The following is a 143,692-nucleotide window of genomic DNA, read 5'->3' as shown; positions in this document are numbered from 1 at the left end:
GGACATTTCTGAATGAAGATGGTTTGTAAAACTTTATGTTGTTCACTGACTATTTCGTTTCACTTACCTTTGTGTCCTGTAGCTCAAAGTTGCTGGGAGATACATAACTTCATTTTAACTTAATATATATATTTTTTTGTTTCAGGGTTTTTTTTTGGGGGGGGGGGGGTGTATTAGGATATCTGCTGTAAAACTGTCTCATGATAAGAAAAGTACAGTTGACTTCTGAAGGTTTTGTCAAAGTATCAAAAAATGCATTAAGAGAACAACCACATGTTGACAGAAAAATGGGGGGCCTGGGGCTACTCCAGAATACTTTGGTAAAGATCCTAGCTAGAAAACCCCCAGAAATCATAGTTTCAACTTTGTGTCAGCCTTCCTCTTTTATCCCCTGTTTTTCATAGGAATCTGCACAAACTGTGGGGCAGATCAGTGGTCTCCAGAGAGAAGCATCACCTGTTTCAACAAAACAAGGATAATTCTGGACTGGAATGGCAACGCAGCCATTGTACTGATAACGGTAACTCTGGTGGGCATGCTGTTGACTCTAGTCATCGTTGTAGCCTTTGCCCATCAGATACAGAGCCCCGTAGTCAAAGCTGCGGGTGGCAAAATGTGCTTTTTTATGTTAGCGGCACTGGGCTTGGCCTTCCTCTGCACTTTTTCCTTTATTGGAGAGCCCAGCAGTATAAAATGCATTTTGAGACATCCTACAATTAACACGGCCTTGACCGTTTGCTTCTCCTACATAGCAGTCAAATCATTTCAGATTGTATGTATCTTCAAGATGGCTGCCAAGCTACCAAAAACCTACGACTACTGGGTAAAAAAGAATGGGCAGTATGTCTGTGTTGTCCTTCTCACCAGCATCCAGCTATTCATTTCCTGCTTATGGGTCTTCTGGAAGCCCCCTGGTGTTTCCACAACAAACTTGGATCAAGACAAGTTGCTGCTGGAGTGCAATGAGGCTAGCTCAGTCATGAACATTTTGGAGTTTGCTTACAACAGCCTGCTCAGCCTGCTCTGCTTCACGTTTTCCTATGTGGGAAAGGGGATTCCCAAGAATTACAGTGAGGCCAAGTGCATCACCTTTGCCATGCTAATCTACTTCATGGTTTGCATTTCCTTCTTCACAGCCAATCTGATAGATGTTGGTCATTATATAACAACAATCAATGCTATGTTAGCTCTTGTCAGTCTTTTTGGCATCATGGGGGGTTACTTTTTTCCAAAGTGCTATGTAATACTGTGGAGACCTGAGTTCAATACTACACAGTACTTTCAAACTGCCATTCAGGCCTACACAAGGAGGAAGAGCACAATGAGTAGTAGATAACAGCACCATAGTCATTTGCCAATGAAAGTAGCGTATCTTTAAACAACTCCCCAAACACTGACTTGCTCACATATTCCTAGAAAACTAGGACTGAAAGGGATCTCAAGGGATCATCTAGAATCACAGAAAGATAAGGTTAAAGGGGTCCTCAAGGGATTAAAAAAAAAAAAGAGGAAGATAAGGTTGAGAAGGACCTCATAGGATCCAAAACAATGATGGTCAAATTATGGCCTGTAGGTCATATCCATCTTGTTATGGATCTTGCTGAGAAAGGTCTTGGCCTATGGATGCAACAGCATATGACCTTCATCTGGAAGTGTCATCTGTGGGCTGGAGTGACGTCGCTGCTGTGGACCAGACAGAAGCCTCTACTCTATTGGAACTTGGGGGGGGGGGAAGGGAGGGGAGCACTTTCCTTCCCATTTTTTGGATGAAACTCCCTACTTCTAGCTACTGAACTCCTGAAGGGGAGAATTCCCCCATCCCCTTTTCAGCAGGGTCATTACTGTGGCTCATGGGCAAGAAGTCCCCCCCCCCCTCCTCCTATTATGTTCTTATGCCCCCTGATCTATAATCACAGAAAGACAGGGGGAGGGGGGATAGATACTCAGCTGGTGGCAGTGAGCGTTTGCTTTACTAAAATGCGGCAAAAAGTGGCCTACGGCAACGCAAACACATCTTTTTACCTCGTCCTGGAAAAAGGGTCCTTTTTTTAAGGGGTTGGAAATGGACGTGCGGCAAAATAAAAACCAGCACGCGTCCATTTTAGACCTGAGACCTTACCGCCACCCATTGACTTAGCAGAAAACTCTCATGTGCTAACCGGGCGGTAGGCATGCAGCATGTGCCCACTGCCGTTTACCGCTGGTTAAGCGCTATATGGTAGAAAATAGGAAATATTTTCTACTGCGCGCTTTCGCCATATGCCAAATTCAGAATTACCACCCAGGGCACGTGGTAGCCGGGTGGTAATGCTGATTTGGCACACGCTGAATGCACTTAGGCCCTTACACACCTTTATAAAAGGGCCCCTTAATGCACAGTAATTTGTTAACCCATCTTAGTAAAAGGACCCCTAAATTATTTATGGAACTTTATTATTTATTGGAACAATCTGAAGCGTTAGAATAGAAGAGTTTATGGTTTATTCACGTCCTTTGAACGCTATAGTGGCCTTTATAAAATAGACTTAAATAGGCAACTTTTTGGCAGTAAGGTAGGGAGGAATTTCAAGTAATTTTTGCATTACCCAACAGAGTTTTCCATGGAGCAGGCAGTAATCAGTGGCTAAGAAGTCCAGGGAAGGACAAATGCCCCCTCTTTCCTCCCCTCCCCTACACCCATGCTTTTTGGACTTCTCACACGGGCACCCTTTTATAAACTCAGGCCTGTGAAAAGCAATTGTATAATCCAGGTGCCTGCATTTATGCACCCCCCTTGTGCACATATACACTTATCCATAAAAGTGCCAGCAGGGCAGGGCTGCCGAGTGACTGAGTCAGGCCTGGGGTAGGGCTGCTGCTGCTGCTTGGCCCCCTCCCCTGAGACCGCCATGTAGCCAGACCACAAAAATCGGGGATGTTCGGAGGCCAAACTGGGGAGGGGCATATTTTGTTCCACCTCCCTCCCCCTGCCAACAGAAGCCTTTCTTCAGTGCTGTTCTCCACTGTATTGCATGCCCTGTGGCTGCTTTTCCCCTCACATCCCACATGCTCAATTTCGAGCATGCGTGACGTGAGGGGAAAAGCAGCAGCAGGGCAGGAAATGCGGTGGAGAACAGCGCTGGAGGAAGGCTTCTGCTGGTGGGGCATGGGGACCCCCACCAGCCAAACCAGAGGCCCTGAAGCCCTGTGTCTGCTCCTCCCCAGCCTCCTGGGGGGGGGGGGGCCTGGTGCCAGTGGCATTCCTAGGCTGGCTGACACCTGGGGCGGATCGCCGATGCGCCCCCCCTGGGTGCAACGCGCCCCCCCCCCGGTGAAATTACACCTCCCCCCCCAGGTGCAGCGTGACCCCCCCTGGTGAAATTACCCCCCCCCCCCCCGAGTGCAGTGCGACCCCCCCGGGTGCATTTTTACCTGCTGGGGGGGGGGGATGCCGTGCACTCTGTCGGCTCCGAGTCCGCTCATTCCCTGCTGCTCCCTCTGCCCCGGAACAGGAAGTAACCTGTTCCGCGCAGAGGGAGCAGCAGGGAGGGAACAAGCACACTCGGCCAACAGGCGCGCGCCACCCCCCCAGCAGCGTGCACCCGGGGCGGATTGCCCCCACCGCCCCCCTTGGTACGCCACTGCCTGGTGCTGGAGTTTTTTCTCTCCTGCTCCTGTCGGGACGCGATCACCTGGGTCCCATCAGGAACAGGAGAGAGACAGACCCCGGTGCTGGGCCCTCCTTGGAGGCCGGGCTCAGGAGAATCTTGCCCCCCTGCCTCTGCTCTCAGCAGCCCTGCAGCAGGGTGCCCCATGGCCCATAGGTATCAAATAGGATGCGCACTGCGCAGCATTTAGCACACGCTAATGTCCATTAGCGCGTGCTAAGCTTTAGTAAAAGGCTCCATAGGGCTAGATTCTATATATGGCAGTGAAACCCCCCCTTCCCCCCACATCCTGGGACAGAGAAATATCCAGTGTACCTGAATGTAACTCACCTTGAGCTACTACTGAAAAAGGTGTGAGCAAAATCTAAATAAATAAATTAATAAATAAGTGGTATTCTATTAGCCACGCCTAAAATTCAGTGTGGTTTATACAATAAACGCTTATGTGGACAGGTTGTACGTAAATCTAGGCACTGCCATTTGCACCAATGAAAATGTAGTGCCTAACTTTACACATTAAATTTACAAGTGAAGCACATGTAACTCAAAACCATGCCTCAATCCGCCCCGAAACACCCACGACCCTCCCATTTCCACATCCCCTTTTTAGGGCTTTGTGTAAATTTTAGGCCCTGATCCTGTGCCTAACTCTACGTAGGTAAGTCCCAATTAAAACTAATTAATGCAAATAACTGCTTGTTAAGAAGCCAATTATTGGCACTAATTGGCTTGTTATTCTATTAAATTGCGTGTGCAAATCGGGAATGCACCTAAATTTGCATGCACAATTTTTGGTGACTTCTATAGAATCAGGGGGATAGTGTGTATTTTCAAAAGAAGTCTACACATGGGTGGAGCATGGGCAGGACTTGGGTGGGGCTCCTAGTTATGCCAATGGCGTAGCCACAGGTGGGCCTAGGTGGGCCAGGGCCCACCCACTTAGGGCTCAGGCCCACCCAACAGTAGCACACATTTAGTGGTAGCTGGTGGGGATCCCAAGTTCCACCAGCTGAAGACTTCCCCCTGATGGTAATGAAAATGCTATTCTCCACGATACTGGCACCTGTGCATGCTCCGTTTTCAGCACATCCCTACTGCAGACTGCCAAGACGGAAAGAAACATTTTCCCGCCATCTGAGATATTTTTTTGGTGGTGGTGGTGGGAGAACACTTGGTGCCCACCCACTTCTTGCTTAGGCCCACCCAAAATCTGTTGTCTGGCTATGCCTCTAGGTGCATCTAGGTGCTTCCATTTATGCCAGCTCTATGGCCTGGTGAACTTGCAGCTGCATAAATGTTAGGCAAAACAATGCAGGGTTATGCTGGTATTCTGGAAAGGAATCTGGGCATGCAGGTTCTGTTATACAATAGCAGGGCTTTTTTTGAGGGTGTACTTGGGGGTACCGAGTACCGGCACCTTTTCCATTGTCTGCTAAAATTGACCCATGGACCCCAATTTTTAATGAAAGAGCTCAGGCTCTACACAACAATTCAATCTTGTCATAGATTCTGTGACTGGTTGCAGGGTCCTGGCTATTGTTGGGTGGGTCCCTCAGTGATCACCCCACCCCTGGCCTGGCATTAGAGTACCAGCACCTTTTTTGCTAGCAAAAACGCACTGTACAATAGATTCCTACTGTGTGTCCTTGGGGTGCCTAAATGAAGGCGCCCAGTTGTGGATGTGCTCTGAAATAGCCCATCCTTTTGCATTCTGGTATTGTTGATGCTAAAATGTTTGAAATGAAAAACTTAGCTCAAAATACCCCTGCTGGAGTAGAGTGCTAAAAGAGATGCTTCCCAAGGATATACCAAAAATAGAGATAGAAATACAGTGCTAATTTCCATTTTGCTAAATTTGTGGTTTGTGTTGCACTCTGTGTTATTAAAATAAAATGTTTAAGACTGAATATGTGAAAAATGCATCGTGGATATTCCAAAAACCTGACTGACTGGGGTGCCTCCAGGGTCAGGTTTGGGAACCACCTCCTTAGGATTTATAAAATGGACTATTACATCACACCAAAGCCTTGAACTGTCACTTAAAACTTCATTTCAGCAAATTAATTGTTTGGATATAATTTGAACTGTTTATTAATGAAAGAATCACTGTTACCAGAGGTCTGAAGTTTGGATAGATTGCTTGTTGTAGAGTTCAAGTAAAGTTTGAATTTTGGTTTATAAAACCTGGACTGGAGTATTTCTTTGCGTGAAAGTGAAGTTGATTTGCTCCCGGACTAACAAAGGAAAGGTAAAGAATAAAAGCCTGGCTTAACAATTTACGGCCTACCGGAGTTAGTCCAGCCCCGGCCTGCGCCCAGCTCAGTAATAAACTATCTCCACTTAGGACCAGACCTCCCTGTCTGTCCTCTCTCTCTCAAAGATACACCTCTGGGTTGCTGCCTTTGGTACTGAACAGACTCTTTCCTGTTTCTGCTCCTGGGCAGGGTTAACTCATCTGCTCACCTCGAACACTCCTCACACGCCACGGTTAATGCTTTTACTGGCAGAAACCATCGCTTAGTTCAGCCTCAGATTATTGGGCCTATCCAGGACACCCCCTCTCCTCACGGGTTCAAGTGAGAGTAGAGGCAACCAAAGACCACGTACTCTGCACAATAACAGTTTTTATTAACCTTACACACCACCCCCTGTCACTCAATAACCAGACATCAACAAGACAAAAATAGGAATCTAAACAATACTATTAAAACTTTCTCATAAAATCATAAAAATAAAATATAAAGTCTAAATAAGATATTAATTTCAATAGTGAAATAATAAACAAAGTACAAATTTATTTCAAACTCAGAAAAAATAACACTACAAAAATTTAAAATGTGCACTATAAAGTATTACCTCCTTCAAAAGTTGACAAAACTTTGATAGTCCATCATGAAGTATTCTTAAGAAGTCCTCTTACTAATGAATTCTGAATTTCTCCAATAGTTATTCCCAGATTCAGATGTACAGACAACACTGTGTTCTATTCAATTCTTCAAGAATGATGAACATTGTTAATCCTCTCACAGTAATATCCAGTTAATTTTCTCCACTCTTAAAGACTGTTTTTTCAGAAACATTTCCCTCAGCACTTTCCCATAAACACTCCCCTTTGGGGCTGGGCTTATCACTCTCTCGTTCCAACTATTTTCCCCCAATACCTTTGAAGGAGGTCTCTCATCAGTTTAGTAATCCCCAATATAATGGGGGATTACACTTATAAAAGACCTAAAGTGTATGCCTTCTTCACTGTGAAGCTGGCAGGGAGTTCAGCTCTGCCAGTCATGTCCAGAGGGGCAGACACTGTCTTCTACTCTTCATGGCCACAGTGGCATAGCTAGGTGGGGCCACGGGGGCCTGGGCCCCCTGAATTTGCTCTGGGCCCCTGGTTGGCTGGGGCCCCCACCAGCTGAAGACTTCATCCAGCACTGGTCGTCTGTCCTGCTCTCTCTTCCCCTCACGTTGGGCACGTTCTTTTTAGTGAAATTGCATTTTCACTAAAAGGAGCATGCTGGACGTGAGGGGAAGAGAGACCAGCGCTGGATGAAGTCTTCAGCTGCGGGGGTTGGGGACCCCCACGAGCCAAGGTATTTGCGGCGGTGGTGGGCGGCAAGGTGGCGGGTGGGGCGGTGGCAGGGCGGTGACCAAAATGTGTCTCCCCACCTTGGGCTCTGGCCCCCTCCTACCTCGAGGTCTGGCTACGCCCCTGCATGGCCACAAAAGCATTTTCTCCATAAGAAATACTGGTTTTCATATCCAGAGTGAAGCAGTGTGCACCACAACTTGTTTCGGGGTACTTGGTTTAGGGCTTCAGAACCATAAACAGTGGGGAAAGATGCTCAGTAAAATGCCACCAAATACCCAGACACCAGGCTGACATTCCACTTACAATGGACTCTTTGCAACTTCTTATGCGATATTTGCTACATGCAATTAATTTGCAATCTTCCACACTTGAATACGTCTCCCTGGACTGAACAAAACTGTATAAATCTATGAATTAAGGTAAAGATGGGCTTCTAAGGTTGATTTAGAGTGACAGGGCTGGAAAGAGACCTTCGTTTCATTTCAGAGTCCTCTCTTATCTCTGATGCAAAGTTCATTATACTGGAAAACATATCTATTAAGCAATAATCCTTAGACATCCCCACACCTCTCCCAATGTAATTTACTAAGATAATCAAAATTTGGACTTCCTGGTTGCCAACAGGACTCGCATATCCACTCCTGCTCTAGCTGAAATCTTGTTCCTGCACCTTTTCTGACTTCATGTGTAATTTTTCCTGATGTTATTTCTTTCTAACTCTATCTTATCTGTCTCTATGTTCCACCTCCACTGACTCTCCCTATGCTGACTATTAAAGATGTTTAAATGTGAATTGTGTTGACGTGCTGTGTACTGTTATTTGAATATTTTTACTGCTGTAATTGTCTGCTGCCGATGTTCTGCTTATTCTTGCTGTACACCGCCTTGGGTGAATTTCTTCAAAAAGGTGGCAAACAAATAAATTCATACTTTTTTTTTTACAATTCTCTTTTGAATAGGATCCCAATATATTTTGCAGTTTAATGCTTCAGAAAAAAATGTGCAATTAGTTCAGGGAAAGATGATTAACTGAACATTTCTGGGTTCATTCTTGAAATCTTCTAAAGGGGAGAAAGAAGAATCCTACCATTACTCAATTATATGCCAATCTACCAAGGCTCAGGGAGTGAACTGATTTGACCAGGGTGGCACAGTCAGTGGGACAGGACATTGGAGGAGTGGAGGAGTAACACTGGGCCTTCAAGACTAGGACAACAGGAGTACTCCTGTTGTCCTAGTCTTGAAGGCCCAGTGTTGTTTTTTTTGTTTGTATACTTTGGTTGTATGCTGTATTACCCTCTCTGTTTGTTCTGTTTAGGAGTGGAGGAGTAGCCTAATGGTTAGTGCCATGGGCTGAGACGTTGGGGAACTGGGTTCAAGTCCCCCCTCTGCCTCATTATGATCCTGGATAAGTCACTTAGGGGCCCTGCCACTCACCAGACTGGAAGTACCCCAGGAGCCTGGCAGTAGTTCCCACTCCCAGCATGCACCATTTCTGGAACTACAAAAATATTTTCTATTTTTCTAGTGCTGGTGCTTACTTCAATGGGTGGCGGTAAGTGCTCACCCCGAAATGTCTGCTCGGTAAGTGGTTCACTTACCGCACGGCCATTTCTTTTCAGGAAACAAAGACAGCCTTTTGCCCGCTGTGGTAAAAAGGGGTCTCAGCCCGCAGCAAAAACACATGCTGATGCTAGAGCAGGCCCCCTTTTAGGGGCAGAGAAATTTTCTGCACGTGATAAATGCAAACAAGGCAATATCCTTGACCCTTTAAAATATTCTAAATTTTGGCTTGGTGCTCTGGCTACTAAACTATTCCTGCTCCTAGTTTCTTTTTCTGCATGCATATGTTCTATAATAAAATCAATATTATCCATATAAAATAGCTGGTTTGAAAATTGCTATATTTGGATTCTGGATGTTTTGAGCAAAATGCCCCTCCATATGTTCCACCTTCGCTTACACCCTACACTGTTAATTAAGATGCTTTGTTATGTAAGTGGAGAAGTGGCCTGGTGGAACACCAGTCTTGCAATTCATAGGTGGCCATTTCTAATCCTGCTGCTGCTCCTTGTGATCTTGGGCAAAGTCATTTAACCCTCCATTGCCTCAGGTACAAACTTAGATTGTGAGCCCTCCTGGGACAGAGAAATATCCAGAGTACCTGAATGGAACTCACCTTGAGCTACTACTGAAAAAGGAGTGAGCAAAATCTAAATAAATATTTCAGATTCTACATGGAATGTTGGTACTATTTGAGATTCTGTTGCTACTATTTCAGATTCTACATGGAATGTTGCTGTTGCTACTACTGGAGATTCTGGAATGTTGCTTCTAGTTGAGATTCTACATGGAATGAATGTTGCTATTCCACTAGCAAATTACAAAACCAAAGACCTTAACTTGATGCCTGCAAATAGCAATACCTTTGCTTTCTTTCTTTATTTATTCATTCTTTATATATATACAGATTTCTTATTGTTATTATATAATAACAATAAGAAATCTGTATATATATAAAGAATGAATAAATAAAGAAAGAAAGCAAAGGTATTGCTATTTGCAGGCATCAAGTTAAGGTCTTTGGTTTTGTAATTTACTAGTGTATTTTTACCAAAGAGTGTTTTTGGGGAGATTTTGTGTTGTTTCACTATTCCACTAGCAACATTCCATGTAGAAGCCTGCCCTTGCAGATAGCAATGAGGCCGCACAGGCTTCTGTTTCTGTGAGTCTGACGTCCTGCACGTGATCTGCAAGGGCAGGCTTCTACATGGAATGTTGCCAGTGAAGGAGTAGCCTAGTGGTTAGCGCACTGGTCTTGCAATCTAGAGGTGGCTGGTTCAAATCCCACTGCTGCTCCTTGTGATCTCGGGCAAGTCACTTAACCCTCCATTGCCTCAGGTACAAGCTTAGATTGTGAGCCCTCCTGGGACAGAGAAATATCCTGAATGTAACTCACCTTGAGCTACTACTGAAAAAGGTGTGAGCAAAATCTATATAAACATTTTAGATTCTACATGGAATGTTGGTACTATTTGAGATTCTGTTGCTACTATTTGAGATTCTACATGGAATGTTGCTGTTGCTACTATTGGAGATTCTGGAATGTTGCTACTAGTTGAGATTCTACATGGAATGAATGTTGCTATTCCACTAGCAACATTCCATGTAGAAGCCTGCCCTTGCAGATCAGCAATGCGGCCGCGCAGGCTTCTGTTTCTGTGAGTCTGACGTCCTGCACGTAATGCCTCAGGTCCAAACTTAGATTGTGAGCCCTCCTGGGACAGAGAAATATCCAGAGTACCTGAATGTAACTCACCTTGAGCTACTACTGAAAAAGGTGTGAGCAAAATCTAAATAAATAAAAACATAGTATACCATACTATGTGCTGTTTAGATATTTCTACTGCTGTAATTGTCTATTGCCTTTGTTTTTCTTATACTTGCAGTACACTGTCTTGAGTGAATTTCTTCAAAAAGGCGGTCAATAAATCCAAATAAATAAAAATATCTTTTTGCTTGACTAGGCCTGGCATCTCTTCTCTGTCTTCCAATATCTCTTCTACTGCAGCCACACACTATGACGTCTCCTGTTAGGGAGCACAAAAAATAAAAAAAAAAGAAGCAGCCTACAACCAAATGAGAATATGGCCTTCACCACAGCAGGAAAATCTTGCAAGAGATAATATTTATTTTTCCCTGTTCTTCCTTTAGGTTGTGATTCTACAAACCTCATACTTTGACTGCACACATCCTGCCTGAATGCGCTCTCTCTCTCTCTCTCTCTGCACCTTTTTAAATCTAGTTGCCTTGTTACAGCGGTGAAACCACTGTGTGTATGTCAGAGAATATCCAAATGGGGTCTTACTTGTTTTGAATATGCTAAAGATCTCCCATTTATCAGTTTAATTGACATTTCCCCTAATCCATTTGTCAGTGGACAGCGCGTGAGTATTGGAATATGGCCTGTAGAGAGAGGAAACCAATTTCTCTTGCTTTTTCTGTACCTTTATCTGTTTTAAAATTGTTTGTTCTCTGACTGGGATTCAGATATGCTTTAAGTTTACAAATCCACAAGCTCCGTGTATCTAAACTCACTTATATTCTGAGAGTTTTTGGAATTCCAAGAATGGTGCTGTGCTGGTTGGAAAATTTTACATTACTTTAGTTTGACAAGGCAGCCAACAATTCTCCCAACTCACTAACCTTTCCATTCCCTTCAGATCTTTTTCTCAGAATACTACTGAAGCCTCAACAGTCCTGAGAGGAAGAAAGCATGGGTTTCTGCCTCATGATTCAGGCTGTAGCTGTCTTGCTGGGGTGTGGATTTGTCACAGAAGACACAGGAGCTAAGGAGCATGTCGCCTATCAGATCTTTCAGCAGGCTGGTGACTGTACACTGGGGGGGTTGTTTCCCATCCATTTCTCAACAGACAGCATGGAAAACCATTGGAAGCCTGAGCCCCTGAAGTGCGAAAGGTAGGACTGCCTCTCTGCTGAGACCCCTGCCACGGCACCTCGGCCACTGTATGCGATCCGTGATTCAAACTGAAGCACCCAAAGGACAGCAAGCTGAACCCCAAGGGTAGAGCAGAAATCTATTTCATGGATCCTTCTCACTAAGCACAGAACTGTATAATTTACAGAGCTGACCAGCGAACGCCTCTTAGGAAGGTTTTCAAATTTATATCCAGGGATGGTCAGTAGTGTTGGCTTAAGGGGTTGTGGTGCCCTGAGTCAACTGTTGCTCTGGTGCACCCCCTGCCTGCCCACCTGCCCACACTGAATGTAGCGCCTCTTTTTAAGCAGTGAGAGCAGTGCTCTCTCCCATGCTTGACCGCCGGCACTGTCCTCAGGTTTAAATATGAGAACAGGAAGTGCCTGTTCTCATGTTTAAACCTGCAGTGGAGCCGATGGCTGTGCAGAAAAGAGTGCACAGCGGTAAGAGCAAAACATGCTCCCTCCACTATGAAAGCTTAGCCACTGAGGCAGGCCTTTGGCACCCTTGATATTTGGTATCTTGAGCCTAGCTCATGCCTTGAGCCAGGCCTGGATGTTGGAGGGGGGGGGGGAGGTGCAATCAGGGCTACTGGCCCCAAGCCTACCTAAAACTTAAGGAGGCCCATCCTGCACACAGGCTTAGGGCTCACTCCCCAAATATCTGCCCAGTTTATATCCCAAAACATTAGGAAACTCTTAACCCAGTCCTTCAGTCACACCCAGCTTATCAGATTTTTAGGATACCCACAATGAATATGCATGAGATGAATTTCCATTATATGCAAATCTATCTCATGCATATTCATTGTTTGTAATCTGAAAATCCGGAGCTTCCAAGTTACCTAGTTCCAGGAGGGAGATCTTAGGCCAGTCCTGAATTAGGGACTACAAATACCACACTGCTTTGTGTTGTAAGTTTAAAACCAGGACTGGCCAAACAATCTCCCTTCTGGATCTGGGTAATTTGAAAGCTATCAAAAAAGATACTGAACATATGCTTAACAGAAATCATTTTCTTCTCTATATCCTCCGTTAACTAGAACATTCAACCCAACTAGTACATTCATATCATATTGGGTTTTTTGATAATTGTTTGGATGTAAGGAGTTATGGTATCGCTTTTGTATTATGCTGGTGGATCTCAATATAGTTATGTTATTAGAAAGAAAGATAAACGAGTCCAAAGAACATATTTCCTGTAAAGGTTATATTAGAAACAATTTCCTTACCAGCTGCTTCCTCTAGTACAACTTCAATTCTTACCAGACTCTCTTCTTTATTCTTAGAAGATCTTTCTCCTCAATAGGAGACTGGTCCCCCATTCTCAATAAAGCTTGTCAACAGGATTGATTCACTCGAAGGGTTGATCCAGTGCTGGATTTACCCATTGCATGCAGGGACTTGTAGTCTTGCTTTACTTTTAGGACGTGCAAGGGGGAAATCAGAACTACAGATCCCTGCATGCAATGGGGTAAACCCAGGTGAAAATCTGGATCCAAATTTCAACCCTATTGTCAACCCAACTCATAGAAATCTGTAGTCTTGGGTTTCCAGACTTTGGATGCTGGATATGGGTGACCTGCTCTGTTTAGAAAGATTTGTGTGTGGTAAGGAGGGCATATGGGGTCATTTCTGATGGCTCTTTCCCTGTTACATATGCCTTTCTTAGGCTAGGAGATTTATTTTTCTGGGAATTTCCCAGAATATGTTATTTTACAGTTGCTCTTTTGGATTTTTAGATGTTAGCCCTCCAAAGGCCCAAATGGTATGGGGTGAATCCCAATTATTTTAAACCACATGAATCTTAGCCTGAGGTAATCATTACTGAAATCATGATCACCCCCCTCCCCCCACTTATTCTTGACTCAGCTTGAACTCTGCAGGTTTTGTGCAAGCCCTGGCAATGAAGTTCACGGTGGAGGAAATCAACAACTCCAGCACCTTACTGCCCGAAATAGGGCTTGGCTACGAGATCTATGACACCTGCCTGCAGTCTGTGGCTACAATACATTCATCCATGTTCTTCATCACCAGTCATGGCACCCAGAATATCGACGTGCTTTGCAATTTCACCCAATACCGGACCCGAGTCATGGCAGTGATTGGCCCCTCAATGTCTGAGATGGCTTTGGCCAGTGTGAAACTGCTAAGTTTTTTCAGGATTCCACAGGTATCGTAATTCTGGTAGATGGATAGAAGTTTGTAGGTTCATTCCACCTGATGTAAAAGGGAGCCCGACGCCACCATGTTTCAGTTGATGCTTGCATCAGGAGCAAACATGAATATCCAAATTCCCACTGGTCACAGAAAAAAGAAGAAATGCCCTTTCCATGTCACACTCTCTCCAGAACTGACTTACAGATGAGCCGCCTTAAGCCAGTGCTGGAAAGAATGTAACATAAGTATTAGAGAATGATATGGGGACGGGGATCTGCAGTAACCGTGGGGATGGGGACAGGGACAGAGCCCACGGGGACGGGAATTGTCCCCGTGTCATTTTCTATTTTGAAGCCTGTTAATGAACTGGACTGTTATTTGTGCTTGAGTGATGCAGACAACGATATTTTGATTTTTTTGGAAAAACAAGCAAACATGCTGGCCACAACTAGCAAATGTTGCATGGGGGATCCTGTACATCCTGATACCAGCACATCTTCTAAGAAGACATCTTCTATTGCAGGAAGGACTGTGGAAGACAGGAGATCTAGACTGAATCCTGAGATTGTTGATGACTTATACATCCACAGATTAAAAAATCATAACAGTGCTACATAGGGCAGATTTCTCCTCTCTAGGGCATACAGAATGGGTTGTATTTTGTAGCCCTGGACATTTTAACAGGGTGGATTAGGATTCCTTGAGGTAGTAGAAATCAGCTATTGTTGGGATCGAAAGGATAGAGGGTGGTGGTGAGGAGGGTTATTATAGCTGTTTGCTGTTATTATTGTTTACTATTTGTAATTTATACACAATAGTTGCACAGCATATTGTTCCTTTTTATACTTTAATAAAAAGATTTAAATGTAAAATCATAATTGTTTGAGGCTTCTGAAGATGAGGACAGAGCCCATGGGGACGGGGCGGAGATGGAGAGACAGGGCCTGCGGAGACGGGGACGGAGACAGAACCTGCGGGGACGGGGTGGGGACGGAGATAGAACCCAGGGGACGGGACGGAGACAGGAACAAATTTTGTCCCTGTGTCATTCTCTAATAAGTATACAAGTTGCTTTCTCTGTCTTTGAAGATGAGGTGCTGTAAGTCATTGCTGAAGACAGTATGACATAACTGCATGGGTTGTCCTCTCTGTCTTTGAAGGGATGATACACATTCCATAATTGACCGTGGAAAGTGCATTTCTTCTTCTTTTTTCTGTGACCATTAAGAATTTGGATCTTAATGTTTGCCCGTGATGCAAGCATCAGCCAAAACGTGGTCACATCAGACTCTTTTACATCAAGTGAATAAGCTCCAGTAAACAGATCGTTTCTATACTGTAACTGATATCCAACTCTATGCTCTTTCTGCCGTTTGTGTGTTAGATTTTTGCCTCTGCTTTTGACGGTTTAGGTCCATCTGACAATTTTTGGCCTTGGATGGGAAAGGAGGGAGATGGGCACAATAGGTGAATTATCATTCCCCTACACAGCATATGCAAAGCACAATTTATAGATCTCTACTTATCATCTCTTTATGTTTCAGATTAGCTATGCAGTCACATCAGAAACATTCAGTAATAAGAAAGCCTTTCCATCCTTTCTGCGGACAGTACCAAATGATAAAAGGCAGATGGAAGGGATGGTTGAACTCATAAACCATTTCCAGTGGAACTGGATAGCAGTGATAGCAAGTGATGATGACTATGGAAGGGGCGTCAGACAATTTTCGGCACTGGCTGCCCTTAAAGGAATCTGCATTGCATATGAAGGCTTCATACCCCTTTATCTGACCAGTGCTAAAACGAATCAGGTGATCCGTGACATATTATACCGTGTCCAACAGACTAGAGCTAATGTCACCGTCGTCTTTGCCTCTGTCTACCAGGCTAAAGCTCTTTTTCAAGCAGTCATCAAACAAGGATTAACCAAGGTGTGGCTTGCCAGTGCATCCTGGGTAATATCGGAACTGATTCTATACCTACCTGGCATTGATACAATTGGAACAGTGATTGGATTCTCACCCAGAACTGAAGTAGTCCCCGGCTTTGAGAAGTACATAAGCCATGCACTTGCTAACATGAGGAAGGAAGCCCCTTCAGACCCCTCCACAACTGCAGCAGAGAGCTCTGATTACTATGAAACACCTGATCCCTTTCTAGACTTGCCAAAGATGCTGTACCCTTTGCTAGGTCACTATGCACAGAGTGTGTACACTGCAGTATACAGTGTGGCTCATACTCTGCACCGAATGCTCAAATGTCAGTCAGGAAGATGCCAGGAAACATGTTCCCATCTGTACCCTTGGCAGGTAATAAGATCTTACTTTTTAAAATGTTAAAGCAGAAGCATAGGTAAATCACTTATTTAATGATAAGGCAGAAGCCAACCCTTGGAGTCTATAAAGGGCACTCAAATTTGGGTACGATACCAGGATGTGTGTGCAACCCAATTGATTAATGAGCCAATTAACATCAATAGTTGGATGCTAACAATCAATTATTAACGATAATTGGCATCAATTCGGGTTATATGTGCATCTGGCTGGTGTCCAGCTCCCAAAGTGCACAATCCAAAAGGGGTCAGGGCCATGGGAAGGGGGTGGCTGGGTCGGTGCATTGTCAACAAATGCACGCAGTGTGCCAGAATTCTGGGGATCTGCGCCCAACGTGCATGCTAAGATTTACACCAGGTTTCTGCTGGCATAAGCCTCGTGCTCAAAGTTGAGTGCGGGGATGCCTGCTAGGCGCTGTTCTATAAAGGATGCTCATCCAGTAGCGCCCTTTATAGAATGCTGCTGAGCGCTGATTTTTTTCCAGCGCCATTTACTGAATCCGGCCCCACATGTGCTTTAAGAGGGGGTTCTTCAGAAAAAAGGTGCCCTTTTTGGACCAGCTTTGTGACTCAGTGTTCTGCACTGCTGTGAAGTAGATCAGAGCTTGAGTCATAGACTGAGTATCTGCTCCATAGGCTGGCAAGGGTTGGGGATATAGGCCTTTGGGAGAAGGAGCATCAGCCTTTACTCAGCAGTGACACATGATAGGGTATAATTTTATGAAGTCATTGTCATGTGTATAATGGCTGTTAAAAAATTAATCCATGTGTACACAGAATAGCAAGTATGCACACGTGGAGGAATTCTACATAGATCGCCCACAGTTATATGCTAGGACAGTGTGTGTTAAGTTGCAATTCCAGAATGACAGTGCTGCACAGATTTGCCTTTACAGAATACTGCCTTATGCAGTGCAACCAACCTTAGATGAGAGCACTTACGCCAGCCAAAAACTGGTGTAAAGTCTTGTGCCTACATTCCAATACCAAAACCAGAGATACAATGAGAGTCACAAAACTTAAATATACAAAATTATGCGTGAAAAAGTAGAAGCCCTCAGAAAATTAACTCACCCATGAAGCGGCCTACTTTCATAGCTCCGTTTATTCACAAGTGAGCAGTGGCGTAGCCACAGGTGGGCCTAGGTGGGGCAGGGCCCACCCACTTAGGGCTCCGGCCCACCCAACAGTAGCACACGTTTAGCGGAAGCTGGTGGGGATCCCAAGCTCTGCCAGCTGAAAACTTTCCCCTGATGGTAATGAAAACGCTACTCTCCATGATACTGGCACCTCCTTTTTGTTTTGCCAGTTTTCAGCGCATGCCTGCTGCAGACTGCCAAGATGGAAAGAAGCGTTTTCTCACCAGCTGAAATTTTTTTGGGTGGGGGGAGAACACTTAGTGCCCACCCACTTCTTGCCTAGGCCCACCCAAAATCTGTTTCTGGTTACGCCCCTGCAAGTGAGTGGAACTTGACTTGGACAGGATCCATTTGGCCGCCTGAGTTCCTGAAGAAATCGCTAGATGAAACCCATGGCATTGGGCGCTGGAAGGGGGGCCCGTTTGCTTTCAACAGATTGGTATACAGCACAATAGAAGCAGTCATTGACCACCATTTTGATGCAACATACGATTAGCAGATAAGCACTTTTGTATTGATTACAAGTATTCTCTTTTAAAAAACTTTTTGGAGCACCTTATTAGTTATTATCGTGAGAATAACTGATGAATCAGACAATTTATCCACCCAAATAAGTGGGGCTATGAAGGTATACCGCTTCATGAGTGAGTTAATTGTCTGAGGGCTTCTCCTTTTTTACACATAATTTTTGCATTTAGGGCCTCTTATCAAGCCGCACTAGTGGTCCCCAGTGCGGTAAAGCAGACAAAGCCCATTATTGATTTACAAGTGCATTTACTCTGCAGCTCCTCAGTACCTCTCCACTCTTATCTCTCCCTACACCTCTCCCTGGGAACTCCATTCACTGGGTAAAATCTCTCTTATCTATACCCTTCTCTTCCACTGCCAACTCCAGACTCCATTCCTTTTATCTTGCTGCACCATATGCCTGGAATAGACTTCCTGAGCCAGTACGTCAAGCTCTCTCTCTGGCCATTTTCAAATCTAGGCTAAAAGCCCACCTTTTTGATGCTGCTTTTAACGCCTAACCCCTATTCAATTGTACAGTATCCTTGTATGTTTTATCTTTCCTACCTTATTAATTCCTTTATCCCTTATTTGTCCTGTTAGTCTGTCCTGATTAGATTGTAAGCTCTTTCGAGCAGGGACTGTTTCTTCATGTTCAAGTGTACAGCACTGCATACGTCTAATAGTGCTATAGAAATGATAAGTGGTAGTCTTTGGGATTCCAGAATCTTGCTACTCTTTGGGATTCTACACGGAATCTTGCTACTCTTTGTCCTTATTCCTTATTTGTCCTGTTTGTTCTGATTAGATTGTAAACTCTTTTGAGCAGGGACTGTCTCTTCATGTTCAAGTGTACAGCACTGCGTACATCTAGTAGCTCTGTAGAAATGATAAGAACTAGTAGTAGTAGTCTTTGGGATTCCGGAATCTTGCTACTCTTTGGGATTCTACACGGAATCTTGCTACTCTTTGTCCTTATCCCTTATTTGTCCTGTTTGTCTGTCCTGATTAGATTGAAAGCTTTGTCGAGCAGGGACTGTCTCTTCATGTTCAGTGTACAGTGCTGTGTACGTCTAGTAGCGCTTTAGAAATGATAAGTAGTAGTAGTAGTAGTAAAGTTAGACACTGGGATGATGTGCACTAAGCACAAATTTTATAATGGCAGTTCTTCATGGAACTTCCATTATAAAATACTAGCCTAAGCCCACATTTTCATGCCTAACTGTAGGCACGAGGATTCACGCCAACCAAAGGCTGGTAGAAATGCTTGTGCCTAACTACTGTAAGTTAGGCATGGAAATGGAAGTATTCTACATCACTGCGCCTAATGCTGGGCATGTCCATGCCCTGCCCATGCCCCTCCCTTGACCATGCCCACTTTGGAGTTGGGCGCTATATAAGTTGGGCATGATTATAGAATAGGAGCGTGGATCAGATTCACATGTAACTACTAATGACTGGCAATTATTGCTTGTTAAGGCCAATTATTGGTAGTGCTAATTCAACCAATTAGTATATGCATGTATCTAATAACTACGTGCAAACTTGAGTGCCTAACATTGTTCATGTTTATTAAAATTTGTTATACCACCCTTTCTGAACAAGCAGATCAGGGCTGTTTACATAATAGGTTAAAATACGAAGAAAAACAAAGAAAAGAATTTCATTAGTAGTAGGAAAGAAGCAAACAAAGAACACTCATGTCAAATTAAATAATAACAGTCGAAACCGGGCAAACAAGAAAATTCACTTAAGTACATAAGTACATAAGTATTGCCATACTGGGACAGACCAAAGGTCCATCAAGCCCAGCATCCTGTTTCCAACAGTGGCCAAACCAGGTCACAAATACCTGACAAGATCCCCAAAAAAGTACAAAACATTTTATGCTGCTTATCTCAGAAATAAGCAGTGGATTTTTCCCTAGTCCATTTTAATAATGGTCTATGGACTTTTCCTTTAGGAAGCTGTCCAAACCTTTTTTATAGCCCGCTAAGCTAACCGCCTTTACCACATTCTCTAGCAACGAATTCCAGAATTTAATTACACATTGAGTGAAGAAAAACTTTCTCCGATTCGTTTTCGTTTTACTAGTTTGTAGCTTCATTGAATGCCCCCTAGTCCTAATATTTTTGGAAAGAGTAAACAGACACTTCATGTCTACATTTTCCACTCCACTCATTATTTTATAGACCTCTATCATATCTCCAAAAAAGTTGTAGTGGGAATTGAACCCATTTCCCCAGGATCAAAGTCAACCACTAGGCTACTTGGGAGAAAGCTTGGGAGAAATAGAAAGCCTTAAGGAGGGACTTAAAGGTCTTAAACGAAGGCTCGGATCGTGTAGATGGTGGAAGATCATTTCAAAGTTTTGGGCCCAAAAAATAGAAAGCAGTGTGATGAGTAGATTCGAGGTGAGCCTTTTTGGGGGCTAGGAGAACGAATCGGTTGGAGTGTAAGGAACGTAATTGCCGGGTGACCTTCAGAGGATTCTGGGGCTAATGCCTATGTGTCTTTATAACATAGGCTGCAAACAGGGGTCATCTCAACCTCCAAACCTAGACACCTTTTTGTAAACGTATTCTCGGAGTGGCCAGATTTAGGATTCCTGCTAAGCAGAAATGTGTGGCTCATAGCCAGTGACTGCTTCTGTAACATCTGGGATGTGTTAGAAGAATGCAGAAACAGGAGAAAACCCTGGAGGGTTGCAAAAGAAGGCTTCTGGTACCCCAGAGCTACAAGCGTAAACAAGCCGAAGGAAACCACCATGGGGGGGGGGGGGGGGGGGGGGGGGGGGGGAAGGGGGGAAGAGTTGCTGTTTGTTATACAGAAGGTGCCAGCTTGTTCTCTAACTTTGCCATATTTGCTTTTTTAGCTGTTGGAGGGGATTAAAAAAGTTAATTTCACCATATTAAACACCACCTTCTACTTTGATGAAAATGGCAGCCCCAATATTGGGTACGACATTGTGACTTGGACACGTAAGGGGAAGGAGCTGAGGATTGACAAGATTGGACAGTACAGTGAAGAGCTGGATAGCATCAACAGCACCTTGATTAAATGGCAGACAGCAGGGAATAAGGTAAATGTCTCAACTGGTGCTGTGTAGCTCATTTACCCCTTCATATTTTGAAGTAATTATGGGTCTGTGGGCCAGGGGCGTATCTGAACTTCAACGGTAGGGGGGGCCAGAGCCGAGGAGAGGGGGCACATTTTAGCCCCCCCCCCCCCCGGCGGCACTGACCCCCCCCCCCCCCCGCTGAAGAAGACGACGACGACGACGCCACCACTCCCCCCCGCCCAACTACTTTAAACCCCCCCCCTCCTCCCGCCGTCGCGCCTCACCTCCCTTTGCTGGCGGGGGCTGGCCCGCCAGCCGAAGTCTCCGTCCTTCCTTCCGTCACTCTGCCGTCATGCCTCACTTCCCTTTGCTGGCGGGGGACCCCAACCCCCGCCAGCTGAAGTCTCCGTCCTTCCTTCGTTTGGGTTTGGTGGTTTCTGACGTCCTGCACGTTGTACGTGCGTGCGTGCAGGACGTCAGAAACCACCAATCTCAAACAAAGGAAGGAAGGAAGGATGGAGACTTCGGCTGGTGGGGATTGGGGTCCCCCGCCAGCAAAGGGAGGTGAGGTGCAACAGCGGAGTGACGGCAGGAGGAGGGGGGTTGAGAGTCTCATTGGTAAGGGGGTCCAGGGGCAAATCTGCGGGGGCCAGGCCCCTGTGGCCCCATAGCAGATACGCCCCTGCTGTGGGCACTTTATTAACTGTCCAGACTGAGTTAGGCATTGCATCAAGTTGTGCTTGGGTGGGATGCTGTACTCCTAGAGATTTCTATTTTAGAAAATGTTTGAACTTCTAACAGGGCCGCCGAGAGACTGGGCCGGGCCCAGGGCAAGGCCACCCCCCCGAGGTCGTCGTCATCGGCGCCCCCCTCCACCTGCCCCACTCCGTCCACCACCGGGCCAGGTCCCCCTGAATTGAAATCATAGCGCCTCACCTTGACCTCGATCCATGTGAAAGAAGCGCAGCAGTGACAGTCTGCAGATCGCCTCACTTCGGGCCTTCCCTCCCTGTGTCCCGCCCTCGCGCAAGTTATGTCAGATGAGGGCGGGACACAGGGAGGGAAGGCCCGAAGGGAGGCGATCTGCAGACTGCCACTGCTGCACTTCTTTCACATGGAGGGAGGTCGAGGTGAGAGGCTATGATTTCAATTCAGGGGGGCCCGGCCCAGTGGTGGACGGAGGGGGGCGGGTGGAGGGGACTGCGGTGCCGGGGAATTTTATCCCCCCTGCACCCCCCTCTTGGCGGCCCTAACAGTTCCAATCATAGTCTTTATAAATCAGGACATCATAGGTACAAAATATCGCATATCAAAATTCAGACTCCCATCCTTCTATGGAGCAGTTGCCAACACACAATTACATAATTCCTTCTTATTTCTATGTTTATTTTATAATAGAAAGATGGATGCCAGTGAGACATGGGCCAATGTACAACTGGGCACCTCTATGTAGGTGCCCCGAGGATACACAATAGGGTGCCTGTTCTGTAATACAGCTTGGGCACCCAGAATCTTTTATAGAATACTGGCATGACCTGGCATTGGTGCATCTCACATTAACATGCCCACAGTTACACTAGCCATAGGCCTGCCATAACTGCGGGCTTGTAAATGCGGTATGTTTATGTTTAATTATAACTTGATGGATCGCTAAATCCTGGGAATTCCCATATTTCAGCAATTTACAAAATCCTACTATATAAATGAAGAGTGACCGACGTGCCGTGCATGCGCAGAACAGCGCAGCTGTTTTGCGCGTGCGCGGTACGACACAGATCTCTTCCGAGCTGACGTTGTTAGAGGAGGCAGGAACAGAGCTGCGAGTGACCGGCGAGCACCGGGCGGGGATCGTCCGACAGCAGCTCCGAGGCGCACTCCGACACATCCGATGAGCTGCTGCCGCTGCTGCTGTGACCCGGGCGCTTTCCTCTGCCACCATCCCCTGGGGCGGCTTTCCTGGGCGGTGCCTCGGCGGGGCTCCGACCGCTTTCTTGCCCGTTTTAATGGGCTCAACGGCTTGTTAAAACATAAGAGAAACAAAATACCATCAAATGATAGGACAGAACTCAAACACACAAGAAAGCAGGCACTCAACAATCATTAAAAACCACATAGATTTAAAACAAATACTTATTTTGCAATTGATAGTAACTACTGTTGCGGAAAGGTCCGAAAGCCCTCACTCATATTGAAAATCTTGGCAAAAAGGCGAGTCTTTAGTCTTTTCTTAAAGGTTTGAAAAGACTGCTCTCGGCATGAAGGTCCAATGGTAGGTTATTCCAGATATATGGTGAGAGAAAGTAAAAGGCTGAGGATCTTATGGATTCCCAGTAAGTCTGATGCGAAGAAGGAAGAACTAGCCTAGGATCACTGAGAGATCAAAATAATCATGGGGGAGAATAAGGAATAGTCAGACAAGATATATAATCGGGAATACCATCACGTAGGACCTTAAAAGTTAAAGACAAGATCTTGAACCGGATGCGAGCTCGGATAGGAAGCCAGTGCACTTTCAGAAAGAGGGGAGTAATAGAGTCCCGACGTCTGGCTCTATATAAAAAGCAAGCAGCTGTATTTTGTAATGATTGTAAACATTTTAGGCTGGATTGTGATAGATCAGTATATACAATGTTACAATATTGATGCACATATCCTACAGTATTCTGTCAGATAATGTATGTAAAAGGTAGTCCTGCCCATGCTCCTCCCTGTTGCCTAAGCACTAATGCCTTCTTACCGCTGCTTAAAATGGCATACCATAGAGCATGCTGAGGTAAGGTGCTGGTGGCGTAGCCACAGGTGGGCCTGGGTGGGCCAGGGCCCACCCACTTAGGGCTCCGGCCCACCCAACTCTAGCACATGCTTAGCAGTAGCTGGAGGGGATCCCAAGCTCTGCCAGCTGAAGACTTCCTCCTGATGGTAACAAAAATGCTACTCTCCACGATACTGGCACCTGCGCATGCTCAGTTTTCAGATCATGCCTGCTGCAGACTGCCAAAGTAGAAAGAAGCATTTTCCAGCCAGCTGAGGTATTTTTTGGGTGGTGGTGGTGGGGGAGAACACTTGGTGCCCACCCACTTCTTGCCTAGGCTCACCCAAAATCTGTTGTCTGGCTATGCCCCTGTAAGGTGCACATGGACGCATGCTAGCCACATGATAAAAAAGAAATGTTATTTTTTTGGCTGAGGGGGCATGTCTGGGAGTGGAGAGTGGGCGTGTCTATGCTAATCAGCGCAGCCATATTGTCACACATGCTGATTAGCATGCGATTAGCACGTGAGCCCCTTACTGCCTGCAAAATAGGTGGCGGTAAGGGTTCACATGCTAATTTTTGTTAATGGCCACGGGCTAAGGGTAACATTAGCGCATAGCCATTAATTCAGAAAATGTAAAATGGACCACTTTCCAGCAGTGTTAGGGACGGCCTTAGCATGTGGGAAAGACACACGTAAGGGTGCCTGTAAGGCCACTTTTTGATGCTGCTCTGTAAAAGGACCCCAGTACAAGTTCTGCGGATATTTGCAGAATAATGCTTAGATGCCCTGCTGGCACTTTTGCCGGCAAATTTATTTATTATTTATTTATAGCATTTATATCCCACATTTCCCCACCCACGGGCAGGCCCAATGTGGCTTGCATCAGTCTGAAAAAAAAAGGCATACATTAATCCGGCAAAAGCAATCAAGTACATGGAAGAAGGAGAGATCAGTGAGTAATTACAGAAAAGGGAAAGGGGCAATAAAGTTAAGGATGTCGTTAAGATAGTTCAGCAGTTATGGATGCAATGGCGGGACATTTACAATTCCAAATAAGGTGGTTTTGAGGGTTTTCCTGAAGGTCAGATGATCGGGATGTGCACAAATGCTAGTGTTCTAAACATTTACACATGCAAAGGAGTGCATAAATGTGAGCATCTAGTTTATAGAATTCACCTTAGAGTATATTCATGCTGGACTCTTTTAGCATATTACAATGGGAAAGACAATTAAAATGGGGAATTTTTTTTGCGTTCATTGAACTTGATTATACTGGGAACAGATTAGTCTATTATTATGTTACTAGGATTGCCAATTGACTCAAAGTTCTCCTGACAGGGCTGATCCCGTCCTGGGTTTTCTCCATTGTATGCAGGCACTTGTACTTATAATTTCCCAATTGCATTCCCTATGAAAAGCAAGACTATAAGACCCTGCAAGAAACAGAGGTAAACACAAGGCTGGTCAATTCTGCTCGGTGAATCTGGAGCTAACTGGCAAGCCTAGGTCCTACAAGGGATATTCGTATGTCTTTATGTTACAGTCTTGAGTTGGGAGCTTGGACATAGTATATTATTAGTCTTTTGTATTTCTATATTACTTGCCTGCTACAGTGAGAATCTGCTATGGAAAGAAATGATCTCTCTTCTAGGTCCCTCCATCCCAGTGCTCCAAATTCTGCAAACAAGGCCAGGTTAAAATTGTCAAGGGTTTCCATTCCTGCTGCTTTGACTGTATTGACTGCCTGGAAGGAACCTTCCAAACTGCTGAAGGTGAGCAGCTAAAGTGATCATCATTTTACGAGCTATAGAGAAAACTACATTAGCAGTTTGGTTACACGTAAGATGGAGAAAATGTCATTTAAAAACTTCCAAATGATGTAGATACCTCAACATATTTTTAGATTTTGTCTTTGTCAGATCAAGAGGAATTATAGGCCTTAAGTTGTCGATATTGAATGTTATTGACTGCTGTTGATGTGATCAATCGTATGTAATAAATCTTAGACTGGTCCACAAACATTTGCATGAGTTCAACACAAATGTATCAACCACTGATAACATCTTTACTGACTTGTCTTGATCAACACAACTGATAAAGAATAAATGTATGATCATGTTGGAGATGCATGTTGGACACAGAATCACATGTTTTACCAATCTCTTACAGATGCTGTGCAATGCAAGCCATGTCCTGAGGGTGAGTGGTCCACTAACAGGAGCACCAGCTGTAGCAAGCCGACTTTTATCTACATGGAATGGGGCAGTGCCCTAGCCATAGTTTTCCTGCTTTTCACGGTTGGGCTCATGCTCTTACTCATGGCCATCATCATACTCTTCTGGAAACATCTGCACCTGCCAGTTGTGCAGGCTGCAGGGGGTAAGATGACCTTCCTGACCCTCCTGTCCCTGATGACACTGTGCAGTAGCGTGGGTCTTTTCATTGGAAAACCCACCGATCTGCTCTGTCAGATCCAGCTGCCGTTCTTGGCTCTTAGCATCACGACCTGTCTCACGACCTTCCTGGTGAAGTCCCTCCAGGTCATCATCATCACAGATTTTAAAACCTTGCCTCTCTTCTATCTTGACTGGTTGAAAACCAGAGGCACATGGATAATTATTGCCTTGAGTATCATAGGTCAGTGTTTGTTTTGTATCTGGCACACGCACATCTTAGTTCCTTTGTCTGTAGCATACTCCCCAGTCACTTTTCTGGAACGGTATCTGATGTGTGACAGAACCCCCTTGCTAACCTTTGTCTGCATGTTTGGTTATAATGGATTGCTAGGTCTTTCTTCCTTTGTGTGTAATTGTCTGGCACAAAAGCCTCTTAAAAAATACAACCTGGCCCGAGATATTACCTTTTCAATGTTGGGATATCTCGTCATCTGGGTTATTTTTATCCCTGTTTATGCTAATATAAAAGATGAGGCTCATTCTATTCTCTACATTGTGACCATCCTCACCAGCACATTTGTAATCATTGCAGGCTACTTTTTGCCAAAATGTTACATTATTGTTTTTAAACTTGAATCCGTCATGGCAGATTATTTCCAGATCTACATCAGCTAGGCAAACTCCAGTGATCGACACAGGCAGAGGCAGCAAGCATGTTTTGTGACTCCTTCCAGGAGTGGAGGAGTAGCCTAGTGGTCAGTGCAGCAGACTTTGATCCTGGTGAACTGGGTTTGATTCCCACTGCAGCTCCTTGTGAATCTGGACAAATCACTTAACCCTCCATTGCCATAAGTACCTGTATATACTATGTAAACTGCTTTGTAAAAAGACCACAGAAAGGCAGTATATCAAGTCCCATTCTCATTTAGGGACCCTTTACAAACATGCATTAAGAAGTGGGTTTAGGACATTCTCCACATGTTAATGCCAGGAATTTCCCACACGTTAATGTGGCCCTAAAATTAGTCTCTTTTATTTGTTCTTTCGGTAAGTCTTGCACTAATTGTATTAGCAAGGTTTTCGTCGCCAACACCCCCCCCCCCTCCCTGGCCAACCCCTTCGTTGTTCTGCCATTGCTCCGCCCCCGTCATGACGTTTGACGCGAGGGCGGGGCCCAGAGCGATTTCCCACCCCACCCCGCCTCCCTCCCTGCCAACCCCTTCGTTGTTCTGCTATTGCTCCGCCCTCGAGGGCGGGGCCCGGAGCGATTTTGGTGGCTTCACCACCACGAACCTTCAAACCTTTTTGAAGGAAGTCAGGGCTTGGCTTCACTGACGTCAGTGTCCTCAGAACGTTGAGGGTGAGTTTTATTATAGTAGATGGGACCTGCAAAAATATTAGGGGTCCTTTTATCAAGCTGCGATAAAAAGTGGCCTTAGCACCCCATATGAGTTTTTTTATTCTGTGCACTAAGGCCATTTTCACTGCAGCAGTAAAATGGTTGATCTTCCATTTTTAAACTTAATGGCCATACACTAATGCTGCCATTAGTGATCGGCCATTACAAAAACCTAGTGTGTGAGCATTTACTGTCAACTATTTTGTAGGCAATAAGGTCTCACACTCTAATCCTGTGCTAATCAGTTAGTGCGAGTTAATGTAGCTGTGCTAGCTGATCAGCACAGAATTGCCCACTCTCTGCCCCGACACCTCCCCCCCCCCCCTCACAATATATAAAAATATCTTTTAGCGTGCGATTTGTATATGCAGATCTCAAACTTATCACAGCTTAGTAAAAGGATCCTTAATGCGGGAGCATTTACTGCCCCCTATTTAGGAAGGGCTATGTGCTCCTGAATTAAATCTGTATTATCCGGTTAGGGGGGAATTCTATATATGTCACAGAACAAAACTGTGCTTAACGCTAGTCAAGAAACCTCAGCTAAACTTGGGCGCAATTTATAGAATACATGCAGTGCGTCCCCAGGACTAAAATTTAGGCATGGCCATTTACACCAACTAATGCCTATGTCTAGCTTAAGTGTGGATTGGGCATATCTATAACAGTGTGTGTAATTTTTAGGAATGCTCATGATCCGCCCATGCCCCTTCCATGGCCACACCCCCTTTCGAGATCCGCACATTAGAGTTTATGTGCACCACTTTACAGAATACACTTAGAAAGTTGTGTGTATAAATTCTAAGTGCAGGAGTGCCCTAGTGGTTACAGCACTGGTCTTGCAATCCAGAGGTGGCCAGTTCAAATCCCACTGCTGCTCCTTGTGATCTTGGGCAAGTCACTTAACCCTCCATTGCCTCAGGTACAAACTTAGATTGTGAGCCCTCCTGGGACAGAGAAATATCCAGAGTACCTGAATGTAACTCATCTTGAGCCAGTGGCATAGGAAGGGTGGGGGCGGTCCGCCCCGGGTGCACACTGCTGGAGGGAGCAGAAAGCAGCCGTGTGCCTGTCGGCTCTGCTGGTTCCCTGATCCCTCTGCTCCGAAACAGGTTACTTCCTGTTCCGGGGCAGAGGAAGCAGGGAGCCAGTGGAACTGACAGGCATGCGGCTGCTCTCTGCACCCTCCAGCAGCCAAAAATGCACCTGGGGGGGGGGCTTGATGTGCTGGGGAAGGGGGTGTCATTGTGCTGGGGGGGGGGGTGCACAGTGGCGATCAGCCCCGGGTGGCAGCCGACCTAGGATCGCCACTGCCTTGAGCTACTACTGAAAAAGGTGTGAGCAAAATCTAAATTAAATAAATAATTAGTGCTGATAATTGTTTGTTATTGGCCATTTATCAGCACCGATTGGTTTATTAATTTCTGTGCGCAATTTGGCCACACTGCCAAATTTGCATGCACAACTTTAGTCACCATATATAGACTCCCCCCCCCCCCTTTAGTGTACACTAATGCTAGCTGGATAACACTTCCACACCCATTCTCCCATGACACCCCTCTCTTGAAAAAAAATAGCATGAAATTAGTGCATACTGACAGGTTAATTACCACAGAATACTTTAATGCACTTTGCACAGGGTTGGCCTGATCATTAGGCCACCTGAGGCGGGGGCCTCAGTTGGAGTGGCATCTCCCCACTCTTCGTGTAGCAGCATCTCTTCCCCTTTGCGGCGTTTACCTCATCACATTCCAAACCCGACAGTGGCAGTGATTCCCATACGCTGCCCTGACGCTGGCACCTGCCTCTTCCCTTTACTGCAGCCTCTCTGGTGTAACTTCCTGTTTTGTCAGTAAAGGGAAGAGGCGGGTGCCAGTGGCAGGACAACGTACGGGAATCACTGCTGCTGCCAGGTTTGGAACGGGATGAGGCAGGGCCGCCAAGAGACTGGGCTAGGCCCGGGACAAGGCCGCCCCCGGGCCCCCACCCCACCCAAGGTCGCCAGAACCCCCCTCCACCCCCAGGCCCTCTGCACTGACCTTAAGCGCCTCACCTTCGTAAGCGCAGCAACAAGCAGCAGCAGACCACTCCTTCCTTCCGTGTCCCGCCCTCGCAGAAGTTACGTCAGGCGAGGGCGGGACACGGAAGGAAGGAGTGGTCTGCCGCTGCTTGCTGTGCTTTCGAAGGTAAGGCACTTAAGTTCAATGCCAGGGAGTGACGGAGGGCAGGCAGGCCGGACTGCGGCGGCGCCGGGCCTCCCCCCGGAGGCCCTGGGATGAGGTAAGTGCTGTGAACAGGCTGGAGGTAGGAAGGGGGCAGCATCTTGGCCCGGGAGAGGAAGGCATCTTGGCATGGGGTGGGGAGCAGCATCTCGGCTGGGGGGGGGGGTAGCATCTCGGCCTGGGGGGGGCGGCATCTTAGCTCCGCCTCAGGCAGCAGCATCTTGCCTTGGGCCGGCCCTGACTTTGCAGTAAGCCTTTTATTGCCTGCTAAGCCTGCATTAGAGCTTAGTGCACTTTAGTAAAAGAGCTCCTGACTTTGACAATAATCATGAAAAATAAAACCTAATATTTATGTGTGAATTAAAGATCCAATTAGAAGCTAAGACAAATTTTTCTTTCGGTTTGAACCTAGCAGGAATTGAAACTGAACCCTGTTCTACCCCTCATCAGCTTAACACAAAATTAGCCAATCCCTGGATTAAAGGACTGGGAACAGGGCTTTTTTTTTACTGATAGACAAAAGGAGCCGCTGCCCTGGGCCCTGATGGATTTCCAGACCATCATCAGTTGGGGGGAAGAGGGGGTGGTGGTTGGGAGGCGAGGATAGGGGAGGGCAGACTTATACGGTCTGTACCAGAGCCGGTGATGAGAGGCGGGACTGGTGGTTGGGAGGCGGGAAATACTGCTGGGCAGACTTATATGGTCTGTGCCCTGAAAAGGACAGGTACAAATTCAAGGTAAGGTATACACATATGAGTTTGTCTTGGGCAGACTGGATGGACCAGGCAGGTCTTTATCTGCCGTCATCTACATCCAACAGAAAACACCACAACATTATTTATTTTCATCATCAGCAAAGAGTAAAACTGTATTAACGGTTGCAAGTTTGGGTGCAGATCCCAGATCCGCACATAAACAAATTAGCTAATTAGGTGCAAAGAATCAATAATTGGTGTTAACAAGCACTTAATTGGCAGTAATTAGGAATTAAATGCAGATCTGCCCTATGCCTTATTCTACAACTGGTGCACCTAAATCTCATAGCATGCAACTCTAAAGGGTATTCCCAGAATTTAGGTGTGATTTTATAAAATACTGTCATTTGTGTGCCTAACTGCCATTAGTTGAGTGTCAGCACCGAAACCAGCCTTTGGCAGGCGTAAATGCTCATACTCAAAGGTAGGCGTGAAATGCGTGCTACGCTAGTATTCTGTAAAGGTCGTTCCACTCAGAGTGCCCTTTACAGAATACTAGCTTAGCATGGATCATCCTGGTGTCTAATTTTGAGTGATGTTTAATTGACTTCCCCACTTTGTGTGTAACCATTCAGGCGTGTACAGCATTACTTTAAAATAATTTTTCGGCTAGTATATCATTTCTTTCTGCCTTATATGGGGAGGGTTAATCTGGGAAACATAAAGGGGGTCCATCCTCAAAAGTTTGTTCAGGGCCCAGTATCTAGTTAAAGTGGCCCTGACTGTCTATATTCAAACATGTGCTTCAGAAATCTACAAAGTGGTACTTAAGCACCTCACAGGTCTGCAAAAGTATAATAGAGCACTGCCACCTACTGGACAACAGTGCAACTTGCCACGCATATTTACCTCAATCCTTGGAGCATGAGTTTAGAGATTACACAGTCTAGAGAGCTATAATATACGTTGTACCAGAGGTTTTTGTTATTATTTTAAGATACTTTTGATCTCCTTACCAATCCTCTTACCTTCTGTTCCTCCATTTTCCACTGACTGTTTTTTTTTGAACTTTATATCCCCTTCTCCTCAATAATAAAGACGTTTAAGATGAGACAGTGTGTGATTTACTGAATCTTATCAGTGGATTTTTTTTTTTAGCTATGGTGAAAATGATAGTTCCTTGATGAGGGTGATCTAAGAGTTCATATATCTCTGGGTTGCTCTCCTCTGGGAGGAGGCACTGGGCACTGAAGTTCTCCAAGATCCTGGGGACTCCGAGATCCAAGGAGGTTCTCATTTGCTTTGCTCCAAGCTGAGGACTGGAGAAAGAGTATATGAGTAGTCCCTGGTTTTTAAGGGGTGAGTTATGAATAGGAATTAGTAGCAAGGGAAAACCCACAATAACTAAAGTTCTTCATATCAAGCAAAGATAGATAACTGCTTGCCATAAACATTTCATGTCACTTCACATATGCTGAAGCCTAATGACATAGGGAGAACAGTATTCAAAGGAAGCTAGGCCAATGTTTCCTCTAAGGTGGCCAGCTGTCCGCTGCCTGCATTCAAAATGTGGGGCATGCTGTAGTCTTCTGCAGTGGCGTAGCCAAGGGTGGGCCTGATTGGGCCCAGGCCCACCCATTTTGGGCTCAAGCCACCCAGTAGCACCACACCTATGATGTGGCTCTCAGGGATCCTCAAGCCCCACCAGCCAAAAACTCCCAACAACTGTTCCTCCTGCATACTTTGTAAATAACAGATCTTTGCCTGCAGTGAGCAACAACTGATACATACTGTTCGCACCGGCCCCACAGCCTTCCCTTTGATATATTCCCGCCTATGCGGAAACAGGAAGTTGCATCGAAGGGAAGGATGTGGGGCCAACATGAGCAGTGTGTATTAGTTGCTGCTTGCTGCCAGTGAAAACCTGCAATTTAAAAGGCATGCAGGGGAGGAGGGATGTTTGAGAGACCATATGGCATGCAGGCGAGAGAGGGAGAGACCAAATCACTTGTGGGGCAGGGCAGAGGAGTTCTACCCTCCCATCTTGGGCCCAGGCCCACCCAAAATCGGGTGTCTGGCTACGCCTCTGCAGTTTGTGCATAATGGGTAGATCCTATGGATCTGCCCATCCGCTGTTGTTCTAAACATGGAAGACTGCAGAACACTCTGCAGTTAGTATGTGGATGCAGGACTCCTGCGCAGCTAAGAGGGGATGTTGGGTTGGCCAATCGCTAAAGAATTACCTGTCTAGCTTCCCTTGTGTAAGTCTCTCCATTGACAATTCAGCTACTTCGGTTGCCCATTCAGGTGTGTATTCTTTTAAAAGTGCATGTATGTATATTTTTAAAGATTTTAAATGGCCAGTAATCTAAATACCTTCTTCGATTTATTTTATATCCTGTTGTAAGGAGTGATACCCTAGTTTTGACATCTCGAATGTTGAGTTTTCCTTCAGTTGAATGTGTTCATTTCAGACCAATATTTGTTAGCTCTTTTATTTTCCAAGCCAGTAAAATTTAGAGACTTCACACTACAGTTTAAAATACAGTCTTTTCTGTAAATATTTGAAAACTGTTCTGTTTCACTAATATTTAGGAAGTCAGTAATATAAATACATAAGTATATAAGTATTGCCATACTGGGACAGACCGAAGGTCCATCAGGCCCAGTATCCTGTTTCTAACAGTGGCCAATTCAGGCCACAAGTACCTGGCAAAATCCAAAAAACAGTACAATACATTTTATGCTGCTTATCCTAGAAATAAGCAGTGGATTTTCCCCGTTCATTTTAATAATGGTCTATGGATTTTTCCTTTAGGAAGCCATCCAAACTTTTTAAAAACCCTGCTACGCTAACTGCTTTTACTACTTTCTCTGGTAACGAATTCCAGAGTTTAATTACACCTTGAGTAAAGAAATATTTTCTCCAATTCATTTTAAATTTACTACTTTGTAGCTTCACTGCATGACCCCTAGTCCTAGTCTTTTTGGAAAGAGTAAACTAGCGATTCACATCTACCCATTCCACTCCACTCATTATTTTATAGACCTCTATCATATCTCTCCTCAGCTGTCTTTTCTCCAAGCTGAAGAGCCCTAGCTGCTTTAGCCTTTCCTCGTAGGGAATTTGTCCCATCCCGTTTATCATTTTCATCGCCCTTCTCTGTACCTTTTCTAATTTCACTATATCTTTTTTTTTTGTCTTTATGAAATTATAATGCACTGTTTTAAGTTTGTAATTCTCAACATTATTACTTGGCTTCTTTATTGACAATCCACTCTGAATCTTTTGGGAGTGGGTGGACTATATATGAACTGAATATAATAGAATGGAATTGTCTTCCTTACTACTGAGAAGTATACCTGCTTGTTTTCATTAGCAAATACCCAGATACAATGGACTGGTTGAAAATCATCCTTCTCTAACCAGCTACAAGTAAACATATATTTTCATAGGAGGTGTACATTTAGGAAGCTTAAAAGAGGCACTTCTGGGAGGTATGTTTAAGTAGGGTAGGAAAACAACATGTATGCATTTGATTTTCAAATGTATAATTGCTATTCGGTACTGACACAAATATCGGATGCAACATGCACAGACCCTATGAGTGGTACCTCTTTACACCAATGAAAAGTGAGGAGTTTCTCTTGGAACATCTAATATAATAATTGGCACCTCCAATGTTCTGAAGCTGACTCCGTGGCAGTGTGGCAGTGAAGACGTGTAGTATTCATAGGGTTCGTAATCGCACTCCCGATCACTGCCCCGCCCTCGAGGGAACTCTGTATAGTTGCCAGGGAAAGAAACGCGACATCAGAAGGAGAAGGGACCAACCACAGGCAATCGCAATCGCTCTCAGTTTCCACAAACAGGAAATGAGGGCGGGACCAGAGGAACAGCTGAAACCACAGCCTGTCTGAAGCGGCGTCTGTACTTGTTGCACTTCAGTGTTGGCGGCCGAGCAGGAGGTAAAACCTTTTAAATAGCACACGTCCTCCTTGCACTCGCAGGCCACAGACACAAAGGGAGGGAGGCGCTGGGCGGCGGAAATCGGAGTAGGGGGGCGCGGATAGAGGGGGGGTCCTGAGACGAGAGGGGAAGGGGGGTCCTGAGATGAGCGGAAGGGGGTGGGGGGGTCCTGAGGAGAGAGAGGGGAGAGGGGGAGGAGGGGGGTCAGGAGGGAGGGGGTGATGGGGAGGGAGTGAGGGGAGGAGGAGGGGGTGAGGGGCAGGAGGAGGGGGGTGAGGGGGAGGAGGTGGGGTGAGGCGGGGAACAGGAGGGGGGAGGGGGCCCTGGAACCTTGCTAGCGCCCATTTCTTTACTGTTCGAAACGGACCTCTTTTACTAGTTTAGCTATAAAATATATGCAATGAAGTAGGTATCTAGGTGGACTTTTGAAAATTGTATCTCTTTATTTTAAATGAAAGAAATTGTATCTTCGAAACATTAAAGGAAACAGAGAGATGCTGGATTTGCTTATTAAAAATGGAACCAGAACATTTTAGAACAGAACAAAGGTGTCAAGGTTTGTGCTGGAATATTTCATGTCTACAGTAAACAATTATGAATGGAACTTTTTCTATAATGTATAAAATTTATATATGTTAATAAACATAACTCTGCCCAGCTGTTGGTGTCCCTTTTTCCTCTCCATGGTCAGGGTGCAGCACTGGCCAGGGGCTCCTTCCCTTACGCATGAACGCCTGCTACTCTGACTTGACTTAACCCAATGCAGAATATTAGAGACAGCTGGCTATTTGCTTCTAGCCATTTAGATGGAAAACACTATAAGCAAATTCATCGAAGCAAACAGCCACTGATTTCCATGTACTGATTTAATCAAACACATTTCCGAGGTGTGCTTCCGACTCATACCTGGCGAAACAGGTGCAAGAGAGACTCCCATTAAAAATGTCTCCCTTCACCATATTGAGCATTGTCATGGTTGCCATTCTCCAAATGTCTGCAGCTGGCTTGGAGAATGCTAACATCAATGATGAAGTGTTTATTCTACCTGGTGAATACATGTTAGGGGGATTATTTGCCATTCATAACCAAGCAAATATTCTGAGTACCCGCAGCCGACCTGATCTGATAACCTGCAAAAGGTAAGGAAAGACGCGTTCTGATATCAAACTTACCTTACCAAACACTCCTGGCCGTTAATTACTTAACCCTGTTCTCCAGCACAAGAAAATCATGTTGCCTAGCTTATGCAATATCTAGCATAGAGGAAGGAATGCTTTTTCATTTCAATGTACCCTGAAGAACCATGGAAAAATCATCTTTAGAGATGAACCAGGATACTTTCCGAGTGCTGCAGGCTGATCGGTCATTTTGCAAGCAGTGGTGGCTTCCTGAATCCCTAAATGATGATAATTGGAAAGCAAGACCAGGGACAATTCTGAACTTCATCAGAACCCAGGAACTGTCATCGTTATTTTCTTTCTTGTCGCTGCAATTCTATCCCTTTCTTTTGGGTCAGTGTATGCATTTCTTTGGCACATGCACAGATAGATTTTTGAATACCGATATGAATCTGGTACTGTCCTGTAGGCAGAGAGAGAGGAATTTCCAGGCATAGCACAGTGGATGACAGTGTACTGTAGAGTAGATGGATAGATGCAGGTGCTAGAGAGTGATACATAATGCAGATGCCACTGATGAACAGACAGATAATAGAGAAGTAGAATAATGGATTCTTAGTTTACTGTGCTAGAGATATATGACAGTATTCTGTCCATAGATCTGTCCATCTCTGTCTATCCATCCAACTCTTTAGCTTTGTATCTATGTGTGTATGGGTGAGTGTGTGTGTGTATATTCAGTTTTTTCCCCATATATCTGTCTGTCTCTCCATCTCTATCCATCATATGTGTGTGTGTATGTATGTATATATATATATATATATATATATACACACACACACACACACACACATATATACGGTTAGATGGATAGAGATGGAGAGACAGACAAACAGTGGTTAGGGTGGTGGACTTTGGTCCTGGGGAACTGGGGAACTGAGTTCGATTCCCACTTCAGGCACAGGCAGCTCCTTGTGACTCTGGGCAAGTCACTTAACCCTCCATTGCCCCATGTAAGCCGCATTGAGCCTGCCATGAGTGGGAAAGCGCGGGGTACAAATGTAACAAAAATAAAATAGATACTATTGGAGATTCTACATGGAATGTTGCTACTATTGGAGATTCTACATGGGATGTTGCTATTCCACTAGCAACATTCCATGTAGAAGGCTGCGCAGGCTTCTGTTTCTGCAGAAGCCTGCGCGGCCACATTGGTGATCTGCAAGGGCTGACTTCTACATGGAATGTTGCTAGTGGAATAGCAACATTCCATGTAGAATCTCAAATAGTAGCAACAGTGGAGGAGTGGCCTAGTGGTTAGGGTGGTGGACTTTGGTCCTGAGGAACTGAGTTCAATTCCCACTTCAGGCACATGCAGCTCCTTGGACAAGTCACTTAACCCTCCATTGCCCCAGGTACAAATAAGTACCTGTATATGTAAGCCGCATTGAGCCTGCCATGAGTGGGAAAGCACAGGGTACAAAAATGTATGGGAAAAAAACTGAAGACCTTTTTAGTTCCACAGCCTGCTGAGATATAGGTGGTAACTGGTCTTGGGTGGGAAGCTAGACTGATGTATCTGTGATTTTATTTTCTTTGTTATCTTACTTATTATTAAGGTTGCACGTTAATCACAATTAACATCACGATTAACGTATTAATTATTAATCGCAATTAATAATTAACCCACTTCCTCCCTCCCCTGCCCACCCGCACTCATGGTCGGTCTGGTAGCTCTCCCTCCTCTCCTGGACCATCGGTGGCTCTCTCTCCCCTCTCCTTCCCTTCTCTTCCCCATCCAGTTTACCTTTTAGTTGTCTATAAGTCTTTGGCCCTGCAGCCGCAGCAGCCGTACTGAAAATCTGCCTGTGGCCTACACCAGGCCTTCTCTCTGACACATTTCGCCCGCTTTTGACACAGTTTCCTGTTTGGGACAGGTCAGAGAGAAGGCCACAGGCAGATTTTCAGTACGGCTGCTATGGCTGCAGGGACAAAGACTTATAGAGAACTAAAAGGTAAACTGGGTGGGAAGGAGAGGAGAGAGAGAGAGCTGCCAGCAGTCCAGAAGGGGGAGGGAGAACCTCAGGCTGGCAGGGTGGAAGCGGTGGTGGTGGAATTAAGAGAGAACCACAGGATGGGGGGAATTGTGACAGAGCCTTGGGTGGCCAGGGGAGGGAGAGGGAACCTCAGTTGGTGTGTGTGTGGGGGGGGGGGAAGAAGATAGGGAGAGGGAACCTCGGGTGGTTGGGGGCGGGCGGGAGGGAGAGAGAGGAAAAGAGAACCTTGGGTGGCCGAGGAGGGGGATGGAGGAAGAGAAAACCTCGGGAGGCTGAGGGGGGGGGGGAGGGAGAGGGAACCTCAGTTGGTGTGTGTGGGGGGGAGGAAGAAGATAGGGAGAGGGAACCTCGGGTGGTTGGGGGCGGGCGGGAGGGAGAGAGAGAGGAAAAGAGAACCTTGGGTGGCCGAGGAGGGGGATGGAGGAAGAGAAAACCTCGGGAGGCTGAGGGGGGGGGAGGGAGAGGGAACCTCAGTTGGTGTGTGTGGGGGGGGAGGAAGAAGATAGGGAGAGGGAACCTCGGGTGGTTGGGGGCGGGCGGGAGGGAGAGAGAGAGGAAAAGAGAACCTTGGGTGGCCGAGGAGGGGGATGGAGGAAGAGAAAACCTCGGGAGGCTGAGGGGGGGGGGGGAGGGAGAGAGAACCGCAGGCAAGGCTAAAAGAGGAGGGAGAGATTCTGGACTGTGCACAGGGAGGGGGAGAGGAAATAGGGAGAGAAGCAAAACTGAGGGAGAGAAGGGTGGAGGAAGGGGGGTGGAGGGAAAAAGAGGGAGAGATGGCCTCAGAGAGAGAGAGAGATGCCGGCACGCCCCAAACATGTTCAGTTCATGCACAACCTGAGCATGCTTGGGGAGTGCAAGCGTTAGTGGCTGGAGGCACCCTGCTTACTTCATGGATCCTGAGGCACTACCAGGAGTGATGTCATTCACACTACAGTATCACCTATAGTCCTAAAAATCCATGACCCTTAATTAAAAAGAACAGTTTCTCTGTTCATTCCCTCTTCTTTCTCACAGGTTTAACCCTTACGGTTTGTCATGTGCACTTGCCATGAAATTTGCAGTGAACGAGATAAATAGTGCCAGCTCCCTGCTGCCTGGAGTTCAGCTGGGCTATGAGATCTACGACACCTGCATGGATCCGGTGGTGATTCTGAACTCTGTCATGCGGTTTCTGCGTCAGGGGAATGACTCTGACATACACGTCTTGTGCAACTACACGGAATATCAGACCCACGTCATGGCCGTCATTGGGCCCTCCACGATAGAGATGATCAGTACAATTGGGAAGTTACTCAGTTTTTTTCACATTCCCCAGGTAAAAACTACAGCGTCTGTGCACAGATTAGCCTACGTAGCAATTCTACTAGTACGTCTACCTATCTGTCCAGCTGTGCATCTGTCTTTACTGTGCAGGACTTTGCAAAATAGCCTGTGATTTTCCTGAGTCAAATGTCTCTCATCCTCAATCACTATGATTAAAATCCCACCTGATCAGTAGGATTTAGATCACAGGCAGAGATTTTGATTGTGAATCATTATTTTTTTAGTGGTTCATCTTTTCGGGGCCCTTTTACTAAGCTGTTAGGCGCTAACAAATGCCTAACGCAGCAAAAATGATCTAATGCAGGATAAGCTAAAGCATTCCACGTTAGGGCCCTGTTTACTAAGCCGCGCTGTAACCGCTTATTCCTGTGCGTGTCTCTAGCGTTAGTGCACGCTAATTTTTATCACATGCTAAAAATGCTAGCACACCTTGGTAAACAGGGCCCTTAGTTTTGCCGTCTGCACATGCTAACCATGCTGCAATTATTTTTGAAAAACATTTTTGGAGGTACCTTTTAGCATGTGGGAAGCGTGCGCAGATGTCAACACTACCAAGGGACATCCGAGTGTGCCTCGCACTAGTGCATTTTCCCTCATGGTAAGCACACGTTAGTAAAAGGACTCTTCAGAATTTTATCATGATTTCTTTTTGTTTCTTATGCACGGATTGGGCAGATTCTATAACAGTGTATATTATTTTTAGAAACGCTCATGCCCCTCCCATGACCACGCCCCCTTTTCAGATCTGTGCATTAGAATTTAGGTGCACCACTTTACAGAATACACTTAGAAAGTTGCATGCGTAAATTCTAATTAGTGCCAATAATTGCTTGCTATTAGCCAATTATCAGTGCTGATTGGCTTATAAATCAATTAAGTTGTGCGCGCAGTTTGGCTCCACTGCCAAATTTGTGCACGCAACTTTAGTCACCATAAATAGAATCTGGGCCTAAGTGCAGAAGTTTCTAGAATTAGGGGGCAAGTGGCAGGGCCACCAAGAGACTAGGCCGGGCCTGGGACGTCGCCCCACCTCCGCCCCCCCCCACCGCTGCCGCCACCCGTCGCTCCCCCCGCCGCTGCAGTCCGTGGTCTCACCTGCCTGCCTCCAAGGCTCCAGGCCCCCTTCATTCAAAGCGGCAGTCGCAGATCGCGTCTCTTCTGGCCTTCCCTCTCTGTGTCCCGCCCTCGTCTGATGTAACTTCCGGTTTCCACGAGGGCGGGACACAGGGAGGGAAGGCCAGAAGAGAGGCGATCTGCGACTGCCGCTTTGAATGAAGGGGGCCCGGAGCCTTGGAGGCAGGCAGGTGAGACCGGGGACTGCAGAGCCGGCGGCCTGACCCCGGCGCCGGGCCCCTCTTGGAGGCCCAGGCCCGGGGAATTTTGCCCCCCTGCCCCCCCCCCCTCGGCAGCCCTGGCAAGTGGGCAGGGACATACAAGGTGAAAGACCAGAAGTACATAAGTATTGCCATACTGGGACAGACTGAAGGTCCATCAAGCCCAGCATCCTGTTTCTAACAGTGGCCAATCCAAGTCACAAGTACCTGGCAAGATCCCAAAAAAGTACAGTACATTTTATGCTCCTTATCCTAGAAATAAGTGTTTGAGAAGATATCTGACACCCAGTTGCATTCTTTGGTGTGTTCTAATGCTGACCATACCTATTGATTTGATTTGATATTTAAGTTTTCAGATACCACTTCAGTCCAGGCTTGGCATCATAGAGTAGCTTCATTGGTCAATTATTTAACCATCAAAATCTAAGGTTCTGCTGATGCTACCTTATAAGGGGCTCCTAACATTTGTAGCATGTGCTACAACGAGAGATGAGGCCTGGGATACTCATTAGAGCACTGACTCTGATTCAGGAGAAGTCCTGGGACTTGTATCCACTCTGTCTTGGATTTAGGAATTCCTGGCTCTGACCTTGGTTTGCCCTTTATGTGTAATCTGCCTTGTGATTTGTTTGTGTTTCCTATCTTATTTCTATCCATTTTGGGTGTTGAATTATGGCTCTCTATCACTGCCCATAATCTTTCTTGGCAGAACACTGCAAAGGTTCTTCATCGTCTTATTTCTTTAAGGTCACAAATTATAAAATCAAAAAACAGAGCCTAACAGCATCCCATTCATGTACGACCTGGGACTTACCCTACTTAGCATCCAAGGTCTAACAAGTTCCAGCCTTTCCAGGTCAGTGTTGCTGGGTATGTTGTGGCTATTGTTGGAAATTGTGGCTATTGATGAACACGAACATGCACTGATGGTGTATTTAAGGTATTTTTCTCCTCTATTTTCATGTTGGTCTTTTTTATTTATTTATTTATTTATTTATTTTCATTTTGCTGTGTTATTTATTGTGTTTTTGTGCAAGTTTTGTATATATTTATCTTTGAATTTTTTGAGATATAATAACATAGAGGCAGTATTACTAAAGCTTAGAGTGTGCTAATAGACATTAGCAAGTACTAAGTGCCAAATGCTCCATAGCTATAAAAGTGCAGCATTTAGCACCTGCTACTATTCGTCAGTGGCATAGCTACGTGGGGCCACGGGGGCCTTGGCCCCATAGATTTGGCCCTGGACCCCCCTGCTGACGACCCTCTTGACTCCCCTCCAGCTGCCAACCCTCCGCCGCCATCGCCGTCGCCTACCTTTGCTGGTGGGGGACCCCAACCCCTGCCAGCCGAGGTCCTCTTCTTCTGGCGCAAGGCTTCGTTCTGTTTCTGTGAGTCTGACGTCCTGCACATACGTGCAGGATGTCAGACTCACAGAAACAGAACGAAGCCTTGCGCTGGAAGAAAGGGACCTTGGCTGGCGGGGGTTGGGGTCCCCCACCAGCAAAGGTAGGTGACGGCGGCGGCGGGGGAGGGTTGGCGGCAGGAGGGAGGTCGAGAGGGTCGTTGGGGAGGTCAAAGTTGTTGTTGGTGGTGGCGAAGGCAATGGTGGGGGGAGGGATCGGCAATGGCAGTGGGGGTCAGCGGCGCCGGGGGGGGCTAAAATGTGCCCCCTCACCTCAGGCTCTTTACCCCCCTCCCGCTGAAGTCTGGCTACGCCCCTGCTTTAGCATCTGCTAAGCTTTAATAAAAGAGTCCCATAATAAAGTGTTCCTAGATTGCTGTATTTTTTTTTTAGCTCATTTATTTTTTTTTGTTTTAGTTTTTGCAGGGTTCTAGGGACTGGATTTTGTGAGGTATTTGGGCTGCCAGCTCACTGCATTTCTGCAGTCAGGCAGATTCAGTCCTGAATTTACCCCATTACATTTGTAAATGTGTAATTCTGAGCTCCCTATAAAACACATAAGCCTTTGTATGCATAGAGTTAAAACCAAGACTGAACTAATCTGACAAACATACATAGAGCCAATTGGAAACCCTACGATTATTACACAAGTACCTTTGTTTATTTTCTCTTACTACTATTAGAAGTCTGCTTGCAAAAAGCCCAGTCCTGGAAATAACTAACATTTCTCTTGGTTTCAGATCAGCCATAGTGCTTCCAGTGAAAAGTTAAGCGATAGAACCATCTTTCCATCACTCCTCAGAATGATGCCCAGTGACCGTGGGCAAGTGCAGGGGATGATACAGCTCATGAAGGAGTTTCAGTGGAACTGGATTGCAGCTGTAGGTGGCAGCGATGAGTACGGAAAGCAGGGCCTGCAGCAGTTATCCAGGCAGGCTGCCCAGAATGGAATCTGCATAGCCCACATGTCTCATATCCCTGAGGACTCCAGCAGCAGAGCCATCCAGCAAATTATTGACAGAATCCGGAACGCAAAAGTCAATATCACCGTTCTCTTTGCTTCCCATTACCAAGCGTCTACTTTCCTGACTTATGTTCTGAGTGCAGAGTTGGAAATGGTGTGGATTGCTAGTGCGGGGTGGTCACTCGCTGGTGGCATTCAACAGATCCCTGGCATTGAGAACATCGGGACGGTGATTGGCTTCTCAGTGAAGATTAATACTATCCCTGGCTTTGAGACCTATGTGAAAAAAATGTTAAGCCTCTTAAAAGAAGTAAGGCAATACTCCTTAGAAAGCAATGCAAACAAAGCACGCAAAGAAGACTGGATCCTCTCTGAGATGCAGGAGTTCCATACCAGCTGTGCCTCATGCAGAGACAACATATCTATGATGTGGGACCCATTGATGAATCAGTTGGCCTTCAATGTGTATATAGCTGTGTACTGCGTGGCTCACGCTCTCCATCATGTTCTCCACTGCAGTAATACCAAGTGTGAAAAAGGCTTCAATCTGTATCCCTGGCAGGTATGCTTTCCTCTGAGCTCTCGCCCACCTTAAAGCAGTACATAAGGGTGTACGGTACTGAACCAGAGCACAAGTCAGGGGCGTAGCCAGACACCCAATTTGGGGTGGTCCTGGGCCCGAGATGGGTGGGCAGAAGAACCCCACCCCAACCCACAGGTGATTTGGTCTCTTCTTCTCTCACCTGCATGTCATATGGTCTCTCAGCCATTCCCCCTCTCCCGCATACCTTTTAAAGAGCAGATTTTCACCGGCAGCGAGCAACAACTAATACACACTGCTCATGTTGGCCTTCCCACTGATGCAACTTCCTGTTTCCGCACAGGTGGGAATACGTCAGAGGGAAGGCTGTGGGGTCAGTGTGAGCAGTATGTATCAGTCGCTGCTTGCTGCAGGCGAAGATCTGCTATTTACAAGGTATGCAGGAGGGACAGATGTTGGGAGTTTTCAGCTGGTGGGGCTTGGGAATCCCTGCCAGCCACATCATAGGTGTGCTGCTACTGGGTGGACCTGAGTTCAAAGTGCTTGGGCCTCCACTGGCACAAGTTATTTTATCTTTGATTCAGCTTGTGTGAACCTTTTTCCGTGACGGTGTTCTAATCAAGCTCCTTCGACGTCTTTCAAGGAGCTCCATGATCCTAAAGTGGGAATCAGAAGGATACAATATAGCATAGAAAAAAAGCCCAATTTTAATTTAGGAGTTATTTCGAAAGTGTGCAGCTTTGTGCTGAATAAATGTCTCAGCCTCTATGATTTAGCCTGCTTGACTGTAATGCTTAGTTTTATCATTTGTGACCTTAAAGAAACAAGTAAGGAAAGCAGGCAGATGACTGGCTTTGGGAAAGTTTTCCAACACAGAACTGTAGAAGGTGTGGCAGTGTGTTTGGAGGAGGGGAATGGATGCACTAGGTGTGTTTTTTCTAGCAAAAACAAAAAGTGCTAGTACCAGGGCTTTTTTTGAGGGGGTACTTGGGGGTACTGAGTACCAGCACCTTTTCCATTGTGTGCTGAAATTGACCCATGGTCCCCAAGTTTTAATGAAAGAGCTCAGGCTCTACTCAGCAATTCTGCCTTGTCATAGATTCTGTGACTGGTTGCAGGGGTCCTGGCTATTGTGGGGTGAGTCCAGTGGTGTGCTGGAGCCAGCTCGCACCGGCTCGCAAGAGCCGGTTGTTAACTTTGCTCGGCTCTTGCGAGCCGGTTGTTGAATGGATCGGGTGGATGTGAAGCGACTGTTCACGCTATCCAAAAATACTAGGACTAGAGGGCATGAGTTGAAGCTACAGTGTGGTAAATTTAAAACGAATCGGAGAAAATTTTTCTTCACCCAACGTGTAATTAGACTCTGGAATTCGTTGCCAGAGAACGTGGTACGGGCGGTTAGCTTGACGGAGTTTAAAAAGGGGTTAGATAGATTCCTAAAGGACAAGTCCATAGACCGCTATTAAATGGACTTGGAAAAATTCCGCATTTTTAGGTATAACTTGTCTGGAATGTTTTTACGTTTAGGGAGCGTGCCAGGTGCCCTTGACCTGGATTGGCCACTGTCGGTGACAGGATGCTGGGCTAGATGGACCTTTGGTCTTTCCCAGTATGGCACTACTTATGTACTTATGTACTTATGAATTGCGTGAGCCGGCTCTCTTCCTCCCTCCCAATCTGGTCCCTTACGTCAGCGACTTCACAAATTCTTCGGGGTTGCTGCAAGCGCTGACTCTCCCACGCTGGCGCTACAGGTTCGCATTTTAAAAATGGCCGCCAAGACTTCCAGAGGCGGCCTCGCGAGACTTCTGCCGAAGTCTTGGAGGCTGCCCTTGTTAGTCTCGGTGGCCATTTTGAATCACGAACCTGCAGCGCCAGCGGGGGAGAGTCAGCGCTTGCAGCGACCCCGAAGAATTCGTGAAGTCGCTGACGTAAGGGACCGGATCCGGAGGGAGGGAGTTAAATTCGCCGAACTTGGGAGGACATCAGACTCACAGAAACAGAAGCCTGCGCGGCTGCAAGGGCAGGCTTCTACATGAAATGTTGCTAGTGGAATAGCAACATTAACATTCCATGTAGAATCTCAAATAGTAGCAACATTCCATCTAGAATCTCCAATAGTATCTATTTTATTTTTGATACATTAGTACCCTGCGCTTTCCCACTCATGGCAGGCTCAATGCGGCTTACATGGGGCAATGGAGGGTTAAGTGACTTGCCCAGAGTCACAAGGAGCTGCCTGTGCCTGAAGTGGGAATGGAACTCAGTTCCTCAGTTCCCCAGGACCAAAGTCCACCACCCTAACCACTAGGCCACTCCTCCACTCAGATTGCTCCAGTACATTAGAACAAATATTTGGAGCTGATAACCTGCAGGTTCCAGAGGATTAAGGAGACAGTTTGGGGTTCTTTTATTGAAAGGAGCACACCAATGACCCAGGAATGTTTTGTTCTGCAGCTGCTGAAGGAAGTGAAGAAAGTTAACTTCACACATAACAACGCTTCTTTCTTCTTTGACGAAAACGGGAATCCGAATGCTGGATATGAGATCCTGACTTGGACAACGGGGAAGAAAGGGGCCCCAGTGACCGTCATTGGAGAGTATAAGGACAAGTTGGTCATTACAAAGTCACTAATCAAGTGGCATGGGAAAGGCAAGGTAAGTACATAAGTATTGCCATACTGGGAAAGACCAAAGGTCCATCGAGCCCAGCATCCTGTTTCCAACAGTGGCCAATCCAGGTCACAAATACCCAGCAAGATCCCAAAAATGTACAAAACATTTTATACTGCTTATCCCAGAAATAGTGGATTTTCCCCAAGTCCATTTAATAACGGTCTATGGACTTTTCCTTTAGGAAGCCGTCCAAACCTTTTTAAAACTCCGTTAAGCTACCCGTCTTTACCACATTCTCTGGCAACGAATTCCAGAGTTTAATTACACATTGAGTGAAGAAACATTTTCTCCAATTAATTTTAAATTTACTATATTGTAGCTTCATCGCATGCCGCCTAGTCCTAGTATTTTTGGAAAGCGTGAACAGACGCTTCCCATCTACCTGTTCAACTCCACTCATTATTTTATAGACCTCTATCATATCTCCCCTCAGCTGCCTTTTCTCCAAGCTGAAGAGCCCTAGCCGCTTTAGCCTTTCCTCATAGGGAAGTCGTCCCATCCCCTTTATCATTTTCATTGCCCTTCTCTGCACCTTTTCTACTAATTCCACTTTATCTTTTTTTAGATGCGGCGACCAGAATTGAACACAATATTTGAGGTGCGGTCGCACCATGGAGCGATACAAAGGCATTATAACATCCTCATTTTTGTTTTCCATTCCTTTCCTAATAATACCTAACATTCTATTTGCTTTCTTAGCCACAGCAGCACACTGAGCAGAAGGTAAAGGAATACTTCCTGAAATCTAACCCCTTGTTTTAAGAAAGTCATCTCTAGTGACAAATAAGGGCCTTTCCATGGGATTGTTACTTAATTAGCCTCACCACCATACATAGAAAACTTCAGTTTCGCCATAAGGTGTCTTCAGTAGCCAGAACTACAAGCAAATACCATAAACAAACACTATCTACTATAATAAAACGCACCCTCAACGTTCTGAGGACACTGACGTCACTGCAGGCACTCACACACCGATTTGTAAGTTCATGGTGGTGAAGCCACAACACTCACCATGTCTCCGTGCCCCGCCCTCACGTCACACGTGATGATGTAGGGGGTGGAACATGAAAACAAGGCAAATGAATGCACGGGGAGCAGTAGGGAAACACGCGGCAGCTTCAACTCTCGGCGGCCATTTTGAATCGCCGAGAGCCGGACTCAGACACGATGCAGCCGGGCAGCTAGCAGCAGCGCTCCGGGCAGGAAAGCGGGGGTTCCTTCATTCCTGCCCGAGCGAACAAGTACCGCTAGACCACCAGGGTTAGTGGCGTAAGGGGAGGGGAGGTGACAGGGGGGAGGGAAGGTGATGAGGGGAAGAGTGTGCTACCGGGGGCGGGGCGGTACCTTGAAGGGGGCGGGGCGATGGGGCAAAAGGGGCCGGGGTGATGGGCACGGCGGCGGCGGCTGGGATTTCTTGGAAGGGGAGGAGTAGGGAAACACGCTCCGCGTTTCCCTACTGTTCCCTGTGCATTCATTTGCCTTGTTTTCTTGTTCCACCCTCTACGTCATCACGTGTGACGCGAGGGCGGGGCACGGAGACATGGTGAGTGTTGTGGCTTCACCACCATGAACTTACGAACCGGTGTGTGAGTGCCTGCAGTGACGTCAGTGTCCTCAGAATGTTGAGGGGGCATTTTATTATAGTAGATGTGATTATACATACCAAATACCATATACATCAGCATTGAAATATCTTACCTCAAACCAAATTCAAACATACTCAGACCACACCGCAGTAGAGTAAACCAAGTGAGCGGCACAAGGTACCCACCGCTAAGCCCAGGAACACCCCCCAGAAATGATCTGATTGCCATTAGTGAGTGGTTATTAAAAAAAGATTAGCACATGAGCCCTTACCGCCACCTATTTTGCAGACAATAAGGGCTCATGAGCTAATTGCATGCTAATTAGTTAGAGCAGCTTTATTGGAGCACGCTAACTGATTACCACAGACATGACCACTCTCCAAGCCCCCGACATCCCCCCCGCCCCATGGTAAAAATACAAAATATTTTTTACCACGCGATGTGAGTGCACTAACCCAGACCTTATTGCAGGATTTATTTATTTATTGCATTTGTATCCCACATTTTCCCACCTCTTTGCAGGCTCAATGTGGCTTTCAATATATCGTGAATAGTGGAAACATATAAGAAAGTATACATTTAGTATAATAGAGGGTCTTGGGTAACATGATAATGATAAAACATAATAGCAGGATGCCTGAGCTCACCCCGTGGTAAGCCCTTTAAAGCTGCGGAAAGCATGCGCTAGTGCTTACTGCAGCTTGGTAAAAGGATTCCTAAGTTTGCACCTAGGAAACTATAACACAGGGGGCAGCAGTGGGATCTGAATGCTGGTTTCCCTGATTCTCAGGCTACTGCTATAACCACAGTCAGGGCCACGTTGTGTCTGTGGCATTTGGAGTTTCAGCTGAGACTCTAGTATAGTCAACTGGGGAGGGGGAGGGGGAACACCCCCCCCCCCCCATCCTGATCTATTGCAAACCATAAAACACAACCAGTTCCCAGAAGAGACATAATACTAGGGTTAACTGCATTAATCAGGAAGCACACTGTCAGAACTGCTGCTATTCATGCTGAAATATTTGAAAACTTCAAACAGCTTTCTCCTTTGTTTACATGTAAACATTAACTTCTAAATATCTTGGTAAGAACTGTGGGTGTTTCACCTGCATGCCACAGGATCATGGTTTCTCTTAATAGCCGTATTAATGATATTATGATGATGATTATTCTCTGGTTGAGACACTGGTCTGGCACAGAACACATCAGAAGTACAAAGTATATTCCAGATATGCTAAGCTTTTTTCCTAAAAACACTTTCTGGGGAAATCTCTTTAGCACATCTGGCCCTAATGTCTTGCCAGGAAAATTCAGTGTACTTTCATTTATTTGTAACCTCTTTACTCTATTTCTGAAATTCAGAATTCAGAAACTTTTAGCAAACTATTATTTTCTCTACTCTTAGATAAAGCATAGCTCAGATAAACACATTAAGCATAACAGGGCAATGTATCTCTCCAGTAATGCCATGTGCAACCCCATGGTTGCCTCTCTAAGCACAGTCCGGTGTGGGTAAATTCAGTGTACTTTATAAGGATGCTGTAATTAATAAGCACACACTTAGCACCAGGCTTGTCCCTCCCCAGGAACCTCAGTCTACCTGTTCCAAGGAGTGTCTAACTGGCCAGGTAAAGATTATTAAAGGTTTCCATTTCTGCTGCTTTGACTGCGACACCTGTCCAGAGGGAACCATGGCAAACATCACAGGTGAGACTTTCTTGGGAATTTCTTCCTATGAGGTGGTGGCTTATGTTCAAACTCACAACTGAGTGCGGGCTGTGCCAGTCTGTGTTCAGAAAGGGTGAGGGGAGGTAAGGGACTGGCTGGGGCCTCACAGAGTCTGTAATGGGGCCAGGATTAGAATCCAGTGTTTTAATCAGTAACCCATTGCTTTTTGCTTGTTAAAAGTTAAAAACATTGGAATATGCTGTGTCAGAGCAAGTCATAATACATTGCCAATTGATTGACAAAAGAAATGTTGCTGTACATGAGCTTTGATGACTATACAAGTGGGTCAGATGGTATATGAAGAAGAGATCTGCATGAATTTCAAGGCTTCTGCTCGCACCTTACTGAGGGGCTGACGCACAGCAGCACCCGGTATATACAGGTGCCACTGGAAAAATTACTGGGTCGCAAACAGCAACCAATGCACAAAGGGGATCACATGCAAAATAAGATGCATGGATCTCCTTTCGTGCATCGATTGCTGTTTGCAACTGGAAGCTGTCAAATGCATTTGACAGCTTGCACAAAATCCCTAGTGGTCCAGTAGATCGCCTCCGGACTCCCCTCCAAAGATTTCTTTAAAATTCCCTGGTGGTCCAATGGACCCAGACACCCTCCCCAAGCAAAAGAACCCTGGTGGTCCAGTGGACCCCTCCTACCTATAACCATCCCTCCTACCTGTAACCATCCCTCCTTGGTGGTCTACTGACCCCCCACACCACCATGTACCATAGATCCACAGAAGCAACGCCTCCTCCCTCCTGCCTCTGGGCCTGGCCCTCTCAAAATGGCGGCACCCAGCTCTTGTCCAAAGCATCCTAGGATGCACTGGGAGGAGCTAAACACCAATTCCTTATATGGTATTTAGTCCCTCCCAGTGCATCCCAGGATGCATCGGGCAGGGGTTGGGCACCACCATGTAAAAGAGCAGAGCCTCCTGCCTCCTGCAGATCTAAGGTACATGGAGGAGTTGGGGTTCACTAGACCACCAGGGAGTGATAGTTACAGTGTGTGTGTGTGTGGGGGGGGGGGGGGGGGAGGGTTGTCAGGAAGTGGTTCTCTGGACCATCAGGATTCTTTTGCTCTGGGGTGTCCAGGAGGGGAAGGGGTGGGGTGGAGGTGTGTCAGGGTCCACTGGACCACCAGGGAATTTTTAAGAGATCTTTGGGAGGGGGATTGGGAGGTAGTCTGGGTTATCATGTTGGGGGGGGGGGGGTTAGGAGGCGGTCCAGGGATTTTTGGTTCAGGGTTTGGGGAGTGGGGGGGAGCCAGAGGGGTTAGGAGGTAGGGAGCACAAACAGGCAGCCTTTGCAACTGCCTGTTTCTCTCCTCTCAGACAGCTCCAGAGCACCTGTAAAACAAGCTCATTAGCTAGGTGATCTAAAGCTGTGCATCACATTGAATGCTCATTAGAATACTAATGAGCTCAATGTAATACATTTGCATAAGGTTCTCAGTGGCTGCTAACGGCACATATTACAGCAGTAACGTACCGAGGGTGGGGCGGTTCGCCCCGGGTGCACTCTGCAGGGGGGTGCATGGAGCAGCCACATGCCTGTCGGCTCCACCGGTTCCCTGCTCCCTCTGATGTTACTTCCTTTTCCAGGGCAGAGGGAGCAAGGAACTGGTTTACAAATCAAGGTAAGATATACACAAAAAGTAGCACATATGAGTTTGTCTTGTTGGGCAGACTGGATGGACCGTGCAGGTCTTTTTCTGCCGTCATCTACTATGTTACTGTGTGCCGGAGGGGGGGGGGGGGGGTACAATGCTGCACTTGGGGGGAGGATGCTGCATCCGGAGGGGGGGGGGGTGCGCAGCGGTGATCTGCCTCGGGTGGCAGCCAACCAAGGAACACCACTGCATTAGAGCCACAGAAAAACCCTTTATGCATTACTCAGTAGATAACATTTGCTTTATTGGCTACAAACAGTCTAAAACAAACGTTGACTGCATGGTAACCTTTGTGCATTGGGCTGTGAGAATCTAGTTTTCTCCAGGCCCAATATAGCAACCAGAATTTCACACTTGATAATGCCTGGAGGCAGTCCATAGTTGCCTTTGTGTAACTTTCTTCTGTTACTCCTTTGTTCCAGACTGCATCCAATGCCCTTCAGGTCAGTGGTCTGAGCCTGGGAGTATGACCTGTCGCCCTCCTATCTTCTCCTTTCTTTATTGGGATCAAAACACTGTCAGAATTCTCCTGGCCATCATGGCAGTACTTGTGCTTCTGATCTGCTTGATCTGCTGGCTCTTCATCAGCCATTGGCACACACCAGTAGTCCAAGCCTCAGGAGGCCACCTAAACTTCCTGATGTTGGTGTCATTGGCAGCCCTGTCTTGCAGCATCTGCTTTTTTATCGGCGAGCCTACTGACCTTTTGTGCCAATTACAGCAACCATCTGTGGCCATTACTGTGGCTACCTGCCTTGCAACCTTTCTGGTGAAGTCCCTCCGGATCTTAATGGCTATAGACTTGAAGAGTCTCTCTCAGACTAGGCTTCACTGGTTACTAAACAAGGGTGTGGGACTATCCATCATATGCTTGGTGCTGCTTCAGGTGCTGCTGAGTGTTCTTTACGTTAAGACCATCAAGATGTTCTCAGAACAGGCTAATATGCCCATCAAGTCCCTGAACATTTTCCTGAGATGCACTATCGATCCTCTTCTAGCGTTAGGCTTCATGTTTGGTTACAATGGGTTCCTTGTCCTCTGCTCTTTCATATGTACCTTGCTTTCAGAGAAGCCCTCTCGTCAGTACAACATGGCCAGGGACATCACATTTGCCATGCTCACCTTCATTTTTTCCTGGATCATCTGCATACCAACCCATGCAGGGGCTGCACAGGAGCACAAGTCACTAGTTCAGATGTCTGTCATCCTCTTCAGTTGCTTTGGCATTCTGGTTGCAACTTACTTTCCTAAATGTTATATCCTTATGTTTAAACAGGAGCTGAACACATCTGAATATTTTAAAGCCTACATTACAAAAAACCCTAGCAAGAATGAATTACAATAATGGATTAGCCTATCTAGTCACTTTGGGGGTAATTCACTACAGGATGCTTAAAGTTAGCACCCAGCATTATAGTGCCTAAGTGTGAATTCTATTTAATCAATCACGTGTAATTGCTGTTATAGACTAATGTAAATCCACATTTTAGGGTCTAACTTTAATCACGAGCGCTTACGTCATGTCAAACGCTGGTATAAATTCTTGTGTCTAACAGCTGTCAGTTGTGCGTGTAACTGACAGTATCCTATAACCCCTGATCCACGCATGTCTCTCCCACATCCACACTCCTCTAGCAGCTATGTCCTAGAAGAAGTACACGCCAAGATTATAGAATACTAAGGGCAGTTAATGCACAGAACTGCAAATTAGTGCCAATTAACTTCAATTATTGTTTTTAATGACAATTAGCACCTAATTTATCGATTACGTTACATATTAACACCCATTATTCTATAAACTGTACACACAATTTTGCATGCTAAGTGTGAAAACGTGTGCACCTGATTACAGAATTAGGGGGTTTATGGTCCTCCACTCTCTCTCTCTCTCTTTTTTTACAGTGGCAGCTGTCTTAGTATAGGAACCAATGGCTGCAAGAACAGGTCCTTGCTTCAATCCTTCCCATTTAGTGGCGTAGCCATGGATAGACCTACCCACTTTAAACTCGGACCCACCCAGCAGCAGCATAGCTGTGATGTGGCTGGCGGGGGGGGGGGGGGGGGGGTCCCCAAGGCCTGCTAGCTGAAGAATCTCAGAATCTCTCCCTCCCCTCCCCCACCCAGGCAACTTATACCAGTTGCTTGCACCAGCCCTGAGCCTTCCCTCTGATGCAACTTTCTGTTCATGGGACCAGAAACTGCATCAGAGGGAAGGTTCAGGACTGGTGTGAGCAGCAGGTATATATTGCTACTCACTGCTGGTGAAGAACTAAAGGACTTAAAAGATAGGGGTGGGGGTGGGGAAATGAAGTTAAGACACCCCTGATCGCTTAGGGAGGGAGGGGAGGGAGAGGGTGGGGGACAGGTTTTTGTGCCCACTCACTTTGGGCTCAGGCCCATCAAAAATTGGGTGTCTGGCTATGCCCCTGTTCCTATTAAATCAATTCTCATCAGTCATGTGTATTTTACAGCATCAGTCTAGTCTTTGTCACCAGGTGAATAAGCAGACTGATGGCGCTCAAAAATTATCATCATGACACAGTTTTCAACCCAGTGTTCTGGACACACCCAGAGGGGCATTTTCGAAAGAAACATCCAAGTTGGGATTTGAACATCTTTGTAAAATGTCCAAATCCGGCGGCAGGGAAAACTGTATTTTCGAAAAAAGATGGACGTCCATCTTTCATTTCAAAAATACCAAGGACGTCCTTGGATTTGGATGTCCTTAGACATGGATGTCTTTGACTTGCAGCGATTTTTGAAACCAAAGCCGTCCATGTCAAAAACGTCCAAATGCAAGCCATTTGGATGTGGGAGGAGCCAGCATTTGTAGGGTACTGGTCCCCCTGACATGCCAGGACAGCAGTCGGGCACCCTAGGGGGCATTGCAGTGGACTTCATAAAATGCTCCCAGGTACACAGTTCCCTTACCTTGTGTGTTGAGCCCCCCAAAACCCACTACCCCCAACTGTACACCACTACCATAGCCCTTACAGGTGAAGGGGGGGACCTATATGTGGGAAAAGAGGGTTTCTGGTGGGTTTTGGAGGGCTCGCTGTTTCCTCCACAAATGTAACAGGTAGGGGGGTATGGGCCTGGGTCCACCTGTCTGAAGTGCACTGCACCCACTAAAACTGCTCCAGGGACCTGCATGCGCTGTCATGGACCTGAGTATGACATCTGAGGCTGGCATGAAATATTTTTCAAGATGTTTTTTGAGGGTGGGAGGGGGTTAGTGACCACTGGGGGAGTAACGGGAGGTCATCCCCAATTCCCTCCGGTGGTCATCTGGTCATTTCGGGCACCTTTTTGTGTCTTATTCGTTAAAAAAACACATCCGAGTGAAAACATCCAAGTTTTACTTTAGGACGTCCCTGCTTTTTTCAATTATGGCTCAAAGACGTCCAAGTGTTAGGCATGCCCAAGTCCCGATTCACCATGCCCCCGACACGCCCCCTTGAAATTTGGACGTCCTTGCAACGGACTTCAGTTAGAGATGTCCAAAATCGGGTTTCAATTATACCGATTTGGACATCTCTGGGAGATGGACGTCCATGTTCCAATTTATGTCGAAAGATGGACGTTCATCTCTTTCGAAAATGAGACTGCCAGCCAGGTAGATATATTCAGGATATCTGCAGTAAATATTCATGAAACCTGTTTGTGTCATGTCCCCTACCTTAACGCAAGCGGCATCCTCGGGCTGCACGGGGTCCCGTCGACACGCACACTTGACGCACTGCCTGAGCCATGTGTGTGTAGTCTTCTCTGGGTTTGTTCAGAGAGCGGTGGTTGCAGGCTCCTTAATTGCTTTGCTTCCACCCACCTGGGTCTGCTCTTCCTCTGCCTGGCTTCCTTTGCTTCTCTCCTATTGGTCTTCCGGTTCCTACTTCCCCTGCTCTTGTCCTATGGCTGTGCCCCTTCTCCCTGCTGATGTCAGATGCCAGCACTTTATCAGCTGAGCTGTTCCTGGACATGCTTCGGTTTCTACTTTGGTAGGTGTTTCTAACTCTGTAGTCTGCTTCTTATGTACTGGTCCCTCGTTGCTGACTTTGCCTGTACCTGGATTACCCTTCTGCCTGCCTGCTGACTTTCACCTGTACCTGGATTACTCTCTTGCCTGCCGCCTGCCTACTAACTTTCACCTGTACCTGGATTACTCTCTTGCCAGCCGCCTGCCTACTGCCTGTACCTGGATTACTCTGTTGCCTGCCGCCTGTCTACTGACTGCCACTTGTACCTGGATTACTCTGTTGACCTGCTGCCTGCTTGGCCGATACATTCAACCCCCCGCTTCCAGCTCCGTCCCGTAAGTCCTGCAGGCCGCTCCCACCTAGGGGCTCAACCTCTGGGGAATGGCGGTCAGCGCAGGTGAAACCCGGGGTTGTCCAGCCGCCAAGCGGAACCTGGTCCGAGTACCAGGCTCAGCAGCGCTCTACCAAGAACTCACAAGTCTGACAGTTTGCAAGTACTGACTCCATTGCATACTGATTTTTCTCATGCACATTCATTGTGGATATCCTGAACACCTGAATGGCTGGGGATCCCCCGGACAGGTTTGAGAACCGCTTCTCTAGAGCCTTAGTCTTCACACTGAGTCCTCAAGGCTGCTAATAGGTTAGGTTTTCAGGATATCCCAAAGGAGATAGATTTACATGCTTACTACAAACCTCTATTGTATGCAAATCTCTCTCATGCATATTCATTAAAGGGCTGCTAATAGATCATGTTTTCATGATCTTTATCTGTAATGAGTATGCATGAGAGAGATTTGCATGTCTACTACTTCCATCATACGGAAATCTCTCTCATGCAATTTCATTACGGATATTCTGAAAACCTGACCTCTTGGCAGCCTTTGAGGACTTGACATGAAAACCCCACCAGTTCCAATGTCAAAATAGTTGCTGGGACCAATCCTCAGTTGCTACTGCCCATGTCAGGACCAATCTCAAAAAGGCTACCAAGACCTCCCGCAACAGTCTCATAAGGCTGCCAAGGAAGTCTCAGCAGCTATTTTGGCAGAGGACCCAGCAAGGGCAGGAGTGACTGTGGAGGAGTGGCCTAATGGTTAGTGCAGCACACTTTGATTCTGGCAACCTGGGTTCAATTCCTACTGCAGCTCCTTGTGACCTTGGGCAAGTCACCTAATCCTCCATTGTCCCAGATACAAAAACCTAGATTGTGAGCTCTCTAGGGACAGAGAAAGTACCTGTATATAATGTGTACAATCACAGTGCTGTGCACATCTAGTAGCACTATAGAAATGATTAGTAGTTTGATTGGCCACTGTTGGAAACAGGATACTGGGCTTGATGAACCTTCAGTCTGTCTCAGTATGGCAATACTTATGTTCACAGAATTAGGCATTCTAAAATTTCCCAGGAGAGCAATACATGGTATGGGGGTAATTTTATAACAGGGTGCCTAGGTTAACAGGGCAGGAAGGCACCTATTTCTAGACAATTTGAAAAAACACATAGGCTCCACCCAAATGCCACCTCCTGAGCATGCTTGCTATACAAGTACAGGCTGACTTGATCTAATCTTATGAGCCCATTTCCATGTGGAAATTAGTGTTTTATGCATGAACATGGCTACTAAAATTATCCTTTACATCGGTGGTTCTCAACCAGTGTGTTTCTCCCATTGTTCACCATCTCTATCTCTCTCTACCCCTCTCCCTTGCACCCTGGGTCCAACATCTCTCTCTCCCCCCATGCCCAATATTTCGCCCTCTCTTGCCCCTCATCCCCCCATCATGCAACAATTCTCCTGCTCTTCCCTTCCTCCCATTGCCCAGCCTTTCCCTAGCAGATCCCCGGTCTAGATCTCCTTCCCCCTTCTACCTTAACAAGCTTCTCTCTTTAGAAGGGCAGATGCAGGAATTCCTACATGATGCCTGTGGCTGACCTGAAGCTTTCCTTCTTCGTTTCACCCAGGCGGAAAAAGAAAGTTGTGTTAGAGGAAGGGGAGGGGGCTGGACAATGCCTAGCAACTGCTTAAATCTGTTTGCCACTAGGATTTCTCTTGTCATCTCACCTTCTTCTGGGATACCCATCATGCTAAAGTATGCACAACTTCAAAACCATCCAAAATTGCTACCTCAGCCAATAAGGCTAAGAGTGAGGAACAGCCTAACGTTTAAAGCATCAAGTTGACCAGGGAAGCCTGGTTACCCTGTTTCCCCGAAAGTAAGACATCCCCCAAAAGTAAGACCTAGCAAATTTTTGTTTGAAAGCAGGGCCGCCAAGAGCCGGACAAGGCCGCCCCTGGGCGGCCCCCCCACCCGAGGTCGCCGGGCCCCCCCCCCCCCGTCGCTCCCGGAACTAACCTTAAACGCCTCCTTTCACCTTCGCAGCAAGCAGCAGCACGGCAGACCTCTCCTTCCTTCCGCGCTCCGCCCTCGCGGATGTTACATCAGGCGAGGGCGGGACACGGAAGGAAGGAGTGGCCTGCCCTGCTGCTGCGAAGGTGAAAGGAGGAGTTTAAGGTTAGTTCCGGGACCGACAGAGGGCAGGGGGGCAGGCCAAACATGATCCAACCCCAATGTTTCCCCGAAAAATAAGACAGCCCCTGAAAATAAGACCTAGCGCATTTTGGGGGGCAAAAATTAATATAAGACAGTGTCTTATTTTCGGGGAAACACAGTATAAAATCCCACTGCTGCTCCTTGTGATCTTGGGCAAATTACTACCTTCCATTACCTAAGGTACAAACTTAGGAATCCTTTTATTAAGCTGCGGTAAAACGGGGCCTGCGCTCGCATCCACGAGTGTTTTTGACGTGTGTTGAGGCCCCCTTCTACTGCAGCGGGTAAAAAGGCTGTGTACTTTTAGGAAACAGAAATGGCAATGCACTAAGCCATGGCCATTTCGGTGCGGAGCCCTTACCGCCACCCATTGAGATGGTGGAAAGGACTCTCACGCAAATCCGGCAGTAACTGGGTAACGATTACTGCCGGTTACGTTCCGGCGCCATAAAAGTAGGACATATTTTTTGTAGCGCTGGAAATGGTGCGCACTAGGGGTGGGAGCTACCGCTGGGCTCCTGCGGTAGCCCGGCAGCAGCTCCAGATTAGTGCACGGTAAGCCCACAGTGGGCTTACGGCTACTTTGTAAAAGGGCCCCTAAGCTTGTGAGCCCTCTGGGCCCAGGGAAATGCCTAGTGTACCTGAATGCAAGTTAAACTTGAGCTACTAGTGGAAAAAAGTGTGAGCAAAATCCAATAAATATGACAAAAGACCTTCAAAGGTATCAGTGGCACACAAGACGCACGTTTTGTTCGGTGAAAAGAAGTTCGACAGCAGGGGCTCATGGCGTGAGGATGCCAGGTTTCTCTACCTTACAAAATTAATGTTTCAAGTCTAATTAAGAAAGGAAGAACAAAAGACAAAGGAAAAGTTCAGCCAAGTTCAGCAAACATCACTTAAGTGTCACCAGTTGATAAATGAATACCTTACACAGACCTGACAGTTTAATTTCTTCCTCTTCCTTCCCCAGGGAGACACGAATTAAGACGTCCAGTCCCTATGGACTAATTAAAAAAGAACAGGGATGGATTGGCAGTTTTGGTGTCGGTCAGTTCTGGCAAGGAGATGCCGCATACAGAGAACTGTTGTATCATTTAGCTCAGTCAGCCTCCTTGGCTTTATCCAGGAAGAAAAAGCAAACCCTTGTGATATCCCACTGCAGGGCTGACACCATTGCTACATTAACCCCTTCTAAAGCAAGGCTACTGCAAGTAAGCAAGGATCCAGAAGACAACATTATTGACAACAGCTTATTACAACAGGTTTTATTAATGATGATAACAAATATAATACTAATTATGCTCCAGAATAAGATCAACAGATTACAAACATTCAGTGGCGTAGGAAGGGGGGGCGGTGGGGCGGTCCGCCCCGGGTGCACGCGCTGGGGGGGTGTCGGCGCCGCTGGTTACCTGCTCTCTCTGCCCCGGACCAGGCTACTTCCTGTTCCGGGGCAGAGAAAGCAGGGAACCAACAGAGCCGACGCAGCTCCCAGAGACGACGTGCACTCGGCAGGGCGGAGCGCCAGCGGTAAAGATGCACTCTAGGGGGGGTGGTTTGCAAGCGCCGAGGGGGGGGTGCGCAGCGGCGACCCGCCCCGGGTGTCAGCCGGCCTCGCTACGCCGCTGCAAACATTCAGCCATAAATCGCTAGCTCCAAACATCTTAGTCTACGTGGGTTACACGAGACAAAAGGAGATAAAGAGGCATATTTTCAAAGTACTTAGAGTTACAAAGTTACAAAGAGGGGCATTTTCAATATGACGCCTAAGTCCAACTTTGGACGTTTTCCTAAAAACTAGGGGTGGGGGAGGAGAGATGCTGCGTGGGGTGGGGGACAGCGGCAGGAGGTGGGGTTGTCGTGCCTACCCACTTTGGGCTCAGGCCCGCCCAAACTTGGGAGTCTGGTTATGCCCTTGTTTACCACCACCAGTGAGGTATTTGTTTTGTAAATGAAACAAGCAGCACAAAATGATTATTTAGCTTTCTTTGGTTTGTAATTCTTCAATTCCATATGCAAAATGGATGCAAAACAAGAATAGAGAAACTTGCAAGTTGGTAAACAAACCCCCTCCTCTTCTTAAAAGTAACTCCGTCTACCTTTTGTCCTACAAGTCCGTACAGGAAATGCTGCTGAGGCTCTAGAGAAATAGGAGGGGACCCGTAGCATACATGGTAACAATCTTGCAGTCTCTTCTCCCCCTCCCTCCTGCTCTATGGTCTAGGATCTTTCCCTCTCTTCCCCCTCCCCAATGGTACAGCACCTTTCAACACCCCTCCCCCCACCTGTCAGCTGGCATTTATTTATTCATTCACATAATTTGATATACTGCCCTTCTAGCTTGGGGCCAATCGCAGCAGTTTACAAAATGTCAGAGCACAGTGACAGAATAAGTAAAAAATATCTTAAAACGTACATAAATCCTAAATTATAGCATAAATTATTGTTCTGCCCCCATATTCATGGAAGCAGGATGCATTGTTATGTATATTTAGTATGAGAATTATTTGCATTCAGTTGCATTGTCTTTGTATAGATAGCACTGTGTATTAGGGCTGCTATCTCCCTTTAGTTTGCAGTATCCTGTGACTGAGGCCCAGATGCACAAAACCTAACGAGTCCACAACTTGCGTTTTAAACTGGTTCCAGCCAGTTTAAAACGCAAGTAGTTCACCCCGGGCATGCACTAAGGGCATTTTCCCTGCCACGGTAGCAGGCAACGAAAACGGAATGCAAATGATTGAAAAGCTATTATAATGAGCTGCACTACTGTTGCAGCCCATTATAATGAGATGCACTACCATTTTTCCGATTCCCTTACCGTAGGAACCCTAACGAGATGTCTGACCTCTTGTTAGGGCTCCTGTGAGGGAATCGGAAAGGAAAAGGGCCCCCAAAAAAGGTAAAAAAGAAAAAAAAAAGCAGGGAGCGCATGTGAGGGGCGTCCTTTAAGGACGTACTCTCCCTGCGCTTCTGAGAGACGTCTTTTTTTTTTTTTTTGCAGTTTTTTGTTCTGCCGGCGCTCGTGTTTTTTTTCCCCCTTCTTGAGAGTCTTCGCCGCGCCACTTACCCCTCCACAGCGAAATTTTTCTATTTTCCTGGTTGCCGGAGAATCTGGACGTCCCTTTACATTAGGCTCCTCTTCCTGGTCTCTTCAGCCAATCAGAGCGTGTTTCGCTGACAACAGCCAGCTAAGCCCGCTTTGATTGGCTGAAGAGACCAGGAAGAGGAGCCTAATCTAAAGGGACGTCCCGATTCTCCGACTCAGGTACCGAAGGACTAGAGAATGCAAGTGAGCTACAACGAGTAGCTCATTTGCATTCCCTATCGTTGATGCATTCCCGTTCCCTACCGATTCGCTATGGAATCGGTAGGGAATGGGAATTACCAATGTCTTTCATGCATCTGTGCCTGACTCCTTGTGATCTTTCCCTATTAGTTCTGAGCTAGGAAAGCCCTCCCTTGCTGCCTCTGGGGGCTGTGTGAGAGACTCCCAATCTTCCTTGCATGACTTTGTGATCAGCAGCTGTTCTAGGGGCTGATACCTCTTTAATCTATTGTTATTTAATCAAAATCCTTCACCAAACGATTTCCAGTATTCCCACACTTTCTCTTTGAGTATTACAGCTTTTCCTCAGCTGAGTTGAGGTTCTGGCCATCTTCTTGCCTCTGAGGTGGCTGGACAAGGACTCTGTTTTGCAGAAGGCAACAATTCTGTCCAAGCAACTGAACTGTAAGCAGATTCTCTTTGTTTGCTATGATTGCTACATTAAAGAAGAGTTGGATTAAGAATTGAAAGTCTACTGGTAAAGTTTTTACTTGGGAATGGTTTAGCTGGCTGTTGATGCTTTGTCACTTCATCCAGCCTAGAATAGCACAATTATACTAGGCTAAAATAGACCGCAAATCAATCAGCCATGTGAAATAGCACCTCTACTTTCCCCTCTCACCGCCTTCAAACTTATTATTGGCAGGATTGCTGACAGTAGCAGCAATTAACACACACATTGCCTCCCTCCTGCCTCAGAGCTGTCCCTCTGCTGGGCCCTGCCTCCTCTGACTCAACTTCCTGTTTCCAACAGGGCTGGATGCCACAGAGGGAAGGCTCTGTGGCCAGCAGAAAACAGGGTGGGTTAATTGCTGCCTCTGCCGGCTACCACTGGCAATAAAAATAAGTTTGAAGATAGACTGGGGGAGGGGGATAGATACTGGATTGTGCAGAGTGGAAAAAATGCTGAACTGTGGGAGTGGGGGGTGGAGCACCGTGGTGCCTAAATATGTGAGAAAAAAAGGTGCTTGGCATGTGAGACTGTTTGGTAAGAGGAATGCATTATCACATGCTTAATGCATATGACTTGATATCTCTGCCTTATCTAACAGTGGTTTCAAATAGTGGAGCTTAAGGAGTTGTACACAGAAATACCATCTACCAATATACAGGATGCAGATTTATGTCAGCTGTGCACATTTCAAACCAATCGTGACAGTCCTCACTGTGTATTGCTGTTTGTGTTGGGATTCCTTATCCCACTGACAGTTTACAGCTGGTACATTTCCAGCCTCCCAGCTGATGACTGTACCGCCTGTAATTTCATTAACTTCAATGCATGATCGCTCACTTGAAGGAATATTTATCATTCCAGTTTAATGTGGCAAGAAATGGATCAGTACTTCCATATACTTATTGGACCTGATTTGTGTGCATAGACTACACAGGCTGTGCCTTGAAAGACAAACTACTTGTGTTCAGGAGTCAACAGAATCCAAATTAACTTAGTGGCAATTAGGCACTTGGCCTAAAGGTGACAGCATACTATGCACCCCAAAGCAGCATCTCCTGGTAAGTCAAGTGAGAGACTCTTCAAGTAACTGTTTTTTTTTTTATTACATTTGTACCCCGCGCTTTCCCACTCATGGCAGGTTCAATGTGGCTTACATATTATATACAGGTACTTATTCCCTTACCACCAGGTGTTCCCTTACCACCAGGACTGATGTGCTTCAGCCTTGCTTCAGTTGGAGAAAGGGGGTAGACTTGACTGCTGGCCACAGCTTCTATTGTACTGAAGAAACCAGTCCAAGAAAAAAATTACATTACATTACGTTTCTTACATTCCGCAAATACATACACAGTTCTATGCAGATTACAATCCAAGAAATTTGGTAACCCAATGAATATCAAACAATAAAAACAGGAGATAAATCAGAATACAGAAAATACATATTTCTGGAATAGAAAAGGCTTCGCTGCCTTCCTAAATAAAAGATAATTCTGTAGCATTCTAATTTGGAGTGGAAATGAATTCCAGCATTCAGTTGCCTGATAAGGGAATAATGATATCAAGAATCTCTGATATAAAACCTTTCTTCTTAAGGTAGGCCTGGGGGGAGGGGGTGATCACGGAGTAAGGGGAGCGTAGAGAGAGGGGGCCACCACTGGGGGGGGGGGGGTTGGCTTGGCTCGGAAGGGGAGCTTTTTTGGTCAGGTGTGGGGGAGGGGGGTAGTTTCATTTACAGTTTCAGTTTCTGCCAAAACCGAGCAGCCAATTTTGGTCACAAATTCAGTTTTGGCAGAAACTGAAGATCCTGGGTTCGGTCGGGCTCTAATATACAGATTACCCAACTCTGCAAAAGCCCCAAATACAGTGGCGTTCCTAGGGGGCTGACACCCGGGGCGGATCGCCGATGCGCCCCACCCCCCGGGGGCAGCGCCCCCCCGGAACAGCGCGATGCCCCCCCCCCCGGCGAAACACCTACCCCCGGGGGCATGCCGCTGGGGGGGGGTGCCGCGCGCCTGCCGGCTCTTCGTTTTCATGCTCCCTCTGCCCCAGAACAGGAAGTAACCTGTTCCGGGGCAAAGGGAGCATGAAAACGAAGAGCCGACAGGCGCGTGGCACCCCCCCCCAGCGGCGTGCACCCGGGGCGGACCACCCCCACCGCCCTCCCCTTGGTACGCCACTGCCCAAATACTGCTAGTTAACACGGATTGCTGAACCGGGCCCTGTCTTGTGTCCCTGTAAATCCCATTTTACTAGTTATTCTACATGCATTTCTGCCACTGTCAGATAGATTTAGGTCAGTGCCGACTAATAAAGCCTCAAAGCACAGCACAGACTGAGAATGTCATCGAAGACAGCTGTGTGGTTCTGAGCTGATTTTTTTGTTTCCTATATCAAGATCTCAATAATGGTTCTTGCAATAGAGAGCAAAGAAAAGTAGAAACAATTTGTGAAAAACCATATGATAACCCACTACTATCGGACCAACTATGGGCAAAGAAAGGCAGATTGATTTCTGTTATTACCTCATTTTCAGTGCTGATGCTAACACGGTAAAAATAAAAGTCAATTTACTGTATGTCTTAATGGAGGGCTCCCACTGGGTCTGTGTACATTGAAAAGGTTAACAATCATAGAGGCTTTCAAGCAATGTTATGGAGAGATGGGAGCAGAAAGAGATGAAAGTGGCCTGGGGTGAAATTTAGGTTGGTCACAGATTAGCAAATCAGCAAGAACAAGGTGGTCGCCCTCGCATCAGGGAGTCATAGTAAGAATTATTATGACCGGCAAGCTGGCTATGGGATTTTGCTGTTCTGTGTTTGGGGGCGTTTAATTATTAGGATTAAAAGAAACAACGTTCCAACGACTAGCCCTGCAGAACCAGTAGGGAGTATAATTTACAGTATAAGCATTATTATCAGTGGCTGCAACTGAGGCACTGTTTACAGTGTTAGAAAGTAGACATTCAGTCACTGAGCCCGACCTCCGAGTTAAGTGATTTTTATATTTAATTTCTTTATTATTATATTATTATACAGCACAAAACAATATAATATTGCAATTTGTAATAATCGTCACAATTGTGAAAATTCTTTTAACAAAAGTTGAAATTTACTTTTACCATTTCGTCCTAAACATTAAAGAAATATAGATCCAAGAAAATTTGCATATTAAGTCAAACTGGAAGCGCTACTGACCCATTATCTTCCTCCCAGCTATCTTATGCAGTGTTCATTCTGTTACTTGACTATCACATTTACATTCTCTTCTGCTTTAGATGTCAGGAAATCTACTAACTGTTTAGGTTCAAAGAATTGATAGTTTTTTTGATTGAAATAGTATTTGACATATACATGGAGATTTGAGCACAGAATTAGCTCCAATACCCAAAGTCCTTTGACGCAATGCTAAGAAAGGAGTTAAGTGATTGTTGTGTTGCTCTTGTAGATTCGCCTAAGACGACGTTTAGGACCAAATTCTATACATAGCACTGAAAAATTAGCACAAAAAAATGTGCCAAGTGCTATTCTATAAAGGCGCTGAAAGTTAGGCCTCGTTTACAGAATATGCTTAGCGCCAAGATTGGTGCATAGCTTTAGACGTTTGCCAAAACCTGTCGTTTCTTTCTCTATAACATCGGCAAAATCCGTCCCTTCATCTCTGAGCACTCCACCAGAACCCTTATCCACACTGGAGTGGAGGAGTGGCCTAGTGGTTAGGGTGGTGGACTTTGGTCCTGGGGAACTGAGGAACTGAGTTTGATTCCCACTTCAGGCACAGGCAGCTCCTTGTGACTCTGGGCAAGTCACTTAACCCTCCATTGCCTGCCGCATTGAGCCTGCCATGAGTGGGAAAGCGCGGGGTACAAATGTAAATAAAAAATAAAATATTACCTCTCGCCTAGATTACTGCAACCTGCTTCTCACCGGCCTCCCACTTTGCCATCTCTCTCCTCTTCAATCAGTCCAAAACTCTGTTGCTCGACTCATTTTCCGCCAAAGTCGCTATGCTCACATTAGCCCTCTCCTCAGGTCACTCCACTGGCTCCCTATCCGTTTCTGCATTCAATTCAAACTTCTCTTACTGACCTATGAGTGCATTCACTCTGCCGCTCCCCAGTACCTCCACTCTTGTCTCTCCCTACGCCCCCCCTCGGATACTCCGCTCTGTAGATAAATCTCTCTTGTCTGTCCCCTTCTCCTCTACTTCTAATTCCAGACTCCGTTCCTTTTATCTCGCTGCACCTCAAGCCTGAAATAGACTTCCCGAAATTAGATAATATTTACTCACTATCATTTTCCCTTCGTCTCCTTTTACAGGAAAAGAAGTGTTTTTCTCCTCAGTGAGCAAAGAAGATGAGAGACATTTTGTTATAGTATCCTTTTATCTCTACTCCAGATTCATGGCTAGCAAAATTTAGGCTCTTCTAAGTGACTCCAGCTGTGAGGCTGCCCTCTCTAACTCTGTCTCCCTCTTCACTCCAGTAAACTGAAGGATTTCCTCTCTCACATTCTGCCTCTATGGTTTTACATTTTTGTTTACACATAAAAAGGAATTGGGAATGTACTTCCTGTTGAGTTTCAGAGGCAGTTGAGGTGAAAACTGCACAGGGAGGCAGGAATGCATTTCAAACTCCTGCAAATGTCCTTGAAACTCATCAGGAGGGAAAGTTAAACATAAGCCTTTTGCTTGCTCATACATTACCCTGGTATATACCCCCCTCCCTTGGGAATTACAGCACTCTCTTTATTCCTGCAGGAATAATATTATCAGTATTCTGACATCAGTAACTTTAGATTTTATTTTATATATTTTATTTAGAGGATTACCTTCTTTTTTTTTTACTTCTTCCATCTGTGCAAACGTAGCAAGGCTGGAGGAGAATTTTCAGTTGCAGCACAGTGTACAGGAAATGGTGACATGCTGTCCAAGTAAGAGAGCAGGAAGGGACTGTTCTGCAGAAAGAATGCAAAACGAAAAGAAATCAATAGCATTTGTGATTTCAATGCCAGAGCTTCTCTTAGCAAGGAAATCTAGGAGAACATAAGAGTAGCCATACTGGGTCAGACCAATGGTCCATCTAGCCCAGTATCCTGCTTCCAACAGTGGCCAATCCAGGTCACGAGTACCTGGCAGAAAAACAAAGAATAGCAACATTCCATGTAGAACCCCAAAGAGTAGCAACATTCTAGAATTCTAAAGAATAACAAGATTCCATGCAGAATTTCAAAGTGTAGCAACGTTCCATTTAGAACCCTAAAGAGTAGCAAGATTCCATTCAGAATCCTAAGTACATAAGTGTTGCCATACTGGGACAGATCAAAGGTCCATCAAGCCCAGCATCCTGCTTCCAACAGTGGCCAATCCAGGTCACGAGTACCTGGCAGAAAAACAAAGAATAGCAACATTCCATGTAGAACCCCAAAGAGTAGCAACATTCTAGAATTCTAAAGAATAACAAGATTCCATGCAGAATTTCAAAGTGTAGCAACATTCCATGTAGAACCCCAAAGAATAGCAAGATTCCATTCAGAATCCCAAGTACATAAGTATTGCCATACTGGGTCAAACCAATGGTCCATCTAGCCCAGTATCCTGCTTCCAACAGTGGCCAATCCAGGTCACGAGTACCCGGCAGAAACCCAATTAGTAGCAACATTCCATGCTACCAACCCCAGGGCAAGCCTCAGATGTCATACTCAGGTCCATGACAGCGCATGCAGGTCCCTGGAGTTGTTTAGTAGTAGGTGCAGTGCACTTCAGACAGGTGGACCCAGGCCCATACTCTCCCTACCTGTTACATTTGTGGAGGAAACAGCGAGCCCTCCAAAAACCACCAGAAACCCTCTGTACCCACATATAGGTGCCCCCCTTCACCTGTAAGGGCTATGGTAGTGGTGTACAGTTGGGGTAGTGGGTTTTGGGGGGGGCTCAACACACAAGGTAAGGGAACTGTGTACCTGGGAGCATTTTATGAAGTCCACTGCAATGCCCCCTAGGGTGCCTGACTGCTGTCCTGGCAAGTCAGGGGGACCAGTCTACTAAAAATGCTGGCTCCTCCCACGTCCAAATGGCTTGAATTTGGACGTTTTAGACTTGGAAGTTTTTGTTTTCGAAAATGGCCGAAAATCAAAGACGTCCAAATCCAAGGACATCCATGGTATTTTCAAACACAAAGATGGACGTCCATCTTTTTTCGAAAATGACCTTTTCCCCGCCTCCAAATTTTGATGTTTTAAAAAGAAGTCCAAATTCCAACTTAGACGTTTCTTTTGAAAATGTCCCTCTTAGCCTCTCTGGTATTCAAACAATACATAAAGTCATTAATTTAGTTTAACATAAGAAAAACAGAAAACCAGGTGGAATATAATAGGCCTCAGATTCATTTATTGGTGAGGGACAATAAACCAGTAAGAGCTATCAAATAAAAATAGTTAACACAATCCCAAAGGACATCAAAGATCCGAGAACAGAAGAACAAGAGTTAATCCGTCACAAACAGCGAGAGCAACAATAGACTTGGACCTCCAGGATTGAATTGTAAGTTTAGGACTAACTGTCACCACCTAATGACAGTTATAGCCTTATTCAAAGGACCTCCTTTGCAAGAAAGCTCAGGTACCCCCTCCTCCAAGCTAAGACAGAAAAGACAACACAAGCCCAATGAAACTTCAATGACTGAGGTTAAGTGGGGAGGGAAAGCCTGCTGCTTCCGAGGAGCAAGAAGGAATCCTGAACCTCAGAAGCAAATGCTTTTAAGGATTCCCTGCCCCATAGCCACCTGCCTGCCTAGGAAAGGCTCTAATTAGAGAAGCCTTCCCGCAGCGGCATTTAAAATTTTAATTGACCAATCAGGCAGGCAAGGCAGCTGGGACACACTTCACACCTCAACTGCTTTCACCCACCCAGCCGAACCTTGTAAAGCAAGGCCCACCTGTGTCTACCACTGTTGCCAAGGCCCGACCTCGGGGTGGTGCTCAACCCTGTCCCCATTAAGTTTGGGCTCTGAGGGGTATAGAGGTCCACTGAACCTCCAGGCCCTTGTGTTTGGCAGGAAGGGGGGGGGGGTCTGGCACATCTGCCTATTAGGTTTGACAGGTCTGGGAGAAAAGCCCAGACCTGTCACACCTTGAGAGCATGCCCAGGCACAATTTTCCCCCACAGAACTGGAAACAGCTCCCTAATGTTCAGCGCTGACGTGCCTAAATTTGCATGTCATTAGCTCTGAACATTCAGGAGAGCTGTTTTGCAGTGTTGATCTGGCAGTAAAACTCCAGTGCAGTTCAGAATAGCACTGGAGTTTTGAGCATCCGCCTGTGTGAGATATTTTTAAATCACATAGGGGGTCTTTTACAAAGGTATGCTAGCATTTTTAGTGCACGCTAAATGCTAGAGACGCTCATATATCCTATGAGTGGTCTGTAGCGTTTAGCATGTGCTAATTTTTAGTGCCTTAGAAAAAGGATCCCATAAAGAATCATACAATTACACTGCTTTGTCTTGTCACCTTCTGTTTACCCATCCGTTTATTCTAGTTTCTCACCCCTACCTCTCCCCTTGAGACCTGCGGACTACTTTAATGTTTCACTTACATACTCTGGAGAGTTTTAATTTTTGCTCAGTTACCTAGATTGTAAGCTCTTTGAGCAGGGACTGTCTCTGTGTGTCTCATGTTCAGCACTGGGTACGCCTGGTAGCGCTATACAAATGTTATTATTAGTAGTAGTAGATTGTCCCGATCAGAAGGTGGTGGCTTTGGCCTTTTAAAGCTAGTCACAAAATGTTATCTTACTTGCCTTTTTGTTTTGTTTCATCTTACCACTAAAGGAATGTAGGCGGTAGGCTGGACGCCCCCTTCCAAATGGAGCGTTTCCATGTCAATCAGCATCAGGGCCGCCGTTTCCTCATCAATTTGAGCAAGTTTGGAATGAGGGGGATGGGGGAGGCGATCAGAGGAGAGCGGCAGGGGGAGGGGCTCTGGCACTGCACCCGCCTCCCAACGTCCCGATTGGTTTCCTCCAAGGGCAGCAGGCAGAGAAAAACACACGGCGACCGTTTTTTCTCTCTTTAGCACGTAGCAGGAACAAGTTAAAGTTATTATTTTTTATTTCTACTTGAATCGTTGACCGAGACTACGAAGATTTTTCCAGCCCAGCCCCCTCCCCCCCCCCCCCACCCGCGTACAGGGTGGGATCCGCCCTGCTTGTAGGATCCAGGACCCTGAAAAAAAAGAAAGCAGCCCAATGCTTGATTGGATTGGGGGGGAGGGGGGTTTCAGTGGAGTGGGTGTGTGCGGGGGGCATTAGCCGCTCGCTGCGTGCAGCAGATGCTAAAAGTGAAAGCGAGAAGCCAGGCGGCGGTGTAAACATGGGGTCGACCATGTGTCTGAGGAGGCAGAAGGGGCTTATGCAGACGGCTTTCTGTCTCCTGGTTTTGCTCTGCCTCGGGTCTGGGCTTTTCTTCTACGCTCACCTGCAGCAGAAGGTGAAGAATTCCGAATCGTTGGTATTGAAATATAAACAGCAGCAGGAAGCACTGTCTGGCCAGCTGCAAGGTCAGTGCCCTTTCCACTCCCCCCCTCCTCCTGGATTGGCACTGCCTATTTGTTTTGTTACGGGGTTGCTGCTCTGTTCGTAAGATCCAGCTCTGTTGGTGCTTGAGCATCCCCAATATTGAACAAACTCCTTGTCTTTTGTCCAGGGAGAGGTCATTTCCATTGGGGGTTTAGCACCCCCAATAATTTTGAAAAGTTGGTTCCTGTGGCCCTCCTAGAGGTTCTTTCGGAGACAACTTTGCTCAAAAAGAGGTCCGCTTACAGCGTAGGTACAAATATTTGAGGAATTCGAGGGTTGGGTGATTTGTCCAAAGTCATAAAGAGCATCGAGGGATTTTTGGACTTGGCTTCCCTGGTTTCTCAGCCTGTTGCCGCAACCATTAGGGTAGGCGCGTACTGCGCTCACAAATGGAGTTTTGTGGCTTTGGGTGATTCTCTTGTGTAAATGCATCAAAAGAAAAAGTTTGTAAAACCTTATCGTTCCTGTGGAGCAGCTTTCTGTTAACATCGTGAAGTCTGATTTCCCAGGCGCGCAGCCTAGGCACATATTTCTGACACAGCTGGGCCTTTGTACCTCTGGGGGATCAGGTGTATAAAGACATCAAAAGAAAAAGTTTGTAAACCTGATCTTATGGGAAAGTTTTCTACTAACTTGCAGCTTGGTAAAGGGCTGGTGGTATGGGAGCAACTCTTTCCTTTGTGTTAAGCCTTTATTTTGGTTGCTGGAAGGAGGGGGAAACAGTTCTCACTGACAGACGCGCCATCCCACGCAGAGCCACTGGCTCTGGCTGCTCTGATCTTCTCCCCCTCCCCCCCCCGGGTTAGGAAGCTTGAAGAGGCCAGAGACCAGGCCCACCTTGGTTGGAAATGACGAGATCTCATTGAGTGCACTGGACAACCTTAGTTGGTGCATTTTAAATCGGAGAAATAAGTCAGCAACAAAGTTGTAGGTGACGCTTTTCTATTGGACTAAGTTAAGGTACCTTTGACACGCTTTAGATCAGGTCAGTGAAGAAGTGATTGCACTGCAGTGTGTAGTAAATAGCATTACAAGTCTGTGAATCAGAGAAATAATTTCAAGCCCAGTCTCTCTCTCTGCTGTTTTGAAAACTTGCACTTGATATCTCAGCCATTTGGAAGGGTCAGAAAAAAGTGTGATGGAAGAACTCTCTTCCCTCTACATCCCTTGAGAATACCATGATGCACTCTGACCTTTGTGGATGATGTGGCTGGTGGAGGTCACAAAGTCTGCAGTTCTTTGCAGGGGGGTGAGTAGTGCAGTGGAAGAGCAGGGGGTAGCTTGTTTTTAGATTCAAGCAATATACCGTGTGGCTCTAATATTCCCTGCTCAGGGTGGTGTCGTTCTTTAATACTTTTGCCTGACAATAGTACTAGACTACTACTACTTGACATTTCTAAAGCGCTACTAGGGTTACGCAGCGCTGTACAGTTTAACATAGAAGGACAGTCCCTGCTCAAAGGAGCTTACAATCTAAAGGACAAATGTACAGTCAGTCAAATAGGGGCAGTCTAGATTTCCTGAAAGGTATAAAGGTTAGGTGCCGAAAGCAACATTGAAGAGGTGGGCTTTGAGCAAGGATTTGAAGATGGGTAGGGAGGGGGCTTGGCGTAAGGGCTCAGGAAGTTGATTCCAAGCATAGGGTGAGGCGAGGCAGAATGAGCGGAGCCTGGAGTTGGCGGTGGTGGAGAAGGGTACTGAGAGGAGGGATTTGTCCTGTGAGCGGAGGTTACGGGCGGGAACGTAAGGGGAAATGAGGGTAGAGAGGTAACAAGGGGCTGCAGACTGAGTGCATTTGTAGGTAAGAAGGAGAACCTTGAACTGTATGCGGTATCTGACTTCCTTGGACATGCTTAGAAGAGGACCTGTATGACTAGTGTGAATATTTTCAGCTTTAGTGCTGACTCGGGCCCCGATGCTCAAAATTCCGACACTGTTCCGAATAGTTCCGTAAAAATACCACCGGAATAGTGCAGAGGAATGATGCCCTGATGCTCAGTGCTAATGAGATGCAAATATAGGCACGCTGATAGCGTTGAGCATTAGTTCGGCGGAAGGATTATGCTTGGTGCATGCACAGGGGAATTCCGTAGTAAACTCAGCTCCTGTGCGCATGTGCCCGGTAAAACCTGAATGTGAAGCACACATTGGCATCTACTACTTAACATTTCTAGAGCGCTACTAGGGTTACGCAGCGCTGTACAATTTAACAAAGAGAGACAGTCCCTGCTCAAAGAGCTTACAATCTAATAGACAAGTGAACGGTCGGTCCGATAGGGGCAGTCAAATTGGGGCAGTCTGGATTCACTGAACGGTAAGGGTTAGGTGCCGAACGCAGCATCTGCTTTCTGCGGCCTAAATAAAATCATTTTTAATTAAAAAAAATTTTTTTTTTAGCTTGGACGCTTATATTTAGACGCAGGAAATGAATGTCAATGTGTGTTTTTGCTTGGGTCTGCTGTTTCTCACGACCAGCGCCTAAGGGCTTGCGCTGGCTTCTCTCTGCTTCCAAAAGCAATCAAAACTGGCAGATTTTGCAGAAAGAATTGTGAGAGACGGGAGAGAGGATTTCTCATAATTCTCACACGACACCCTAATGCCTGCTCTGACCTGGTGTTTTTTTTGCAGCTGTAAGGCAGTTTTGTTTTGGGCGCTCTCTTTTGAGCATTGGGGAGGAATACAAAATGACCTCATTAACATGAGCTTGAGTACATTAGCATGCTACTTGCGTTGTTCCCCTGCTCCGGGCCTCTGAACATTTTGCGCAGATAAATGCAGGCGCTAGTATGGTGCTAATGGCCTCTAGCGCCCGCGTTTACTTTTGAGCATCGGGGCCTCAGTTCTAGGCCTGTCTTAGTTGCCACTTAGGTTGCTTTGAGAGCCTGTGGGTTCAAAGTGTCAATTAGATTTCCACTTCTGGGGTTCACTAAATGGTTTTCAGTATGATGATAACCTGCTGAGAGCTGACTTCAGTTGAATTTGTGGTAAAGGCCTTGAGGCACCCAGGCTGCAGTTTATAACTTACCTCTGTCTCTTAGCATTTGTTTGTCAGAGTATTAACTACTCACCTGCAGCCTTAGTGTGGCTGCAGGTGGGCAGTTATTACTATAAGATTTTGTAGTGGCATGATTTGAGGAAAGCCAAGTGGTAGTCGGGACTTTTCAGACAGGGTGAAGATGAAAATTCCTCTTCCTTGTAGGAAGTCAGATGCCCTCAGGCATGAGAAATGGCAGACCAAGACTGCTCAAGAGGGTGTGTGTTTATGGTACATAAAGTATCTGTCCTGTTCTCCCTCTGTTTCTATTTATCATTAAGTCCAGTTTGTTAACCTTTTTTTCTCTCAATGGGAGTCTCCTGACAACCAGCCGATTATGTACTGTTGTAAAATTCACTCTCCATTACTCAGCCTAGCACAGAAAGTGGCCCTGACTATGAATCGCAAGTTTTATAAGTACATAAGCTTTGCCATTCTGAGCCAGACTGAAGGTCTATCAAGCCCAGTATCCTGTTTCTAACAATAGCCAATCCACGTCACAGGTACCTGGCAGGATCCCCAAAGAGAAACAGATTACATGCTGCTTATCCCAGAAATAAGCAGTAGATTTCCCCCCTTAAGAATGGTTTATGCACTGTTCCTCAAGGAACGTTTTCAAACTTTTTTCAAACCCTGCTATGCTAACAGCTTTTACCACATTCCAGAGCTGCTTATGTTGAGTGGAAAAAAAATATTTTCTCCAATTTGTTTTAACTGTACTAATTAACTTCAGTGCGTGTTCCCTGGTTTTTGTACTCTTTAAAAAGCGTAAACAAAATGATTTGTTTACCCATTCCACTCTGATGGAAGATGGCTTTTAATTTGTGCAACAATCTTAAATCAATCTCATTCTTTTTTTTTTTTTTTGAATGTACATACATCAAAGGCAGTGTTTCCAGTTGCCATTTGATCTGCATGGAGAGTTTCAGAAAGTCAAGCTGTCTCTTGCAGGGATCCCTTTCTCCCCTTTTCTGACCTTGGAGTTTCCATACGGACAGTTCCATCCTTTTTGCCAAAGATTGTATCTCCTTTTCATGTCACTTGGACTGTTTCTTCCTTCTTGTTCTAGGGAGGTCTATTCTGCAGAATACGGTTCCCTGCGACCGTTGAAAGTGAAGCACGTCCTTGTGCGCTATCTTACCACTACTATCGATTTCGGGTGGTGTGATCATCTTTTTGTCCTCTTTGTGGGACCCTGGACAGGGTTGCTGGCCTCCAAAGTGACAATGGCTTGATGGCTTACATTCTGAGGGGTAGATCTGTTTCCATGCACGTCAAGGCTCATTCTACCAGGTCTTTGGCGACTTCTTTGGCATAGTCTAGGGCAGTGGTTCCCAAACCTGGTCCTGGAGGCACCCCAGCCAGTCACGTTTTCAGTATATCCACAATGAATATTCATGAGATAGATTTGCATGCAAATCTCTCTCACGAATATTCATAGGTGGGTATCCTGAAAATTTGACTGGGGTGCCTCCAGGACCAGGTTTGGGAACCACTGGTCTAGGGCAGTTTCATTGGCAGAGATCTGTCAGTCAGCGACGTGGTCTTGTTAAGCATTTCTGTTTGGATGTGTCTGCTCGAGCAGGTGCTTCCTTCAGGGCCACGGTTCTCGTTGCAGAGATATCACAGTCCCTCCCTTCTTAAGGATTGCTTTTGTACATCCCATTTGTCTGGACTGATCTTGGGACATAATGGAAGGAAAAAATAGTTAATTACTTGATAATTTTATTTTCTTTAGCCCCAAAGGATCAGTCTAGAGCCTGCCCTTCTGTGATGGTTTCGGTTTTTCTGGGTTCTGTGTGATTTTGGGTGTTTATATTGTTCTGGTTCCATTACTTCTAAGGCACGAGTTTTACCCTTTGTTTCATAGTTCTTTTTCTATCTAGAGGCTGGAGTTTTTTCTTTGGAAGTCCCTGTTTTTACTGCTTTATCAGTGAATACTGGCTTGGATGCTAAGCACAGGAGCTTATGAGGTACAACTCAGAGTTCTCTATCTCCACCTGCTGGTGGATGGTCACAACCCATTTGTCTGGACTGATCCTTTGAGACTAAAGGAAAGAAAATTATCAGGTAATTAAGTAATTTTTCCTTTTCAGGCCTCCCTATTGCTCAATTAAAAAGACTCTGAACACTACACAATTCTGCCACCCGTGTTTTCTCTGCTCAGCCAAACGTTGTGACCATGTCACTCCTTTATTTCTACGTCTTCACTGGTTACCTTTTCCTTATAGGTCATTTTTCAGGATTCTCTGTTTGGTCCATAAGGCCTATCACGCTGGTCTTCCCGCTTTTCTCTCTACTCTGCTTATTCTGTTCACCCCCTCCAAATAATGACATTTCTTAGACTCCCACTGATTAGTTCTCCCGGCCCCCAAAAAGGTTCACCTCGAATCTACTCATCACTCTGCTTTGTATTTTTTGGGCCCAAAACTTTAGAATGATCTTCCACCATCCATATGATCTGATCCTTCGTTTAAGACCTTTAAGTCCCTCCTTAAGTCTTTCTATTTCTCCCATGCTTTTGGTATTCAACAACAATGAATTTTCTTGTTTGCCCAGATTCAACTGTTATTATTTACTTTGACATGAGTGTTCTTTGATTGTTTGATTCTTTCTTATTATCAATGGAATTCCTTTCTTTGTTTTTATTTGTATTTTAACCTATGATGTTGCCCTGACCTGCTTGTTCAGAAAGGGCGGTATAACAAGTTTTAAGACACATATTTGGAATAACCCAAAATTCAATTATTTATTCTCGAAAAAGTGGTACCATTCTGGCATCTGGACTCTTGATCAACATGCTTAATGGTCAACTGCACTCTCTGCAGGATTTATCGTATTCATATACCTCCCATATAACCTTCTAAATTTAATTTTCAGTGGATTTGCCTGTCTCATGTTTTGGCATTAGTTTCTTGCCTACAAGATTCCCTACAAGACCTAGCCTCAGTCAGATCTTGGTGGAATTTACACCTTTTGGAAAGCAAAGACGTCTCCACGTTTTATAAAATCTTCAGAGATAACTATCTGGTTCACCAACTGAAACACGATTGGGCTGGCCTTCGACTTTCAGAGATACCACTTTACAACTTGATTGGTTTATGTTCTGGGATACAATAAATTGTCCTTTACCAACAACAAGGATATTGCGATCACTTTTTTTCTTGTCCCATAAAGCATTTTGGACTCCAAGAAAAATATAGAGAGCGAAACTGCTTTCTTCAGACACTTGATGGCATTGTTCTGAAGCTTCTGGCTCATTGTGTCATATGTTATATGAATGCTGTCCAGCTCATGCCTTTTGGAAGGAGATTTGGTCAACAATTAAAAGCATAACTCAATGTTCTTCAGAACTCAGCTATGGCATGATTATTTTACGTTCTCTTCACACCTGTTTTACAAACTCTTGTAAACCAAAACTAATCGACTCTCTTTTTGCCATAGGGATACAACAAATTTTGAAATTTTGGTGGAGTGCGGTTTGCCTTTACAAACGATGAGCTATATTCAGCTGGAAAGGCAAAATCCCATAAGATTCTTAAACTTCTTTGAGACCCAGTAGACACTTTTTACAATCTGACTCCAAGGATAGTGATTCAGATTGTTTTTGTTTGTTTATTTTATTGTTAACCCATCTCCTCCAATAATTGTTGTTATATTATGTTATTTATTATGCTGAACCTTTATATTGATATAAGCACATCTTGTCAATTCTGTGTGTTCTTGATGTACTAATTTTTCAGTTTCAATAAAAATTGATTACAGGGAATCCAAAAGCACGGCAGCCAAAGCAAATAGACAAAAAAGCACAGACAGCCTTCAAGAATGGGAGTGTCTCAACTTCACTTTGTTGAGACACCCCTATTCTTGAAGGTTTCTTGTGCCTTTTTTGTCTATTTTAATAAAAATAATATTGGACTGAAATTAGTATAAATAGGTACCAGTGAACTGGAAAGATGTCAGAAAGCTGGCACTCGCCCAGAGTCTCCTTATAGGAAACGAATTGCATTGTGCCTTCGACTTCCATCAGAATCAGCGAGCCCTCTTGCAGGGAGCACTGGAGTTTGTCTGCTGCAGAATATAAACAGCTTGACTTCCAGTGAGGAGGAAACAACACGATCAGGCTTTCCTTCCCAGCACAGGCTGGGGCTGATGGTTGGCAGAGGCTGTGTGAGTCACCAGGCCCAGGGCCAGGCTGTGACGTCAGCGGTTAGGCACCGTGATCAGACTTCCTTTTGCTCTGTGATCTCTGGCCATTGCACATACTGGAGCCTAGAGGCAGTTCGTAGAGAAAATGGTGTCTGGTTTTCAAATCGAAGTAATGGCACCACACAATGCAAACCTGGTTCATTTTGGGTATATGTGTTGTGAGGATGCAGTGGATTTTTCCAAGTTCATCTTAATAATGGCTTATTCACTTTTCTTTAATGAACTTGGCCAAACCTTTTTAAACCTTGCTAAAGTAACTGCTTTTACCACATTATCTGGTGGCAAATTCCAGAGTTTAATCACTTTAATCACACACTGAGTGAAGATATATTTTCTCCGATTTGTGTAATAGACATATTTCATAAGGGGTTTGCTTCTGGAGAGCCTCCCCCTTGTGGTCCACCACAAAGAAATTAACTCCTCCATGAATTGAACAGAATGGCATTCTTTGTTACAATGACTGATGAAAATGATGCTAAAAATTTCAGCTGACACTTTTTTCTTTTCTTCTTCTTTTCTGTTTGTTACTTTAAGCAGTGAGATTACTGTACAAAGGTTATTCTTTATATTATTTAGAATTTTGTAAGTAATAAAATAAGTCTCGGCTGACATTTCAGGCCTGTCTGGATTTTGCCTTTGCTGTGCCTGGCTTCCTCTTGAATTCTGAGTAAATGAGGCATGCAGTGCTGAAGACACAGGAAGTGGGGTGGATAACTTAGCCAGAAGACGTCTGTGTCTGACAGTCACCAAGGCTGAGGCATTAAGGAGCCCTTTACTGCCTGGCAGTAGGGATATCAACGAGTTTGCATACAGGAAATTGGCCCTGCTGCCGAATTCACTCAGGAGCCTGGCATTAGTTCTGGTGCTTGGCCCAGCGGTGATCGCTGCCTGGTTACCACCGAGTTAGCACCAGAGCCCTCACCGCCTCCTAAATAGGCAGTAAGGGCTGCCCCAGCAAATGGCCACACCCCAATGCGTTTCATTAGCTCATGGCCATTTACTGGCCCTTTAAAGAAAACCATCTTTTACACACAGCGGTAAAAGGTGGCCTCGGCGCATGGGGATCTCGCATGCTGATGCCATTGTGGGCCACCTTTTATTGCCGTTTGGTAAAAGGGCCCCTAACTTTGTCTCCTTGGGAAGGAAGTGCCCAGAGCTACTGAGAACTGACTGTTGTGGATTGGTGGTCTATAAATATTTTAAAATAAAATTAAATAAGTCAATGTGGCCAATATTCAGACTGCAGGAGGTAGCTGGGCTGTCTCCAGCCATCAAAGCTGAGCCCGGATATTTTGAATGCTGGGCCGTTTCTAGTGACCGGCATTAAATATCCGGTATAAATTTGGCCAGTTTCAACTGAACCGGCCAAGCCGATATTCAGCACTGGCTGGTGAAGTTGGAATGGGCCAAAGTTACCTATTGACGCAACCAGAGGTGGCTGCAAAACCTATCCGGCTTCACATTGAAAACCCAGTGGATAACCAGTTGTATCGCACAATGTAATTGGCTATGTGCTAGGCACTAACCGGCAACTAACTTGTTCTGAATATCGGGGGGATAGTATTTGCTTTAAAGTCTCTCCCTCATTGTTAGTACTGTAGGAGGCTGAGTGGAGTGTTTCTTTTTCTGAGGTTCTCTTTGAACATAGTTTTTGAGTATTGACTTTCTAGGTTTGGACTCCTGTGCCAACTCTGGCACAGCCTTTTGATTTGTGCATGGCCTTAAATAAGTGATTGCAATTCCCAAGCCCTCAGATTTTTTAAAAACTTGAATCTGGTAATCGGAACAGGGCTTAGGACACAAGAAAACTAGACCCATTTGCGCCCAGATGTTTAGGAGGGACACTCTCAGATGTGTAATTCAATGACTTTCATGGTTGATTTTTGCTTCGGTAAAATAGCCACTAGCAGGAAAACATGGGAAGAGTAGTGACTTATTTGGGTGGACTTATTTTCTCTGTCACCCCATCACAGCATCATGCAACTCAGTTTAAATACTTTAGCTAATTAGGATCCCCAACCTCTGTCAACTGAAGACTCCTCTGAAGGTGGCCAAAACTCCCTTTTACCAAGTTAGGCAGGCAGCAACAATGTCCCTGAGCTATGATGCCGGCAACCCATGCGTGCTTAGTTGTTAGTGACTCAAGGATGCTGCCACCGACTGCAGAGCTTGGTAGAAGGGAGTTCTGGCCACCTTTTGAAGAAGGTCCTAAGCTGACAATGCAAGGGTCAGGGCTGGTGTTATGCTGGGCCCCTCCAGATTCCCTCTTCTCCCTGCCTCCCCTCCTATCTCCCTCTCTGCCATTACTGTAGTTTAGGGTTTACTTATAGGCAATGGAATGGTTGGGCCACAGGACCCCATATATTGGGCAACACCAGCAACTAGAGACTTGGGAGCAGGGCCGGAGATTGAATTGTGTGTCCCCTCCAACCAAAACTACGTATAATCACTGGCTGAAAACTCTTCCTGCACTTAAATAAAAAACCAAAAAAGTGCAAAAATATTTCACTCAAAATTTGAAAATTAGTGCCACCTAGCTACAAATCAAGAAAATGTACTTCTCAGTCTTGTCATCCAAGCAGAGGCCTCTGTTTTCAGTAACTCTCCTTCAAGGGAACTGTTTCATACACGTTGCTTTTTCTCATACATCCATCCCTTGCTCTTACAACTAACACTGTCACCACTATTTGCCAGCCCCTTTAATTAACAATTTAAATGTATTTATTTATTTAGATTTTGCTCGCATCTTTTCAGTAGTAGCTCAAGGTGAATTACATTCAGGTTCACTGGGTAATTTCCCTGTCCCTAGAGGGCTCACAATCTAAGTTTGTACCTGAGGCAATGGCGGGTTAAGTGACTTGCCCAAGATCACAAGGAGCAGCAATGGGATTTGAACCAGCCACCTCTAGATTGCAAGACCAGTGCTCTAACCACTAGGCTACTCCTCCACTAGCAGTACATGTAGGACGTCCGACTCACAGAAACAGAAGCCTGCGCAGCCGCATTGCTATCTGCAAGGGCAGGCTTCTATATGGAATGTTGCTAGTGGAATAACAACATTCATTCCATGTAGAATCTCAACTAATAGCAACATTCCAGAATCTCCAATAGTAGCAACAGCAACATTCCATGTAGAATCTCAAATAGTACCAACATTCCATGTAGAATCTCAAATATTTATTTAGATTTTGCTCACACCTTTTTCAGTAGTAGCTCAAGGTGAGTTCCATTCAGGTACTCTGGATATTTCTCTGTCCCAGGAGGGCTCACAATCTAAGTTTGCACCTGAGGCAATGGAGGGTTAAGTGACTTGCCCAAGATCACAAGGAGCAGCAGTGGGATTGGAACCGGCCACCTCTGGATGTCAAGAGCAGTGCTTTAACCACTAGGCCACTCCTGAGCAATGATAACCTCACAACTAGAATGTCACAATATTAGCACACTGCGTTATTCATGGATGACCAGTAGAACCACATTCTAGTCCATATCCACGTGTAAACCTTCAGGCTTTAAAGATTGAAAGTGGAAAATCTATTTCTGCTCAAATTATAAACATCAGTTTACCCACATTCCCATTTCGACAACCAACTATGCTCAAATTAGTCAACTGTGCACCAGAAGCCCTCAAATTGATGTGCTACCAATGGGGCTTCCAATCTAACCGTATTCAGGAAAGATTAGTGCTCACACTGATCTAGATTTTTGGCCCTCTATTGGGAAGGGGAAACACCGAGGACTGGCTTGCAGGGAGGGGAAGAGAAATGGCCTGTCGATATCGAAACGGGACATTTTGTTGTTGTTGTGGTTTTTTTTAATAGGGACTTTCTATTTAGTACAGTATTTCTTCCTTTTCCAAAAGACATTCAAGCTATATTAGCACCTTTGCTTCATCTTTAAGCTTCTACTTTTGTATTCACAGTTGTGTACGAGCACCGATCCAGGCTGGAACGCTCTCTCCAAAAAGAAAGAGGTGAACATAAAAAGACAAAAGAAGGTAAGATTGTCTTGTCTCTCTCCCCCTCCCCCCCAACCCAATGTCCGAAAGGCATTCCGCTGGAGTGAACTTCAGAGGAACTGAGGGGCTGTATGTTTGCAGCTCGGCAAGTGCTTTTCTGTAGCCGGCAACGTTCTCTGCTTTGTACATTGATACCTCCTGGGTTTTTTATATTTTTTTTTCTAAAATCAAGTGAGACCATTCTGTGACCTGAATTTCTGTACAAAGATTTTCTGATGGCAAGAATGGTTTTAATCTATGGATAAGGCATAACGTAAGACAAAAGGTTTTCTTAAACACAGCTTGTATCTGTATATTACACAAGTAACTTTTAGTATTCTGTATTTCCAATTGTTAAGTGTGAGCACTTAGACTAGCTTTATGTCTGGCTTAAGTGCTCATGCTAAAAATAGGTGCCTACTTTCTTTAAGGAACACACTCCTATCAGGTGCCCTCGAGTTGCCTGTATACATAGGTGCACTATTGTAGAATTAAGGAAAGAGAAAGGTGGTGGGACTTGATATACTGCTTTTATGTCAAAGCAGTTCACATTATATACAGGTACTTATTTTATACCTGGGGCAATGGAAGGTTATGGGACTTGCCCTGAGTCACAAGGAGCTGCAGTGGGAACCGAGCCCAGTTCCCCTGGTTTTCAGACCACTGCATTAACCTCTAGGCTACTCCTTCACTCCCATAAAGAACAATTCTATAAACTGGATGCAAACATTTACATGCCTGTTGCCAGAATGCCTCCTAAGTGCTATTCTGTAAATACATGATTGAATTTGCAAGGGAGCATATGCATGGTGGGGTACCCACTTAATGTGGGCAACTTACTGTATTCTTTGTTATACACCTCCTTGATGCATATAGGTACCTGCACTTAAGCCAGCTCTACAGCTGGTGTAAATGCAGTCACCTAAATGTGAAGCCTACCAATACCGTGTTACACTAGTATTCTGTAACAGAGTCTAAGCACCTAAGTTCTGTTTATACAAAGACTCCCTTCTGTGCAGACTCGGGGCACAGTTCTAGAATTGCCCTCTATATAGTCTGTCCTGTACATTTTGGGCTTCATGCTGAATCCATTTTAGTTCCCTCAGACAGTGACATTTTGTAAACTTTGAATTCTTTGTTCTTAAAAAGTTTCTTCTGCTCTTTTTCTCATCAGATTTCTTGGTGTACAAGTTGGAAGCTCAGGAAGCTCTAAACAAAGAGAAGGTAAAACCAGAAGTGGCTTAACCATTAGGTAGATTCAGAGGGGAAGTTGTTATGGTGCAGTAAAAGGCAGGCTTTGATGGCACCTTGATTTACCACAGAAGCACCAGCCTGCAATAACCACAGGTTGCTGATTCCATGAAAACCACCTCACAAGCAGCATTATTGTTCTGCCCAGGAGCATCAGGCTGCCAAGCTGTGGCCCAGTGCTGCCAGGTCCTGCAGTAAACGAGGTGGTCATATTCCTCCTTCACCCATCAGAAAGCCTTTCTCGGGCTGACTTGCCTTCTTACAACAACAGTGGCCTATCTGAAAGTAAATTCCTGATTCCTAGAAGGTCAGACAGGAGCAGTCCCTTCCTCCGTAGTGGCACTGGTGACCTCAAGCAGTAGTCTTGCGGTACTACTGCTAGGGGTCATACTTCTATATAAGGGCAATGGATAGGTGCTTGGTAGCCAAAGGAGCCATAAAGTGTTCTCCTATGACGTAAACTTTGTATTGAAGGAAAAGGCAAAATTAAAAAAAATGCCCCATTACTGGTTTTGGAGAATTGTAAGGTCTGAAAATGACAGGATTTAAAACTTTTGCCCTTTCTGGATCTATGTGCTCTGCTTTGGCCTGTCTTCATTATATGTGTGTTGTATGTCCACATTAACTGACTCTTGTGATGTCTGTTGCAGCAAGATGCCATGAACAGATATGGAGCACTGAGCTCTCAGCATAAAATTCTGAAGGTATGTGAACTCTGCATTTTCCAGATGCGTTCTTAGAGTCAAGGTGGTTCCACTGAGCCTGGGATGCTAGAAGAGATGAAATACAAGCAATGAGGTTATGGAGCCAAGGGCTTCATCCTGGCTCTGTCATAGGAGATAATAGATTACAAGTTGGAAGAACAGGGCTGCTGTGCTCAACATAAAGCTCTCGCAATATCAAAACACTATGGAGGCAGTTCTAGAACAGAGCACTACCATTTAAGCACCATATTGCTATGGGTAGTGAGCCTATTCTATAAGGACATTTTAATGCGCACAAGTGCCCTTATAGAATACTAGCATAAACCCGCATCATCGAGCCTAAATGTAGGTATGAACATTTACAATAGGTCTACGTCTCACACTCATGCTTTCACCTAAATGTGACATTACAGTATTCTGTAAGTCAGCCTGGCTTATAGTCCGCCTATGTGAACATGTCCCTCCCCCACAACAATTATGTGATATGAACGTTGAGCGCTTTCTATGAAAAAGGATCTGCAAAAGTTAGAAGAATGGTCTAATGTTTGGCAATTTAAAATTCAATGCAAAGAAGTGCAGAGTAACATACATACATAGTAACATAGTAGATGACGGCAGAAAAAGACCTGCACGGTCCATCCAGTCTGCCCAACAAGATTCACTTAGGGAGTAGAAATCCAAGGGAGATGTGTGTATTAGGCGGTGAGAGACTGATATGCTCGGACAGGGAGAGGGACCTTTGGGTGATAGTTTCTGAAGGCAACGAAACAGTATGACAAGTTGGTGGCCGTAGCCAGAAGCATTCTAGGCTATATAGAAAGAGGCATAACCAGCAGAAGAAAGGAGGTGTTGATGCCCCTGTACGAGTCATTGGTCAATAAGGCCCCACTTGGAATATTTTGTTCAGTTTTGAAGGTTGTATCTTGATAAAGATGTAAGAAGACTTGAAGCGGTCCAGAGGAAGGTGACAAAAATGGTATGGGGCTTGCGCCAAAAGACATATGAGAAAAGACTGGAAGACCTGAATATTATTAGAAAAGGAATGGAAAACAAAAATGAGGACGTTGTTATGCCTTTGTATCACTCCATGGTGCAACCGCACCTCGAGTATTGTGTTCAATTCTGGTCACTGCATCTTAAAAAAGATATAGTGGAATTAGAAAAGGTACAGAGAAGGGCGACGAAAATGATAAAGGGGATGGGAAGATTTCCCTATGAGGAAAGGCTGAAGCGGCTAGGGTTCTTCAGCTTGGAGAAAAGACAGCTGAGGGGGAGATATGATAGAGGTCTATAAAATACTGAGTGGAGTGGAACGGGTAGATGTGACTTGCTCGTTTACTCTTTCCAAAAATACTAGGACTAGGGGGCACGCGATGAAGCTACAAAGTGGTAAATTTAAAACAGATCGGTAATTACTCAATGTGTAATTAAACTGGAATTTTTTGCCAGAGAATGTAGTAAAAGCAGTTTAAAAAAGGTTTGGATAGCTTCCTAAAGGAAAAGTCCATAGACCATTATTAAAATGGACTTGGGGAAAATCCATTGCTTATTTCTAGGATAAGCAGCATAAAGTGCATTGTACCTTTTTGGGATCTTGCCAGGTACTTGTGACCTGGATTGGCCAGAATGCTGCCTTCAGTCTGTCCCAGTTTGGCAATACTTGTGTAATCTATATAGAAACCGCTGAATAATTATTAAAAACATTTTTTTTATTATGCTGTAATCAATATACTGTGATAAATGAATATTTATCACAGTATATTGATTACAGCATAATTAAAAAAAAAAAAAAATTATTACAGCGGTATAAGTTAGCTTACGATATATAGGAGGTGAGGGAGGGAGCAAGTGCGATGATGTTTATTGCAACATATTAGTTTCCAGATGACTCGCCCGAGTAATATGCACTTCACTGAGCACTTGTATAATGTGAAGTGCATATTACTCGGGCGAGTCATCTGGAAACTAATATGTTGCAATAAACATCATCGCACTTGCTCCCTCCCTCACCTCCTATATATCGTAAGCTAATTTATACTGCTGTAATTTTTTTTTTTTTATTAGAAATTTTATTAAATGAAAATCAAACATACAAATATAATTGCAAATATTCAGCCGGATAATTTCCAACTTATACTTTTAACACCTTTAGATTAACTTTGCCCAACTGTTTACAGTTCCCCTGCCCGCCTCCCCCCTCGCTGTAATAAATTTAAAAGTACTTAGCTGCAGGCAGGAGCAGTGTGATGTTCTTCCTCTATACTCATTTAAAGTTCCATCTTCGCCCAGGTACTTCGTGAAAAGGTGAAAGTGAAATTAAAACTCCAAATCCATGCCGCTGTCCTTAAAGCGGCTGGCAATGAACAATCCTTCCAATCAACTCAATGTTCTCGTTCCAACTCGATGTTTTCAACACACATGCAGGGGCATAATCGAACGGAAACGTCTATCTCCATGGGCGTTTATCTCCGAGAACGGGTCCGTGAAGGGGCGGACCGAACCGTATTTTCGAAAAACATGGACGTTTATCTTTTTTTGAGCTGGGCGTTTTTGTTTTTCAACGATAATGGAAACCGAAAGCGCCCAACTCAAAAACGAATAACTCCAAGACATTTATTCGTGGGAGGGGCCAGGATTCATAGTGCACTGGTCCCCCTCACATGCCAGGACACCAACCGGGCACCCTAGGGGGCACTTTTACAAAAACAAAAAAAAGGTAAAACAGCTCCCAGGTGCATAGCACCCTTCCCTTGGGTGTTGAGCCCCCCAAATCCCCCTCAAAACCCACTGCCCACAAGTCTACACCATTACTATAGCCCTAAGGGGTGAAGGGGGGCATCTACATGTGGGTACAGAGGGTTTGGGGATGGTTTGGAGGGCTCCCATTTACCAGCACAAGTGTAACAGGTGGGGGGGGGATGGGCCTGGGTCCACCTGCCTGAAGTCCACTGCACCCCCTAATAACTGCTCCAGTGACCTGCATACTGCTGCCAGGGAGGTGGGTATGACATTTGAGGGTGAAAATAAAAAGTTGTGAAACGGCATATTTTGTGGTGGGAGGGGGTTTGTGACCACTGGGGGAGTCAGGGGAGGTCATCCCCGATTCTCTCCAGTGGTCATCTGGTCATTTAGGGCACTTTTTGGAGCCATATTCGTGGAAAAACAGGGTCCAGGAAAAGTGCCCTAAATTCTCGCTAAAAACGCATATTTTTTTTCCATTATCGGCGAAAGGCGCCCATCTCTGATCGCCCTATAACCACGCCCCAGTTCCGCCTTCACCACGCCTTCGACACGCCCCCATCAACTCTGTCCGCATCCGCGACGGAGTGCAGTTGAAAACGTCCAAATTCGGCTTGCGATTATACCGCTTTATTCGTTTTTGTGAGATAAACGTCTGTCTCCCGATTTGGGTCACAATATAGGCGTTTTTCTATTTCGATTATAAGCAGGATGGTGTTTCACGATCTTGCGCGTCATCAGGAGAACCAAGGTCCATCAGATCTTCTTGGCAGGATACTTGCTTCACTCTGGCAAAAATTGCAAACACACATGTTGAAATAATGCCTCCACTTACATTCCGGAACTATTAGAATAATGCCTTGTTATATACATCAAGTTATCTTTCCCTCATAATATACTTATAATAATAACTGAGGCATAACTGAAGTGGTGCGCCATCCACTCATGCGATCCAACCGTTCCACCCACGCCGACACATGCGCAGTATTAAATATCCAATGACGTCAACTCAGCTGCTTTGCCTCCACCAACCAGTCCTGGAGTACCCCCTTGCCAGTCAGGTTTTCATGATATCCACAATGAAAGAGATTTGCATACAATGTAGGCAGTGTATGCAAATCAAGTTCATGCATATTCATTGTGGACATTGTGAAAACTTGACTGGCAAGGGCTGCTCCAGGACTGGAGTTGAGAAACACTTCCCTAGAGGAGAGGAGGGACAGAGATGATATGATACAAATGTTTAAATACTTGAAAGATATTAATATAGAAACAAGTATTTTCCAGAGAAGGGAAAATAGTAAAACTAGAGGACGTGAATTGAGGTTACTGGGTGGTAGACTTAGGAGTAATGTCAGTAAATTCTTTGTCACAGAGAGGGTAGTTGATGCCTGGAATGCTCTCCCGAGGCAGGTGATGGGAGAAAAAAATGGAGGCAGAATTCAAAAAGGTGTGGTATGAACTCAGAGAAGATCTCTAAATTAATTAGAAAATGAATGATGCTTCCTCAGCGACCCTCCAGACCGGTCAAGACGCGTGGGTTATGTACTCCTACCAGCAGAGGGAGACTGAGAAAACACTGAGCTTTGAACACTGCCTATATAACCTGTGCAGTACATACAGTAGCCAGTATTTTCTTAGTCTCAGCAGAGGTAGAAGGACAGCCTGTGCAGTCTTCAATAGTCTGGTGAGGTAGCTTTGATTTTAGGAATTAAGGAGTTTGGTTTTCTTTCAGGGGAGTTTTATCCCTTAAGGATCCTGTACGTGGTTTGCCGGGAAAAAAAAAAAAGTGGTTCTGGGTCCGGTGGGGCCCAGTAGTTCCCCCTGGGGTGTTACACCTGCTTTGGCGGGTCCCTCCCCCTGTGCTGCTCTCCAGTACTGGGTTACTGGCAGCTTTGTGCCTCGGCTGCTGTCTGTGTACTGCAGCCTTGAGAGCCTTGCAATTTTCAGCTGCCAGACCTGTCTCCTGTCTCTTTAAGAGAGATATATTTATTTATTTAGTACGGAACGAACGGCAGTTCTTTTCCGTCTTAGTAGCGAGAGAGCAGTGTTGCTGGAGCCTGTCTGACATTGGGGCCGGTAAGGGGAAGCGCTGGCTTTACCTTTATAGTTATGGCGGGCAAACTACTCCGTTGTCGCGCGTGCTCGCGCCGGGGCATTGAATCGCCGGGTGGTCAGTGTCGGTTGTGCGGCGAGCCCAAACGGGTGGAGGCAGTTCCTCCGGAGTTAACCGCGGAAGTCCCGGCATTATCGACGGCCCCTTTAGCAGCGGCAACTCAAGCGGGTCCGGCATCGGCGCTTTCAGTTTCGGCGGGAACGGCCGCCATTTTGAATTCAGCACGATGTGCAGAGGCTTCTGTGGTTGAGACAGTTTCTCCCGTGGGGACAAACAAAGTGCCTAATGAGGGTCCAGGAGGGGTTAGCTTTCCTCCAGAGTTTGTATGGACTCTTTTCCAGGCTTGGAAATCGGGCCCCCCCCAGGGAGTGGAGGGGGTTAGTCCCGTGCTGCCTAAAAGACCCCGGATAGAGTGGACAGAGGATGAGGAATGTCTGTCTCAGGTGGGCACGGAAGGCCCATTTAGTGATGGGGGAGAGTCTGAGGGGTTTGAGGGTCCGGTAGATCCGGTGGACTCCCTTCCTGGAGAAGATCCCTCAGTAGTTAGGATTTTTCATAGGGATGAGCTTTCGGAGCTCATTGATCAGGTCACAGCTACCCTTAAATTTAATCCTGAGGTGGCTTCAGGTGAATCTGGGCAGGATCCCTTGGTGAAAGGCATTCAGCGTAGAGCGCGGACCTTCCCTATGAACAAGGATCTCAGGGAGATGATTTCCCAGGAATGGGATTCGCCAGATTCGCCGTGTAAGGTTTCTAAGGCGATGGCGAGACTTTATCCCCTGCCGCAGGAGGATAGGGATTCCCTTAAGGCTCCTACGGTAGATGCAGTGGTTACAGCGGTTACTAAAGCGACGGCTATCCCAGTAGATGGTGGGGCCGCACTCCGTGAACCCCAGGATAGGAGATTGGAAGCGTTTCTTAAGCGAAGCTTCGACTTGTCGGCGCTGGCTCTCCAGGCCTCGGTGTGTGGGGGCCTGGTGGCGCGGGCGTGTTTTCGCTGGGCCGAGAAGCTCCTGGATGATCCCGGGGAGTTTGGGACCTCGGGTTTACAGGATTTAGCCAAGTTGGAGATGGGTTCGTCTTTTTTGTCTGACGCACTGTATGATTTGTTGCGTGCGTCGGCTAAAAATATGGCTATGATAGTGGGAGCGCGTAGGGCTCTATGGTTAAGAGGTTGGGTCGCGGATGCGGCCTCTAAGGCTAAGTTGTGTTCTCTTCCCTTCAAGGGTTCTAGGCTTTTTGGCGAAGAGTTGGATAAGTTAGTGAAAGGCCTTACTGAGGCAAAGGTGCCTCGACTCCCGGATTTTCGTCCCAAGCTGGGAGTTAGGGGTAATTCCTCTCGAGGTAGATTTAGTGAGGCTCGACGGTATAGGCCTGGTAGGTTTAGTGGGGCCTCTAGAGGTAGGTTTTTCCAGCGCACCCAGTCCTTTCGCGGGAGTCGTCGCGGAGGCCGGGGCTCGTTCGGGGGAGGTCAGCCCTCGGGGCGGATTGCCCAATGAAGGTGTGCGGACCCAGGTTCTGGTGCGTGTAGGAGCTCGGCTGAGTCAGTTTTACCAGAACTGGGTCCACATCACATCAGATCAGTGGGTTCTCGAAGTGGTTCGAGATGGTTATGCCCTGGAGTTCGAGACCTCCCCGCCCGAACGGTTTCTGGAGTCCCCTTGTCACTCGAGGCTCAAGAGAGCAGCAGTACGAGACACGTTGCGTCGTCTGCTCAGTCTGGGAGCAGTGATCCCTGTTCCGCCCGCTCAGCAACGCTCAGGGTGTTACTCAGTTTACTTTGTGGTGCCAAAGAAGGAGGATGCCTTTCGGCCTATTTTGGATCTAAAGAGAGTCAATGCAGCGCTCAAAGTTCCCTCTTTTCACATGGAGACCTTGCGGTCGGTCATTGTTGCAGTCCGGCAGGGAGAGTTTCTAACGTCTCTGGACTTGACGGAGGCGTATCTTCACATTCCCATTCGAGCGGCACACCAGCGTTTTCTTCGCTTTGTAGTTTTGGGGAAGCACTTTCAGTTTTGTGCCCTGCCCTTCGGTCTGGCAACTGCGCCCCGCACCTTTTCCAAGGTCATGGTGGTGGTGGCGGCAGCGTTGCGTCGGCAGGGTATCTTAGTGCACCCGTATCTAGACGATTGGTTGATTCGGGCCAAGTCCCGGGAGGAGAGCGAGGGGGCGACGTCGCGTGTGGTACAGTTTCTCCAGTCTCTGGGCTGGGTGGTGAATTTCAGCAAGAGTCAGTTGGTACCTTCGCAGGCTCTGGAGTATCTGGGGGTTCTCTTCGATACGAGGTCGGGCCGAGTGTTTTTGCCTCCCCCGAGAATCAGCAAGTTGCAAGACCTGATTCGGCGGTTTCTTGCACTGCCGTCCCCGACGGCCCGGGCTTACCTGCAAGTTCTGGGGATGATGGCGGCGACCATAGAGGTAGTTCCTTGGGCCCGGGCGCACATGCGTCAGCTTCAGTCCTCTCTCCTCAGTCGGTGGGCTCCCCTGTCGCAGGAGTTGGAGGTACGGCTGCCGATGTCGCCGGTTGTCCGCCGCAGCCTCCGTTGGTGGCTCAGAACTTGCAATCTGGAGAAGGGAATGCCGTTGGAGTCCCCTCAGTGGGTGGTTCTTGTCACAGACGCAAGCCTGCTAGGATGGGGAGCGCATTGTCTCGGTCAGGTAGCGCAGGGGCGGTGGTCCCAGGCGGAAGCAAGGTGGTCCATCAACCGGTTGGAGACTCGGGCCATTCGGTTGGCTCTTCAGAGTTTTCAGTCAATGCTTCTCCACAAGGCAGTCAGAGTGCTCTGCGACAATGCCACAGCCGTGGCCTATGTCAATCGGCAAGGGGGCACAAAGAGTCAGGCGGTCGCGGAGGAGGCGGCACTGTTATGCCACTGGGCGGAAGGTCATCTTCAGGCGCTCTCGGCGGCTCATGTGGCCGGGGTGGACAATGTAGACGCAGATTTTTTGAGCCGGCATACTCTGGATCCCGGAGAGTGGTCTCTGCATCAGGCGGTGTTCGGCCGAATTGTGTCGGTTTGGGGTATGCCAGTTATGGATCTGATGGCCACGGCGCGCAATGCCCAAGTCCCCAGGTTTTTCAGTCGTTGGAGAGATCCGCGTGCGGAGGGTCTCGACGCTCTGCTGTTACCCTGGCCGCAGGGATTGCTGTATGTGTTTCCTCCGTGGCCGTTGGTAGGTCGAGTAATTCAGCGCATCGAGCGGCACTCAGGCCGGGTAATTTTGATAGCTCCAAACTGGCCGCGTCGACCGTGGTACGGAGATCTGGTGCGGTTGGCGATCGCGAAGCCCCTTCAGTTGTCGGAAACGGTACTCTTGTGTCAAGGTCCGATAGTTATGCCAGACCCGGCTCGGTTCTCGCTTATGGCTTGGCTCTTGAGAGGCACAGGTTGAGGAAGAAAGGGTTTTCTGCCAGAGTCATTGATACAATGTTGAAGTCCCGCAGAACCTCCACCTCTTTGGCGTATGTTCGCGTTTGGAGATTGTTTGAGCACTGGTGTGCAGAGCGGACGGTGATGCCTTTTCGTTCCTCGGTGGCAGAGGTGTTGGAATTTTTGCAGGATGGTTTGGACAGGGGTCTGGCCTTGGCTACCTTGAAGGTTCAGGTGGCAGCGTTGTCATGTTTTCGGGGGAAGGTTCAGGGGAAGTCCATTGCTTCTATTCCGGAGGAGGTTCGTTTTTTGAAGGGTGTGAAGTTGTTGCGGCCGCCTCGTCGGCGGTTGGTTCCCCCGTGGGATTTGAATCTCGTTTTAGATGCCTTAGTCAGTCCTCCATTTGAACCTTTGGTTGCGGCTTCCTGCAAAGATCTTTCCTTGAAGGCGGTTTTTCTGGTAGCTATTACCTCAGCTCGGAGAGCCTCGGAATTGCAGGCTTTGTCGTGTAGAGAGCCCTTTCTGTCTTTTTCCAAGGAAAGGGTGTCTTTGAGGCCGGTGCCTTCCTTTTTGCCAAAGGTGGTATCAGAGTTTCATGTTAATCAGGTCATTTCGTTGCCTGTTTTAGGTAACTTGGAGGGAGATTCGGAACAGCGTCGGCTGGCGAAGTTGGATGTTCGTCGCATCTTGCGGTGTTATCTGTCTAGAACTCAGGAATTCAGAGTGTCGGATCGTTTGTTCGTGCTTCATGGTGGCCCAAAAAGGGGCGCAGCGGCGTCCAAGGCGACTATAGCAAGATGGTTGAAGGAGGCAATTGCGTCGGCCTATTTGGTGAAGGGCCGTGAGGTTCCTAAGGGGTTTTCTGCTCATTCTACCAGAGCAGTTGCGGCCTCCTGGGCGGAGAATAGTATGATTCCGCCTTCAGATATTTGTCGGGCGGCGGTTTGGTCTTCGTTGCATTCGTTTGTGAAGCATTATAGGATTGATGTGCATGCGAAGGAAGAGGCGAGTTTTGGAGCAGCAGTGTTGACCTCTGGCCTTCGTAGATCCCGCCCATAAGGTATTTACTGCTTTGGTACGTCCCACGCGTCTTGACCGGTCTGGAGGGTCGCTGAGGAAGGTGAAATTAGATCTTACCTGCTAATTTTCTTTCCTCTAGAACCTCCAGACCGGTCAAGGGCCCGCCCAGATATACTGTAGGCCAGGGGGTAGTTTTTCGGTGAGCATTTCTTGGCAGCTGATGATTGTCATAATCTCAGACTCTTGTTACCAGGTTTTGGCTGGTCTGGGTCTGGTGCAGGTGTGGCGTTGCAGATAGTCCACCTGTGGAAGCACGAATTGACAGTCTTTACAATGCAAATAAAAGAAACAGTGATTGTTCTTGCAGTTGGCGGAAGCCATGTACAGGGTTGCTAGTTAAAGTTCAAGTTGTGTTTTTTGTTACTCTGCTTTGTGAGTGGCATACTGGCTACTGTATGTACTGCACAGGTTATATAGGCAGTGTTCAAAGCTCAGTGTTTTCTCAGTCTCCCTCTGCTGGTAGGAGTACATAACCCACGCGTCTTGACCGGTCTGGAGGGTCTAGAGGAAAGAAAATTAGCAGGTAAGATCTAATTTCACCTTAGATGGCAACTCTGGGTGTAAAAACTAAGGCCAGTGCTGGGCTGACTTGTACAGTCTTATGTACTGCATATAGCAGTCTGGTTTAGGATAACCTGGAGAGGGCTTCAACTCCAGTAATTTGGAACATGAGGACAGTGCTGGGCATACCTTTTACAGTCTGTGTCCCGCAAATGACATGACAGGCTGGAGTGTGCGTTGACGGCAGCTCCAGTAATTGGAACATAAGGACAGAGCTGGGTGATACTTCTATGGGTATGTCCCAGAAACATCAAAAAGAGACTGCGATCAAGTATATAATCTCACATTCATTGTTGATTTAATCTTGAATTGATAATGTATGTGACAGGGGCGTAGCCAGACTTCGGCAGGAGTGGGGTCCAGAGCCCGAGGTGAGGGGGCACATTTTAGCCCCCCCCAGCACTGCTGACCCCCCCCCCCCAGCGCCAACCCTTTCGACCCCCCTCTTCCCGCCGCCGCCACTGTTGGGTACCTTTGCTGGCGGGGGTCCCCAGCCCCCGCCAACCGAAGTCCTCTTCTCCGGCGCGGCCGCATTGCTGATCTGCAAGGGCAGGCTTCTGTTTCTGTGAGTCTCACATCACGTGCAGGACGTCAGACTCACAGAAACAGAAGCCTGCCCTTGCAGATCAGCAATGCGGCCGCGCCGGAGAAGAGGACTTCGGCTGGTGGGGGTTGGGGACCCCCGCAAGCAAAGGTACCCGACTGTGGCTGCGAAAGGGGGGTCGAAGGGGTTGGCAGCGGGGAGGGCAGGGCCAAATCTACGGGGGCCCATGGCCCCGTGGCCCCACGTAGCTTCGCCCCTGGTATGCGACTGTTGGGCAGACTGGATGGACCATTCAGGTCTTTATCAGCCGTCACTCACTGTGTTAATATGTTACTATGTTAAATATAGAATACTATTCAGATGCGGTGCTGCCATTTATATAGGCAAGTGGATGGCAGAATTCTATACATTTAAATGTGCAATTGGTGTGTAAATTTTAAAACGACCTGTTATGGATTGAGGGACTGTCTTTGCATTTCAAAAGTCAGTAAATAAATCCAGTCCTTGTTTTCTTAAAAACAGACGGAAAGCCGCTAGTGATTGCAGGCTGGGATGGTGGTTGTGATAAATGGGTTCTAGTCCATGCTATGTGATTGATTTCTCTTTGTGACTAAGTGATAGGTATGTTTCATGTATGTGTGCATGATATAAATATGTATGTATAATATCCTCTGAGCAAAAAGTACCTAAAGTGGGGTTACAGTATAACAGAGATAAAGACTATAAAAGTTTTGAGGGGTCCATTTAGGCAACTTTCATTTTCGAAAGTTTCATGTAGAGAATGACACTGGGACAAAGTGTGTCCTCATCTGCAGAAGCCTCAGACACTCTGATTTTCTATTTAAATCTTTTTATTAAAGTATAAAAATGAAAATATTCTGTGCAACTGTTTATAAATCACAAATAGAAATCAATAACAACAAAGGCAACTATAACAACACCCACCCTCTACCCTTCCAGCCCCAACAATAGTTGACTTCTACTACCCCAAGGAACCCTAATCCACCATGTTAAACTACTACTACTATTTAGCATTTCTGCAGCGCTGCACAAACATAGAAGAAAGACAGTCCCTGCTCAAAGAGCTTACAATCTAATAGACAAAATAAAATGTCAAAATGTCCAGGGCTACAAAATATAACCCACTCTGTATGCCCTGGTGGGGGAGAAATATGCCTTACGAAGCACTGTTTTGATATTTTAATAAGTCGTCAACAATCTCCGGATTCAGTTTATCTCTCCTGTTTTCCACAGTCCTTCCTGCAATAGAAAATGTTGTTTCAGAAGTTGTGCTGGTAGCAGGAATGCACAGGATCCCCTGTACAAATTTTGCCATAGCACATTTGCTTGTTTTTTTTTCCAAAAAATGTTAACGTTTGCATCACTCATCATAAATAATTGTCCAATTGAGTCTCTTACTTACACCCTCCACACTCAACTATTTAAAGATTGTCTATTTTTGCTTGCTTTCCCCACTGAAAACCAATCCTCCTTCTCCAACTCTGTCCTAGCCTTTTCCACTGTGGTCATCGTCATACTGGACGCTCTAATGGTAAATAAAAGGACAAAAGGGAATAGCGATTTTATAGTACACATTTTCTATCTTCAAGAGAATGGTGACTTTTCAAAATATCCTTCTCTTTTGCAGAGTTATTTTACAAGAGATCGTTATATATTTCATTGTTCTGATTATTCCGCTGTAGAGTGCCTGAAAGTCTGGTATTATTTATTAGTTTTTCTTTCTCATTGAAATTGTTGAAGCAGGCCAACGGTATCATGTAGAAGATCACTTTTGTGAGTCCTTCCCACCTATGACCTCCCCTGTCTCAATTTGGATTAGTATTTTCCCATTCCCTGTGAGGCTACAGTAGATCCTCTTTACAATGAGACTGGACCGCTATATTCTGTTTCAGGTAGTCCTCTCTTATTCTCGCATTGTTCCTTCTGGTCCAGTTCCTCTGACTTGTAGATTAAGCCTTTGCCTCCTGTGGCATCTCTGTCTATCTTGATGTTAGGGGTCAGCGCCCAAGAAAAAGATGTAGGTGTCGTCATAGACAGTATGCTGCAATCTTCTGTGCAGCGGCAACCAAAAAAGCAAATGGGATGCTAGGAATTATTAGGAAAGGGATGGGAATAAGACAAGACAAAGAATATTATAATGCTTCTGTATCACTCCATGGTGTAATCTCACCCTTGAGTATTGCATCAATTATGGTCAGTATCACAACAAAGATATAGCAGAATTAGCAAAGGTTCAAAGAAGAGTGACCAAAATGATAGGGGATGGAACGCCTTGCGTATGAGGAAATGCTAAAGAGGTTAGGGCTCTTCAGCATGGAAAAGAGATGGCTGATTGGGGATATGATAATGGTCTACAGAATGCTGAGTGGTGTAGAATGGGTAAAAGTGAATTGATTTTTTTTTTCTTTTTCAAAGTACAAAGACTAAGGGACACTCTGTGAAGTTACATGGCAATACTTTTAAAATGAATAGGAAGAAATATTCTTTCACTTGAGAAATAGTTCCTCTGGAATTCTTTGCTGGGGGATGTGGTAACAGTGGTTAACTTATCTGGGTTTAAAAAAAAAATGTTTGGACAAGTTCCTGGAGGAAAAGTCCATAATCTGCTATTGAGATAGACATGAGGGAAGCCACTGCTTGTCCTGGGATTGGTAGCATGGAACCTTTCTACTGTTTGGGATTCTGCCAGGTACTTGACCTGGATTGGCCACTGTTGGAACTGGGCTAGATGAACCATTGGCCTGATCCAGTATGACTATTATGTTCTTAAGTATATCATCATTCATTCTGCTCCTCCAGTCTCTGTTCTGTTGTGTCCACCCGGGCCCTGATCCCTGCCTACTCCGCTGTGATCGCCAGAACCAAACTGCTTCTATTATACAATAATGGATCTGATGGTGCCCCAAGAGACATTAAAAGACACTGAAATTTTTGTGTAACTTTGAATAACTTTTTCCTGGCGTTCTTTGAGAAGTCTTTTTTTTGCTTTCAAATTCATTATGTAGAACAAACAACTTGATGATTCATCCAGCTGTATTTGAATCTGCTCAATTACTGTGACTAGAAACAGGTGGGCTCTATATAACATACTAAGGGCCTTTATGGGAATTTTTGGAAACCAAACTAATTTTGGTTTGCTGTGACAAAAGACATGAACTGTGCAGTCAAGACTTTTTGGTTTCTTGATCTTAATTATTTTTGGAATACATCTATAATTGTTCTTTCATGTTGAAACTGTAAAGCATGTGGTATAGATTAGTGGAAAACTCCTATTTTAATACATTGTGAATTGCATTTTTTAGACTGCAAAATATAGAAAATGTATGAGGGTATGAAGACTTTTTGCAAGACACACACAAACGCTTTAACCTTTCTGTAACAGCTCTCTATGTAGGAAATGGCTAAGAATGCACATTTACATAGTAACATACATAGTAGATAACGGCAGAAAAAGACCTGCACGGTCCATCCAGTCTGCCCAACAAGATAACTCATATGTGCTAATTTTTGTGTATACCCTACTTTGATTTGTACCTGTGTTCTTCAGGGCACAGACCGTATAAGTCTGCCCAGCACTATCCCCACCTCCCAACCACCGGCTCTGGCACAGACCGTATAAGTCTGCCCAGCACTATCCCCACCTCCCAACCACTGGCTCTGGACATTTTATTTATTTATTTATTTAGATTTTGCTCACACCTTTTTCAGTAGTAGCTCAAAGTGAGTTACATTCAGGTACTGAAGGAAAAGTCCATTGATCGTTATTAATTTTGGGGTTTTTGCTAGGTTCTTGGGGCCTGGATTGGCCGCTGTCGGAGACGGAGTGCTGGGCTTGATGGACCTTGGGTCTTTTCCCAGCGTGGCGGTGCTTATGTGTACTCTGGATATTTCTCTGTCCCAGGAGGGCTCACAATCTAAGTTTGTACCTGAGGCAATGGAGGGTTAAGTGACTTGCCCAAGATCACAAGGAGCAGCAGTGGGATTTGAACTGGCCACCTCTGGATTGCAAGACCAGTACTCTAACCACTAGGCCATTCCTCCACTCCATTATTTGTAGATTTACAGCACAGTAAGATGCCAGCCCGGATCCCTTGCCAATTTATTGTATCCTTGTGGACTGCTTCCCAAATTAGGTTTGGAAGGAGGAGGGAGGAAAGTTTAACATTTGATTTATAATGTTATCAGAAATTTTGGTTTCTTTATGTGCAACTTTTTTTTTTAATCTTTCAGTAAAAAAGATGCCAGCCTGGCCAGTGCTATGACACTGTTATATCTCTTCTCTGGGCTGACCTGTGCCCATAGTTTCCCCATTATGACAATGAGAAGAAGCCTTATGCCCACTTGTGACTGCTCATTTTAATTCCTTAGTGCTTTCATAGTGAGTTGTGTGACTGATGCAACAGCACAGAGTGCAAGGGAGGCAGGGGGCACCAAATTGTGCCCATTCTACTGCTTTTTGCGGCATAGGTGGGGTTGGGAGCACTAGGGGGCGTGTTTACGGCTTGGGCCGCTTCTGCTTTCAGTGGACAATTACGACTCTGCAGTGTTGAAATGGTGAAATAGTGAGGCAGGATGTAATGTGAGCTTTATAATATCCTGTATGTTTAGGGTTTTTTTTTTTTTTTTTCACCTAAAGAAGCTTTACTTCATGGAATTTGGTAACATGCTTACTAGAAAGTACAAAGCATGTTACAAGCAAAACGAAATATAAATGTAAAATGTGCCCCCCCCCCCCCAAAAAAACCATATTACAGTAAATATTGTTCTGTCCTCCGACAGCCTCACACTAGTTTATAACGTGATCCTAAAATGTGTTTAATACCTTTACTGTTGTTCTCAGTCCTAAGGACTATCCTTGCTGCAGTTTCTCACTGCAAAGATACATGAGCAATGCACTGTGGGTAATGTAGTTCACAGGCAGTGCAACCACACTTGCTTGGCTGTGTAAGAACTGTTCCACTGGTTGTGAGGCTGCCCAGACCCCCCCCTCTCTCTCTCTCTGCCAAGCTTGGCTCTTTTGTCTTCCTGCTATCATTTCCTGGCTATTCTCACTATCTCTGTCCGGGGAGGTCAGCCAGGTATGACCCATCCCTCCAACTGAGAGCCGTCCTCTAGGACCACATCTTGCTACCTGATGGCAGGCTCTGTCCCCATTGGTCTCTATCTGCTCCTCCCTGAGCCTGTGTGAAGCCTCAACCCCTCTGTCTTTTCAGCCATGAGGCTTTCCACCATCTAGCCAGGGACATGGAGCAAGCACCTTCTTATTCCAGACAGCTCTGTCCTGCTGAAACTCCCTGTAACGAACCTGGTTTTTTACCTTGAAAATATCTCCTCCCTAACGAGAGATCGCATATTCCAGTCACCCAGCTTTGCACTATTTCTAGCTGTTCAACTATCCTCCCCTGCAATACAGCTACCTCTCCTCGGATCTCCACCTCCCACAGCCTTCAGATTAAGAAGTCTCTGTATCCTGGAGCAGCACCTCGGAACCTCTGTGAGTAAATTATCTGTAATTTATTCAATAAAAGAGACTTCATAAAAATAATAGAGACTTCAGGTGATTGGTGTGCCAAGGTTATACTCCAAGGCACTGAGGCCTCAAGTTAATAAGCCTCAAGGGCCGAAACAAATATACCCAACCTCTCCTCCAACTCATATCTCAAAAGTAACCCTCATAAAATTACAACCTCTTTCACTCAACTAACAAAAGCCTTACTATAAATCCATGCTTTAACTTTTTTAAATGTTGAATAACAATTTTCAAGCTACAGCACTACCATAAATGTATTGGACCAAATAACTTCAAACACCTGTGAACCGGTAGACTGCAGCCTCACTACTGGGAATCGAGCAGAAATTGTTGTAACAAACACAGCCTCCTGGGAGGCTCATACACGTGAAATAACTCATGTACATAACAAGGGCCATCAAAAATAAAGCACAAAATACCAAAGGATCTTAAATTGAAGCAGGACCAGGAGGGGTGACTGGGACCTAAATGTGAGGGAAAGGAGTTTCCCTGGACCATAAGTCTCCATCCCAATGCCAGTTGGTTGTTGGGGTTGAAGCTGGATCCCTGGGGACACAGAGTACTGAGCAGCAATGAATATCTCAGGGTGGAGGTTGCCCTTCCTTCCTGGACCCAGAGAATACGGCTTTCTTTCCCTTTCTGACTCTCTCTGGACCTAGGGACTGCTGCCTTCCGTCCCTTTGTGTCTCTCTCTCCATCACCAAAGAAATAAAAGAAACCCCTCTCTCTAAACCCTTCTTTTTTCAGCATGTAAGGAGAGTCGGGTAATTAAGGGAGCTGATAGCACCTGGCTTCCTGGAACAGGACTACGTAATTAAAGCAACTGTTCTCCTTTTGAATCTCCTCCCCTGGCCTGATGCTACTGACTGCATGCCCCATTGCCTCATGGGACTTATATTCTAGTTCAGTTCCTTATAGTGGCATAACTAGGGTATTGTTCCTCTCACTCCGTCTTTCTGCCCCCTGCACTCAAGCTCTATACCACAATATCAAGGTCTAATTTAGTTGACGATTGTCGGCATTTAAAGAATTGCAGGCTGCCGTTGGCTGAATTTTGATACAGTTACATTTTAATGCAGCTCTGTTTTTCCAGGATTCTAAATGGTTTCTTGAGGTCACAGTCGTGTCCTGACCTTTTTTTTTTTTATTATATAGGTCTAAGTGCTCTCTTGAGATTTCTCTCTGAATGTAGATGAACTCTTAAAATTCCTTCCAGCCATGTCTCCTCAGATTCCAGATTATCTTTTGTGATTCTTGTCTGTCTTTGCTTCTCTAATTGGAGCATTGATGCTTGAAAAAATATTTCCTTTGCGTCCAACAGATCAGTCCAGGACTTATGGGTATGCCCACTGACCAGTGAATGGAGACAGAGATCAAAAGTAGTTCCTTGTTATTTGTCCCCTTAAGGGTATCACACTTCCATGGAACGTCAATAGTTCTATGTCTCCAAGTGGATGGACAATGCACTAACTGTACACTTTCTGGATTTCATGGAGAAGTTCCTGAACCAGTTTCAAAACTGAGATTCAGTTGAGCTGGGGGTACCTTTTCAAGGTTTGGGCTCCATTCCTCTGATGGATTTTAGTGGTTTTTATTTCTGGAGCCGGGATACAGTTCAGTGGTTCTGAGCTCCCTCCCCTCTCTTCCCATTCTCCCTTGGCCTTCCTCACATTTCTTTTCTTAAGGCTTTGAAACAGAGCAGTGGTATTTGTCGCACAGATCATTTATCTTTGTTGTGGGTAATTTTCCCTACGATTTCTCCCCACCATCTTTAAACTGAGTTCTTTTCTGCTGTTTCCCACTCCTTTATTTATTTTTGCCTCTCGACAGGGTGCTTGTCAGATTTCTTGCCTCTTTGGGCTAGGTTTTCGTGCATAAATGGTGTACACACGTTAAATGCTAACGCGCCCATAGAAATGTATAGGCACATTAGCATTTAACGCGCCTTAGATTTACAGGTGCGTTAAAAAACGCTAATGCACCTTAGTAAATGTACCCATTTGGTCCTTATGATAAGTAGCCTTAATTCATAGCCTTTTTAGTCCAGTTCTTATCAGTGGGCTGGATATTTATTTATGGACTGTTGCTCAAAACATCTAGAGGTGATTAGCGCTATACTAGCACTGGCATTGGTGAGCGCAGAATGCTCAGAGGGCTCTAGCACTGGAGACACTGTGTATGCCAAAGATTAGCACAAATAGCATGCAAATGTAGTTAAATGGATGTTAATGAGATCATTTCCGAGTGCCTCGCAATGCTCGGAAAACCGCGCACAAAACAAAGCCACACATACTGCTGAAAACCTAACGCCAGCTTGGAGCAGGTGGTTACGGTGTTTGAAGAGAAGACTTTTCATGATTCTTTCTTTAAAATCAGTTGGGTTTTTTTTTTGTTTTTTGTTTGTTTTTTTTTGGAAGTGGAAGAAAGCCCACACAAGCCTGGAAACGCTGGTACTAAGAAATAAATGTGTATGAGTCTGTACAAACCCGAAGGTGAAAGCACACATTGGCGCCTGCTTCCTGTGCTTAAATGTAAGCTTTCCAAGTAAAAAGAAAAATTTTGAAAAGTTTGTATTTATAGTTAAATCTTTTTTTTATTAAGTGCACAACCAGTATACCAGATGACCAACAATAACACTCCAGAATAGAACAAGATTACAGAAATAAAAATACAGGGCAAACAGCAAAGGTTAACGCACTTGGGTATTTCACTACAGAGTACCCCTTCCCCATCCCTCCCCCCAAAAGCTGGCGCCAAGCATGTCCCCTCCCCCTTGCTTTCTCTTTTAGAGCACACATATCATTTGAATACCATTAGCTTTGAGCATTGGCTGTTCTGGTGGCCTGTTAGAGGTACTGCTCTTTGCCGCAGTGTGACAAACTGCAGGCCGAGCCTGGTGTCAGGTGAACAGTTTACATTTTCTCGGATTGTTCTTAACCTGCCACTTTTAATCTTTAGTGCTTCAGCAGCCCTGTTTACTTGTCGGATCAGCTAACTGAGGGGTCCTTTTACCAAGATGCGGGAAAAAGGGCCCGGCGCTAGCAGCAGGGGCTGCTTTTCCCGCATTCCAGGACCCTTTTGACCGCAGCAGGTAAAAAGCTCCCAGACACACATGGCCATGTAGTAAGAGAACTCTTACTGCATGGCCATTCGGCGGGGAGCCCTTACCACCACCCACTGAGGCTCCCGTGCTAACCCGGCGGTAGCCAGGCAGCACGTGGTGATGCTCGATTACCGCTGGGTTACTGCCACCCAAGCCATTTCTGGGGATTTTCTTTTTCCTCCAGAAATGGCGCGTGCGCAGGCCGGGATAACTAGCGGCGGCTTCGTTGGGCCAGCGGTAGTCCCGGAAGAGCGAGCGGTAAGCCCGCTTTGGGCTTACCGCCGCTTTGTAAAAGGGCCCCTGAATTCTTTATCTTTCCCCAAAAAGTGTACATTTACCGCTACTAGCGTATCTTGACAGCTACAACAGTGTTTAACTCTTTGTCCTATTTGGACTCTCTATGTGAGAGTATCTCTTGGATCAAAAGTCTATCTAGCCTTGTCTTTTTCAAGCAGCATGTTTTCTTTTGTGGCTGGTACTTCCCTGAATTAGGCCACGTGTCCTGTGAGCTGAACTTGCAATTATTTTTCTGGCCTATATTGTAAGTAGGACACGTTGATTGATTTATTTTCAGAGCTAGGCACTTGCTCTGTATTCTCCTCAGCATCTCAGTTGTTTCCTCTCTTGAAGTGACTGTGGCTGTCAACTTAGTGTACAAAGAAAAAAGAGACAAGGGGGGGGGGGGGGGGGTAGACCAAATGTTTATCCAAGCAGCAGGTTTATTAATAAAAGAGTTCTAAAAGTACAATAATTCAGTTCCAAATACTTCACGCAGTCCTGCATTTCAGCGCTAACGCACCTTCTTCAGGGGTCAAATGAAAAAGCTCAGCCACTGATGATAAAAACACAGAGAATCCAAAATACTGCATCACACTGAAACGTGATGAGCACTGGTCAAATCGGCACAAAGCCAAGTGCGTGTCCACTCGGTGCAGCTAGAAGTGCTAAAATAACCGGCTTGTATAATCAGCATACATTAACGTGGTTTGATTCCTTGAAAATATTTCACTTATTTATTTGTAGGTTTTTCTTCTGAGATATGTTGGGCCAGGGCCAAGGTGGAAAAATCAATTTCCTGCTTTGGTCTTGTTTGTCCTTAGTTGGTGAACAGTACCTTTTACTAGATAATAATTTCTACATTTTTAATATGAGTTCTAGTCTCAGAAGCTATATGCTGAAAGCTGTGAGGGCTCCTTGGTTCTCTTTTGCATAGTAAAATAGTAGATGATAAGGACCTGTACGGTCCAGCCAGTCTGCCCAACAAGATAAACTCATAGCATAAGGTATGATGTGATGCTACATATGTATACTTCAAGGTCAAGTATGTATACTTGATCGTGATTTATTCTTGCCATTTTCAGGGCACAGACAGTCGAAGTCACTAGCCTTATTCTCCAGCTACTGAAGCTGTCATCGAATCCCACTCCAGCCCATCCAAATCTCTATTAGTGTTAACTACTGATAATGAGTGCAATTAATTTCATTCCAGTTGTTCGATATAATATATGTGCTAATACAACTGCAATCTCTTTTCCACCTTTATTTAATTTATTTTTTATTTTCGTTTTTGCTGTTACAAATATATCAGTTACCTTCTCTTTTACAATTTCCTTGTATCTGCATACGCTTTAATTCACTCTCATTCATTCCTCTTATATCCACTTGTCTAGGGTGGAAAGCTTGTTATCAAAGTTTTAAACTTTTCTTAATTTTTTCAATTTTAATCCACGGAGGTGGTACTTATCCCTTTTACCCTCAGTATTAATTAAATTGCACCAATGTGCTCATGATTTTACACTTTTCTAAGTCTCTATTTTCCATAACGTTCATAACGATATTCGCTGAAGGTAATCAAGATATTGGGGCTTACTTCTTTAGGACTACAACGGAGGAGCTCGTTGGGTCCTATCAGCAGTTTGAGAACTATATCCACAGTCGAGAGGATTCAAGATTTCACAGAGGGAATGGTAAACGGAGACGGTCATAAATTATTGTGGAAACTCCACGGAGAAAAGTCATCACTACCCCCAGGCTTCTTGATTACCTTCAGCGAATATCGTTATGAACTTTATGGAAAATAGAGACTTAGAAAAAGTGTAAAATCATGAGCACGTTGGTGCAATTTAATTAATACTGAGGGTAAAAGGGATAAGTACCACCTCCGTGGATTAAAATTGAAAAAATTAAGAAAAGTTTAAAACTTTGATAACAAGCTTTCCACCCTAGGCAAGTGGATATACAGAATGTAAGAGGAATGAGTGAGAGTGAATGAAAGCGTATGCAGATATAAGGAAACTGTAAAAGAGAAGGTAACTGATATATTTGTAACAGCAAAAACGAAAATAAAAAAAAAGGTGGAAAAGAGATTGCAGTTGTATTAGCACATAATGTATATTAGTGTGGGATTATTTTGAGAAGGGGTGTCCTGAACAAAGACAGTGAAATTATAGTACAAAACTGAGATCTACAGATCAAGTCTGCTAAGTGTGGTACCCTCTGTGCTTTGTGGTAATTTTATTTATCTATTTTTTTGGATTTTGCTCACACCTTTTTCAGTAGTAGCTCAAGGTGAGTTACATTCAGGTACACTGGGCATTTCTCTGTCCCTGGAGGGCTGGTAATCTAATTTTGTATCATTTTAAATTAGCATACAGTAAGCAAAAACATTTTTACTTTTTTTTCGTTGTTGTTAAATTTTTTTCCATGCAGGATTACCATGTGACTTTATCTTTTATAAGATTTACTACTACTGTTCTGGTTTTACCACAGTTCTTTTTCTGGGAAAATCAAAACAACAAGTTCCAGCAAGCATTGGTTCAGCCTGCATTGGGAAAAAAATGGAGCCAGTGGCAACTTAGCAAGATATAGATCACATAAAATTTGCATCTTTCAAAATCGCTTACTACTTTTTGGTTCAGTTTTTCTCAGCCCCATGGTTGAGTCAGTGGCGTTCCCAAGTCGGCTGTCACCCGGGGCAGAGATCACCGCTGTGCACGCCAGCACATCACCTCCACCCCTGGCACATCACCTCCAACTCTCTTCCCCCCCCCCCCCCCCCCGACGCATTGCTCTTACCTCCTGGGGGTGCTGGGAGCAGTTGCACGGCTGTCTGCTCTGCCGGTTCCCTGCCTCAGAACAGGAAGTAACATTAGAGGGAACAGGGAACCGGCGGAGCTGACAGCCAGGTGGCTGCTCCTTGCATCCCATTGCAGCATGCACCCGGGATGGACCGCCCCCACCGCCCCGCCCTCGGTATGCCACTGGGTTGAGTGTTTGTTTCCTGAACTGCCTTGTAGGAGGAGAGAGCTGTTTCTTGGGTTTTTGTATGTGGGGGAATAAAATCATGGGATTGGCTAAGAGGAGAGACCGATATCATTCCGCCTGTCTGACTGGTGCCGTTTTGCATCCTGCCCAGAACCAGCATGATGATGTGAAGAAGCAGCTGCTGGACATGCAGGTGCAACACAACAGCCTGAAGCTGGAGCACAGCAAGACGGTGGAGGGCCACAGCCAGAAGTATTCCTTGATGCAAAGGGAGAAGGAGAATGACGTGGCCAGCTTACAGGGTACGTGATCCCCACTTTTACTTGTGCCTCCACTAAGCCTGGAGATTTTCAGTTCTAGCTCCCTCCGTTCTCCCCCCCCCCCCCCCCCCAGCTTAAGTTGTCTGTGTGTGTGCGTGTCTGTGTGTGTGTATGCGTGTGTGTGTGTGTGCGTGTCTGTGTGTGTGTATGCGTGTCTGTGTGTGTGCGTGTCTGTGTGTGTGTGTACGTGTGTGTGTGTGTGTGTGTGTATGCTTGTGTGTGTGTGCGTGTCTGTGTGTGTGTATGCTTGTGTGTGTGTGTATATATATATATATATATATATATATAAAACTCAAGCCTGAACTGAATAAAATCTAACTCTCTGTACTCGACTACCAAAGCCTGCAATACCACTTTATCTCTTCCGAATATGAACTCTTTATACTTGATTGCTTAATCTACTATATCACTCATGATCTTTAATGCAACACCACTTGTATCTCTCATTCCGGAATGGCGGTCACCATGACGGAACAATGTAAGCCACATTGAGCCTGCAAATAGGTGGGAAAATGTGGGATACAAATGCAGCAAATAATATGTGTATGTATATATAGGTTATCCTACTAACTGGACCTGTTGGTGGGAAGTGAAGCCTTGATCAAACTTGAGAATTGCTGTCTTAATCAAAGGCATCTGTAACCAAACTCCCCAGGCCATTCTAGCCCCTGCCTCCTCCCAGCAAATGGATTCACAGCTGTGCTAACTCTGTACCTTTCCTTAGCAAAGATCCCTTGAGAGAACTCTGTGCAGAAGAGGAGACCTGTCTGTACTTTCCAGCTCATTTCTGCTTGAGCGGATGACTGAAATTACTTTTTTAACCCTTGGGCTACTGATTACAAACTTACGGCCTTTCGGTTGCTGATTTCATCAGGCCTGCGATGACATTAGAAAGTGATATTATAAATCAATGGGGTTAACATTAAAAGCGATGTATCCAGCCAGAAATGGCTGTTAGCTGGTTAAATCACCTGTTTGGGGCTAATCGCTAATTTTCAGTGGCACTTAACCGGTTAGTGCTGCTGAAAAATAACTGGTTAGCACCAAATTGAAAACCGGTTATTTTGGGGCATTCTGAGGGCAGAGTCAGCACTTAACTGGCCAGGTTAACCGCATAAATAGGACAGCGTAAAAGTCAGTCCTATCTTTATACGGTAACCTATAACCAGTTAGATGCTGAATATCGCGCTTATCCGGCTATGAGTTTGCTAGCTCTGGAAACCCAGAAATTTAATACCGGCATTGAATATCTGGGTTTAATGCTGGCAGAGTCCACAAAATGCTGATCACTGCCAGCTGAATATCTGGCCCAATATTAATAACTATGTGGGGTATCATAATGTGAGCCCACTAATTCTCTGTTTGTGTAGCTGAAACTTCAGGTGATTATAATCATTTACCCCAAGTGTTTTTCAAAGCTTAAGAGCTAACTTTAATTTTGAAATGCAGCAATGATGATGCGTGTGTCCCAGTAACTGTAGGCGGGGGCCTCAGGCAGCACTCTTCGGGGAGTGGCATCTTTCTACTCTTTGGGGAGTGGCATCTCTTCCTTCCCTCCTTCCTCCATCCTGTTCGTGGCTTTTACCTGTTTCATCACGTTCCAAACCCAGCAGCGATTCCCATACGCTGCCCTGCCGCTGGCACCCGCTTCTTCCCTTTACTGCGGCTGCCTCTCTGATGTGTCTTCCTGTTTCGTGTATGGGGATCGCTGTTGGGTTTGGAACATGACGAAACAGGTAAATGCCGCAAACGGGCTGGTGGTAGGGAGGGGGAGGCATCTCGGCATGGGGTGGGGAGTGGCCTGGAGTGGGGGGGGGGCTCATCTTAGCTTCACCTCAGGTGACGACTTGCTTTGGACCGGCACTGACTGTAGGAGAGGGAACCCGAAGCACACCACAAACAAGCAACAAACCAAAAACATTACAAGGAGCCTTCAAGAGTGGGGGTGTCAACTCAATATTTTTATAATTAGACCCAACATGATTCGTGTTTCGGCGAAACTGCCTGCATCGGGGAGTCTGGCAATGGTCACAAAGTCCAGTTATGTCCCAGTGTTTCGGTGAATAAATTGCCTGTGTAATTGAACTTCTGGAATTACTTACATAATATGTTGTTCATATGTTTGCCAACATCTTTGATTTATATTTATTGGTGATTGGGACCGTCACTTCATTTATAAGTTGACTTAGAAAGTGACCATCTCATTGATAGACATGGGCTCCAGAAAGAACACAGTCTATGCATCCATTGCCACTTCTTTTATGTCTTAATACTGAATATAAACATTGGATTTTAGGCAGCAGGAGCCAAGGTTTTAAGCCTTTGTGTATAATGTGATGACAATACCACTAAAGAAGAAAAAAATCCTAATTTAAAATTCCAGCTGTCAAAATAAATCTACTTCATTGGCATTTTCTGAAGCGTCAGCCCAATAAAAAGCTTTTTTTTTTTTCCTTTTTTTTTTTTGTATATTCCGTCCTGAATAAATGAAGTTGCAATTGCTCCAGCTGCAGCAGTAAATCTTCCCTGTCTGCAGAATGGGGAATGTGTATGACATATTCTTGGGAGCTATGAAAGGGGATTACAGCCTGCCTTGTGATTTAAAGGCTCTGGGGGTCAAAGGACTGAATGAATTTAGCTGGCCAGTTCCCTTTTATTAAATCTGACAATCGTTTCTCATTTCACCAAACGATGCAGTAGTGAAGTGGTTGTATTAGTCCACTTTGAATGCACAATCAAATTTTACAAATGTAAAAAGTAATATAAGATGTTACACTCCTACTGAACTAGTTTTAGACATTTCTTGACTAGCTTTCGGCAGTTACCACCTCCTGCCTCAGATTCCAAACACAATATGATATTTAACCATCTCTCTGACCTCATGTGCAACTTTCTTTAAATCAGTCATCTTACTTTCTAACTCTTCTTACTTTCTTACCTATCTATATGTTCCATCTTTGCTTATACACTACACTGTCAATTAAAATGTTCTATTACCTGTGTACTGTGCCATACTTTGTATTAGTTGAATATTTTTACTGCTGTAATTGTCTATTGCTCATGTTTGATTTATTCTTACTGTACACCGCCTTGAGTGAATTTCTTCAAAAAGGTGGTAAATAAATCCTAATAAATAAATATGCAGGTCAGAACAGGGGCAGACTGAGAGTGATCGGGACCCCTGGACAATAAAGGTCATGGTCCCCTAATGTATCCACCATATATTATTAGCTATTACTAGTTAGGGGAGAGTGGGGCCCTCCGATAGACTTATCAGTCCACCCCTGGGCTGGAGTAAGAGCTGACATTGCTAGAATTACAAGTGAATCATAGATTATGTTTAGTGTCTGACTTTGTTTTAACCAATAGACACCTTGATGCAAAAAATAAAGTAAGAGCCTGATATTCAGCCTGTAGTGATTTTTAAGCCGCTGACAGCCGTGGGCTGAATTAAACCCAGATATTCAATGTCGGGCCATGTCCCCGCTCTGGCATTAACTATCCGGGTAAATGCGACCACCTGGAAGTTAACCAGTCACCAGCCAACATTCAGAATGGTGCTCAGCCCACAGCCTTTTTGCTGTCTATCTTTATGCACTTAACCGATTAAGTGTCAGCTCCACCCATGTTTTGCACCCGGACCGCCCTGACACTAACTGAACAGAGCCGCAACGGTCAGAGACCCTATTCGGTAGCGCTACCCGTGCCGCTGAATATTGGTGGATGGCCAGCTCAGCGGGGTTTAACAGGGCAGGAACCTCTCCTGCCCAGTTAAAGCCCTTTGAATAGTGGACACCAGGAAAACATCCCCTAGTATTGTCACCCCTCCTCTGGCTTGTCTTATTTCTGTTCTGAGCAAAGTGACACAGATGTGCAAATTTAATGCTTCCGGAAAAAGTACCCAGCAATTGCACCTGCAGCGTGAAAACACAAACACTGATGTTTTGAATCCTTAGAGAACCTCTAATTAGCTGGAAAATAAACATCTAAATTAACAATTTATGAACGCCTAAGAATAGAAACCCTATCTGCATTACAATATTAGATTGTAAGCTCTTTGAGCAGGGACTGTCTTTCTTCTATGTTTCTGCAGCGCTGCGTACGCCTTGTAGCGCTATAGAAATGCTAAATAGTAGTAGTAGTAATATTAACGTGAAGGGGAAGAGAGAACTCAACTTGTATCTAATTGCATTGCTGTCTCTAGCTCTGATCAGCTAGTGAAGAAATGTGTTAAGCTTGTCCAAAAAAAAGGCATCATTTTATTTCTTTGCTGGTTAACTTTTTATTTCTGTTCATTCTATCAAGTAATCCTTGATATCCTGTTTAGAAGGAATGGTTCTGCAGAATCTTAGCGGAGATCGGGTGGTGACGCCGGTAATTGGGGAAACAAAACAGGAGCTGGGCAGACTTCTACGGTCTATGCCCTGATCTTGACTGAATAGATAGGGATGGGCTGGAGTGTAAATTTTAAGGGACTTCGACGTTAACTTCAGAACTTAGTACAAGAACAGTACTGGGCAGACTCCTACGGTCTGTGCCCTGAGAAAGGCAAGGACAAACCAAACTCCGGTATACATATAAAGTATCTCATACCATGTAAAATGAGTTTTTCTTGTTGGGCAGACTGGATGGACTGAAAGGTCTTTATCTGCCGTCATTTACTCTGTTACTCTGTTACTCTGTTACTCTTTGGGGTTCTACATGGAATGTTGCTACTAATTGGGATTCTACAATCTTGTAACTCTTTAGGATTCCAGAATCTTCAGAACTTTTAGTACCAGAACAGTATTGGGCAGACTTATAAGGTCTGTGCCCTGAGAAAGGCAAGGACAAACCAAACTCGGGTATACATATAAAGTATCACATACCATGTAAAATGAGTTTATCTTGTTGGGCAGACTGGATGGACCATACAGGTCTTTATCTGCCGTCATTTACTATGTTACTATATTTTTTTTTTTAAATTTTATTTTGGGTGGAGATTTTTGGGGAGAGAAATTGAACATTAGACCTACAGAATAAGTGATTAGATAATGAGATTTGTTATAGCACCTTTCTGTGGTACAATCAAAGTGCTTTACATTTATTAAATGCAGGTACTTTCTCTTGTCCCTAGTGGGCTCACGATATGGTTTTTTTTGTAGCTGGGGCAACGGAGGGTTAAGTGACTTGCCCAGAGTCACAAGAAGCTGCAGTGATGGGGAGACACAGCACATGATCATCTTCTTCATTTCTCCCTCCCTCCCTTTGCTGCTCTATAGCCAATGACAGGAGACAAGAGGAAAACCCCGCTTTGTGATTGGTTGGTTGTCTTGTAATCCTGATTTTTACTTAGGAACAAAAGCGGTGATTTTTCACGAGCAGCTTTTGTGGTAATTCTTGACGATTTTGCAGAATAAAGCAGACAGATGTCATCCGGCTTAAAAAAAGAAACTTTTTCCTGCTGGCTGTTTCAGCTGCATTCCGGTTTGCTGTGGTACACATCAGGGACGTATCTGAGGTTCAGCGGTAGGGGGGGCAGGGGCTAGAGTGAGGGGGCACATTATAGCCCCCCCCCCAGCCGATGATGATGACGACGCCCCCCCCCCCCCACACCGTCAACCCTCCCCCGCCGTCACCTACCCCCGCCGAGGTCCGCTTCCTCCTGCCTGCCGGTGCCTTTTACTTCAGCTGGCGGGGGACCCAACCCCTGCCAGCCCAGCCGAGGTCTTGTTTAAGTTTTCTTCCTCGTGCTGTGCTGTTGAAAGCTGCATCCCTTCCCTTCCAGTTTTGGACAGAGTCTGACGTCGCAGCACGTTGTACGTGCAGGACGTCAACGTGCTGCGACGTCAGACTCCATCCAAAACTGGAAGGGAAGGGATGCAGCTTTCAACAGCACAGCACGAGGAAGAAAACTTAAACAAGACCTCGGCTGGGCTGGCGGGGGTTGGGGTCCCCCGCCAGCCAGGGCCGCCGAGAGAGGGGGACAGGGGGGACAAAATTCCCCGGGCCCGGGCTTCCGGGGGGGGGGGGGGGCCCAGTGCCACCGCCGCAGTCCGGCCCGCCCGCCCTCCGTCGCTCCCTGGCATTGAACTTAAGTGCCTCACCTTCGAAAGCACAGCAAGCAGCGGCAGACCACTCCTTCCTTCCGTGTCCCGCCCTTGCGGAAGTTACGTCAGGCGAGGGCGGGACACGGAAGGAAGGAGTGGACTGCTGCTGCTTGCTGCGCTTTCGAAGGTGGGGTGCTTAAGGTCAGTGCAGAGGGCCCGGGGGTGGAGAGAGGGCCCGGCCCGGTGGCGGGTGGCCCGGCGACCTTGGGTGGGAGGGGGGCTCGGGGGCAGCCTTGTCCTGGGCCTGGCCCAGTCTCTTGGCGGCCCTGCCGCCAGCTGAAGTAAAAGGCACCGGCAGGCAGGAGGAAGCGGACCTCGGCAGGGGTAGGTGACGGCGGGGGAGGGTTGACGGCGGTAGGGGGGGTCCAGGGCGAAATCCGCGGGGGCCCAGGCCCCTGTGGCCCCACGCAGATACGCCCCTGGTACACATCATTTTGGGCTGCAGAAGAAAACAGCTTGAAATAGTGAATGGAGAAAATCTAATAAGAACTGTAGGAATTGGGTGGGGGAAGGGGGTCTGCTAGCAGCTTTTGTGTGATCCTTTCTGAGGGTCACTCAGAGTGGAGGACTAGCAGGGGTCAGCAGTCACACTCATGAGAGGTCTTTACTGCTTCCCAGAGCCTCCTAAAGAACACTGCATTTCTCATTTAATTCTTCCTCCCCTGTATGCAAAATACATTGCCAGTTTAAGTTTCAGAGACCTTCATTAATACATCTGAAGAAGTGAACTGTGCTCCTCTTGGGCCTCAGTAAATCTGTTTAGTTCGTAAGGTGCCTCCAGACTCAGTCTAATAGCAGAAAAAAGAAAGATAAACGACATACAAACATGGTTGCCTATCCAGAGGCATTTAAGATGAGGTATGGAGTGAGGTAGAAGGGTATCTGTGTCTCCCTGCACAGCTCCCGTGGGACATCATTGAAAGAAATATGTTTGGCAAGTCGCTTGTAGGGAAAAATGAATGAGGCCTGGACTGTGCCCTTAGCAAGGATTTGTGAGATGCGAGAGATGAGCTGGAATGGGAACAGTGGGATTCTGGCCAAAATCTTCCCAGAAGCTGCTGGCCTGATCTGTTCCTTAGAGTTTGAGAGGCTGTAGTTGAAGTTGAGACTGCGAGTGGCGCAAGCTACACCTTAGTGGTTATGAGAACAATTGTAGAAAGGATCTAACTGACTAAGTGAACAGCTACCCAGCTAGATCCCTAGGACTGAAATCGACCCCTTGCTGAGCAGGAAAACATGGCTGCCTAGTTCCATTAATTGTGCGTTGTAGACTGATAATGATACAGCACTACTAAATATAGGTAGGTTTGCTGTTGTCATAGAGGGCACTCTTAAATCACATTGAGGTCCACTCACAATTATTTATAATGTTTACCGTTTGTTAAAAAAAACTATTTGGAAAGATGTGAAGGGTGGTAATGGCGTTCAGCGTTATTGAACTTTTATATATCTCCCCCTCTTCTTGGAAGCCATCTTGTGGAGTCCTGCAGGGGCCTCCTTTTCTCTTGCACTGTGTTTAATATGTTGAGAAGTTCCTTGGATTATATGCTCCCATCAGGTGGTTGCAAGGTTTTCACTTACGCAAATGACATAACTGTTGTTACCTGTGGGCAACACGCCTACCGATACCTGGTGTGATATTGCAAACTGTATGTGACAGATGGATAGCACATCATTTCTTAAAATTAAATAAAGAGGAGACCAAATTTTTATTGATTCCTCAGCAACCCTCCAGACCGGTCAAGACGCTTGGGTTATGCATGCCTACCAGCAGAGGGAGACTGAGAACACTAACTTCAAACTGAGTACATATAACCTGTGCTAGCCCTCTATCTCCAGTATTTTCTCAGTCTCAGCAGAGGGTAGACATGCAGCCTGTGCAGCTTGTCCGGTCTGGTAGGAGTTAGGTTCCGTGTTGTGAGACTAGTTAATTTTCAGTTATTTTCTGGGGATAAATTGGTGAAAGAACAGTTAATCCCTGTGCCTGGAACTCTGTGGTGTGCAAGGGGTTGGTAGGTCCGGTGGGGCCTGCCATTGTCCCCTCTGGGGTGTCACACCCGGGTGGCCGGGTCCCTCCCCCCGACTGGCTCTCCCGTTTTGGGCAGCGTTGTGCCTCGGCTGCAGTGTTAATCCTGCAGCCTTGAGTGCCATTCAGATTATAGCAGCAGGGCTCAAATAAAGCTTAAAAAAAAAAAAGCACACCTCGTGTGGAGAGCTGCAGGAGCTGCACTCCGGTGTTTCCGGAGTTGTTCAGCCGGGCTGGGAGAGCTGAGCCTGTAATTAAGCGCCGGTGAGTGTTGTTTCCTTTCCTTTGTTTTCGCCGGTTGTTGGGATCAGCTGTTTTCTGAGGCGCGAGTATGTCGGGGAAGTTGCTTCGTTGCCGGCTGTGCGCGCGTCGGGGTGTTGACGCGGCTGGCGGTCCCTGCCGGTTTTGTGGAGAGCCCAAGGCCCTATCCCTTGCGCCGCCGGTGTTAGCAGCGGAGGTTCCTTCTGCGGGTTCGCAGGAGGTTGGTGCGGCTCAGTTGGGCGCTGCAGCGGCGGTCCCGATTTTGGCGGGAACCGCCGCCATCTTGGATTCGGGCCTTTTGGGCGCTGAGACGGTCGTGGGGCCTCAGTCTCTCCCGATTTCGGGTCCCGCTGGGGGGGAGGCCTCGGGCAGCATGGGGTTCCCTCCCGAGTTTGTTTGGAGTTTGTTTCAGGCTTGGAAGGCGGGCCCATCGGGTGCGGAGTCCCTTAGTCCAAGATTGGGGGGGGGCTACCGCTAAAAGACCACAAGTGGAGTGTTCTGAAGAGGTAGAGGTCTTTTCTCCTCCGGATTCTGAGGGTGATTTTAGCCCCCTGGAAGAGGAGGAGGGGTCGGTTGCAGGGCAGGATGGGGACCTGTCTTTGCCTGGGGAAGACCCCTCTGTGGTTAGGATTTTTCACAGGGATGAATTATCTGAGCTCATTGAGCAGGTGTCCGCCACTTTAAGGTTTGATCCTGCGGCGGCTCCCATTGGGGATGGGAAGCAGGTGGATCCTTTGGTTAAGGGGATCAGGCGGGTCTCTCGTTCTTTCCCTATGAATGCGGATTTGAGAGATATGATCACGCAGGAGTGGCATTCGCCGGAGGCTCAGTGTAAGGTGGCTCGGGCTATGACCAAGCTCTATCCTATTCCTCAGGAGGACAGAGAGTCTCTCAGACCCCCGACGGTGGATGCCGTGGTGACGGCAGTGACTAAGGCTACTGCTATTCCAGTGGATGGGGGGGCCCGCGTTGCGGGACCCTCAGGATAGGAAATTGGAGACCTTCCTAAAGCGGAGTTTTGATCTGTCTGCCTTGGCGCTGCAGGCGTCTGTTTGTGGAGGTCTGGTGGCTCGGGCTTGTTTTCGCTGGGCTGAGAGGCTCCTGGATAGCCCGCAGGCTGATAGGGCTTCTCATGTTCAAGATCTGGCCAAGTTGGAGATGGGGTCGTCGTTCTTGGCGGATGCGCTGTACGATTTGTTGAGGGCCTCTGCCAAGAACATGACCTTTGCGGTGGCGGCTCGGCGGGCCCTGTGGTTGCGGGGCTGGGTGGCCGATGCCGCCTCCAAGACTAAACTTTGTTCCCTTCCTTTTAGAGGCTCTTTGCTTTTCGGGGAGGAATTGGATAAGTTGGTGAAGGGTCTTGGTGATGCTAAGGTCCCTCGGCTTCCTGAGCTTCGTCCCAAGGTGTCTAAGGGGGCAGCAGGGCGGGGGCGTTTTCAGGAGGCTCGGCGGTATCGGCCCGGTAGGTCTTCTGGGGGGACTAGGGGTCGGTTTTTCCAGAGAACCCAGTCCTTTCGAGGTGGCCGTCGCAGGGGGCGAGGCTCCTCTTCGGGAGCGTCCGGTACGTCCCGTGTGTCTCAATGATGGTTTGGGGACCCAGCCTCTGGTTCGCGTGGGGGCTCGCTTGCGCTTGTTTTACCAGAGGTGGGTCCAGATCACGTCAGACCAGTGGGTCCTGCAGATAGTGCGAGACGGGTACGCCCTAGAATTCGACAGTCCCCTCTCCGATTTCTTTCTCGTGTCTCCCTGTCATTCAAGATACAAGGCAAGAGCAGTACGGACCACTCTGTCGCGTCTAATCGGTTTAGGGGCGGTGGTACCTGTTCCCAGGTTAGAAAGAGGTACGGGCTGTTACTCCATTTACTTCGTGGTGCCCAAGAAGGAAGAGGGTGCCTTCCGGCCCATTTTAGACCTCAAGAAGGTCAATGCAGCTCTAAAGGTTCCCTCCTTTCGGATGGAGACATTGCGCTCAGTTATTGTAGCGGTGCAAGAAGGAGAGTTTCTGACGTCTCTAGACCTGACAGAGGCTTACTTACACATCCCCATTCTAGAGGCGCACCAGCGTTTTCTTCGCTTTGTGGTCTTAGGGAGACATTTTCAGTTTTGTGCGCTTCCTTTCGGCCTGGCGACTGCGCCTCGCACCTTCTCCAAGGTGATGGTGATGGTGGCAGCGGCGCTGCGCTTGCAGGGCATTTTGGTTCATCCGTATCTGGACGACTGGTTGATTCGGGCCAAATCAAGGTCAGAGAGCGAGGAGGCCACCGGCCATGTGGTGACCTTCTTGCAGTCGCTCGGTTGGGTGGTCAATCTGGCAAAGTGTCACCTGGTGCCTTCCCAGTCCCTGGAGTATCTGGGAGTTCGCTTCGACACGAAGAAGGGCCGGGTGTTTTTGACAACTCCTCGCATCTCCAAGCTGCAGGGACAGATCCGTCGGCTCCAAGCGCAGAGAGCGCCTTCGGCTCGGGCGTATCTTCAGGTGTTGGGGCTGATGGCAGCAACAATAGAGGTGGTTCCTTGGGCCAGGGCCCATATGAGAGAATTACAGAGAGCTTTGTTGTCTCGTTGGTCCCCTCAGTCTCAGGACCTGGAGGACAGGTTCCCTCTGTCGGGGGTTGCCCGTCGCAGCCTTCGCTGGTGGCTCCACTCTCCGAATCTAGCGAAGGGCATGCCGCTGGACGCTCCCAATTGGACGGTGCTGACCACGGATGCGAGTCTCTCGGGCTGGGGAGCGCATTGCCTGGGTCAGGTAGCCCAGGGACGTTGGACGTTGGAGGAAGCATCTTGGTCCATCAATCGCCTGGAGACTCGAGCAATTCGGTTGGCTCTTCGCTCCTTTCACAGCCTGTTAGAAGGCAAGGCAGTCAGGGTTCTTTCCGACAATGCCACGGCCGTCGCATATGTAAATCGGCAGGGGGGAACGAAGAGCCAAGCGTTAGCTGTGGAGGCGGCGGAGTTAATGTTGTGGGCAGAAGCTCATCTTCAGGGTCTCTCGGCGGGCCACGTGGCAGGGGTGGACAACGTGAGCGCGGACTTTCTAAGCAGGCACACGTTAGACCCCGGGGAGTGGTCCCTCCATCCCTCAGTGTTCAATCGTCTGGTGTTGGAATGGGGTCGGCCGGTGCTGGATCTCATGGCATCGGCCGACAATGCTCAGGTCGCTCGCTTCTTCAGTCGTCGAAGAGATCCTCGGGCCGAGGGCATCGACGCGTTAGTGCTCCCGTGGCCGACTCAACAGTTGCTCTATGTATTTCCGCCGTGGCCGCTGGTGGGCCGCGTGGTGCAGCGGATCGGGCGCCATGCAGGTCTAGTGGTTCTGATTGCGCCCAATTGGCCTCGACGTCCGTGGTACGGAGACCTGGTTCGGTTATTAGTGCAGGCTCCGATTCCGTTGGGGCCCAGGGTGAGATTGGTCCAGGGGCCGATCGAGATGGCCGACCCTGCTCCATTCTCGCTTACGGCCTGGCTCTTGAGAGGCTCAGATTAAGGAAGAAAGGTTTTTCGGCCAGGGTAATTGATTTGCGCTCTCGTAAGAGGTCTACTTCTTTGGCTTATGTGCGGGTGTGGCGCATTTTTGAAAACTGGTGTCAAGAGCGGGATTATGTTCCTCTACGTGTTTCGGTCGCGGAAGTTTTGGAGTTCCTGCAGGACGGTCTTGACAGGGGGCTCTCGCTCTCTTCCCTGAAAGTGCAGGTTGCAGCGTTGTCTTGTTTCCGTGGAAAGATTCAGGGGTGTTCCTTGGCGGCTTCGCCGGACGTGGGACGGTTCTTGAAAGCTGTCAAGTTGCTTCGTCCGCCTCGTCGGCCGACGGTTCCGCCTTGGGATTTGAATTTGGTCTTGGAGGCTCTGGTAGGCCCTCCGTTTGAACCGTTGGCTTCCATCTCGTGTAAAGATCTTACTTTAAAGACAGTGTTTCTGGTGGCCATTACTTCGGCGCGTAGAATTTCGGAGCTACAGGCTTTGTCTTGTAGAGAGCCTTTTCTCTCCTTGGCTAAGGAGAAAGTGACTTTGCGGACAGTTCCTTCGTTTGTTCCTAAGGTGGTATCCTCCTTTCATGTAAATCAGGTGATCTCGTTACCAGTGTTGGGGGATAGGTCTGGTGATCTCTCTCAACGTCGTTTGGCTAAGTTGGATGTTCGACGCATTTTGCGGTCGTATTTGAGCAGAACGCAGGACTTCCGAGCGTCGGATCGTTTGTTCATTTTGTTTGGAGGTCCCAGAAAGGGGGAGGCGGCTTCCAAGGCTACTCTGGCTAGATGGTTGAAGGAGACTATTGCCTCGGCGTATTTGTTGAAGCGTCGGGCAGTTCCCTCGGTATTGAAGGCACACTCTACTCGGGGGGTAGCCGCCTCTTGGGCGGAAAGTAGTTTTATTCCTCCGCAGGACATTTGTAAGGCGGCGGCGTGGTCGTCCATTCATTCTTTTGTAAAGCATTATAGGATTGATGTGCAGGCAAAAGAGGATGCTCGGTTTGGAGCGGCTGTGTTGTCTTCTGCTTTTCGGTCCCACCCTTAATGTGTCTACTGCTTTGGTACTTCCCAAGCGTCTTGACCGGTCTGGAGGGTTGCTGAGGAAGGTGAAATTAGGCCTTACCTGCTAATTTTCTTTCCTCTAGACCCTCCAGACCGGTCAAGAACCCGCCCTGTCTCTTATCAGAAGTATTTTTCAGCCGTGTCAATTATCAGAAGTATTTTGAGCCGTGTTCTGCTATGTCTGTTTCATTTTATATTCAGTATGGTCGGAGAACTTTCTTTGACTCTAATATTTTGCAGAGTGGGACGCCTGGGCGTTTCATCTGTTTAAGCACACTGTTGGTGTTTAACTGTTAGTTTTCCAGGTACAGGGGTTTTATTAGTTTCAGAGTTACTGTTCCAGGGATTTGTTTCTCTGCTTTGCTAAGTGTATACTGGAGATAGAGGGCTAGCACAGGTTATATGTACTCAGTTTGAAGTTAGTGTTCTCAGTCTCCCTCTGCTGGTAGGCATGCATAACCCAAGCGTCTTGACCGGTCTGGAGGGTCTAGAGGAAAGAAAATTAGCAGGTAAGGCCTAATTTCACCTTGTTCAAGCTGATCAAATTTGGAATGATACTGTTCTTCAAGTAGATGACTTAAAATTTAAATTTGAATCTCAACTAAAAATTTTAGGAGTATTGTTTTAATAGTGAACTTACACCAGAGCTGCAGATTTCTTCTTTAATTAAAAAGATCTTTTCTCTTAATGAGAAAACTGCGTAGAATTGGATGTTTGTTGGATTCTCAGATGTTTCAACTAGTGGTCAAGCGTTTATTTGTCTGGTAATTGGATTATTGTTTTATGTTGGTAGCACTAAGATTGCAGACAGTACAAAATACTGTGACTAGGTTGACTTTTTCAGCCCATCATTTTGACAGTTACGCCACTGTTGAGATCTCCACATTGGCTTGCAATCATGGCACGAATTGAGTTTTAAGATCTATACCTTGGCTTATAGATTATTATTTGGTCCAGCTCCAGTTTACCTAAGCTGTATTATGTGTTCCTCAGATCTGCTAGAAACGTTTTAATCTGCTTTTTTCCTAATCTGAAACCTTATCATTTGAAAAGAGCTTTTTATTCTACTCTCTACTATCAAGTTTCACATATCTGGAATTCTGTACCAATTACTATAAGGAAAATATGTTCTTATCTTGTGTTTAGGGAATGTTTAAAGACTTACTTCTTTTTAGGAAATATTTAAGTCAAGACACTTAAAATTTTGAATAGTTTTGGTTTGTTATCCATATGTTTGTAATTCCTGGTGGTTGTTTGACAACTTTTATACCGTTATCTGCATTGAACTTCTCGGTGTATATGGACTACAAGACTGTATTGTATTGTTATTTTTGAAAATTAGGGGGAGTTTTGTTAAAATTTTAGTAGTATTTTTGTTTGGTAAGAAGGCATTTCGAAGCCATGCTTGTAGGATGCTCATATTATTCACACACAAGTGATCCCTGCAACATTTTTTAGGCCTTGTGATGCTCAGGCTCTATAGAAAACTGAGCACTGCTGCTCCCATATCATTCACTTCTGGTGCCAGCTCATGCAGTGCCACCCACTTAAAATGAGAGTTAGCAATTCTATTCTCACAACGTATAGCATGCCTGACTTGAGCTGAAATGTTTAACTGCAGACAACACAAGACAAATTCCTGCATCAAAACTGCAATCATTAGGCATTTAGCAGCTTGTCTGTTAATAAGAATAGAAGAAAGGTCACACTGGTTTAGTCACAAGCACTTGGCAGATCCCAAAAAGTAGATCCATTTCTATTAGTTCATTTCTAGGGATTAGGAGTGACTCTTCCAAGTCTACCTGGTTAAGTTTTTTTATGAGCTTCAGAAACTTGTCCAGATCTCATTTGAATCACCATGACCGCATCCTCCTGCAACGAATTCCATAGCTTAGTTGTGTTCTGTGTGGGGAAAAATGTTTTTTTTTTTCATAATTTTTGTTTTTCCGTAGAATCCCTCCAGACCAGCACAGCTGGGTTATGCACTCTGACCAGCAGATGGAGACAGAACCACAGACTTTTTAGAATACCTATAACTATGCTGTGCAGGCCCCTGAGAGTCAGTTGTTCTTAGTCTCTAGCAGATGGTGGACGTGGTAAGCCTGCGCAGTCCCAGTCTGAGGTTAGTGTTGAGGGTCTGGTCCTTGGCTTTTTTTTTTTTTTTTTAATTTAAAGTCAAGCTCCCTCTCAGCACTGCCTGTGCCCATCTATCAGCTGGACTGGGGCTGAGGTCCGTGAGGGCCTGTTCTGCCCCGGTAGTGCCACACCTGGGTAGCCAGGTCCCTACCCCCTCCCCATTGAGGATCCTTTCTGAGTTTGCCTCAGCTGTATTCTGCTTTGGTGTAGACAAGTCAGCTTAGAGAGCCATGAGGGTCTGCCGTTCGAGTTTTGCACACAAAAAAAGTTGCTTAAAGTGTACCTGCCTTCTTGCGGTGCTCCGGCTTTGGGGTGTGATGTGGCAGTGCCCTTGCTGGTTGGTGGACGGACCCAGTGGGGGCCATTTCCTGAGTTCGTGGCATGTGCTTGGCTGTGATGAATTTGGACAGGCTGAAGAAGTGCACACATCTGTGTAGTTTGCACGTGGGCAGCATTTGCAGAGTGTGGACAGGGCACACAATTAGGCACCTAATTTAGAATATTATATTTTCACTGGAACTTGGACACGAGTGCTTATGCCAATCGTACAGTTGGTGTAAATACTAGCACCTAAGTACATGCGTGTATATATACCCGTTTTAAGCTGGTATTCTATAAATCATGGCTTCTCAACCCAGTCCTTGGGACACACCTAGTCAGTCAGGTTTTCAGGATATCCACAACGAATATGCACGAGAGAAGTCTGCATGCAGATCTTTCTCATGCATATTCATTGTGGGTATTCTGAAACCCCAAACTGGCTAGATGTGTCCTAAGGTCGGGTTGATAAGCCCACTTTATAGCAGGGGCGTAGCTACGTGGGGCCACGGGGGATGGTCCCCCGCCGCCGTCAGGTACCTGCGCTGGCGAGGGTCCCCAACCCCCGCCAGCCGAAGTCCTCTTCAGCCGGTCTCTGGGCCGGCGCGTTGCTGCAGCTGATGTGGAAGCCTAGGATTTTGTTTCTTCTGTGTGAGTCATCCTGACGTCCTGCACGTTCAGGTTGGCGGCTGCGGGAAGGGGGGGTTGAAAGGGGAGGGGCGCGGGGGGGGTCCGTGGCGCTGGGGGGGAGGGCTAAAATGTGCCCCCTCTTCTCGGGCTCTGCCCCCCCTCCCCCCCCTTCAAAGTCTGGCTACGCCCCTGCTTTATAAAGTTTATAGACTTCCAGCTTCATAGGGTAAAAAGGAAAAGTGGCGCCTAATTTTGCTTTTTAGAATACGCTGCAATAAGATGCCCTATGGGTGCTTATATATAGAGACATACTGTCTATAGAATCAGCCTCGTATTTTCTGCCAGTATGGGGCAGTTATAAAATTGCCTTGAGGACTATGACCCTACTGTTCTGTTCATAATTTGTAAACTTACTACTACTACGTATCATTTCTATAGCGCTACTAGACATAACGCAGTGCTTGTTTGAAGCCTCTAACTCACTGAAACAGAGACATAATGTGGTTTTCTTTTCTGTTCTCTGCACAGTTCTGTGGTCATGGATGGCCTTGTATAACAAAAAATGCCCCTGCCCCTGTAGTACTATTTTTACCAGGGTTTGAGGAGGAATTTTTTTTTTAAACTTTTACAAGGCTGTGGTATGCTTTCTTTAGGAGACAACAGTTTGGAGAGCTGTGTGAATTCAGGGCTGTGACCAGAGGACTTCGAGAACACGAGGGAGGTCTGATGCTCAGGAAATACATTGAATTCTCTGTCCCTCCTTGTAGGGGCCGTGTCCAGACTGAGGGAGGAGAACAAGCTTTTAAGGAAGGCACACCAGGAAGTCCACTTACAGCTCCATAAGGCCCAGGTAAGAGGCAGCTCAGACCAGCTTCCATGTTGTCACTATTGTTCTTTTTAAAGTCTGCTGGGGCACAGGGCGGAAACGGGCCTTGGCTCAAGGAGACACAGGAGTCGATGGGAGAGGGATTTGATTTCACTTTCAAGGAGCTTTCCTGACTCTCACCGACATGCATTTAAGATCATAAGAGTAGCCATGCTGGGTCGGACCTGGCTGTTTCATTTTCCATTTGCTCCTCCCAGGGTTGATTGGGATTCCATACTACTGGGTTAATGCCTTTTTCTCCTCCATATCCCTTCCATTTTTTGCTGTCCTCTTTTCTTTATTTTACTCTGCCTTTTTTTTTAGGTTTTAGCTTGATATGAATGGAATTTATACTTTCCTGTCTAATTTTTGTAGTTCCCTTATTCCTAAGTTGTTTTGTATTTTTTAGATCGTAAGTCGCTTTGATCAAATTAGCAAAAAAAGTCTAGCAAATGGTGAACATAGGCCCTCTGGGAACAGAAAATACCTAAGCATTCAAGAGAGACCAGACTAAATGCCATGCCTGTGAAAACAGTTACACACACACACGCACACACATCTTGGGACACACTCTAAACACACAAATATTAAACTAGCACGTATGCGCTCACCCATAAACTGATGAGCACATATATGGATATATGATGTTTCATGAATCCATGGCTGTATGTGGACACCGTAGTTATGACTAGGTTACAGTGACAGATATAGAGATGTGAAGATGCAGTATACTGAGTGTTTTTTCATTCACCTTGTTATATGATTTTCAAAATAAAGGAGCTTTTTGGGGGTTACACACACAGGTATGCATGATTTGCTGTGAAATGGAAAAACTGTGCACTTTGCACAGGAGCATGTAGAAACGCTGACCTATTCTGTACAGCGGCATTGGGACATAGTAACATAGTAGATGACGGCAGAAAAAAGACCTGCACAGTCCATCCAGTCTGCCCAACAAGATAACTCATATGTGCTACTTTTTGTGTATACCCTACTACCCTACTTTGATTTGTACCTGTGCTTTTCAGGGCACAGACCGTATAAGTCTGCCCAGCACTACCCCCGCCTCCCAACCACCAGTCCCGCTTCCCACCACCGGCTCTGGCACAGACCCTATAAGTCTGCCCAGCACTATCCCCGCCTCCCAACCACCAGCCCCGCCTCCCGATCTTGACTAAGCTCCTGAGGATCCATTCCTTCGGCACAGGATTCCTTTATGCTTATCCCACGCATGTTTGAATTCTGTTACCGTTTTCATTTCCACCACCTGACATAATTCTCTCCTCTCATCAGGCACAGGTAGAAGAGTTCAGGCAGTTGAAGGAAGCCCTCCAGAGGATACCGAGTTTCAAGATGGCTGGAGCAGTTCAAGGGCACATACAGCAACAGTTTGGGGGAGCCGAGAATAAGGTGTGTTGTCCTATATCTGCTGTGGCTCCCTCCAGCACCCTTGGTCTGGTATTACGTGCTTGGGGGGTGGAAAGCACAGCTTAGATCTGTGGCACTACAGAGGAGAGGGGGCAGACATAAAAACAGAGAAAAATGTAGGCAGATAAAGACCATATGGCCTATCCAGTCTGCCCATACGTGCCATCTACTCTCCTTTTTACTCCTTTAGAGATCCTATGTCCTTGTCCCAAGCTTTCTTGAACGGAGATACTGTTTTCGTCTCTAACACTTCTACTGGGAGGCCATTCCACAAATTCACTGCCCTTTTTATAAAGTATTTTCTCAGGTTACACCCGAGTCTATCCCCTCTCATATTCACCTTATGCCCCCTTACTCCAGAGTTTTCTTTCAGTTGAAAGAGACTCCCCTCCCTGTACATTTAAGCCGCATAGGTATTTAAATGTCTCTATCATATCTCCCCTCTCCTGCCTTTCTTCCAAAGAATACAAATTGAGATCTTTAAGTCTATTCCCATACACTTTATGGCAAAGACCACTGACCATTTTAGTAGCCGCCTTCTGAACCGACTCCATCCTATTTGTATCTTTTTGAAGGTGCGGTCCCCAGAATTGTACACAGTATTCTAAATGAGGTCTCACCAGAGTCTTATGCAGGGGCGTCATCATCTCCTTTTTCCTACTGGCCATTCCTTTCCCTGTGTACCCCAAGCCAGTGGCGTTCCTAGGGGGGCGGACCCGCCCCCCCCGGGTGCATGCCGCTGGGGGGGGGGGGGGGTGCAGCAGCGCGCGCCTGCTGCGAGTTTACTAACTTTGCTCGTTCGCTGCAGCTCCCTCTGCCCCGGAACAGGAAGTGACCTGTTCCGGAGCAGAGGGAGCTGCAGCGAACGAGAGAAGTTAGCAAACTCGCGCAGCAGGCACGCGCCGCGGCACCCCCTAGCGGCGTGTACCCGGGGCGGACCGCCCCCACCGCTCCCCCCCCTTGGTACGCCACTGCCCCAAGCAACCTTCTAGCGTAACCCTGGCAGCGCTATAGAAATGCTAAGTAGTAGTAGTAGTAGCTTTCACTGTCGCCTTTTCTACGTATCTGGCCACCTTAACATTATCACAATGTAGACAACGCAAAAGCAGCTATGTGAAGGGAGAAAGAGTATATAATTCCATATGCAGCAGCAGAGTCTGGTCAGGTTCTCCCCCCTTGCTTAAGAAATCAGGAATTAACTGATAACCCAGCGCCTCCGAACTTTAATGCTACATAGAAATAATGAATCTCTTTGTAATAAGTAAGTGTCAGACCTCAGTGGCGACTCATTTCACAAGGGCAAACAGCTCTTGGCTCGCCTTGCCTCCCCACTGGTCTGTATAGACTTCTAGCACTTTTAACTTTTTAATATTCAATTTCATATTGAAAACTTTTATAAAGTCAATAGGATAAGTTCTTAGTTTTAAGGCTTTTTATGTCTGTGTCTAATTTGCTTGTGATGAGTCCCAGATTTTTTATGTCGGCAAACCTGGGATTATGCTTGGTCTTGCTTGTTTTACAGATTTCCCGAGCCAGCAGTCCTGGTGCAGCCCCGAATCCTGGACAAGAAAACCCTGGTATTTATCCCTTGGTCCAGCAGCCACAGAGTGACCATGGGACCCGATTGCAGGGTGGCTCAGTTTTCAGGCCACAGGCCCAGCCTCGAGATGCCAATCAGCATCCTGTCTCTCCGTCGTGGCTAAAGAAGGAGCAAAGCGAGAGTCACGTTGGCAGACTCATGAGAACTATGAACAGCCTGCAAGATGGGAACCTGGTAAATTGGCTGAGGTTTCATTTGTTTCATTAAAATAGTGTTAACCATCCCATGGTCAGTGGGGAAGAGCCGTGCAGCACTTCCTGGGTAACATGAAGCAGGAAGAGGCTGATCAGAGCCAGTGATCTGTATCCTCACTTTGAAGAATTCTGAGCAAGTTGCTCGATGTGGTGTACTGTACCCTCGAGCATGACATGGCAGATTAAACCGCTTCAGCAGTCTCTAATATCACAAGCAGAGCTGTCAGTAGCCTGTAGGTAGAAATGAAAACGCTACTGCAGCTGTATCCTAACAGGTTATGGTGGACATTGACCCCCCCTCATTGACTAGCTTGAAAATTTGTGTGTGCAATTTATAGACTAGTGCCAACTGGCTTGAAGTACAGTACAGTCTCGATTTTTATTCGACCTTCGCTAATCTGACCATCTGGTGTATCCGACAGACTCCCCCCCCCCCCCCCCCCCCCCCCCCCCCCCCGATGATGACATCGTGTTGCTGCTAAGAAGTGCGCAGCTTCTCTTCCTGTTTTCTGGCTTCATATGCTGCAAGGAAGCCATGTTTGCGCTGAGATCGTGCTTCTTTGCAAGAGAACCATGCTTTGCATCTGATACTCCATCATGCGCCCCTCATCGCCATTAAAAAGTGCACGGCTTCTCTTCCGTTAAAGATGCTTTAAGCTGAGACCTTGCTTTTACGTCCCCTCACAGTTGCACACTAAGCAAATTTGGCTAGTGCCTAGCACTTGTGCCCAACTGCCAATTATTGACGCCTGTGTCATGTGTAAGTGCTATTCTGTAACAAATGCATGTACTTGACGCATAAACATTATAGAATGAAGGGGCATGAGCTATTTGCTCCTTTAAATGCACTCTGAGCCACTATTCCCTCTAAGCTGAGCAGGGTCATCCAACTGCATTATTGGGAGGGGGGGGGGGTTGCTATTGCTAGAAACAGGCAGGTTCCCTGGAGTGCTGCAGAGCTTGCCTGTCCCTCACTATTGAAAATGTGACAGTGAAACAGCACCACCTACTGGCAGGAGCATAAGTGGAAGATTCCTACTCAGCTTGGAGGGAGCAGTGCTCTGAGTGGCCTTTTTATTAAGCTACGGTAAAAGGGGCCCTGCGCTAGCGGCGGTGGCTGTTCACGTGCTGAGGCCCTTTTTACTGCTGTGAGTAAAAAGGCCAAAAAAAGAAACGACCAAGTGGCCGTGCAGGGGTGAGCATTTAACCTCCACCCATTAAGGTGGCGGTGAGGGCTCCCGTGCTAACCCGGTTGTAACTGCTACCTATTTCCCCTAGCGCCTATTTTCCATAGCACTGGAAATACTGTACGCTGGGGGTGGGGGGGGGGGGGTGGAACTACTGCCAGCGCCTGCTTTGGGCTGTCGTTTTTTTCCAGATTGCTGCGCAATAAGCCTTTCGGTGGGCTTACTTATGCTTAGTAAAAGGGCCCCCAGAATGTGAGTTGCCTTGATGCCAGAAACTTCTCTCCCCCATGTAACTGGGTCTAAGGTTAGAAATTGCATTCCAGGATTGGTGTTGGCTGATGTTTTGACTGTTGTCTGCAGGCTCAGAGGCTACCACCAGTCTTGGGGGACGAAAACAAGGTAGAAAATAAACCACCAGCACAAGAAATTTCCACACAGGTACTGCTATCGGTGACACCAAAGCCCCAGCAAACAGGAGCTAAACAGGTGCACAGGTGTGTATAGGATAGTTGTCTGTCTTCTAATTCCCAGGTACCAGTGATTGGGGGGATGAACAGATGCAGGTGCAGAGATGTGTACAGGATCCACTGGCTTTTCCCAAGAGTACCAGCTGTCAGAACAGGGAACTTGTAACTTCAGACTGTACAGATAAGAGGCAACTTTTTTTTATCCTTGCAATAATTTGACCCCTAAGATGCATCAGGGCCCAACTCAGACATTCACATATACCCCACCTGTGACAAAACAATGGGTTTTAAGCCTGTAAACTGTATTAATTACTTGAAGTATATTTCTCTAGTTTGGCCAGCAGGTACACGTTTATGTTTAAAGCTGTTATGAAGAAATGACTGTTCCTTCTTTAGTTTAACACAGAGAAGAAGTTAACCTGCAGTGATGTGGCCAGCTACTTTTAAAATTTGCTGTTCTGGGCTCTGATTGGTCCAGGAGCTCAAATTCAGCCAATACGTACTGGCTTTTTCTCCAGTCTTGGCCATGGAGAAGAGAGAGAAAGACCTCTTTGCTGAGGCCCTGTGAACAATTATATTTGATAACCTGTGAGCAGCTATATGTCTTGAACTCGCCACATACTATTTAGATAGTGTTATAATTGATTCATATTTCAGTTACATGTTTTGTTTTGCTGGTTGCAACTTTTCTGTTCATTGTTCTAATTTTTCATTACAATAAACATGTTTAGTTTATTGCTGCTGCTTGTCTGGACTGACTAAGAATCCTGTGTTGGGTCTGTGAGGAACTGTGGAACCACTGAGAGTGTGGTCCCAGTAACCTAGAAATCACTGGGGATAATTTGAGAGCAGGAGATTCGGCCAGAGGCGGTTGGGACCCAGTCAGTGGGAGGAGGGTGCTAGAGTAGAGCACAAGCAGCAGGTGCAGGTGGACCTGAGCTATGCTGGGGATAGACCCTCTAAGTGGCTGTGGGTTAGCCCGAGGCGGGTGGTTAGGCGTTTCTTGTCAGGGTTTTTTTTTCCTTTGGACACATAAGTGATGACTGAATCTTAGGGATGCGTATTTGTTAGTGCACCTTGAAAATATTTAAGGCTCTTTTTACAAAGTCACGCGAGCGATTCTGGCATGGCAAATGTGACGAAGCCCATTCAATTCCTATGGGCTATGTTGCATTTGACATGCCAGAATGGCTAGCATGGCTTTGTAAAAGGAGCGCTTGGTGCACATTAATGTGTATTACCATTTTAATCTACAAATTAATATGCTTTAAGTCAGTTAGTGCATGCTAAGATGTTATAGTGTGTGTTAAAAACAAATTGCTATTAAAATGCGTGAAAACAGCTAAAAAAAAAATTTTTGGAAACTGGGAAAAGTTTGGAGGAAAAACTAAAAACTAACAACATTTTTTTTTTTTGCCTGCAAACATCTTTGCTGATTCTTTTTCTCCTTTAACATGGCTGCAGCTGGCAGGATATAGTGAATAAAGCCAGTATCAGGATGAGAGAGGAACAGCTGCATGAGCCACCACAAGGTGACCCAGATCATAAAAGGGAGCAGCGCATGCCACCAGCTGAGCAAGGAAGAGAAACTCAGGCAGAGGCTGCCCAAGATAGAGCAAACGTTGAGAACCTGGATTTTGGTAAGATCCTCCACAGTGTGTGCAGATGATGTGTCCCCTCAGAATTGTCTGATCGCTTCAATCCGTGTTTCATTTTGCTGCTTACTCTGTGCTCTCAGTCTTAGGGTCTGGGTGTCCAAAACTAATAATCCCAGTGGTCTCCAAACCTGCCCTTCAAAACCTGCAACTGGATATGGTTTTTTTGACCGGTTGTTGCTTATCATACCTTCAGGAAAGGCAGATATATTTGTCATAGTACAGCATCTAGAAAAGGTGTCATATATTCAAAATTATTCCTCCAAGTGGTTAAGTCTCTATTTAAATGCTATATCAATTGTTGGCATAGTCAAGGCTATTAATGATCTAATTAGTATGGAGCAACCCAGGTTCTATTAAGTTGGTTAAATTATTTATCTCTTGGTATTTTTCCAAAATGTGAATTTTCTAACCTGAAAAATGAACAACTGTCGTTCAGACAAAAAAGTGGATGAAAGAGTATGTATATAACAAATCTCAATGTGCGGTGAGACAGCGAAGATGACACAAGGATGAGTGGACAACTTTCCAATCAGTAAAAACAGTTGATTACAAATTGTTCTGGGCTTGACATAGCTGTGTTTTGGCCGGGTAGGCCTGCATCAAGAGTCTTGTATGTCATATAGGAGCATCCACTTGTTGAATTGTCCGTCAAAGTGTTAGAGAGTAATGAAGCAAATGATCCGGTCTTGAGGAACCCTGATTAGCAGTAACTCCGAGAATACAACCAAGTTCTCTGTGAGGCTTTTTCCCTTTCATGTGTTTTGTACTCCACAAGGGTTATTATAAAAATACTTTTGCATATTATATGAGAGAGGACTTCGTTGGCAGCTGTCTCTTATATACATTACTAACTATTGGCCTGTAGCTTCCATACCTTTATTTGTAAAAAATTATGGAAGCCCTAAATAGTTGAGTGATTATTTAGAGAAATTTCAGTTATTACACAAATGTCAATGAGTCTTTCGAGCCAATCACAGCACTGAATCCGTTCTTAGTTCTTTGTTGGCGGAAGGTAGAAATTTACTTGGGAAAGACCGAAAAGCAATTGTACAACTAGACCTTTCTAGTGCTTTTGATTTAGTGGATCATCCATTATATTGAGCATTTTAAATTAATTTTGGGGATTAAAAAGGTACTCGCGTTTGAGGGTTCCTTACACTTAGGATATATAGGGCTAGATTCTATGTATGGTGCCTTAAAAAAAACCCCACATTAGGCATTTCTATAAATTTAGGCGTACTTTATAGACTAAGCCTAAATTTCTGTGAGGATTATAGAATACGCCGAGCACATCTGCATGACTAAATTTAGTCAAGGCTGTTATGCCAAGTAAAACTTGGTGTAAATCCCTATGCCTAAGTAGGCGTGGCCCGGGTGTATTCTATAACAGTGTGCATAGATTTTAGAAATGCCGATGACCTGCCCATGACTACACCCCCTTTTCAGCTATGCAACTTGGAATTTCTGCGATCACATTGCAGAATACACTTAGCTGTGTGTGTAAATTCTATTTAATGCCAGTTAGTGTCAATAATTGCTTAAGTGGCAGTTATCTGTGCTGATTGGCTTGTTAACTAATTAGGTTGCACATACAAATCTGGAATATGACCTGATTTGCATGTTCAAGTTGTCACGCTAGATAGAATCCTGGGGATAAAGTGAAATTTTGTGGCCATTTTTTCAGATGCTTGATGGTGAGATGGGGAGTCCAAAAAGAGCACCCACGTGAAGTGGAGGTTACACTCAATCCCTACGTAAGTCAGTCAAGCAAGCAAAGGAAGAGTAGGGAAGGCTGGCTCTTTGCAAACAATGAGGGAGACGTGTATGTAATTGTGAGTCTTTACAAAGCATTGAACGTTCAATGCTTTGTAATAATCAAGACTCATAATTACTTACACGTCTCCCTCATTGTTTGGAAAGACACAACCTCCCCTACTCTTCCAAGATGGGGAGTCCCGCAGGGATCACCGCTTCCCCCTTTTTATTTAACATGTTAATGTCTTCTTTGGGAGCACTGCTAGTAGATTTGGGATTTAAAATTTGTAGTTATGCCGACATTACAATTTTTATCCCCATCTATCAGAAAGTAGAAGATGTTTCACTTTAAATTAGAAGTTGGAAATCCAGTTCTCTACATAATAAAAGAAACCACAGATTAAAGTTGAATATAGAAAAACCTAAATTCTTATTTGTAGGTCAACATGACAACATTTGGAATGGACGGGCTGTGTCGGCATTTCTTCGTGGCTTAGTAAACAGGGGGGGGCAGGTTATGAACAACTGAAAAGAAATGTCTTAAGCTTTTTCCTAAGGGGTCCTTATACTAAGCTGCTGTAGCATTTTTAGCTCACAGTACAAACCAGCTAGCAGTAAACACTGAGATGCCCATAGGAATATAATGTATCTTGGTGTTTACCACCAGCTGATTTCTACTACAAGGTAGAAACGCTACTGTGGCTTAGTAAAAGACCCCCCCCCCCTAAATTTCCAATAGCTCTGTTCAAATCCTAGAAAAATTGGAAGAGAATTTCCATAGAGTAACACTTACAGATGAAAACATAATCTTGGCCACACTTTCAAAATGCAAATTTTCACAGGAAGTTGGGTGAAGAATAAGCTCATCGCTAGCGAAAAGAGATCCCAAGTAAAGGAATAAAAATTAACTTTAATTAGTAGTACTGAAGTCATACCATACACCATTTTATAAAACTTTAAAAGATTAATAGAACTTGTTCTTCAGTCCTCACTGCTATGATATTTTAAAGCTATCATACTTCATGTACTTTTCAACAATCAAAGTACTCACAAATAAACAATCTGCACGAGTGTGTAGTTATAACAAAGAAACTATCAGTCACATCACTCCAATATAGTGTCACACTGGGGATTCAGATCTGAAGAATAAAATATATTAAATTTTAAAAAAATAGCCTCAGTATAACAGGGAGCCTGACTTTTATGCTCCACTGTACAAAATAACATCACAGGCTTCCACCACCTTCCGAAAAAAAACACACAGAAAAAACCTCCCAGAATATTTCAAAAATTCTAAAGAAGTGGGAGAAAAGTCTGTGTTTAAAAAACAGAAGGGAGGGTAACACAATTTAACACAATACAGATCCAAATACCCACAACACTAGATCTCACTATGAATATAAATCACCCAAATAGACACTAATTAGCAATCCCTCACTAGACTAAAATCCTTATTCAAACAGAGAAGCCTTCCTGCAAGCAAAGAAAACTCAAAATAGAGCAAAAACTCTTATAACATTGCTTGAATTGCTTAAACTTCCATCCTTACTAATGAATGGATTCTAATTCTGACAAAAAGTAAACTTTACTTAGCTCAGAACATCCAAATTGTCATAGCAGAAGTGCGGCCTCGTAGGATTTTCACAGTCTGTGGGGTTTCTCCAAAATTAGTGTCTAATTTATATTATCCTTCTGGCAAAAAATGTCCAGTTTCCTTGTTTCTCGACAGTAGGAAATCCTTCTGTTTCGCAATCTTCATCAGGAGAAATACATAGCAGTGCATAAAAACTGCTTTACCAATTATCCATAGCAAACAATGTGCTCAGAAATAGCTAACGTTTGTACACAATATTTGCAGTCTTTACTACTTTATGATGCTGGTCCATACTGCTCTGACGTGGCTGATGGTTTCACCTTTCTAGGCTTCCTCAGGGACAGTGACGACAAGGATCAAAAAATCTTTGTAGGTTATCGCGAAGTATGGTATAAAATCTGAAGAAAACACCAATTGTATGACTTGCTAATCCGGTTTTGTACAAACGAGTCATCGTAGTAGATTTTTTTGAGTCCTCCTTTCCTTATATGATAACAGTTTGACATATTCTAGGCAAATTAAAAAACATGAAGTAGGCCACAGGAAGTGGAGTAGTATGGAAGAAATGATGTTTATTGAAGGATCCCACAGACTATTCACATGCTGTTTGCTTATGATTGTTTGATTTAAGAACAGACGTTTATACTGTTTGAAAAATCCTGGTTATGGCATTGGTTAATGACCCCTGATACAGGCAGTTTGCTGAAACACGGTTTGTTGGGTCCTTCAATGAACATAGTTTCTTCTACACTACTCCACTTCCTGTGGTCTTCTTCATTTTTGCTTCTTGTTTGCATATTGTGACTGTGTGGTTGGTTCTATGTGTGTTTTTTTTTTTAATATTCTATCAAAATTAATTTTGTAAAAAGATTTGGAAGTAGTAGTTCCACACTTATGTTAAGTCAATTTCATTATCATGTTCCGTGATGTTAACCTGAACATGGCAGCCTCCTCTTAAGCTGTAGCTGCAGTTGCAAATGGGGCACGTTGGTGTAACCCAAAATGCCTTTCACTATATAGCGACCGGCCTCTATCATCAGACTTTGGGGATTTTTGTCTTTAAATTCTTGTCCTGAGAAAGACATGGGGTGGAATCTGGAAGTTCTCAGAATATCACCTTCCTCTCTTGGGGGGGTTTCCCTATATAACAGGCCCTTTTCTCTGCAGGTACTGAAAGGCTTGAAAGAGAAGAACATTTGTACTTTACGAGGGAACCTGCTACCCAGGAACCAGTGGTAAGGCCATACAGCCGCAGGAATTTCATTTCAGGGCCTGATAGACCAAGCCGTTTCCATAGCAGCCTGAACTCGGACAGAATGCCTGTGGACTAAAGTTTGAGAAAAACAAGAGCTACACAGAACTCCCCCCTTCAGTCCATCCAGAACTCTGCCGCACGTCTTATCTTCCACCTTAACCGATATACTCGTATCACCCCTCTCCTCAAGTCGCTTCACTGGCTTCCGATCAGATACCGCATACAGTTCAAGCTTCTCCTACTCACCTACAAATGCACTCGATCTGCAGCCCCTCCTTACCTCTCTACCCTCATCTCCCCTTACGTCCCTACCCGTAACCTCCGCTCTCAAGACAAATCCCTCCTTTCAGTACCCTTCTCCACCACCGCCAACTCTAGGCTTCGCCGTTTCTGCCTCGCCTCACCCCATGCTTGGAACAAACTCCCTGAGCCCATACGCCGGGCCCCTTCCCTACCCATCTTCAAATCATTGCTCAAAGCCCACCTCTTCAATGTCGCCTTCGGCACCTAATCACTTCATCTCTTCTAAGGAAATCTCATCTACCCCAACTTGACATTTCGTCTTTTAGATTTTAAGCTCTTCTGAGCAGGGACCGTCCTTATTTGTTAATTTGTACAGCGCTGCGTAACCCTAGTAGCGCTCTAGAAGTGTTAAGTACTAACTTGCGTTTCTCTCTGTTTGTGCCCTGTGTCATATGTGAAGGTTGCCTTGGGTAGGGGACTTCTCTCTCTTTCTCCGTTCTGTGTGTCACATACAGGTGATCATGGGGTAATAAGGGTTTTCTCTCTCTTTGTTAAATGCCTGAGCTGGCAGCTGCTGCTGACCCAGCCCAAGACCCCAACAACCAGGGAGAAGACGAGTTTGAGGAGGCTGAGCTGGAGAGACCTGACTTTGAAGAGAAGCTGGGAGGAGCAGACAAAATTCAGAAACTGCTCAAGGAGGGAGAAAACAAGGAGGCAAAGGTGAGTATATGGCAGAGCACAGCCTGTAGCAACACCAAAAGTATCCCAGGAAGGCCATAAAATATAGAGTATAAAATATAACTGGCGCACTTGGTAAATAGTAAACATGCCTTCCTATAAAAACAGATATAACCATATGCTATTTACTTATAGAACATTGAACCAACAAGAGTGTAAAACTGATGAGTCTAAAGGTGAAGCCAGCAGACTTTAAAAATCTCAGAAAAAATGTACAGAATTGACGATCTGGTGGTGTAGCTACGGGTAGCCCTGGGTGGGCACAGGCCCACCCATTCTTGACTTAGGCCCACACAGAGGTGGTGCCTCACTCCCTTCTCATCCTCTACTGTTCCGGTGGCCCGGGATCTGCCCCCCCCCCCCCCCCCCGGCCCTCCCTGGTGTACTTCAGGCATCCTGCCAGCCACAGCATCTTTGCCACTTGTTCCATGTCCCACCAGTGAGGAAACGGAGTGACATCAACAAGGGAGGGACGCAGCAGAGGGAAGCTTTTGGGGGCCGGCACAGGTGGCAAAGGTGAATCGCTGCGGCCACGGAGATGCCTCTCAGGTACTCTGGGGAGGGATGCAAGGATTCAGAGAGGGGGCAGATGCCAGTGTTTGGGAGTGGAGGGGGGGGGGTGGAGTTGGGAGGAACAGAGGAAAAGCTGAGCTAACTTGTTGGGCTCTTTTAACTATAAGCTCACACAAAATAGATCTGGCTGTGCTGCTGGTCGTGTCAAATCTAATCAAGCACATTATAAAGGGGGAAGAGAAAGAAGAGAATTACACAAGGAGCAGAGGTAACAGGTATTTTTGCGAGGACACATACAGTGGTAGCCCTCGAAAAATTGTGTCTTGTAAGAATGCGAATTTTAAACTGCATACGGAAAGAAACAGGTACAGTGGTACCAACTGTTTGTATTAATTTAAATGGCAGTGTTATATTAAAATTGTAACGCCACTACTGAAAATATGGTAAAAGCAGTTTTAAACTAATGTATTTCACAAGCATTTTCAGTCTGTCCTTGCTGTCCTTTTGATAGGATGCTGCTGTTGCAGATAAAGCAGGAGAAGGACCGGTGGAGTATGAGGAAGATCAGCAGCAGGAAAATGTAAGACATCTGACTCATTGGGGGATGCACAGCTTTTAAAGAGGAGAGGGATTGTTCTCCCTCTCAGCTGTCAATAGGACAGAAACGAGTGGGTTTAGGTTAGACATTGTGAAGAACTTTCTAACTTTACCCAAGAGGTTGTGTGAATTTGTCACTGGAACACAGCTGCAGAGTAACCCAGTTCATGAAGGCAGATTTTTGACACACTCCGTCCTCACCCATCATGGTGCACTGATATGTGTTCTACTGTTTCCCATAGACAGAGAGGGACATACAAATTCCACAATCCTCCAGGATAGAAAAAGAAAAACAGGAATAGACAAAATGTCTGCCTCCAGAGAGTGGGCAGTTTTGAGGAACTACTCTCTTGTCTGAAAGATTTTCATATTAATACATTTCTAGAAAACTGTCAAAGGGACATTTAGGCCTGACACACACTCTTCCTGTAAGACATGTCAAGTGTTTTACAATAGGCTGCCTGAGTGTGACTTGTAGGTTTGGAGGTAAACGCTGCCTGGCCTATGTGGAGGTGAATAAACAGCTGCCTTTCAGCTGTGGGTGTGGGAAGGGCCCATGATGGGGGCAATTCTATGAGTGACCTGATGGAACAGTGTTTTACACATTCAAATGTACACATATAAAAAATTGCCCCCGTGTATACACACATGAAAGGAGGTGCTAGTGCTTGCTTTTTATACAAGATCCCTCAAATTCTCTGTGTGGCGCTTGGAATTGCTTGTGCAAGTTCATTGAATAATGAGCCAGTTTGCACCAATAATTGGGAGCGTAAGGATATGCTAAGGCCACTTTTTACCGCTCTGTGCGTTTCCGGTAATGTTGCGGCCCTCTTGTGGTAGTGCTGACATTCACACAACCCTCTCTGTTTAAAAGTTGCCCACCCCTGCTCTGTTACCTAAGCACCTAATACAAAATCCCCCTCAGTGGGGGGTCATTTTTGCACGTACATAACCTGCATAAAAGTATGTGCATTTCTATGATGGTACGTAATTTGTTGGTAAGCATCAGTAAATGTGTGCATCGATTATAGACTATATTAATTTGCATAACTACATAATCTAATTGTGTAGCATCGGCGCCAGTATTTTATAAAGGCAGATGGACAGACACGTTTCTCAATAGAATAGCACCTAAGTTGGTGCTTACGTTTCCTTTTAAACCAGGTATCTATTGGAAAATTACCTTCATTATGTAGAGAATTTGATATTTCTTCTAAGCCAGAAATCCTCCTGAGAGCAATAGGGGTGTGTGCATCGCACAACCTGCTGTCTGTTCAGTAACAGAAAGCGGGTACACGGCACTGACTGCTGTATGTGTCTTCTTCAATGTGGCAGGAGGACCACGACGGGGAGATAGATGATACAGAAGACCTGGAGCTCATCCAAGGAAAGGAGGAACCTGGAGACAACCCAGAAAAGAAGCACAGTAAGGAAGAGTATTACTGAGCACGTAGCGTGCTGACCACTGCCCCTATGGAGCCTTGTGTCGTGCCTGCCCCTGTAGGTACACATACCATGCATCAGCAGTGCTGTTCTGCAGGACAGCTTGACCGCTCGCATCTCTAAGCCAAAAACTGACATTTGGAGAGCTCAGCCTTGGACCCACAAGCCATGGACCTGGAAGAATAATTTACAAGTGTAAATAAAAGATGGTTTCTATGTATATGAGGTGATTTAAAAACCAAATTCTACCTAGAGCGGGAAAGCTGTAGTGCAGATTTTCTTCCAGTGTGTTTTCCATGTGGGATTTTTTTTTTTAAATTTTAATATGAAGAAAATTATTTTTAATACTGTCCTATGCCAAATACTTGAGTGATATTATACTAGAGTTATCTGTCTGACTCAAACTGTTTTAGACACTGCAGTCCAGTAAAGAGAGATTTTTCTAAGCTGCCTTTATTTTACTGTTCCTCTGTATCCCAGCACAGGGTCAAGTTGTAGGCCAAAGCCAGGTGGAGGCCCCTGTACACATTGAGAGCTGAGGCCGTAGGCCTGGATGTGAGTTCACTCTACAGCTAGGTTTTCAGCAAGGTTTATCTCATTCCTAAAGACCATGACATGTAATGAGGAGTTATTGTAGACAATGTGTTGAAATCCAGAGCGCAATATGTGCCAGTGGGCAAAAAGGTAAATAGAATGTTAGGAATTTTTCAGAAGAAATAGAGAATAAAAAGAATATTGTAATGCCTGTGTTTTGAACTTAAGTCTGACCATGCCTTGAGTGCTGCTTGCCCCGTCTCAGTAAAGGTATAGCAGGACTAGAGGAGATACAGAGAAACGCTGCCAAAAGGAGCAAGGGTCTCTTAAGAAGGAAGGATGAAGTTAAGTTGCTTCAGCTTGGAGAAGAAATAGCCATGAGAGGCCTATTAATAGGGTGGGGTTATCTACCCTTTCAAATTGTATTAAGACTAGGGGCCACTGTATGAAACTAATAGGCAGTACATTTAAAACAAAATTGAGTATTTTTTTTCACTCACCATGCAGTACAGTTAAGCTGTAGAATTTGTTGCCATAAGATGTAGTTAAGGTAGTTAGCTTAGCTGAGTTTTTAAAACAGTTTAGATAAGTTCCTGAAAAGTCCATAAACAGTTATAGGCCATGTAGACTTGGTAAAGCCACCACTTATCCCTGGCTGTGAGCAGTAAGGAACAGCTCTACTTTTTGGAATACTGATTGATACTTAATGATCTGGATTGGCTGTTGTTGGGGACAGGTTGCTGTGGACCTTTGGTTTGACTCTGTGTTTCATATCATATGATCTTAGTGATTTCCAACTGTAGGAGTTGGACAATAATTCACACTGGCCCCTATGGAATAGTGTAGGTAATGATGTGCAATACTCTATTTTGATAGCACTCTGGAAATTGTACAATAAAAGTAACACCTCTGATAAACAATCCTGAATTCTTACTCCTTATCTATATTTACTACTAAACTGAAACATGAAACTACTAGAAATAATAAAGATTTTATTTACATAAAAATTAGTTACACGAACGTGATACGTTTAGAAAACAAAAGTCAAATGTCTGTTTTTCTAACTGCTAGAATTGCACTATTCAGACATTGGTTAAACAAACATACAACTCCCTGGGTACCATACATGGCCTCTGCTTGTTACCCCAAAGTGATTACTGAGCTTGGCTTATGACCCAGATCAAAGAACCGATCACGCCCTCAGAAACAGCTGATAGTGCCTGGGCAATGGTCTGATGCCGATCAGTCAGTGGATTATAGGGAAAAAAAACAGCTGCTGCAATGAGTTGAGATAGGCAGTCTCTCGAGAGGGTTGATAGCTGAGATCAGTCAACTGTGCAATCAGCAATGGCTTTTGACAGTTGATAGCTCCATAGAAGATGATTGGTTGTGCCCTTTATGTTATGGCTTTCAAAACCATAAGAATGTCTTTTGATGTTACTCTGGATGCTTTTCTAGGAATGTTGGCTCCAAACAGTCTTGAGGGTCAACGTGATAACATTTCATAGTCTTGCATCAGTTGAATTGTCCAACAGAAATACAGGTAAGCTTGGACATGTCTTTGCTGAGTCATGCTTGTTCTAATTAGAGTTCCAATTTATAGCAAAAGTTTCTGTGAAGCACCAGGCACTGCCAAATTGATGATAGATGTTCAACGTTCCTCAGGCACAAGTTGGCAAGCTCTTTTAATGCAGCTGTTATTTGTGGCAGGGACTTGTACCCCTAAACTAACATAAATGTGGAAAGGGATCCTCAGATAAGGAGTTTAGGCTGAATTATAACCAATACACCAGTTTCTTCAGATTGTCAGTCATAGGACCAACTTGATAATGTGTACAAGCTCTTCTCTGAGTGTGCTAACTTAGATTGTGAGCCCATTAGGGACAGCCATAAAAATGTTCCTTTGGAAAACAAGTCATACACTATTTTTTTGGGATTGAAGTGATATCTACATTTTAAATAAAGCACAATCAGTGGCTTACTTTACCCAGGTTTAAAGCTAGCTTTCTTTTATTTTTGCCAGTATGAAACTCCCTCTTAGAAAGTTGCTACATATAATACCCTGCCCTCGTGTTTTTTGGGGGGGTTTTTTTGTATGTGTCCATGTGACCTGTTTTGCAGAGACCCTCAGACCTGACTTCTTGACACCCCCAGTTGGTACATTTTGGTAGCTGTAATACTGTCTGCAGATGGAAGAAGTGGAACAATGGGCGGATACATAAACTTCTTCAAAGATTGTCCCTTGTCCATATATTTTTAAGAACCACGCCTTTCAGCACTTGGGCTACACAGTTGCTGCATAATACTTGTTCTTATAGAGATTACCTGGTGTGTATGGAGTTTTCGTGTCCTTAATGGTTGAGAGATCCCTCTGGGACCAGTCTATGGATCCAGAACTGCATGGAAGCACAGGGATGGCAGACTTTTATTTAGATTTATCAATTACATATCTCCAGTATTCATTGTGATGTAACATAAAATGTATGCATTGATAACTTGTTTATATTTCAGGCTTTTGAAGCAACTTGTAAATATTTGTTTCAGTCTCTTGTAATACTATTTGCTGATCTTTCTATTGGTGTTTATGCTGGATTGTTGCATTTTTATCTACTCTTAGCAGGACCATCGCATTGGATAGGCAAGCTGGCCACCAAGCCTCAGGGGCGCTGAGGCTCCGATGTTTTCAAAACAGTAAACGAGGCCATTAATGCTGTACTAGTGCCTGTATTTACCTGCACAGAATGTTCAGAGAGGTCTAGCGTGGGAAACAATGAGCGCACCAAGCACTAGTGCAGACAGCATGCAAATGTAGTCAAGCTCATGTTAATAAGGTCATTTTGTATTCTGCCCCAATACTTAGAAAAGAGTGCCTGAATCAAAACTGCCTTACTGCTGCAAAAAATAATGCCAGGTTGGAGCAGGCATTAGGGTGTTGGAAGGGAGGATTTCTCATGAGTCTCTCATGATTATTTCTGCAAAATCTGCTGGTTTTGATTGCTTTTTGAAGCTGAAGGAATCCCTTAAGCGCTGGTCGTGAGAAAAAGCACACGGCGTCTATTTCCTCTGTCTCAATTTAAAGCATCCATGCTTTAAAAAAAATAAAATGCCCAGTGAAAACACACATTGGCATCTGTTTCCTGCATCTAAATATAAGCATGCATGCTAAAAAAAAATATTAAAAAATAATGCTTATATTTAGGCCACAGAAAACAGAAACCAATGTGTGCTTCACGATCGGGTTATACCAAGCCCGTACGCACAGGAGCTGAGCTTACTGCAGAACGCTAATGTGCTTACATCAAACACAATCTTCCTGCTGAACTCACTGTTGCTCAATGCTATGAATGCGCCTATATTTGCATGTCGGCGTTGAGCATTAGGGCATTGTTCTGTACTGTTCTGGCAGTATTTTTATGAGGCTGTTCAGAATAGCACTGTAGCTGAGCATCGTGGCTTGCAAAGAGAAGTATGATGCTATTCTACTAGTACCTCTCCTTCCTGTGGGTCACACAGTTTACACAACGGCAGTTTGAATCTTGGAGTGCTCTACCTCTACGTAGTGGTACGTGGTTTACATGGCTGAATAATAAACCATGTGGCTGCAAAAAACAACAGAGGCACTGTGGCAACAGAAGGAACCAGCGAGGTGTCCAGGGTCAAGAAGGGAGTTGGGAGAGAAAGCAGGGACTCTCAAGGCTATCAATGGCAACCTCAATTGCACTTGTGCTGGGAAAGAGGTGAGGGGGGAAGAAGAGCTCCCCTCTTCTCTGGTTGGCCATGATAATGGAGATAGCACCCTCAAATCATCTGTAGTGCTACTCAACCTGGTAATAGTCATGACCTCAATATTTATATAACCCCTGCTAAAGTTTTTTTAATATTAATCTTCAATCAGAGGACTGGTTTGCTTAGTTTTCCTCCTCTAGTACATTTGGTCTACAGGCCAACTAAAACTGCAACCGACACTCATCTGCTTTCGGCTGAAGCTGAAAACACCAATTGGGTTCAGTGAATGTGGACCAGTAAGAGATGCTGGAGATGGTTGGAGCTTGCAGTCTGTATTCCTCTGCTAAACCTGCAGTATCTGAGCCAGAATATAATAATTTTATTTTTGTTTATTTGTGATATTTATATCCTACATTAGCCTGAGTAGAACTCTAGTTCAAAGTGGTGTACATAACAATTAAAAAAGCATAAACATGTTGAAAATATAAACAGAAAGTAAAATACATCATATTATGTTAGACCAGTAAAACTTGAGTTAGGGGCAGATGTAATTAAATACTTAGGACTTCTTTTACAAAGCCGCGCTAGCGATTCCCATGCTTTAACTGAGAAGAAGCCCATAGGAATTGAATGGGCTTCCTCTCATTTGCTTCACCGAGAATTAGTAGCACGGCTTTGTAAAAGAGGCCCTTAGTGATTTAAGCTAGATAATTGAAATATGGAGGAAAAATGTAAGGGCTAGGATTAGCTGGGATAGACAGGAGGTGGTATGAGGTAAAAATTAATGCCATGAGTTTATTTGAGAAGAGTGCTTATTTCCTTAAAGGCTAGACTGAAGAAGTGCATTTTCAATAGACTTCAGAATAACAAATAATCATTGGTGCATTTGATGGTTTTAGGTAAGAAGTTATTATTATTATTAGCATTTGTATAGCGCTACCAGATGCACCCAGCGCTGAATACCTGACGTAAAGAGACAGTCCCTGCTCAAAAGAGCTTACAATCTAAATAAGTTCCAAATTTTAGTGCCTTGGTATGAAAAGTTAGTAGGATGGATTGTTTTGTAGGCTACTTTCTTACAATTCAGGAAATGTAGGATAAGATATTCTCTAGATGATTTTAGAGGCATTACATGAGGGTAATTCAATACGTTCATGTGTATTGGGGCCGATCCATATAAAATTGTGTGAATGAAGGTACATAGCTTGAATCATATTTTACCTTTTATTGGCAGTCAATGCAAATCGTACAGTAGAGGGGTTGCATTGGTGAAGCATGGTAGTCTGAATATGAGATGTGCAGCAGTGTTTTGAGTGGTTTGTAGTTTTTTTTAGGAGATTCCCTTTATGTCCGTAAATAGAGTTGCAGTAATCAAATTTTGTTAGGATTAGGGATTGAACTAGGGTACAGAAGACTTTTTTTTTATGAATGGTCTTAGTTTCCTCAGTTTCCATAATGAATTGAAGACACTTGATACCACTTTGGAAATTTGGTTGAGGAAATGGTCAGTTGTGACTCCATCGTTGAGTCAAGGAGATATGTGATGTTCTCAATAGTAAATGATTTAAGAGTTATAGCGTGATGAGGATTTGTAACTATTAAGTGTTTAGTTTTATTGGTGTTGAGTTTTAATTTGAAATTGGATGCCCAAGATTCCATTAGAGAGATACCTAATCTGATGATATGAGTAATTTAATTTATTTATTTAGTGAATGGAATATGATAGTAACATTGTCTGCATAAATGAATGTTGGGAGACCATTTTTCTCCAGTAAATTGCCTAATGGAATCAACATGATGATAATAGGATGGAGAACAATGGAGAGGCCTGAGGCACACCATAACAGTGGACCATGCTGATGAAAATGTACCTGATTGTTTCACTTGGTATGATCTAGATCTTAGGAAGCCTGAGAACCATTTGAACAACTCCACAGATTCCGTAATGGTCAAGGATGTTTAGAAAGATATTATGATCAACAGTGTCAAAGGCACTGGACATATGAAATAAGAGCAGTGCTTTTTTTGTAGAAAAAAAGGTGCCGGTACTCATTATGGGCGGGGTCACCACATATGGCTCCACCCCTATGATAGCCACACCCACATTAACCACACCCCCTATGCCAGTCATGTCGCATATAAACAGACATCATTGAAAATATAGTACTATAGGAGAAAAAAATAACATGATTTTTTTCATTATAAATAATCTCTGTAAGCTCTTACAGCTCAAGTATACCCAGTGCAAAATAAGACAGCCAATGTAAATTCTCAAATTGGACATATTACAAACACCAAAATGAAAATAAAATGATTTTTTTCTACCTTTGTTGTCTGGTGACTGTTTTTCTTTCCATATTGGTCCCAGTCTGTGATTCTGCTTTCCTTTATTTTCGCTTAACTCTTCT

The 143,692-nt window shown here is 45.6% G+C and overlaps 4 protein-coding genes across 4 annotated transcripts in view; all 4 read left to right on the top strand.

Moving 5' to 3' along the window:
• LOC115456567 (taste receptor type 1 member 2-like) overlaps positions 1-1,646 on the top strand; it is a 22,887-nt gene extending 21,241 nt beyond the window's left edge. The window contains exons 4-5 of the mRNA XM_030185735.1: positions 1-21; positions 405-1,646. The exon at positions 1-21 is cut by the window's left edge and continues 100 nt beyond it. Of these exons, the coding sequence (XP_030041595.1) occupies positions 1-21; positions 405-1,336 (953 nt within the window). The 3' untranslated portion in view covers positions 1,337-1,646. The remainder of the gene's footprint in view (positions 22-404) is intronic.
• Positions 1,647-11,509: 9,863 nt separating this feature from the next.
• On the top strand, positions 11,510-26,756 carry LOC115482401 (taste receptor type 1 member 3-like). Its single transcript, XM_030222149.1, has 6 exons — positions 11,510-11,712; positions 13,603-13,903; positions 15,435-16,199; positions 20,744-20,950; positions 25,337-25,457; positions 25,855-26,756. Exons 1-6 carry the CDS (start codon positions 11,510-11,512, stop codon positions 26,754-26,756), a joined length of 2,499 nt encoding a protein of 832 aa, XP_030078009.1.
• An 8,553-nt stretch (positions 26,757-35,309) lies between these two features.
• On the top strand, positions 35,310-52,251 carry LOC115482400 (taste receptor type 1 member 3-like). Its single transcript, XM_030222148.1, has 6 exons — positions 35,310-35,506; positions 38,557-38,857; positions 42,333-43,130; positions 45,567-45,767; positions 48,958-49,078; positions 51,196-52,251. Exons 1-6 carry the CDS (start codon positions 35,310-35,312, stop codon positions 52,116-52,118), a joined length of 2,541 nt encoding a protein of 846 aa, XP_030078008.1. The 3' UTR covers positions 52,119-52,251.
• Positions 52,252-69,143: 16,892 nt separating this feature from the next.
• LOC115482360 (Golgi integral membrane protein 4-like) lies at positions 69,144-139,544 on the top strand. The gene is made up of 14 exons (XM_030222090.1): positions 69,144-69,638; positions 80,820-80,894; positions 82,069-82,118; positions 82,796-82,849; positions 105,330-105,480; positions 122,255-122,337; positions 123,646-123,762; positions 125,303-125,554; positions 127,122-127,255; positions 128,693-128,868; positions 133,403-133,470; positions 134,298-134,453; positions 135,496-135,564; positions 136,917-139,544. Exons 1-14 carry the CDS (start codon positions 69,452-69,454, stop codon positions 137,025-137,027), a joined length of 1,683 nt encoding a protein of 560 aa, XP_030077950.1. The 5' UTR covers positions 69,144-69,451; the 3' UTR covers positions 137,028-139,544.
• The last annotated feature ends 4,148 nt before the right edge of the window (positions 139,545-143,692 follow it).

The sequence above is a fragment of the Microcaecilia unicolor genome, chromosome 13 (assembly GCF_901765095.1).
Source record: "Microcaecilia unicolor chromosome 13, aMicUni1.1, whole genome shotgun sequence".
In the NCBI taxonomy this organism is placed as follows: domain Eukaryota; kingdom Metazoa; phylum Chordata; class Amphibia; order Gymnophiona; family Siphonopidae; genus Microcaecilia; species Microcaecilia unicolor.
This window is presented reverse-complemented; position numbering and strand designations above follow the sequence as displayed.

Excerpts from the sequence above, each read along its gene's own strand:
- LOC115482401 (XM_030222149.1), top strand. The coding sequence starts at position 11,510 with ATGGGTTTCTGCCTCATGATTCAGGCTGTAGCTGTCTTGCTGGGGTGT. Across the intron at positions 11,713-13,602 it reads GAGCCCCTGAAGTGCGAAAG|CTTGAACTCTGCAGGTTTTG; the intron begins GTAGGACTGCCT and ends TTCTTGACTCAG. Across the intron at positions 25,458-25,854 it reads AACCTTCCAAACTGCTGAAG|ATGCTGTGCAATGCAAGCCA; the intron begins GTGAGCAGCTAA and ends AATCTCTTACAG.
- LOC115482400 (XM_030222148.1), top strand. The coding sequence starts at position 35,310 with ATGTCTCCCTTCACCATATTGAGCATTGTCATGGTTGCCATTCTCCAA. Across the intron at positions 35,507-38,556 it reads GATCTGATAACCTGCAAAAG|GTTTAACCCTTACGGTTTGT; the intron begins GTAAGGAAAGAC and ends TCTTTCTCACAG. Across the intron at positions 49,079-51,195 it reads AACCATGGCAAACATCACAG|ACTGCATCCAATGCCCTTCA; the intron begins GTGAGACTTTCT and ends CCTTTGTTCCAG.
- LOC115482360 (XM_030222090.1), top strand. The coding sequence starts at position 69,452 with ATGGGGTCGACCATGTGTCTGAGGAGGCAGAAGGGGCTTATGCAGACG. Across the intron at positions 125,555-127,121 it reads GCCTGCAAGATGGGAACCTG|GCTCAGAGGCTACCACCAGT; the intron begins GTAAATTGGCTG and ends TGTTGTCTGCAG. Across the intron at positions 128,869-133,402 it reads CGTTGAGAACCTGGATTTTG|GTACTGAAAGGCTTGAAAGA; the intron begins GTAAGATCCTCC and ends TTTTCTCTGCAG.